The 143,112-nt window shown below is 45.4% G+C and overlaps 2 protein-coding genes across 25 annotated transcripts in view; both read left to right on the forward strand.

The window, feature by feature from the left end:
* Nucleotides 1-514: 514 nt before the first annotated feature.
* On the forward strand, nucleotides 515-92,937 carry PCNT (pericentrin). Of its 13 annotated transcripts, none has more exons than XM_059686730.1 (50): nucleotides 516-700; nucleotides 3,676-3,879; nucleotides 9,927-10,022; nucleotides 11,358-11,477; nucleotides 11,889-12,144; nucleotides 14,681-14,736; nucleotides 15,910-16,084; nucleotides 16,646-16,782; nucleotides 18,357-18,468; nucleotides 20,431-20,674; nucleotides 24,067-24,154; nucleotides 25,971-26,100; nucleotides 27,052-27,263; nucleotides 29,233-29,699; nucleotides 31,001-31,565; nucleotides 32,284-32,484; nucleotides 36,817-36,963; nucleotides 40,099-40,250; nucleotides 42,621-42,781; nucleotides 42,995-43,233; nucleotides 46,109-46,271; nucleotides 47,867-48,079; nucleotides 51,584-51,616; nucleotides 53,889-54,118; nucleotides 54,693-54,809; nucleotides 54,922-54,942; nucleotides 55,666-55,872; nucleotides 58,404-58,574; nucleotides 58,857-59,009; nucleotides 60,171-60,263; nucleotides 63,497-64,402; nucleotides 65,245-65,436; nucleotides 67,237-67,962; nucleotides 69,298-69,400; nucleotides 70,704-70,858; nucleotides 71,969-72,163; nucleotides 72,921-73,094; nucleotides 73,645-73,840; nucleotides 75,265-75,487; nucleotides 75,837-75,987; nucleotides 76,906-77,592; nucleotides 80,199-80,407; nucleotides 81,276-81,378; nucleotides 82,602-82,775; nucleotides 85,022-85,132; nucleotides 86,228-86,460; nucleotides 88,086-88,162; nucleotides 90,574-90,739; nucleotides 91,878-92,005; nucleotides 92,439-92,937. In XM_059686730.1, the coding sequence occupies exons 1-50, from the start codon at nucleotides 644-646 to the stop codon at nucleotides 92,480-92,482; spliced, it is 10,173 nt and encodes a 3,390-aa protein (XP_059542713.1). In that variant the 5' UTR covers nucleotides 516-643; the 3' UTR covers nucleotides 92,483-92,937. The 13 variants fall into 13 exon arrangements, with proteins under 13 accessions (XP_059542721.1, XP_059542713.1, XP_059542719.1 ...); XM_059686736.1 differs by having other exon boundaries at nucleotides 58,464-58,574; XM_059686731.1 differs by having other exon boundaries at nucleotides 54,925-54,942.
* Nucleotides 92,938-99,851: 6,914 nt separating this feature from the next.
* The window catches only part of DIP2A (disco interacting protein 2 homolog A), an 84,946-nt gene continuing 41,685 nt past the window's right edge, over nucleotides 99,852-143,112 (forward strand). For 6 of the 12 annotated variants that reach the window (XR_009451779.1, XM_059686765.1, XM_059686769.1 and 3 more), the window contains exons 1-9: nucleotides 99,852-100,248; nucleotides 112,580-112,651; nucleotides 117,913-118,032; nucleotides 124,386-124,505; nucleotides 125,919-126,128; nucleotides 132,398-132,529; nucleotides 136,420-136,539; nucleotides 137,719-137,916; nucleotides 142,550-142,641. Coding sequence is in view for 11 of the 12 variants with exons in the window: in XM_059686765.1 (XP_059542748.1) it covers nucleotides 100,158-100,248; nucleotides 112,580-112,651; nucleotides 117,913-118,032; nucleotides 124,386-124,505; nucleotides 125,919-126,128; nucleotides 132,398-132,529; nucleotides 136,420-136,539; nucleotides 137,719-137,916; nucleotides 142,550-142,641 (1,155 nt within the window). In the remaining variant the exon portion in view is untranslated. Of the gene's footprint in view, nucleotides 100,249-103,082; nucleotides 103,277-112,579; nucleotides 112,652-117,912; nucleotides 118,033-124,385; nucleotides 124,506-125,918; nucleotides 126,129-132,397; nucleotides 132,530-136,419; nucleotides 136,540-137,718; nucleotides 137,917-142,549; nucleotides 142,642-143,112 lie in introns of all 12 variants that reach the window. The other 6 variants (XM_059686767.1, XM_059686771.1, XM_059686762.1 and 3 more) reach the window with 6 other exon arrangements.

A 143,112-nucleotide genomic window follows, 5' to 3' on the forward strand; every position in this document is an offset into this window, starting at 1 on the left:
GGGCTGTGCTCTAGGAACTGCTCCCTGGGTGATCACGGGTTAGAAGCGGATGCAGACGACAGTGGGCGGCCTTCCTTGAAGAGGAAGGTGGAGCGGGTTCCTCAAGCGCCCCGGCTGCTTTAGGGGTAGGTCTCAACTCCCCAGGGGTCCACGTCTAACAACCGAGCGACGAATTGGGATGAAACTGACGGGAGCGCTAGCAAAGGCTTTGGCATAGGAGCTGACACGGGATTCCGCAGAACACAAATAAATGCTCAGCATCCGTGCCCAGAGCAGGACCGCAGGCGCAGCGACTGCGCAGACAAGGCGGTGCCTTGGCTCCTTTAAAATCGACCAACCACAGCGAGTCGAGGCCACCGCGCTCCACTGATTGGGGCGTTACCGCGCCAATCGGTGGTCCGCAAGCGGCAGGGGCGGAGCTCCACGCCTGCCGCGCCATTCTGAGCGCGCGTGCGCGAGGGCAGGAATGTGACCCCTGATTGGCGGCGAAGCCGGCCCGGAGAGGGGCGGGCTCACGTCTGCGTGACAGTTGTCGCGGGGGAGGGAGAGCCCGGGCGAGGGGGAGGGAGTGTAAATAGAGCGAAGGCAGCGCCGCGTCGGCTCCGTCACCTCCCGGGAGGCCCGCGAGGAGGCCTGGGGGGAGATGGAAGAAGATGAACAGGAGCAGCGGCGCAGAAAGGTGGAGGCCGGAAGAGCGAAGGTAAACGATAGCGCCGACTCCTCCCGCTACCCTGGTGTGGACTCCTAAGGGAGGACTCCAGGGCCCGCCACCAACCCAGCCAGGAGCGGACGCGGTCAGGCGGAGGCTGCCGCCGCACTCTTGCCCTCTCCGTCCACTCGGACGGTAGCCACCTCCTGGCCGCCGCCATCTTGAATCCGCCGCCCTCTGCCCGACCCCGCCCCTGCCGCGGGGCCACCAATCAGCGGCGGGGGACGCTTGGCGTCTCTCGGAGAGGCCGAGCGCAGGGCACGCCGGGACTCGAGGGGCGTGGCGGCTGTGGTTGGTCCGGCAGGGGCGGTGCGAGTGGGTGGGAGGTTTCTGCCCGGCCCCCCTCCCGTGTTTCCCGGGAGCCTGGCGTGGCGGTCCGTCTCAGATTCGCGGTGTAGTCTCCGCCAGGTCTCGAGACGCCCTAACGGGCATGAGTGGCTTAGAAACGCTCCGCGTCCCTCACTGCCCGCCCACATCCGGACCCCAACAGAAAGTGGAGGGTAGTGAAGGGAAGGGCGGTCTCACCGCATCGTGTGTCCTCATGCCCCTGGACAGCCAATGTGTGGCTCCCCTGCACACCTGTGCACAGCTGCACCTGTTGCGGCTCCACCTCGCCACGGCTCAGGCTCCCTGGAGGACTTCTAGGACCTGTGACTTCCCTTGCAGTCCTGGGAGACACAGGCTCGTTTCCTAGGGCTCAAGGCTGCTTCCGTCCATTTGAAACTACATGCAGATTTTCATCTTACTTGGAATTCTGCAGTTTTATTTAAATATAAAAAGGTTTCCGTTTGGTGTTCCAGAAGACCTTTTACATTGTGGAATACTACCTCCCGCTGACCTCCTGTTTATTCCTGGGGTCCAGAAGTTCCTGTTCTTTTTTTTTCTTTTTAATATATTTTTATTGATTTAAGAGAGAAAGGGAGAGGGAGAGAGAGAAACACCAATGAGAGAGAATCATTGATCCGCTGCCCCCTGCCTGCCCCCTACTGGGGATCAAGCCCGCAACCAGGACATGTGCCCTTGACCCGAATCCAACCTGGGACCCTTCAGTCCGTACCCTGACACTAGCCACTGAGCCAAACCAGCTAGGGTTAGAAACTTGTGTTCTTGCTTCCTTGCTGTTTGGGCCGAGGTGAAGTTGATGGAGGTGCCTGGAGTGCCCACAATTCCTAGAGAAGCTTCAGACATCCTGCCGAGCCTCCTGGGGGCAGTGCTGTATCCTAGGGTTGTGGATGATGCCCAAGTGAACGCACTGGTCCTGGAGTCCTGTTTCCAGGCTTGCATTTATTACTTCCCTTCTGCCGAGGTTTTCACAGAAATGCCTTCTGGTACTCACTGTTTTGGGGGCATGTTGTGGGGATTACATTACATGCTGAATAGACCTGGGCTCCAGAGTTAGAGTGGAGCAGGCTTGGGCATGTTGGCTGTGACTCCGGCCCCACCCCATTCTGGCTGTTGGAAGTGACCTGCTCTGTCAGGAATGAAGGACTGAGAGCCTGTACAGTGCCAGCTAGTAGTAAGGAGAGTCACATGAAGTTGCTGTGTTCGAGGTCAGATATGGCCAAACCGTGGGGATTTCATAGGGGCTAGATAGTAGGAGGTATTCATTGCTAGGTCCTTCCCTTGAGGAAACCACAGGGCCACTACATTAAAAAAACCATTCAGAGCACAGTGATTGGTGTGAGGCAGTGACAGGGACAGCAGTGTCTAATGGCAGGATAACAGGCATAGGACAGAGTGGCCCAATTCAGGCTTCCTGTGAAGGTGAAACTACTGACTAGGATTTGAATAGGGAGATCTGTGGCCTGTTTTTTGCTCCCTTTGCTTGTGCCTGTCACACACAGGAGATGAAAGTGAGCCTAAGTTTTAACACTGTGTTCCCGAGCTTGCCATGGTTTGTAGATGTGAGTACTAGTAAATGTGCTTGAAGGAGGATTGAGGGTGGTGATTAACCTCATCTGGAGAAGAAACAATACGCCTCTTGTTGGGCAAACACAGGCCAGAAACAAGGACTGTGATGCAGGCAGGCAATTTGGATGGAGTGTGGCATAAAACAAATGAGTTAAAATGAAATTAAATAGATGAGGCTGGTTCTGAAGGCATTGTCTGTCCTTGACAGACAGCTTTTCTCACATGAATGGCTTGTGTAATTTCCTGTGTCCATGGACTTGTGGACAAACATTTGTTAAATGTATTTGCTCTTATGAGCACAGTTGTCATTTGAAGGAACAGATGTCCCCCTGTGAAAAACTGATGTTAGATCTTATACCTTTTGAATAAGGTGTTAGTGGGAGAGGGTGTGTGAGCAGTCTGAAACCCCCAGACTTGAGGGACAGGATGAGCTGGGTTGTGCCTTAGGATGGGCGACATTCTGTGGAGTCCCTGGTGCTTTGGTGAGCTGTGTCATGAAAACTAGAACATCTGATTCCATAAAGGAGGATGTTAGATTGACCTGGCTTAATTAATTATTTGCTATTTCTGTACCTGGTTTCAGAATCCATGGCTAGAAAATTTTGGCTAGGCTATATATTTTCTTGGTTGGGGGGGAAATGGGGGCAAAAGGGAGAGATTTTAAACCTTAAACATGCCTTGATTGAGCTATCAGTTTTTTTAAATAGATGTACTTTTTAAAATATTATTTTCCTGTAAATTTCCAGTGGCTAGAAAAGCTATTCTGTCACTCGGCTGTCTTGCTTTCTTTTGTCTGTATACAGGCATAATTAACAGTCTTCAATCTAGACTCTTTGGATATAATTCTGAGCTTAGATCCTGGCATCATAGGTATTAATGAAGGCAGTGTGTGGGGGACAGAGATCTGTTGGTTAACGTGAATCTGGCCAGGTGTGGCCAAGTGGACTGAGCCAGCCCCAGAGCCTCATGTTCCCCACAAGCCTGCTGACTTTGTGGTTCTGTTACATTTTTCTCACTTACCTTTGTCTTTACTACTTCTCTACATTTTTGCACAGCTTGCTCACTTCCGACAGAGAAAAACAAAAGGTGACTGTGCGCATTCGAAGAAAAAGACGGCGAAGAGGAAGAGCTCGACTGTCGATGCGCCTGTCCAGGAGGAGAGTCCGGTAGCCAAGGAGGACAGTGGACTCCTGGGAGGAGGGGACGTTTGCAAAGCCACCTCATGCAGTGACACCCCTGATGGGGCAGCAGCAGCTCAGGTAAATTTTCTCAGCATTATGTTTTTGTATTTTGCTCATCTTTTAGTTATTGTTAGCGTAACTTACAAAAGGTGGTCTTCGGTTTGTTTTTGCCTCTCAAATGCGGGGAAAGAGGGTTTTATTTTACTTTACAAAAAGGGGGAGTATATTTTTGTGGTTTTGCTCCTAATGTTTTATCTTTGTATGATTGTGAGAAATTTTGGATTGACTGCTTAAAGGGAGTGCCAGTACTGGTGCTTGCTTTGGTGATGGAAGTTTTATAAGTATGAGTTCATCGGGTGTGGCTGTGTGCATCATCCCCTCTAACAGGTGTTTTCTTTGGATACTTAAACTATAACACTCCTTCACGTACTTTCAAATCCACCTACTTGTCATTCTTTGTCCTTTCCCTCTTGCTGAATGTGGGAAGAGAAGGGAAGGGGGTGAAGGTGTGGAAATGTGGTATTGCTGGAGGAGGCACCACATTCTGTTGCTCAAGGCCCTGAGAGCTGCAAAGGTTAGGTGTAGCAGGTGAGTGGAAGTGGACTTGGGCATTGAGAGTACTGAGGATACTGGCCCTGAGTGGCTTCCCTAGGGCCTCCCGATCAACCGTAAGTGGGCTCTCCTTGGAGCTTCTTCCTGTATGCCTTATAAATAAGGGGCCTTGAACTGTGAGTATTCCCTCCTGTCTGCAATAGGGCAGGTGCAGATTTAGGTGTTTGCTAGAATGAGCTGGAAAACTGGCAGCTGAGGGCAGAATTTGACGCAAAATAATGATGTATTTGGCATGCCTTATGGCAGTGGTTCTCAACCTGTGGGTCGTGACCCCTTTGGCGGTCGGACGACCCTTTCACTGTGGTTGCCTAAGACCATTCTGCATATCAGATATTTACATTATGATTCATAACAGTAGCAACATTACAGTTATGAAGTAGCAACAAAAATAATTTTATGGTTGGGTCACAACATGAGGAACTATTTAAAGAGCCAGAAGGCTGAGAACCACTGCCTTATGGGAAAAAGATGATTATCACCTATACCACCTACAAATACACTACCTACAAATCTGGAATTTTGCTTCTTTTTTACAGCAGCGTAGTATTCCATTGTGTAGATGTACCACAGTTTTTTAATCCACTCATCTGCTGATGGGCATTTAGGCTGTTTCCATATCTTAGCTATGGTAAATTGTGCTGCTATGAACATAGGGGTGCATATATCCTTTCTGATTGGTGTTTCTGATTTCTTGGGATATGTTCCTAGAAGTGGTATTACTGGGTCAATTGGCAGTTCCATTTTTAAGTTTTTGAGGAAACACCATACTGTTTTCCACAGATGCTGAACCAGTCTGCATTCTCACCAGCAGTGTAAGAGGGTTCCTTTTTCTCTGCATCCCCTCCAGCACTTGTTGTTTATTCATTTGTTGATGATAGCCATTCTGACAGGTGTGAGATGGTACTTCATTGTCATTTTGATTTGCATCTCTTGGATGATTAGTGACTTGGAGCATGTTTTCATATGTCTCTTGGCCTTCTGTAGGTCGTCTTTTGAAAAGTGTCTATTTAGGTCCTTTGCTCATTTTTTTATTGGATTGTTTATCTTCCTTTTGTTAAGTTCCCTGTAAATTTTGGAGATTAAACCCTTATCGGAGATAACATTGGTAAATATGTTCTCCCATGCAGTGGGCTTTCTTGTTATTGTGTTGATGGTTTCTTTTGCTGTGCAGAAGCTTTTTATTTATTTTATTTTTTAAATATTTTAAAAATGATTTTAGAGAGGAAGGGAGAGGGAGAGAAACATCAATGATGAGAGAGAACTATTGATCGGCTGCCTCCTGCATGCCCCCTACTGGGGATTGAGCCTGCACCCCGGGCATGTGCCCTTGACCAGAATTGAACCTGGGATCCTTCAGTCCATAGGCTGATGCTCTATCCACTGAGCTAAACCGATAGGTGAACCTTTTTATTTTGATGTAGTCCCATTTGTTTATTTTCTCCTTAGTTTCCATTGTCCTAGGAGCTGCATCGGTGAAGATACTGCTATGACATATGTCTGCTATTTTGCTGCCTATGGATTCTTCTAAGATTTTTATGGTTTCTGGTTTTACATTTAAGTCCTTCATCTATTTTGAGTTTATTTTTGTGTATGGTTTAAGTTGGTGGTCTAGTTTCATTTTTTTGCATGTATCTATTCAATTTTCCCAACACCATTTATTGAAGAGACTATCTTGACTCCATTCTATGCTCTTGTCTCCTTTGTCAAATATTAATTGAACATAAAGGCTTGGGTCGATTTCTGGGTTCTCTGTTCTGTTCCATTGGTCTATATGTCTGTTCTTGTGCCAGTACCAGACAGTTTTGAGAACATTGGCTTTGTTATCTGGTATTGTGATCCCTCCAACTTTGTTCTTCTTTCTCAGGATTGCTGTGGCTATTCAGGGTCTTTTTTTATTCCAGATGAATTTTTGAAGAGTTTGTTCTAGGTCTGTGAAATATGCCATTGGCATTTTAAATGGATTGCATTGAATCTATAGATTACTTTGGGTAGTGTGAATATTTTAATGATGTTGATTCTACCAATCAATGGACACGGTATTTTCTTCTATTTATTTATGTCTTCCTCTATCTCTTTTTTCAACATCCTGCTGTTTTCCGAGTACAGGTCTTTTACCTCCTTAGTTAAGTTTATTCCTAGGTATCTTAAATTTTTTGTTGTAATGGTAGATGGGATTGTTTTCTTAGTTTCTCCTTCTGTGAGTTCATTATTGGTGTATAAAAAAGCCATAGATTTCTGGGTGTTAATTTTGTATCCTGCTACATTGCCGAATTCATTTATTAATTCTAGTAGTTTTTTGATGGAGGCTTTAGGTCAGTGATGGTGAACCTATGACACACGTGTCAGAGGTGACACGCAAACTCATTTTTTTGGTTGATTTTTTTCTTTGTTAAATGGTATTTAAATATATAAAGTAAATATCAAAAATATAAATCTTTGTTTTACTATGGTTGCAAATATCAAAAAATTTCTATATGTGACACGGCACCAGAGTTAAGTTAGGGTTTTTCAAAATGCTGACACGCCGAGCTCAAAAGGTTCGCCATCACTGCTTTAGGGTTTTCTATGTACAGTATCATGTCATCTGCGAATAATGATAGTTTTACTTCTCCCTTTCCAATTTGGATGCCTTTTATTTCTTCTTCTTGTCTGATCACTATGGCTAGCACTTCCAGTACTATGTCGAACAGGAGTGGTGAAAGTGGGCATCCCTGTTTTGTTCGTGTTCTTAGGGGGAAATGGTTTTATTTTTGCCCATTGAGTCTGATGTTGGCTGTAGGTTTGTCATATATGGCCTTTATCATGTTGAGATATGCTCCCTCTATTCTCACTTTGCTGAGAGTTTTTTTTTTTTTTTATCAAAAATCAGTGTTAGATTTTGTCAAATGCTTTCTCTGTATCTATTGATACAATCGTGTGATTTTTGTCTTTCAGTTTGTTTATGTGATGTATCACGTTTATTGATTTGCGAATATTATACCAGCCTTGCATACCTGGAATAAATCCTACTTGATAATGGTGTATGATCTTTTTAATGTAATGCTGGATGGGATTTGCTAATATTTTGTTGAGGATTTTAGCAACTATGTTCATTAGGGATACTGGCCTGTAATTCTCTTTCTATGTAGTGTCTTTATCTGGTTTTGGAATTAGCATACTGCTGGCCTCATAAAAAGAGTTTGGAAGTGTTCCTTCCTCTTGGATTTTCTGAAATAGTTTGAGGAGTATAGGTGTTGGTTCTTTTTTGAATGTTTGGTAAAACTCCCCTGTGAAGCCATCTGGACTGGGCTTTTGTTTGGTGGGAGTTTTTTGATTAATTCTATTTCATCAGTTTTTATTGGCCTATTCAGGTTTCCCGATTCCTCCTGATTCAGTTCTGGCAGATTATATTTTTCTAGGAATTTTTCTATTTCATCCACATTGTCCAGCTTGTTGGCATAGAGTTGTTCATAGTATTTTCTTACAATCCGTTGTATTTCTGTGGTGTCAGTGATTACTTCACGACTTCCGTTTCTGATTTTATTTATTTGTGTCCTCTCTCTTTGTTTCTTGATGTGTCTGGCTAATGGTTTATCAATTTTGTTTATCCTTTCAAAGAACCAGCTGTTGGTTTCATTTATTTATTTTTATTTTTGTTTTAGTCTCTATGTTATTCTGCTCTAATCTTTATTATTTCCCTCTACTTACTCTGGGCTTTTATTGTTCTTTTTTCTCGTTTTTTACGTTGTAGGGTTAAATCGTTCATTGCTGATTTTTCTTGTTTCTTGAGGTATGCCTGTAGTGGTATGAATTTCCCTTCAGGACTGCTTTTGCTATGTCCCAGAGATTTTGGGTTGTTGTGTGTTCATTTTCATTTGTTTCCAGGAAGTTTTTGATTTCTTTCTTGATCTCGTTGGTAATCCATTCATTGTTTAATAACGTGCTACTTAGCCTCCATGTGTTTGAATGTTTTTACTGTAGTTGACTTCTAATTTCATTCCACTGTGATCTGAGAAGATGCTTGATATGATATCAATCTTCTTGAACTTGTAGAGGCTCGTTTTGTGTCCTGACATGTGGTCTATCTTTGTGAATGATCCATGTGCACTTTGTAGAGACTCGTTTTGTGTCCTAACATGGGGTCTATTTTTGTGAATGATCCATGTGCACTTGAGAAGAATGTATATTCTGTTGTGTTGGGGTGATATGTTCTATAAATGTCAATTAAATCCATCTGATCTTTGGAACCTCTCTTTCCTTGTTTTTTTCTGGCAGACAGCACCCTGCTGCTTTTCACAGCCAGATGTTATGTGGGTACCCTTCTCAGTTTTGATGCTTTCTGGTGAGAGGCCCAACTTGGGGATTAGATCCCAGAGTTCTCAGTGGCAACTTCCCACAGCTGAGATATCTCTCCGGGACTTCAGTTGCTGTTGGTGGGCGCCCAGCCAGCCCTTTTGCACCTCTGCACCTCCTACCAGTCTCTATGCCAGTGGTTCTCAACCTTCCTAATGCCGCAACCCTTTAATACAGTTCCTCAAGTTGTGGTGACCCCCAACCATAAAATTATTTTCGTTGCTACTTCATAATTGTTATTTTGCTACTGTTATGAATCGTAATGTAAATATCTGATATGCAGGATGTATTTTCATTGTTACAAATTGAACATAATTAAAGCATAGTGATTAATCACAAAAACAATATGTAATTATGTCTGTGTTTTCCGATGGTCTTAGGCGACCCCTCTGAAAGGGTTGTTCGACCCCCAAAGGGGTCGCGACCCACAGGTTGAGAACCGCTGCTCTATGCGGTCTCCACTTTCAGTCTTTGGGTATTAGGATTTTCTCCTTTGAGTTTTCCATTGATTATTCAGGAAGTTTTCTGTATTTTAGTTGTAATTCCAATTTATTCCTGGGAGCATGTCCGTGCAGCATCCACTTATTCTGCTGCCAGTTTTGATCCTCCAAGAAGTCTTATTTTAAATGAAAAGTTTTATATTTTTTCTAAAATTATGTCTAATTTTTGGGAAAAATGTTCATAAACATGTTATTATTTAATGGATTTATTATTTAAAAAATAATAAATTAACATTTTTAAACAGTTTTCTATTTTTTTTACCTTCATTTATTATTTCTACAAATTATTAAGGGAAAATTCTATATAAAAAGGGGAGATCTTGAAGATAAAATATTTGTACTTATATAAAATTAAGAGCTTGGAAATTAAAATTAAGTGCATGAGTCTGAAAGACTAGAATTTGTTGAGAAACTAAAATTTAGTAATTTAGGTGTCAAATACACAGTGAAAATATTTAAAGAAGCAAAATTCATAAGAAAGAGGGGCAGCAGCAGCATTAGGTAAATGAGTTGCATAAAAAGTATTGAGACCTGAGAATGGTTTAGGAGGAGAGTGCAGATTCTGAACAGGTGGGGTGGGGTCAGTATGGCTGGCAGGTGGAGGGGCTGAGAGGGCCTGAGGCTGCAGCCGTGGTCATGGTCATTAGAGTAACTGTTCTTCTGTGGCCCTTCCCCTCTTAGCTGGAGAACCCTGATGGAGCAAGTACAGAGGACTCAGAGCAGCTCTGGCAGAAGCTGGATGGGGACGGTTCAGAACAGCCTGGGGTCCTCACAAAGGTATGCATCTTCAGGGTTCTCTTGTTAAGGTGTGTTCCTTGTCAGAAGACTTCTCCCTGTTGTAGAAACCTAAATCAGAGAGAGAACTCAGTCTTTTAAGAACCTTCTCTCTCAAAGTGGAAACTGGGGCACAGAGGCTTGAGGCAGAGCTGCCCCTGCAGGACTCAGGCCTTTTTTTTATTTAATGTATTTTTATTGATTTCAGAGAGGAAAGGAAAGGGAGAGAAACATCAATGATGAGAGAGGATCATTGATTGGCTGCCTCCTGCACGTCCCCTACTGGGGATCGAGCTGCAACCCAGGCATGTGCCCTTGACCGGAATTGAACCCAGGACCCTTCAGTCCACAGGCCGATGCTCTATCCACTGAGCAAACCAGCTAGGGCAGGTCTCAGGTCCTTAATGCTGCCCCCGCATGGAAGGTCTCTCCAGACTTTCTGATGGAGCCCAATTCGGTCCTCCTGTGACCTTTGGCCTTTCTCCTAGATGTTAAAGAGAGAAGTTCATCTTTCATGCATGGAGGATAGCAATAACATACTGATGTTTTCCCTCAGAGTGCTTCCCTGTCTCACATGGTCAGCTGTGTGTATCCGGTCTCCACCATGGCCCTATGAGGCAGTCTTGGACTCAGAGTGTGTCGGGAGGGCGGGCTTGCGATCAGTCTTAATGTCCCAGTTTCTGCCACAATGATCGAGGGGTACACAAGCTCTGCTCACCCAATAATAATACCTGCAGCCTCTGTTTGAAGTTTCAACTTTATACTAAGCTACTCCAACAGGTTGTATATTCTTTTATGATTATTTTTATTGAGATGTAATTTGCATAACATAAAATTCACCATTTTTAGTGACTTTTATTACATTCAGTAGCTTGTGAATCCATCACAGTTAATTCCAGAACATTTTTGTTACCCCAAAAGGAAACCTTTCCCCGTTATCCATCACTCCCTACTTCTTCCCCAGCCCTTGGCAACCAATAGTCTACTTTCTGTCTGTGGATTGCCTGTTCTGGACTTTTCCTGCAAATGGACCTGTGGGTGTGTCTGTTTTTTTTTTACTGAATGTGTTTCTCAATTTATCAGTGATGTAATGTGTCCTACATCACTACTTTTTGTAGCTGGTGACATCCCGTGTGTGGGTGCACCACATTTGTTTATCAGGTCATCCATCAGTGGACACTGAGTTGCTTCTACCTTTTGGCGGTTGTGAATAGTGTTGCTGCGAACACTCATGGGCATGTTTTAACAAGGATGTATGTTTTCCGTTCTCTCTGGTATAGCATCGTTATTTTTTGTGACTGAATTCTTTGGGTCACATCTCTTGCTCTCCTTCCTCAGGAGTGTGAACAAGAATGTAAACCTGAAATTGCTGAACTGATGAGCCGACATGAAGATGAGACTGACAGGGAGCAGTGGTCAGTGCCCACAGAGATGCAGCAGGTACAGCTGCAGACCCAGGTGACTCAGATGCTGTCACTCAGACCACGACCCAGTGGGTTTGGGATCTGGGAGGTTGGCAGGTAGGAGAGATTTGTCACAGTGGATGGATGTGCACTGCAGGCTTACTGTGTCTACTCTTCTGGTTTGTTTTGTTTTCACGTCTTATGCGAAGCCACTGAAAATAGAGGAACACACTTGGGCATCTGGTGGCAGCAATTTGGGTCGGGTGCCAGGGACACACACATTGCACAGCCCGTACTTCCCTATCAGTGATCAGTCATACTCCTTATACACAGAGGTGTTGGGCATTGAGGGACAAGAAGCCCTGGTCAGTCAGGAACATCCGACACCCTTGAGCAGCTGTCCAACCACATCTTAAGCTAGCGCTGCTTCCCCAGTGCCACCGCAGCACCGCCTCTCTCCTTGCAGCCAATGCCGCCCCTGGAGCTGGAGGCGTTGCGCTTGAGTCTGAGCAACATGCACACAGCTCAGCTGGAGCTGACGCAGGCCAACCTGCAGAGGGAGAAGGAGACGGCACTGATGGAATTGCGGGACATGCTTAATGGCCGGCATGCCCAGGAGCTGGCCCTGCTGCAGAACCGCCAGCTGCTGGAGCTGGAGCTTGTTAGGGAGCAGCATGCACGTGAGCGGGAGGAGGCGGCACTGCGGTGCAGCCGTGAGACAGGTATGTGTGTGGGGGCAGGCATGGGCTTTCATTTCTGGTATTTGGGGAAGCAGGTGACCCTATCAGAGGCGCCTCCAAGGTGAGACATTCATGCTCTGATCTTCCTGTCCATGTGGGAGCTGTGTGGTGTGTTCCATGTGTGGGCACCTGCCCTTGACCATCGCTGGGCCCTTGTTTACCTCCTGGCTGGTGGTTGTGCGTCCAGTTCTGCATATCTTTATCCTGCTCTCTGTCCCTTTGCCTCTTTCCAGTTCTTCAATGGGCTTCTGTTAACTTTTGAAATGATGTCGTTGGAGGTGTTTTGCTTACATGCTTGAGGTTTCTACATCTGCATCGTTGATAGGACTGTGTCTGTGGCCATGTTTTATCCAGCCCGACCAGATGCTCCTAGACGCAGACTCCCTCATCCTCAGACTCTTCTGTGCCCAGTGGGGCCCCGGTGTTCCTGATGGGCAGCCCAGAAGCCTCTTTATCTCCTGATTCTCTAGCCTAGACTGAGCTTATGTCTAAAATATACTTTTGTGTTCTAATTTTAATTTTTTTTGTTAGTCACACTTTTTGTAAACGTGTTTTAAATAATAGCTTTACTGAGCAGTAATTCTCATACCACACAATTCACCAATTTAAAGTGTACATGTCGGTGGCTTTGAGTGTGTCAGAGTTATGCAGACATCATTACTGTCTGCGATTAGAATATTTGTCACCCAAAAAGGAATCCCACATCCCTGGCAGTCATCCCACTTTCCTGCTGATGTGAGCACCTGATTATCTGCCCTTTTGCTGGGTTTTTCATTTGGAATGAAAAAGCAGCATGCTGGCTCCAGGTGTGTTGAGAAGTCCTTTTCTTTCTGGGTCTTTTCTCAGGTTCCTTTTTAAATATATTTTTTAATTGATTTCAGAGAGGCAGGGAGAGAGAGAGATAGAAACATCAATGATGAGAGAGAATCATGGATTGGCTGCCCCCTGCACACCCCCTACTGGGGAGCGAGCCCACAACCTGTGTATGTTCCCTGACCGGGAATCGAACTGTGACCTCCTGGTTCCTACTCTATGCTCAACCACCGAGCCACATGGGCCGGGCTCTTCTCAGGTTCTTGTAGTGCTGTCTCTGTGTCTTCTCAGCGGTTCTCAACCTGTGGGTCGCGACCCCTTTGGCGGTCAAAGGACCCTTTCACAGGGGTCGCCTAAGACCATCCTGCATATCAGATGTTTACATTACGATTCATAACAGTAGCAACATTACAGTTATGAAGTAGCAACAAAAATAATTTTATGGTTGGGTCACAACATGAGGAACTGTATTTAAAGGGCCAGAAGGTTGAGAACCACTGATCTAGATTCAAGCAAATGCAAACACCTCATTTTACTCCCATATGTATGTATATGGAAATAAAATGATGTATTTATAGTGTGTGTATATATATAAAATGATGCAGGTATATGTGTGTGTGTGTGTGTGTGTATATATCCCTGTGTATATGTGTATGTATATGTATTTTTTTAGTGATTTTTCTTTTTTTTCCATTTCCTTTTATAAATATCTTTTTATTGATTTGAGAGAGGGACAGACAGAGAGAGAGAGGGAAAGAAACATTGATGTGAGAGAGAAACATAGGTTGCCTTCTGTATGCACCTCATCCAGGGATTGAACCCCCAACCTGGGCATGTGCCCTGCCAGGAATCGAACTGGCAACTTCTTAGTGCATAGGATGACATTCAACCAACTAAGCTACACTGGCCAGGGTTTTAAAATATGAAACATGCTCTGCCTTAGGCCTCTCCCAAAGATGTTTTCTCTTCTTTTTCATGGCATCCAAGAGCAGGTCTATAAAGAGGCCCACGTCTGACCTCTGTTTTATGATGTTCTGCCATGACATGGCCTTCAGTGTGGCTCCTGGCCCTTTGCCTTAATTCTGTACTTGCTGAGGCTACCCTCACGGAGCACATATGGCACCCCCTCTCCACAGTTCTACCCTGGCCCTTTCCTGAGGCTCCTGCCATCTCTACCTGGCACCCTGATCTCCAGGTGTGCACCCACATCTCCGTGCTAACTTGGCTGTGCCCATGGGTCCAGTCCCGTCTTCCTCCTCCACCTCCCAGCACTTACTCCTCTTTTCTTGTGCTTCTTCCCTCTCAGGGTTGGGAGTTGTTGGGTCCTAGAACATCTTTATCTTTCTTCCGGCACCTAGCCTGGAATCTGGCTTGGTGCGGAGCAGACAGGTCCCATTACCAGAGGAAGAGTGGGTTCAAGGCTCTCAGTGACTATGCAGTCTGCAGCCAGCCTTGCCCGCTCATTTCAGACTGTCCTGCTGGGTGTAAATCTTGCGCTCCTTGGTTTGGGCATGCATATGATTTGTTAATTAAACCAGACATCATCACACTCTTCCTCCCTCACAGATGCCTCCTCTTCTGTTGACGCTGGTGGGTGCCCGTGGAGCAGCCCGCAAGAGCCAGGAGCCCCTTATCTCCTCGGTGTCAGATTGTGGAATAACCCGAGGCTCAGTGATCTGAACGACTTTTTATGTTTTTCTTGCAGCTGAGCTGAAGGAGAAGTTACAATCAGAAATGGAGAGAAATGTCCAGATAATAGAGGTATCTGTATTCTGTGTGTGCATGATTTCCCTTTTCTGCCCATCCCATCAGGTTGACCCCTCCACTCAAAATCCCCACAGAAATGCCCCTCCCTCACCTTGATATTAAACAAACCCAGTCAGAGCTTTAGTGGGCTGTGTTGGTCTAGGTGTATTTTGTTTTCTTTCAGAGGCAAAGTGGTCTTTTATTTTTACAAGTTGATTTTGTCAGAACAATGTGTGTAACATGAGGCTCTTCCATCCCAAGTTTGGTTTTCTGAGTGGTTGCTGTGTCCTGGCCCTTGCTGTGCTTTGGACACAGACCTCTGTCCTCACGCAGGGAGGTGTGGACTGCGGCAGTTGAGATGTGGGCAATGTGGGTTCTGGGACGCTGCAGGGAACCTCAGGGAAGAGCTGTGCCTCAAGGGCAAAGCAGTGACTCATGGGTGTCTACCTTGCGTGCACCATGATTTGCTCTGTTCACAGTGCTGACTGCACTGGCATGGCCATTACTGTCCTGCTGTTCCATCTCACACCCCATTTTTTGAGACAGAGTTATGTTTTAGAGGATAACAGAATTAGCTCTTTTCTGAGGCAGTCTCTCACTGGAATTTCTGATTCTCATAATGTCTCCCCTTCTGAAAGCTACATTTGTGGAGGGGCCATTGGCACTGATGACGGCAGAGGAAATGGGTGACATCAGGGAACATGGGTGATGTTAGATATGTGACATTGGGGCACGTGGGCATTTCTGTCTTGGTTGCTCTGGTCAGGCACCGGTGGAATATGGTTGTCCTGGGTTGGAGGCCTGTGCCCCAACCCGTACCCCCTAGGCTGGATAGTGGGGACTTGTTCCTCAGGGCACCTGGCACATAGCCTGGCCCTCCCACAGATGTCATTAACATCATTGTAGCATCCTGCCCCCCAGGTCTTTGTGGGGGCAGACACATGAATCTCTGAGAGTGACCACACACCTGTGCTGTGTGTCCTGTTTCTGGCGGGTGGGCCTTGTTTCCTTTCATTTGCAGTTTGCCTTGTGGATACTTCTGGTCCTTACATTCAGAGCTGGTTTCCTATGGTGACAGTCTGGTCTAGGCAGGGAGTGACTTCCTAGTTTTCAAACTTAGGATTTAAAATTTTTTATGACAGGTAATCAATTATTGGTTATACTCTCCCTTTTCCTTATTTAAATTAGACCCTGAAGCAAGACTGGGAGTCTGAAAGAGATTTATGCTTAGAAAGCCTACGCAAAGAATTATCTGCAAAGCATCAGTCAGAATTGGAGAATTTACAAAGCCAGTTTAAGAAAGAATTGGCAGAACAGAAAACTGAGCTGGAGAAGATTTTTCAAGCCAAAAATCAGGCAGAATGTGAGTATTTAATTAAGATGAGCAGGTCTTACAGGGGGACCAAATTTTCCTGTGAAATTCTGGAATAAACACCATGATTCGCCAGATTTGTGGTGAATATGAACTGTTTGTATTTAAATGCCAGATAACAGTGCTTGTGACACCCCCAGCTGACAGAGGTGCAGGGCTGCCTCAGGACAGTCAGCTGTGGGGTCTCCCCTTGTTGACTACAAGTTCCCTAAACCTTCTTGAAACTTACGTTTCAGAGATAGTTTTTGCATGTTTCATTATTATATTGCTACCCAAACAGTAGTATTGGGATTGTTCATTTTTTATGGAGGTTGTTGCCTATTACCCGACCTGCCAGAACAGCTGTGTGCTGGTCAGCTGGCCTGGACCCCTCCCTCCCTCCCTCCTGAGGGGAGCAGTGGTGCTGAGAAGGGGCCTGCAAGGAGCCTGGGGGCCTTGAGTGGGAGGTGGCCCTCCTAGTGCTAACTGTCATTACCACTGCGACGGGCTGGCTGATGGTACTGCCGAGGAAGGAGATTGTGCCGTTGTAAACTGAGCGTCTCTGCTCCTCAGTGTCCCTCCAGGCTCTGCAGGCTCAGCATGATGCTGCTGTGAAGAAGCTCCAGGAAGACCTGCAGTCTGAGCGCTGCCGGCACGCGGAGGACCTGGACCTGAGAGTCAGAGAGAAGGAAAGAGAAAAACAGCTGGAGGTAGGCGATTATTTAATTACTTGGAAGGTTTAAGATGGAGATCGTTTCATATTCTGTTATTTGTTTAAGTACTAATTTAAGACAATTGTCAGGCTAGGGGACTGTCTAGGGCGGGGGGATAAAATGGATACATATGTAATACCCTTTGTAATACTTTAAGCAATAAAAAAAAAAAAAAAAGACAATTGTCAGTATTTGCTGGAGCTGGTAGGTGAGGTACAGAGTCTATAAGGTTGATTTGACAGTTATATGTTCAGCCTTAGATACAGAGAATTCACATTCTCTACAAGTCCCCCTGAGATGCTTACAGACTTCAGGTAATAGGGGTGGAGGGCCGTATGCTGTGACCACAATTCAATAAAGACATTTCTAAGAAAAGAGCAGAAACATTCCTGCTGCTTATGTATTCAAAACTCTTTCCAATGAAACACTGCATATCAGGATGGGGGCGATGTGGCCAGATCTACTGAGACCTGAAGTATTTCTGTCACTGAACCCAAGAAGCAAGCAATGCCCCCAAGCATTGGTTCAGGAAATTAAAAAGAAAGTAAGCCAGGGATGGAGTCAGTCATGGCCTGTGCATGGGTTTACAGATGAGGAGGGGGAGGAGGTCAAGCCCAGGAGGAGCCTGTATCTCTGTCCCCTGCAGCTCTCACACACACTCCCACCTCCTCTCCTCCAGACTGAGGCCATGATGGCCAGGCAGAGCCAGGGCCAGGCTGGCGTACACATCACTTTCTTGATGAGAAAGAGATGACGGGAGGTTACCTTCTGTCCTGTGCCTTGGATGAGAAAAGGCTACAGGGGCCTCTGGGCCAGCGCTGCCCTCTCTCAGGCTGACTGAACATGCTGACCCTGAGCCTCCGTGCATAAGCTGGTTGGAGCTGTTCCCAGCTTTGTTGGTTCTCTCCTCTCTCTCTCTCTCTCTCTCTCTCTCTCTCTCTCTCTCTCTCTCTCTCTCTCTCTCTCTCTCTCTGTGGCTGGCATATAGCACAGGTTTGGTGTGCTAGCTTTGTTCGCCCTGAAAGAAGCTGCTTTCCAGGAATGTTGAACAAGAAATGCAGAGAAAACCCAAACGTACCACGGGATGAGGGAGGTCTGTGATCACTAATGAGAAGGAAAGGCCCCTGTGCAGAGCACGTTAAAGTTGACAACGGGGGGACCTCTTGGGAGATTGAGTCATGTGGTCAGTGCCAGTTGGCAGCCTGGGAGGGAGCCTGTGCACCCTCCTCATGGGGCCCAGTCCCTGAACACCCACCCATTGGCCCTCCCCTGACTTAGAGGGCAACAGAGAAAGTCTCGTCCTTGGTCAGTGAGAAGTGGTGGTCTCTGCAGGGAAAAAGGCAAGGGCCTGAGCAGGTGATCTGTGAGAGAAATACCAGGCGCTCATAGGACTGCGATTGGGAAATGGCGCCTTTAAACATGGTGAACCATAGTTTTTCTCTGGTGCCGCCATTGCTGGTGTTCTCTAGGCTGGATGTTTGGGATTTGAGCTTTTACTCATGTGCTCTCTCATGCCTGTCAGTCTCGGGCTCACTCTCGGTCAGAGTCTCACTGTCGCCTTCCTTTTCTAGTTGGAGAACCTTCAAGCATCTTATGAAGAGCTGAAGGCTCACTCACAAGAGGAAGTCAGGCGCCTGTGGTCCCAGCTTGAGTCCACGAGGACTGACAGACAGGAACTGAGTGGTGAGGAGTTTCACGTTGAGGATTCAGAGTCTCAAAAGCTGAAGCTGTGGGTTTTTAATTGTGGGACCCTGAAATGAGGATGTAGCAACTGTAGCGAGTGCAAAGAGTGATTTGTGTACTTCCTGAACATGGGTGTGTGGAGTTTGCTTGTTGGTGGGAGCCTTGGTTTCATGCTAAGCGAGCTGCCTATTCATGAGTGTTTGCTTGTGTTGATGTCAGACACCTGTTGAGTGTGCGTGCTTTTGTCTAGATTAGAAGCTGCTGGCATCTGGGGTCGCAGGTGTGCCTTCTCTGTGGATCCCATGAGCTCACCTGGTGTAGACTCCCATTGCCCCAACCTCTGGTGTTGGAGGGTGGTGATCCCGAGTCTCCAGGCCCGGTAACTGCAGCCACCATTACTGAGCGTAGCTCACCTGGGTCCTCTTACAGCAGCGGTTCTCAACCTGTCCCCTTTGGCGGTGGAACGACCCTTTCACAGGGGTCGCCTAAGACCATCCTGCATATCAGATATTTACATTAAGATTCATAACAGTAGCAACATTACAGTTTTAAAGTAGCAACGAAAATAATTTTATAGTTGGGTCACAACATGAACTGTTTTAAAGGGCCAGAAGGTTGAGAACCACTGCCTTACAGAATCATGTCAGAGCGGCCTCTGCTCCCTAGCAGCACCTTCAGATGGGGGAGGTCATGAGATACAATGGGGGAAACACAGATGTGTGCTTTTCTGCTGCTAATCTCCAGAGTGAGCCTTTTAAACTAGTGATTGTCCTTACTGGGTGAGTGTTATTGGGAACAAAGACCAGAGTTAGGAGAAAGGATTAGAAACAGCCTGTCTGCTGCATGGTGGTGAATAAGACTGTGTCTCTGTCACCCCTCACCCTGTCAACCCATCACTCAGTCTTTCCTTCTGGTCTGTGTGTCATTGATGGAGGCCACAGGTGGCACTGGTGGACTTAATGTGTACATGACTTCATGCATGCTTTCACACACGTGTTCCACCTCTAGCATGTTTACTGGAAGTCTTTACCCTTGCATGTAAGGACCCTCACAGGGAACTCTGATTTTGAAATCTCTGGGATAATGAATTATTTGTTATATTATTTGAAAGCTGATTACTTATTGTTGACCAGCTGGCAGCCTTCTCTTGATCAAAACAACAGTGACACATTCTCTTCTGGTCTGTGTTACTGTTGCCGTTAACAAAATATCACAGACTTGTTGGCTCAAACCACTTCTTAGCTTGAAGATTTGTGGGTCAAAGGTCTCTGGCAGCGTGGCTGGGCTTTCTGCCCAGGGTCACCCACAGCCGAAATTGAGTTGCTGGGCTATCCCTTGACCTGGCTCACTCAGGTATGGCAGAATCTAGTCCCTGTGGCTGTATGACAGGTCCTGGGTTGTTGCTGGCTGTCAGCCACCACTCAAAGCTTCCAGAGGCTGCCCCTATTCCTCCTTGTGCAGCCCCTCCATCTTCAGAGTTCAGCAGCACATGGGATGCTTCTCACATGTTTAGTCTCTTTGGCTTCTCCCTCCAGCCTGAGAACACTGAGGTAGCTGGTCATCTCGCTGCGCACACAGGTCATCCTCCTGTGTCACATTAGCCAGTCACAGGTTCTGGGATAGGGGGCCTTTAGAATTCGGCCCCCTGTACCAGGACCTTCAGTAGCTCCCGGTTTTTCCCAAGTGTTTCTGTTTAAGGTGATCGTGTAATTTCATCTCATTAAAGACTTACGTGCCGAAACCGGTTTGGCTCAGTGGATAGAGCGTCGGCCTGCGGACTGAAAGGTCCCGGGTTCGATTCCGGTCAAGGGCATGTGCCTGGGGTTGCGGGCACGTCCCCAGTAGGGGATGTGCAGGAGGCAGCTGGTCGATGTTTCTCTCTCATTGATGTTTCTAACTCTCTATCTCTCTCCCTTTCTCTCTGTGGAAAATCAATAAAATATATTTAAAAAAAAAAAAAAGACTTACGTGAGCAGCTCCTGGCTCGAGCGTCTCACGTGGAAGAATTAGAACACCTGCAGCGAGACTTTGAGCAGCAGCAGCAACGGGAGAAAACTGAGCATGAGTCAGAACTGGAGCAGCTGAGACTTTACTTTGAAAAGAAATTGAGGGATGCTGAAAAAAATTACCAGGAAGGCCTGACTCTGTTACAGCAGCGGCTGCAGGAGGTGAGGGAAGACTCTCTTCTGGAGTCTGCGGAGATCAGGTAAATAAATCAGTTTTTACCTTGAATATGTATTTGAAATATGGGAACCTTGAGCTAAAACCGAAATCTAGTTTATGGGTGTATTTTTTTTTTTTTGAGCTTCCCTTCAAACACCAAAGTACAATAAGTGTATATGTGTCATGAAAGTTGATTACAGCTGCCCTGACATTACACTTGAGAGACATTGCCTTTCCCAAGGAAAAGGCACAAGACTTTGTCTCTCTGACAGTCTAGTTTTAATATTTCCACAGTTTTATCTTCCTTTATTCTTCAACTAGAGGCCTGGTGCATGAAAATTTGTGTACTTGCAGGGGAGGGGGGTGTCCCTCAGCCCGGCATGTGCCCTCTTGCAGTCCGGGACCCCTCGGGGGATGTCCACCTGCCAGCTTGGCCCATTCCCCAGGGGAGCGGGCCTAAGCCATCAGTCAGACATCCTTACTGCTGTGGAGGAGGTGGGAGAGGCTCCTGTCACTGCTGTTGCGCTTGCAGCTGTCAGCCGGGCTTGTGGCTGAGCGGAGCTCCCCCTGTGGGAGTGCACTGACCACCAGGGGGTAGATCCTGTGTTGAACATCTGCCCCCTGGTGGTCAGTGCATGTCATAGCCACCAGTCATTCTGCCTTTAGGGTCAATTTGCATATTACCCTTTTATTATATAGGACTAGAGGCCCGGTGCACAAAAATTTGTGCACTCCGGGGGGAGGAGGGGTCCCTCAGCCCGGCCTGGGACCCCTCGGGAGATAACGACCTGCTGGCTTAGGCCTGCTCCCGGGTGGCAGAGGGCAGGCCCAATCCCTAGGTGCAGCCCTTGGTCGGGCTCAGAGCAGGGCCGATTGGGGAGTTGGGGCGCCGCCCCCTGTCATGCACAGAGCAGGGCGGATTGGGAGGTTGCGATGCCACCCTCAGTCACGTTCAGGGTAGGGCCGATTAGGGGGTTGAGGCACCGCCCCCTGTCACACTCAAGGCAGGGTCGATGGGAGGTTGCGGCGCCACCCCCTGTCACGCACAGAGCAGGGCCAATCAGGGGGTTGGGGCGCTGCCCCCTGTCACGCACAGAGCAGGGCCCATCAGGGGGGTTGGGGAGCTCCCCCGTGTCATGCACAGAGCAGGGCCGATCAGGCGGTTGAGGAGCTCCCCCCTGTCACTCACAGAGTAGGGCCGATAGGGGAGTTGGGGCACCGCCCCCTGTCACACACAGAGCAGGGCGGATCAGGGGTTTGGGGTGCTGCCTTCTATCACCCACAGAGCAGGGCCAATCAGGGGGTTGGGGAGCCGCACCTTGTCACACACAGAGCCGCAGGGCAATCATGGGGTTGGGGGGCTCCCCGTATCAGGCACAGAGCAGGGCCGATCAGGGGGTTGGGGCGCCTTCCCCTGTCACGAACAGAGCAGGGCCGATAGGGAGGTTGTGGGCCCACCCCTTGTCACACACAGAGCCGCAGGGCGATCAGGGGGTTTGGGCGCTGCCCCCTGTCACACTGATCGCGGTGCCGGGAGGCCTCTCGGCTCTGCTGATCCCGGTGCTGGGAGGCATATTACCCTTTTACTATATAGAATAGAGGCCTGATGCAGGGTGGGAGCCGGCTGGTTTGCCCTGAAGGGTGTCCTGGATCAGGGTGGGGGTCCCCACTGGGGTGCCTGGCCAGCCTGGGTGAGGGGATGATGGCTGTTTGCAGCTGGTCACACACCCTTCAGGGTGGGGGTCCCCACTGGGGTGCCTGGCCAGTCTGGGTGAGGAGCTGAGGGCTGTTTTCAGGCTGGCTGGTGACTGAAGCTCCCAATCGCTCCTTTTTTTCTTTTTTTTTCTTTTTTATTCTGGACCAGCTTTAGCTTTGAGGCTTGGCTCCAGCTCTTAGGCCTCCGCTGCTGAAAGCAGGTTTCTGGCCTTTGTTTACCTTCTGTATTTGAAACAATATTGCGATCCTGCTGGCTGAAGCCCGAGGGATTAAAGCAGGTTTCTGGGGTTTTGCTTAGCTTCTATATTTGTAACATAGTTGCTTAGAGTTGCAGCTCAGAGGCCTGAAGCGGCAGGTGGGGAACGTTGGAGTCCTCCGTCACTGAAGCAAGCAAGCCTCATGTTCGCTTTAAGCTGCCTGGCTGCCGGCCGCCATCTTGGCTGGCAGTTAATTTGCATATCGCCCTGATTAGCCAATGGGAAAGGTAGCGGTCGTACACTAATTACCATGTTTCTCTTTTATTAGATAGGGTAGGATACTATCTCTATATATTTAAGCAACTTTTTAAATTTTTTAATTTATTTTTATTGAATTTTGTGGGATATTATCAACACTAATAAAAGAGAAAAATGGTAATTGGCGTACGAGCTACCCTTTTCATTGGCTAATCAGGGCTATATGCAAATTAACTGCCAACTAAGATTGGCAGTTAACTGCCAACTAAGATTGGCAGTTAACTGCCAACAAGATGGCGGTTAATTTGCATATGTAGGCACAATGCAGGGAGGCGAAAGGGAAAGCAGGAAGAAGCCCCCTGCCACTGACAGTGATCGGAAACCCAGGGGGGAGCTAAGAGCTGGGGGGAAGGGCAAAGGCGGCCCTGGGGCCGCCTTTGCCCTGCCCCCCAGCCATGATCGGAGAATCAGGTGCCTTTGCCGCCCTGGCCAGTGATAGCAGGAAGTAGGGGTGGAGCCAGCGATGGGAGCTGGGCACGGTCGAAGCTGGCAGTCCCAGGAGCTAGGGGTCCCTTGCCTGGGCCTAAAGCGAAGCCCACGATCGTGGGGCCGCTGCAGCTGCGGGTCCCCGCTGCCCGGGCCGGACGCCTCAGCCAGAGGCGTCAGGCCTGGGCAAGGGGCCGATCCTGCGATTGGAGGGTGATGGGGGTCAACACCTGAGGGCTCCCAGTATGTGAGAGGGGGCAGGCTGGGCTGAGGGACACTCCCCCCCACACACACCGGGCCCCTAGTTGGTTAATAAAATTATATAGTTTTCAGGTGCACAATTCTATGATACATCATCTATATGTTGTATTGTGTGTTCCACTCCTGAAATCTAATTTTGCTTGTGATTTCATGCCAATGGAGATGAATAGCCTGGTATTCTATTAACACACTTTTATGTTTGGGACCCAAACTCAGAGAACATTAGAGCTAAAAGCTGAATCTGACTCACAGGACCGGCTGCAGATGATGTGCGGCTGGTGGAGGTGGGCTCAGGCAGTGGGGATCTATGTTGCCTCAGGGTCCCTGTCACTAAAACACCAGCTGTGGTCACTGACACATATTTCAGTCAGTGGTGTCCTGTTCTTGATGCAAGTAGGCTTGTGATGGAAGGAGCAGGAAGGGTTTTCTTCTTTCATGTGGTCAGATCCCAGGGACGGAGCAGAGTTCAGATGTGAAAGTGCTATGTGTAAGGTTTTCAGGATGTATTTTCTCTTAGTTCATCCAGTGCGGCTTTAGAAGAGACTTCTGAAAAAGAAAGAAGAGACGACCTCGATCAGCTCAGCTTTCATCTGGAGCAGCATGAGGTGACAGGCCAGTTTTGTTTTATTGATGTACTAGTGACCCAGCGCGTGAAATCGTGTGAGACCCAGACCCGCGGGAAATAGCGTGAGACCCGGGACCCCAGACCCCAGACCCTGCTGCACCATGCATGCAGCCCCGCCCACCTGCCTCGCCACGCGCACAGCCTCCTGGTGACTGGCCTTTGGTTGTTACAGTGTTAGGGCCACTGGGTTTTTATAATATAGATAATTGACATGTAATATTGTATTAGTCCAAGGTGACAATGTAATGATGCGATATTTGTCCATATTGTGAAATGATCACCGCAGTAAGTCTAGTTAGCATCACCACACAGTTAGTTACAAATATTTTTTCTTGTGATGAGACCTTTTACGATTTATTCTTTGCAACTTTCCCTACAAGCCACCATGTTGTACAATATATCCCAGGCCTTACTTATTAACTGGAATTTTGTACCTTTTGACCCACTTCATTCATTTCTCCCACCCATGCCCTCTGGCAACCACCTGTCTGTTCTCTGTATCCATGAGTTCAGTTGTTCTATTTTTTTTTTTTTCAGATTCCACATATAAGGGAGATCATATCTTATTTGTCTTTCTCTGACTTGTTTTACTTAACATAATAGCCTCCAGATCCATCCAAGCTGTCACAAATGGCAAGATTTGATTCTTTTTTATGGCTGAATAATATTTGTATATATATGTGCACCCATATATCACCTTTTCTTTATGCATCTATTGATAGCAACTTATGTTGCTTCCATATTTTGGCTACAGTAAAGAAACGCTGTAATGGACATAGGCGTGCATGTATCTTTTCAAATTAGTGTTTTTATCCAGAAGTGGAATAGCTAGGTCACAGGCAGTTCCATTTTTAATTTTTTGAGGAAACTCCATGCTCCTTCCCATTGTGGCTGCACCAGTCTGCATTCCCACCAACGGTGCATGGGGTTCTCTTTTTTCCACATCCTTGCCAACATTTGTTGTTTGTTAATGTATTGATGATAGCCATTCCGACAAACTCCTTCAATTTGTTCATCCAGTTTGGAACTTGGCCCTTTTGTGTGCTCAATTGTCATAGGGGCAGGAATCTTGAAATTTAGGTTGATGTCACTCCTCAGTGATTTTTTTTAAGGAAAATGAGCTTACTGGTTGCATTATGAGGGAAAAGGAAGTATGAAAGCGTTGAGCCTGTCTCCTTGCCTGCCTGCTTTTCTTTTCCCCATAAGGATGCTTGGCTGGGCCTGTTGTCAGGGCTGCTAACAGCAGCAATCAGAGACCCTGTCCTCCTCTCCCCGAAACTCTTGAGCAGGCCCAGCACCAGACCTTGCACCGGCTCTAGATGGGAAAGTGCAGGGCAAGGAGAGCAGAGGAGGCTCAGGAATAAGTGGGTGCAGAAGCCTGGGAGCCCCATATCAAAGCAGGACCCCTTCAGCTGAGGCCCTGGCCTATGAGGCTGGTCAGGGAGGCTGAGTGGCCTGTGAAGGATGGGGATGGGGCGGGGGGAACAGGTGAGGCTTGACCCTGGGAAGGGGAGGTAACGGCAGGGGGTCTGTTGGGCAGGGTCAGCCTGGCGCTCCTGTGGCTGGTGTCCTACGTTGGCTCTGTGAGCATGAGGAGGACTCCCTCACTGTGGGCCCCTCGCTTTAGCAGAGCCTGCCCTCCTCAGGGCCGCAGCCAGCTATTTCCCTCTGGACAGGATAGGCAGCACAAGAAGACTGCATGAGCCTGCATCGCTCATGGGGCATACCTGGGGGCAGTGACAAGGCCACCAGGCAGAGGCTCACTGAAACGTTTCTTCTGTGTGACTTCCCCAAAGGAGGGCCTGTGCTTGCAAACTCAGTTAGAAGAGAGCCCACAGCACCAAGTGGCAGCCCAACAAGAGGCGGACCTTGTGGGGACCCAGGTGTTGGTACAGCGTGTGGGGCTCTTGGAAGAGCCCGGCCCAGGTGGGTGTCCCTTAGCAGCCAATGTGTGATTTGTGGGGAGGTTGGGAGCCTCGCCATGATCGACTGCCTGAGTCATCTGGGTATGCTGTCCCTTTACTCTGCAGAGCTGGTGGTCGGCTCGGGGTGTCCCCACACGGGTCCTAGAGTCCAGGGGTGGGACAGGGCCCAGGTGTGTCAACAGAGGGCCTGACTGTGCAGTCTCACCAGGGCTAACAGGAGGCTGTGGCAGCCAGGAGGTGGCAGATGGAGGAGCTGTGGTCATCCCAGGGGTGTGGCAGATGGGAACAGGTAGTGGCCTTGCTGTGGTGAGAGTGGATGTAAGGCCAGACACAGATTCCAGAAGGGCTTGGGCAGCCCAGATGCCTGGTGTGCTAGCTTGGGACAGCCCTGGGGGTGGGCACTATTGTGTTCCGCATAGAGCTCAGGAGGTGAGGCAGAGAGTCCCATATGAGGGTCTGGTGGGTTCAGAGTCCCTCTGGGTACTCTGGCACAAGTGCCCATCTTGGCTCAGGCTCCCTCAGAGCTTGTGGAGCAGATGAGAGGGGGCACGACCCTGACAGCCGAGGTCATGCCACACTTTTTTTTTTTCACGCCACACTTGACATCTACTCCTCATGGTTCTCCTTCCTGCGCGAGAAGTGCCCCATGGCCACCATGCAGCACATTATGGTCCTTGGGCATGATGGACACATCTGATTACAGTCACCTGCTACCCGACCTGAAGGAGCAGAGTGGGTGGCGGGACAGGGTTTGTGCAGGGGCAGCATCGGGTATGGTTCTGCACATTGACTGCTGGGCCGCCAGTCGTGTTCACTCCTGACACCAAGTACACACAGGAGTTTTTAAAATCTGAATTTCTGTTGTCTGAGGCATCTGAATACAAGTGTCCTGTCCCTGTTACGTGGGTGTCCTCGTGGGTCATGCCTGTCTTTTCTGTCTCCTTCCTCGTAGAGCTTGCTTGCATGCATCTTCCGGGTGTGCAGGGCCCAGCTGTGGAGGTGGAGACCAAAGTGGCAACAACAACCTTGGGTTTGGAAACAGAGGTTAAACTCTCAATGCTTCAAACAGAGCTCCAGGAAGAAATCAATCTGTTAAAAATAGAAAACCGAAATTTACATGAGAAGCTGCAGTGGGAAATCCGCCTGAAAGAGGACTTGGAGAAAGTGAGTTGTGAGTCCTTATGGCGAGGCATGACTGCCACTTCCACTGCGACCTTGTGGGAGCAGTGGCCTGGGCCAGAGGATGGATAGGATGTCAGGCCACACATGTGCACGATTAGGAGCGGGTTTGGTGTCTCCCTCAGTGGGAGTGAGCCTGCTCCCCAGCTGAGTCCAGAGCTCGGGCTGAGGGAGCCGCTGGGTGTCTTCAGAGGATGCAGGAAGGGGCTTGAGCCACAGCTAACTTCAAGTCTTGTCCCCAGTGCCTCCAGTGGAGGTGTCTCGAACCCCCAGGCTCTCCTGGGACCCTGAGTGATGAGCTTGCTGCTGCACCATTGTGCAGGCTGATAAACACAAACATAGACTCGCTGAGTTATTGAAGGGCTTCATTATACAGCAGCACAGTTTTATCACTTTGTAGGAATATTGTAATTAAGGTGACTAGAACTTTTAAGTCTTTTCCACATGTGGAAACTAGTAATAAAATGGCAGCCCTCAGTGTACCCTTGTCAATAACATCATGAAAAGGTAACGAACTACACACTCTAATTAAAAGGCAAAGTTTGTCAGAATGGATTTTTAAAATACCCAACTATATGCTGTCCATATGTATAATATAATAAATACATGCTCTTTTCCTTCAACTACTCACATAGCTGCTTAAAACCCTTGGCATCTGTACTAAGGGTCTTGTATGTTAATGAGAAGAATGATGGCTGGGGACCCCTGCATGCATCATATTTTCTCTTTATTTTGTATATTAACTATTTTTGGATTGGGTCCTGGACATTGTGGAGAGTCTGGATTCTGTTATATTCCTCTGAAGAGTAATGATTCTGTGTTTTAGTAGGCAGTTAACCTGCCTAGATTCAGAGTCACACACTCCTCTGGACTGAAGTGTACTGCTCAGTTCATTTAGTTTTTGCCAGCTTGCCCTTGGAGTCTGCCATCACACATGGGGGTCAGGCAAGATCCTAAATTTAGGGCTTGGTTTATTCCAGATTTTGCTCTCGGTCTCTGGCTCTGTCCTAAATCACTTTCCTCTTTCACTTTCCAGTCCCTCTGTTCAAATAAGTAAGATTATGGAATTCTTGTGAGCACAGCACACACAGTAAATCACCTAGTGCCATTTCTTTCAGATGCTCTCTGGGCCTTCAGGTAGTTTCTTATATTTTATCCAGAGTTTATAGTTGTGATCTCTGGGAAGTTTGGTCTCATTAGGACTTCTCAACCATCATCACAAGCAGGACCCTAAACTTCATTTTTAAATAACTTCTAAATAAGGAGTGGAAGTCAGTCTTACATATCTGTTTTGATTTTGTTTACTTCTTTATTATGTTTAGTAGTTTGTTGACCTTTTTTTTAAAAAAACTACACACCAGGATATTTGCCTACTGCTTTCTGATTCATCCTCTGTTTCACAAGATACCTCATTTAAAAGTATTAGTTTTAGCTCATCAGCCTCTTGCTCAGGTTCCTGTATAGTATCCTGGAATATAAATTTCAAGTTGTGCAAGTCCAAAGACTTGAACTACTGACACTGTCTGCTGCTCTCATCTCCCTCAGACTTCTATTCTTCTTGCTGGTGGTGCTTCAGCTCTGTTAGGGGTCGAGTTGGCCTTTTTATCAACAGATGACCTGTGATATATCAGATTTTTCCCTATTGCTGGTCTAGGTGCAACAGAGAAGGCCTTCAGCCCGTCTTTGGGTTCAGTTCAGTTAGTTTTTGTCCAGGCTTGCCAACTCCAGACAGAGCTGTTGGTTCCATGTGGATACCTTTTACTTAAGCAAGTAGTGTAAGTTTGTTCCTTTTAGGTTTAATTCTGTTCCCATCAACACACAAAGCAGTCCCATTGCTCTGCTCAGCACAATGCCTATATGTTGTGGAAGCTTCTCTGTCTTCAGAGATGGATTTTGATTTTTGCTGCCAATAATTTTTAACTTCTTTCCTCTTAAATATAATTGTTATCTATAGGGAAAACATAATTTAGTTGAAGATCATCAGGAAGAACTGAGGAAAGCTAAGGAGCAGATTCAGCTAATGAAACAAGAACTCAAAGAAAGAGAAGCAGGGTGGAAAGATACAAGCGAAGCCCTAAAGAGAGAAGCTGAAGAGAAGTTAACCCTGATGCTCCTTGACCTGAGAGAACAGGCTGAATTGGAGAAACAGTCAATAATAAACGGGTTTGAGCTTCGAGAAATTGAAATGAGGCAACTCCAGGATCAGCAGGCTGCCCAGATCCTGGACTTGGAGGGGTCCCTGAAGGAGCAGCAGGGCCGCCTGCGGCAACTGGAGCTTGGCCTTGCTGGGGACGAGTCTCTGCAGAGCGGCCAGGAGCTGAGCAGTGAACTGGCCCTGGTGGACCAGGACCAAGACCTGGAGCTTGCTCCCCCCAATCTGAAGAAGGACTGCGCCCTTCAGCTGATGCTGGCCCAGAACAGGTGGGTGACATTCTTGTAGCAGTTTGTTAGTTTGGCGCCATCTGCCTGGCTCCACGAGAGACCTGACCCAGGACACCTGGTAGAGGGTGGGAGGCAGATCTGGGAAGACGATCTGTGGGCTCTCAGTGATGTCCTGAGTCCTGGACACTTGTTCTTCATCCTAAAATGAGAACGGGACATTTGGCTCTGTAAACAAGGTGTGCTGACATGTCATTTTTGTTCTGTTTGCACATTTTAAAATTTCAGTAGCACAACTGTAGACCTAATTTATTATAAGGATATGTAGTTCACATAAGTTTTCTGTGTTTTTCTTAAACATATATAAAATTTTTTTTTTTTTTACTAAAATATGTACATCTCCAGGTTTTAAATAGATTTAGAATGTGATTTGGTTCTTTTTCTGTAAACTTGGCCTATCATGTCAGGATTTTCGTGAGTTTTGGGGTCAGTGGACATGCTGTTGGTTCTGCTGCTTCTCGTGTGTCAGTTGCTCCCCAGCATCATGAGGGAGGTGCGAGAGCTTCTGCTCTGGGGTCTGAGAACTTGAGTTCAATCCTGATGCATCATGTGGGCACGAAACCTGAGTGCTCTCAGGTAAAGGTTAAGTGGGGTAATCCATGGAAACGCCTTTTTCGAATCTGGTAGACACCAGCATGTAAAACTAGTCACAGCTTTTGTTTTTGTGAACTCACCAAGCCGTGCCACTAACATAACGTGGACCAGTAGAGGTTCCAGGCTCCTCCCTGTTCCTGGTGGGATTCTGGGTGCTTTAATGAGAAGGCATCTTCCTGCCTCTGCTTTGCCAGCCAGTGCCTCCTGTGGCTCTTTTAATTCACGTTTGTTAATTCACAACTGAAGAGTGTTTCTGAGGTCTTTTGAATGCTTTTTGTGGGCATGTGGGCTCCTGTGAGTGGTCGTGCTGCCTCTTTCCTGTCGAGATCCTTCTCTTGTAACAGTCATGCCTGCTTTTCCGTCGTGTCTGTTGGGAGCATACATGTGGCTTCTTGCTGTGGGTCCTGTGTCCTCCACTTCAGGCTGTGCCTTGCTGGGGACGAGTCTCTGCAGAGCGGCCAGGAGCCTGGGCTCTGGCCTCTGAGTCCTCCGGCTTCATATGGCCCCTTTACTCCACTTACTGCTGGTGGTGTGCTCTCAGACCATTTGTGGCAGAGGGAGGAGTAAGGACAGTTAGACCCATGAATGATGACCTTGTCAATAGAGGTATTTCCTGCGGGAAATGTGAAGAGGTTGCTGCTTTTACGACTACATGTTTTGCTGTCTGTTCACTTTGCATGTCATCTCAGGTTTTTAGAACAACGTAAAGAAATCACAGAGAAATTCACTGCAGAACAAGATGCCCTCCTACGGGAGGCCCAGGAGAAGCACGCCAGCGAGCTCCAGCTCCTGCAGGAGAAACACCAGCAGCACGTTCTGTCCCTGACAGCAGAACTTGAGGCCAAGCACCAGGCCAGTGTCGAGGAGCTAAAGGCTATGTTCCAGAGAGAGCAGTGGGCTCTTTCAGAAGCTCGTGTGGCTGAACTGCAGACAAAACATGCTGCTGAAATCCATGCTCTGGAGACGAGACATTTGTCACAGCTGGACTCTGTGGAGTCCTGTTACCTGTCTGAAATTCAGGCCCTCCGGGATGAGCATGGGCGGGCCCTAGAACTGTTGCGAGGGGACCTTGAGGAACAACTGCAGAAAAAAGACTCTTCTCACCAAATGATTTTGACTCAGGAGTTAGAGAAACTTCAGCGGAAACATGATGAAGAGCTTGAGTCTGCAAAGGGCAGCTGGAAAGCTGAACTGAGCACTGAACACGCTGAGAGTTTGAGGGCCCTGGCTGCAGAGCTTCAGGGGGCTCACCAGGTGAGGACCGGGCCCTTTCCCTGTCTCAGGACAGGTGTCTTCCAGTGGCCTGTGTGATTCACTGCACTCTTGTGTGTCCATGAGTGTGCACCTACACGAGTGTGTCAGTGTCTGTGCAAGCCCGTGTCTGTGTGTCTCACTGTTCCTTTCAGTGGTGACTTTGGTTTCCTCATGAGGTAGGTTTAGAACAGTGAGTTTTAAGGGTTTCTTTGTTCACGTGATCACAGACTTTTTGGGAAGGCTTAGGGAAGTGTGCATATGATCTCACTGGCTCAGAGTCCTCCTCGTGTCTGTGCTGGCCCTCTCTGTGAGCCTGGCATTCCAGGGCCTCAGCTTTGTTTTGCTCTTGTGCATATGTACCCTTGGCTTTCCTTTGTGGGTGCTCCATAAAATTAACCCTCTGTCATGTGTCAAGAGCAGTGACTTGAAGTTTGGTATGAAAGGGAATTTCTGGAGAAAGCCCAGGAGCCCTGGGCTGGCACCCATCTTTGTAACCTGCATCTGTGTGTCTTGAATAGGATATGTGTATTTGGCCTAAAACTTTAGAGTCACAGTAGATGGGGCTGCACTGCCCAGTTTGTGGGCCAGCTGGGCATGTCAGGCCTCCAGGGGCAGACTGTGTCAGATACTGCAGGGTGGGACGTGTGCCTTCAGTTCTACAGTGTGGGTACTGAGGTAGGGTGGGTGGGGTGCAGTGTCCTGTGGACTCTCTTGGCAGGAGGAATTGGCTGGAGCCCTGCTGAATCAGAGGCGCCTGCTGGAGGAGGAAAAGAGTGTGGCCCTGGACCGGGTGCATGCTGAGGTCCTCCTCCTGGGGCAGCAGCACCAGGCCGCCCTGCAGGAGCTTGGTGACATTCACGCAGCTGAGATGCAGAGGCAGTGGGCAGAGCAGCAGGCATTGCAGGAGAGGGCTATGCAGGTGAGCTGCTCCGAGTGTGCATAGCAGCCCCTTCTTGGGTAGAAGAGGAATCTGGGATCGCCGGGCCTCCTGGGGCTTCTCATTGGAATGCACACTGCTTGTAGATGGTACAGGGCATTGGTGAAGCCTGTGGGGCTGCTTCCTGGGTGGGCCTTGGACATGCGAAGAGGATCCAGGATCTATTAGGAGCCTGGCTACCAGCCCCTCAATAGTCTCTTCTCTGCAGAGCAGTTCCTGCCTTGTGTACCCCATAGCACACCTTAAGACTCCAGGGCCTGTGGCTGGATCAGGGGCATGGCTCCCCACAAACTCCGACCACATGTGCCCTCTGCTCCTGGCTCCTGTGCTTCTGCTTATTCTCATGGCCACGTGCTACCTTGCTTTTCCTATGACATACCAGCGGTGCTCTTCTCTGAACGTGTCCTTGTCCCTTGCATGGAAACTCCTACTCTCTCTTCTTTTCATCAAATCACCTTCTAAATGAGCCTTTCCCTGACTGATTAATTTGTCTCCCACCTCCTCCCCTCTGGCCCCACAGCACTGTCTCCCAGCAGAGTATGTGGCAGGTTGTGCTTGTCCTGTCTGTCCTCTGCTCTGTTTGTTGTTGCATCTCTGGGCCCAGAGCAACATCCAGACCGAGGCCTCCCCAGGAGCGGGAGCTCGTCAAGAGGGGCTTTGATGCAGGGGCCAGCCCTTGCTCTTCCTGCAATGCGCGCCCCCCCCCCCCCCCCCAGCCCTTGTCCCCTAAGCGTCTCCTCAGCCCCTTCATTGTTCCTTTAGGTTCCCCTCCACTTCTTCAGGGTCCCTTCAGCTCTCTCAGTGTCCCCAAGCCCCTTGAGTTGCTGTCCTGAGGGGCCATCACAGAGGGTTACACGGCCTCCGGGAAGCTGCTTCACTACAGCGAGGAAGAGTGGAAGTTGTAAGGTGGACAAGCCATCGACCTCTCATTACCTTTATTGTTCAGTTGCTCTGGTAAAAGGCATGTGACAGTGGGGTGCTGGCAGGTTCTGTGAGCTCCTGTGTGAGGGGGACACTCTTCCCCATGTGTCCAAGGGGCTGGAACCCACCTGGGTGGCAGGCCCTGCAACCTCACTGCACAACTATAGTTTGCAGTTCAGGACCCAGGGACAGTGTGTCTGGGTGGGTTAGCACCTCAAGTGTGGACAGCTGTCCCCCTCTCCTGAGGTGCTGCCCTGAGACCTACAGACACGCTGAGGGTGTCTCAAACTCTGACTTACCATCCTCCCGCTGAAGAGTCCCATCTCTGACACATTCTTGCCCATTTTATCTGTTGGCGACATGAAGAGCCATACACACTTTGAGACTGCTTGTCATTTATGTTTTTTTTAAAACTCGTGTTGACTATTGTCTGCTCCTAGGGCATTTGGGGAGTCTTTTTCCAGTTGTGGTACCAGTTCAAGAATGTTATCCCTTTACTCTGCTAGTAAGGATGTGAGTGTTAGGTACTCTTGAAGTGACCTTTTGTCTAGCTTATTTTTTATTTCTAGGAAGAAAACAATGGGACATACTGTTTCTGCTCCTATTTTAATGTTTTAGTGGAGGAAATTTTAACATACACAGGAATAGAACAGTTCAGTAAAACTTCATATCTGGCTGCCCGGTGGAATAGGTGGCAATCATAGTGCATCAGTACTCCCAACCCCCAATTATTTGAAGCAAATTCCAGATGTTTTCAGTATCTCTCTACTAAGTAAGGTCTTTTTCTCTCCAATGTAACATAATCATAATCCATTCTAAACTAAAAAATCAAGTTATTTTTAAATTTCATCCCATATCGAGCCCAAGTTGCAGTCTCTTCCTCTGGTTTTCATGTCAGGATGCACACATGGTCCCATTTGCACTAGGTATGTTTTTATTGCTTCCTGGGATGTCGGCTAACATTTCCCCCTATTCCCTGTAAACATGCCTGCAGACCCTTACAATGATTGGAGTCAGGTCCATGACTTGATGCGAACTCTTGTAGGTATTGGCATGTTCCTCCTGCGGTCTTCCCTCAGGCTTTACTGCAAACAGATATTACATAAAGCCTTGCTGGGCATTTCTTGGGATGCCAGGATCATCATCCTCAAAATAGCTGGGACACACTGTTCTTCCTCTGCGAATAGGTCTTATCTGGGCTACAAATATCTTGCACCTGTTGAAAAGCTGTGTCACTCATCAGAAGACTGACTTAATGTGTGAGGTGATTGGATCACTTTACAGGTTCCCTCCCTCTGGGGTGTGGCTGTGAGAAAAGTGCTCTGAACGTAAGCTTGGTTTCCTTTTCTTGGAGATGTCCCTCCATGAAGGACCCTTCCTCAGGTGGTAACACCAAGCAGGGTCTGGAAAGAGAAGTAAACCATAGTGTGACCAGTACTGTTTGCTCAAGGCAATTTCATCTTTTCTTGTTTAAAAAAAATCTATTTATATGATAATTTTTGAAAATATTAAGAGAACCTGTGGTCAGTTTAGATATAGTTTGAATGTCTTTATTACTATGTTGATGTTCTTTGTGCAGTACTATTTACTTTTTATCTTCTCCAGGCATATCTATTGTTTAAAATAATTTTTTTAATCCTCACCCGAGGATTTTTATTTATTATTGATTTTAGAGAGAGAGGAAGGAAGAAGGAGAGAGAGAGAAACGTTGTTCGGTTGCCTCCCATATGTGCCCCAACCGGCGATCAAACCCACGACCCTTCAGTGTTCAGCACAGCGTTCTGGCCAAGGCTCTATTGTGTTTTCCTAATGGTTTATATATATGACATTTTCTCTATAATTCTGTGGATTTTTAGAAAAACTCAAGAACATATTTTTCTTATGTTGGCCTTAACATTAAAACATGGCAAATTAAACAGAATTTTACCCAAGCCTGGAACTAGAAGTGATTGTCTATAAGGGATCTGATGAGTGGATAGTCTTGTGAGTCGAACCTTCTTTGATTCTGTTCATTCATGCCAGGGGTGGCCTAAAGATGTGCACTCCTGCCCAATATCCAAAGCCCCGGTACTGGGCCTTTGAGGTTGCACATTGAGTGCTCTCTGCACCCTTTCCTGAGTGTGCCTTGGCTACCCTCCTGCATGGGTTGGAAGGGCCCCCTCTTCCCCACCCTCAGTACGGCCTCTCCTGGCTCCTACGTGACTCTGGATGTTCTCCAGAATGCTGACATGTCTGATCTTGGCCTCCTTCATGGTGCACTTCTGCAAGGTCCTGTGCCAGGCTTGGGGGCACACTAGGCAGGACAGGCACACTGCTCCTCATAAGTGGATAGTTGGCATGGGGCTTTGAGTTTGCTGCTCTTCTGCTTAGTTTGTGTGTCTTGTTAGACTTTGTGTATGTCTGTCAACTGCCTTAAAACCCTTCCTGAAAGTGAAGGTTAAAAAATAAGTGATATGCTTAGCTTTCAACTGCTTTTAGGAATTGCAGTTCTGTGTCGCGGGTGAGACGAGGAAGGGGCTTGACATCATTGGGGGCTGGTTCTTTGTTTTTTTGCCAGCTTAATGTTAATAGTTTAAAAAATTATTCTACATATATAACTTCATTCCTTCCTCCATTGTGCCAATGTTGTTGTGCAAAGTACATATGTATACATTTTATACTCATTGCTCTATGCAGGTGTTTTTAAAATCAGATAGGAGAGCCATGGCTAGAGTGTTGGTCCACGCACTGAAGGGTCACAGGTTCAATCCTGGAGGGCGCATACTTAGGTTACAGGTTCCATCTCCAGTCCTAGCTGGAGTGCATGTGGGTGGCAACCAATTAATGTGTCTTACATCAATGTTTCTATCCCCCCTCTCTTCCTTCCCTTCACTCTCTAAAAGTCAGTGGGAAAAATATCCTTTGGTTAAGATGAACAAAAATAAAGAAATAAATCAGATAGGAGTAAAAAGAGTTACCAACAAAAACTACATTTGTTTTGTCTTTTATATTTATCTGAATAGTTAACTATACCAGTGTTCTTTATTTCTTCACGTGGATTCAAGTTGCTGTCCAATGTCCTTTCACTTTAGCCTGAAGAACTCCCTTTAGTATTTCTTCAGAGCAGGATCATTAGTGATGAATTCTCTTAGTTCTTATTTATCTGGGAATATCTTAATTTCTCATTCATTTTGGAGAGTTTCCTGGATTAGAATTCTTGGTTGACAGTCTTACTCTTTCAGCTCTTTGAATATGTCATCTCACTGCCTCTTGACCTCTCTCTGCTTTATGAGGAGAATTTAGCTGGGTATTCATCTGCTGAGGGTCCCTTGTGTTGCATTGCTTCACATTCATTGGTTGATTCTGGTATGTGCCCTGACAGCATTTTTTGTTTTTAATCATATCTTTGTACAGGGTGAATTTGAACGTGGAAAGGAGGCTGCTTTGCATGAAAAAGAGGAGATGCACAGATTGGAGTGGGAGCGGACGCAGTCTCTTCACCAGAAAGAGAAGGAGTCTCTGTCCCTGCAGCTTCAGGAGAAAAGCAACCAAGTTCTGCAGGTGTGTGGATAGTCTTTGCTGCTTAGTACTTGTCTGTGTGGTAAAATACGCATAACATGAAATTTCCCACTTTAACCATTTTTAAGTCATCACATTCACACTGTTGTGCAACCATCATCATATCCATCTCCAGAACTTTTCCATCTTCCCAAAGTGAAACTCTGTCCCCATTAAACTCTAATTCCCCACCTTCTCCCCCAGCCTCTGGCACTTACCGTCTACTTCTTGTCTCTATGATCTGACTATGTGAAATTATGCAGTATTTCTCCTTTTGTGACTGGCTCATTTCACTGAAGATAATGTCCTCAGGGCCCATCCATGTTGTAGCAGATGTCAGAATGTTCTTTCTTCTTTTTTTTAAAAAAAAAATGTTGTTATTGATTTCAGAGAGGAAGGGAGAGGGAGAGAAAGATAGAAACATCAATGATGAGAGAGAATCATTGATTAGCTGCCTCCTGCACACCCACGGGGGATTGAGCCCATGACCCAGGCATGTGCCCTTGACTGGAATCAAACCTGGGACCCTTCAGTCCCCAGGCCGACACTCTATCCACTGAGCCAAACCAGTTAGGGCAGAATGTTCTTTCTTTTTAAGGCTGAATATTCCTTTGTATGCATGTTGATATAAGAACTTATATCAAATCTGTAGAGAATTTTCATAAAGAGTTTATTTGAGCCAAACTGACTACATGCCAGAAGCAGGATCTCAAATCCTCCAGGGAATCAACAGTTTGCATATCCTTTTATGCATTTGGCATTAAGGAGGGAATGTGAGGAAGATTACATGAAGGTGGGAAAAGACAAGGTGGGGATTAGATTATGGGATAGTTAACAAGATCATGTCTCCCTGGAGGGTGGGGGGGCGGGATGTTAAAATAACAATTTAAATTTTAAAATTTAATAGAACTACTTTCTCTAGTCAGTTTTGTTAAGATGCTCATTTTTCTCTCTTCCTCTTGATCACATATTAGGACTTCCTCCCACTTTTGGCAGGGGGAGGGAGCAGGACAGGCTGAGGAGAGTCTGCTGTCCCACAGGCTTTCTGAATAGAACCGACCATCCTGATGGCCTGTGTGCCCTGGCCACCAGTCATGGGTGTGGCTAACCTGAAAGTCATGGCTATGGGGCTCACTGCAGTGAGGCCCTAGGTGTCCACCATCCACTGACTGCCATCTACTATATACTATACCAGCCGGGGCCACAGTTTGGCCTTGAGTGGTCTGCACATGCAGGTCCATGTGCTGGCAGCGTTTGGTGTACATAGTTCATCTTCTGAATCTTTGTTCATTTTGAGTCATTTTTTGCCATCTTGAAACTTATAATTCTGTTTCATTTTCTTTAATTTTTCCAGCTACTAGGTGACAGTCTGATGTAACCAGTGGTTTATGGAATCCCTGTTCCTTTCTAATTTCCCTCCAAGCACAACATTGAAACTGTGTTTAGTTTGCTGGTTTTCCCTGTAGTAAATTGGTTTCAAAATCACACTCTTCTCTTTCCTGTGGCTTGTGCTTTATTTTTGTATTTTCTAACATTACTTTATGGGTCCCATGCATGTGTTCCCTCGTTCATTTTTTTCACTCTACAAACCTGCTCTTGGATGAAGGGACATCCATGGCAGTGTGGCGCTGTTCCTGCACTGCTTCTCCATCTGCTGGTGGCTCCTCCTGGCTCATCCTGGTCGAGGCCATGGGCACGTCAGACTGTTGGTCCCTTGCAGCCATGGGTTGTCCAGTTGTCTTCCAAGGAGGTGGGACTGGGGTGCTGGTGGCCCCACTGGGCACGTGTGTGGTCTGTTGTGTCCTCTGTTCTTTCATCCTCTGGGACAGTGGTTCTCAGCCTTGGCTGCACATTAGAATCACCTGGGAATCTTTTTAAAATCCTGATTTCTGGGCCTCATTCAGGAGTTTAGAAAGATTCCCAGGTGATTCTAATGTGCAGCCAAGGTTAAGAACCACTGCTCTGGGAGGACACCCATGTTCTCATTGGTACACTGGACCGAAACTGAGAAGTCACCACTGTTGGCAATGAGCTCAGGGGAGAGGGCTCAGGTGCTCAGGTTTCTCTGTTGCTGGAAGACACTAGTCCAGTGATGGCGAACCTATGACACGCGTGTCAGAGGTGACACGCAAACTCATTTTTTTGGTTGATTTTTCTTTGTTAAATGGCATTTAAATATATAAAATAAATATCAAAAATATAAATGTTTGTTTTACTATGGTTGCAAAATATCAAAAAATTTCTATATGTGACACAGCACCAGAGTTAAGTTAGGGTTTTTCAAAATGCTGACACGCCGAGCTCAAAAGGTTCGCCATCATTGCACTAGTCCCTTCTCTAAGCTGCTCAGATGGCTCAGGAGCTCATGGTAGCTGGTGCCGCCCACCCACCCAGCCCATTAAGACTCTGCGATCGACTTTTGTTTTTAGAGAGAATTTTGTAAGAGGGATGTTCACTTGCCTGGCAACTGATTTTTATTCTGAATTGGTCCCTCCCTCCCCCTCTGGACTGACAGGCTGGGAGGGTTATATGTTTCATTTTTGTATTCAGAGAGAAGTGGAGCAAAGACCTTATTAATAATTTGCCCTGACCAGTTTGGCTCAGTGGATAGAGCGTCGGCCTGCGGACTGAAGAGTCCTGGGTTCGATTCCGGTCAAGGGCATGTACCTTGGTTGTGGGCACATCCCCAGTGGGAGGTGTGCAGGAGGCAGCTGTTTCCCTCTCATCGATGTTTCTAACTCTCTATCCCTCTCCCTTCCTCTCTGTAAAAACTCAATAAAATATGTATTAAAAAAATAATTTTCATTTTTTGCCATATTAAGTGGGATGATGAAATTTTTGGTGAAAGTACCTTACAGAAGTTTATTTGTTTTTAAAATAGGTTTTTATTTCAGAGAGAGGAAGGGAGAGGGAGAAAGGGATAGAAATATCAGTGATAAGAGAGAATAATCGGCTGCCTTCTGCACACCCCTCACTGGGGATTGAGCCCACAACACAGGGATTGCCCTGACTGGGAATCGAACTGTGACCTCCTGGTTCATAGGTCGATGCTTAACCACTGAGCCACTCCATCCAGGCTAGAAGTTTATTTTTAACCAAATTGTTTTAACTAAAGCTTTAACAATTTTTTCTCAACAGCTAAAAGACCAAATTTTATCCTTAAGTCACGAGATAGAAGAGCACCGTTCAGAACTGGAGACACTACAGCGAAGGCGGGACAGGGAGAACCAGGAAGGCACGAACCTCATCTCAATGCTCAAGTCTGACGTGGACCTTTCTCACAGTGAAAGGTCAGCTCCCTCCTCTGTCGCTGCTGCCTGAGCACGATGATGGGGAAAACGGGCCCTTGTGCTGCATGATTTTTATCATTTAAAACTATTTTAAACATTGAGAAAAGTACTGAGTAATGTCCAGACACCTGCATATCCACCATTTCGCTTTGCCAAAAGCCTCACATTTGCCAAATTACGGAATTTGATGTTGTAATGCAGGCACCATTAGTAATCTGTCCCTTTGTCCTATTTGCTTGGGGATTTCATTTGAGAAATAGGTTTTCACTCTGACGCCACACAGATCCTCCCCCCCCCCCCCCCCCCATATTCTCGGTTTTAGTTTTTCTTTTCCTGTATATAGGTCTGGAGCGCGTCTTGAACTGTTCAATTCTTTATTTGCATCTGATGTCAGGAAATTCATTTTTGTCTGTCTGATTAGTTCCTCAGCATCCCTGTGAGCAGGCCTTTCTCTGGGCCCCTCCATTTGTGCTGTGCCCACCAGCTTGTCTCTGCCCAGGGTCTGTGCTGACCTCAAGGGTCAAGAGAGACCAGTGGGGGTGGGCAGTTGGGGAGGGAGTGGGGAGCAGGCTGATGATTTACAAATAATGAACTCTCTGATTGGGCAACAACTTGTTTTGAGTTCCTTCTGTTCAACCTAACTTACCTGGTGAAATTTGTGTTCGTGAGCTCATCTGCAAAACTTTTAAAAAGAATCTCAGCTGTTTCAAAATGGGACTTAAGAGTATGTGTATAAAAAGATCACATCAGGCCCTAGCCGGCTTGGCTCAGTGGATGGTGTCAGCCTGTGGACTGAAGGGTCCCAGGTTCGATTCTGGCCAAGGGCACATGCCTGGGTTGCGGGCTCGATCCCCAGTAGGGGGTGTGCAGGAGGCAGCCAATCAATGATTCTCTCTCATCATTGATGTTTCTATTTCTCTCTCCTTCTCCCTTCCTCTCTGAAATCAATAAAGAAATATATAATTTAAAAGAAGGATCACATCAGGTGGATGAGAGACGATTGATCCCTTGTTTGCTTAATAAGTTGTAAAATGAAGGCTTTGAAAAGCAGGCTATAGTCTAACCATGGTGCTATTTTAGGCTGGCTTGTTAAACACAGGTCTAAGCCTGGTATATCAATAAAGCTAATACTTAATTCTTTCATTTCTTTAAAAAAAAAATTATAACACTGTGATAAGCTTGCACCTTTACCAGAGCATTTTAAGCTATGTAAATGTGGAATCCTGATAATAAAATACAATTGTATGTGGCCTGTACATTGAATGAATGAATATGAATGAATGAATGAATGCATGAGAGACAAGGTGGGGTAGACAGGCCTGGCTTATTCCTGAGCTCTATGTGCGGGATCCATGACTTTCTTACTGCTCAGGGTCCTGAGCCAGGTCTCCTTTCATTCTTTTGGAAACTTTGTAATTCTCTGTGAAGACGTGCATGCTTTTCTGGCACTTGTTTGTAGCTGCGGTTGTGGTTTGATTCGGACTCCTCAGTTGCCCTCCCTGACCTACCATCTCTGTGATTATCCTCTCTCCTCCTGTACACTAAACCCAAGGCTTTTGCATATGCTGTGCTCATCCTCCCTGTGTCCTTGGTAGCCACCTGCAGGGGCCTCGGCAGCAGCCAGGGAGCAGGCCCCCCTCCCCTCCAGATTTTTGTGCTTCATGCAGTCTTCCCACTGTCTCCCCTTCTCTCCTTGCACTTCCTGCTTGTGTCCCTCATTGGGAATGTTAGCTCTGCAAGGTGTGGCTGTTTGTCTGTTTTGCTCAGTGGTGTCTCTCTCCCTGTGCTGGAAGCAGCGCCTGTGTGGGCCCATTGGTAGGGAGTGCATGCGTGAACAGGTTGGGGTGGGCAAGCCTGTGTCCCGCCCACTTCGGCTCCATGTGGCTTGTCTGGCTTGCATACAAGCTGTATCAGTTTGCCCATAGCTACGTCCTAGGCAGGGTCATGTGATAGAGGATCCCCTGCTTGGAGACAGGGCAGCTATGTCCTGGTCCTGGGAAGAACAAACCACACTAACCTGCTTAGTCTGTGCAGCTCCAGGGAGAGGCACCGGAGAACCTCCGTGCCCTTGTCCTGTGGGTCAGGTGTGATCACCTGTCTCAATAAGGGCAGGGCCCTGAGGGTCAGAGAGGCTGTGCCATGGGGATGGGTGAGGCTTGTGCGTTCCTATCTGAGGGGAGAGCAGCTGCGGGGATGGTTCTACCTGAAGCCCTTGCCCTTTGCTGGTTGACTGGAGGCTGATTCCAGAGAAGCATGCTTGAATAAACAATAATGGCATCTTTTAAAAATGAAGAGCAACAGCGACAAGTCGCAGAGCCACTCTGCTGGGGTCCAGGCTGAAGGCCGCGCCCGCTGTGCTTCCCTTCCCAGGATCGCTCTCCAGGATGCCCTTCGGAGGCTGCTGGGCCTATTTGGAGAGACAGTGAAGGCTGCCATCTCCCTGAAGAGCCGGATCAGTGAGCGCGTGGGGCTCTGCCTGGAGGACGAGAGTCCACCCGATGCGAGGCTGGAGGGCCAGGCCCCGTCTGTAGGTGAGCACTGGATGGGCCATGTACAGCCCTCAGGCCCAGGGCGCCAAGTGCCCCCTGGGCTGCATCCCTTCTCCCGCTAGCGCTGGCCAGCCCACTCCTTATTGAGATGGGGTGCTGTCCCTAGTGCTGTGGGCATGCTTGTCCCTGATGCCGAGGTCAGGGTCAGTGTGTGTGTCTCCGTGGTGCAGGCTTTTGTGTTTTCTCACTTTGTAGCGCCAGCACTGGATGAGACGTGGCCTGGGCTTGATGTGGCCCCGCCAGAGCTGGATAGAACTTTGACAGAATGCACTGAGGTGTCTTCCATGGCTGAGATCAGCAGCCACATCTGTGAAAGCTTTTTCATGAGCCCGGAAAGTACATTGGAGTGTGAGCAGCCCGTCAGGAGCATCTACCGGAGCCTTGGCCTGGCAGTGGATGGCCTCCTGGAGATGGTTCTGGACTCCTCTAGGCAGGTGAGCCGTGGCCCACTCAGCACCAGACTCGCCACCCATTCTTTGCTCTGTGGCTCCATTCTGGCCTATGTGCTGATGCTCTGCCTCAGAGAAGGGCTGTGGGTGAATGAGTAAGTAGGTTAGGTAGATTGGCAGACCTTCACCGGGCATTTCTGTTTCTCACCAGCCCTGCAGGGTGGGGATGGACGCTTTGATTCTCCAGGTGAACCCGGTCTCTGTCTTCTCCAGCACCTGACGTTTGGGGACTGAAACTGTTGATTCTGGTGCTCACACCCCCTGACTCCTCCCAGGTCACTACCAGCGATGTCTTCCTCCCAGGGTCCGCTTGAGGAGTCTTTTCTGAACCAAAATTCTTGAGATAGTGGACTTGCTGTGAAAGAAAAATAAAACCTCAGCATCCTTAGATGACGTGTAATTTAGCCCACTTCTACCTTTCTTTACGTACTCCCCTTCAGCCGCTGTCTTCCCACCTCCCACAGGAACTTTAATTTCACATTCATTATTTATATTCAGAGATTATCATTGAAAAAGGGAATTATTTTTGTTAACCTTTTAGAACATTTTAGACAATTAGGAAAGACAGTACATAGGAATAATTGAAAGTAGTAAAGAGATTCTTTTTTCCAAAGTTTACCCAGTTAAAAAATAAGCGCTCTAGCCCTGGTCGGAATGGCTCAGTTGTTTGGGCGTCATTCCGTGCACCAAAAAAGTTGCCAGTTTGATTCTTGGTGAGGGCACATGCCCAGGTTATGGGCTTGATCCCCAGTAGGGGGTATGCAGGAGGCAGCCGATAGATATCTTGCTCTCACATTAATGTTTCTCCCTCTCCCTTCCCTCTCTAAAAAACAAGCACTCTTTTTTTAAAAATATATTTTATTGATTTTTTACAGAGAGGAAGGGGGAGAGAGAGAGAGTTAGAAACATCGATCAGCTGCCTACTGCACATCTCCTACTGGGGATGTGCCCACAACCCAGGTACATGCCCTTGACCGGAATCAAACCTGGGACCTTTCAGTCCGCAGGCCGACGCTCTATCCACTGAGCCAAACCGGTTCCGGCAGCACTCTTTTTTTATTATTAATTTCTTTCTTTATTGTTTAAAGTATTACATATGTCTCCTTTTTCCCCCATCGACCTCTCCCCGGCCACTCCCAACCCCCAGGACAAGCCCCTACCGCCCCAGTGTCTGTGTCTATTGGTTATGCTAATATGCATCCATACAAGTCCTTTGGTTGATCTTTTACATTCCCCCCACCCCCCATAAGCACTCTTATGTGGAACTCTACTGTTCACATTGCAGAAATACTTGAGTAATTTTCCCTCCTCAGGGCAGGTGGGCAGAGCAACAGTGTCGAGACCTTGCGGTGTCTCTTTCTCATCCTCCTTCCCTCCCCCCCTCACCTCTAGTCTTCTCTCAAAACCTGGATAGGTTTGGGCAGCAGCAAACAAGTCATCAGGTGCTTTTGATTGTGCCCCCGCCCTCCCCAATGCCATTCCACAGAAACAGATGCCATCCTGTGAGCATCTGGCACCTGCAGGTATCACCCAGCTGTGGCTCCAGCCTGGTGTCCAACTAGGTGCCCTTGTCTGATGTGGACCCACACTTGCTTTTCCTGTGTTCTGCTCCCTAGAAATTTACCTCATTGAGTGTGTTCCACAGGGAGTTCGGCCATCCCCACAGCAGGGAGAAAGAAGGTGGGTTGTGTGGGAGAGAAAGCAGGGCAGGTTTTGGGGGAGGGGTTAGTGGAGTAGAGCCTTGTGGGAGGTGGGAAGGGCAGTGGCTGAAGGGGAGTGAGGGCCCCCTGTTTGGGCCAGGGTCAGTGGTGGGGCTGCCCAAGGGCTGATTGGCTTGGGCAAGTGTTTTGAGAGGACAGAAACTGGGAGGTGGCCCATGGCAGAGCATGAAAAGAGGTGGCCTTGGGAGCTGTTTTCAAGATAAAACCAGTAGATTTACTTAGCAGCTGAGTTGCATCAAGTACATGGGCGGCCCAAGCTAGGTGCTGAGGAATCAATCAGTCAGGACAGCTGGGAGTAGTTGTTCTGAATTCAGAAATTAATCAGGGCCACTCAGCCTGTAGATGGCCTGGGAGCCTCAGAATGGACATGCTGCCAGGGAAACAGGGGAGGCAAGGAAGATTGGGGTCCAGGGCTGAGCCGGGAAGTGGGGGCATCCAAGGAAGCCAGGGAGGGGCCTTGTGGTGACTAGTCAGGGAGGTAGAGACTATCAGGCTTCCTGCCCAGGTGGTGACTGGCCCCATAAGCCTGCTTTTCCCACACCTGTGACCTTTCCCATCTCCTTTTCCAACTATGGAGCTGGTGGCTCATTCCTTCTCAGGTGCCAGGTTCTTGGTAGTCGCCTTCCTGTCACGCGTCCTTAACAGTGTTGCCTTGCATGTATCCATGGTTCTTTTTTTTTTTTTTTTAATGTATTTTTACTGATTTCAGAGAGGAAGGGAGAGGGAAAGAGAGATTGAAACATCAATGATGAGAGAGAATCATTGATTGGCTGCCTCCTGCACACCCCCTACTGGGGATTGAGCCCGCAACCTGGGCATGTGCCTTTGACTGGAATTGAACCTTGGGACCCTTTGGTCCTCAGGTCGATGCTCTATCCACTGAGCCAAACTGGCTAGGACTCCATGGTTCTTAAGTGTATGTTTGTGTGGTGCTGTGTGTGCAGAACTGTTCATTGTTGAAAATTGTTTAATGAGCAACTTTATTTAGTAATTAATTAATCATAACAGCAAGCATGGAAACTTGTTTCTTATGGAATATTGATGATTTCACCAGAATTCTAAGCAAGTAGAATTGTAATTGGGATTAATGTAAGCTTCTATTGTTTTTGATATGTAGTTCCAATTTTTCAAATTTTCAGCTGGAGGAAGCACGTCAAATTCATGCTCGTTTTGAAAAAGAATTTAGCAGTAAAAATGAGGAGACAGCCCAGGTTGTTAGAAAACACCAAGAGTTACTGGAACGCCTGGAGGAGGAGAACTCAGCCAAGACTCGGCTGACACTGGAGCTGCACAAGGCAGAAGGTGAGAAGCCAGTGGGCTGGCAAGGATGGGCTGGAACCTAGGCATCGAGTTGCTAAGGGCAAGTATTAGCACAGAATATTTTAAAGCAAATGTAAAAGTAAAATAAAGCAGTCAGTTTTGAGATATTACTGACTTTTCTCAGTGGAATGAATCGTCTTTGAAGAACTACATGCAGTAGCTTTGGGGATCACGGTTGCAGCAGACAGGCTCATGGGGTGATCCTGTCCCTTGGCCCTTACCTCCTGTTGATCTTTAGGGTGACACCGTCAGAGCGTGTGGCGAGATGGGAACTTTCGTCTTCCCATCACAGGCTATGGCAGGGGTGGGCAAACTTTTTGACTCGAGGTCCACAGTGGGTTCTTAAACTGGACCGGAGGGCTGGAACAAAAGCATGGATGGAGTGTTTGTGTGAACTAATATAAATTCAAAGTAAACATCAACACTAATAAAAGAGAAAAATGTTAATTGGCGTACGACGATACCCTTTTCATTGGCTAATCAGGGCTATATGCAAATTAACTGCCAACTAAGATTGGCAGTTAACTGTCAACAAGATGGCGGTTAATTTGCATATGTAGGCACAATGCAGGGAGGCGAAAGGGAAAGCAGGAAGAAGCCCCCTGCCACTGACAGTGATCAGAAACCCAGGGGGGAGCTAAGAGCTGGGGGGCAGGGCAAAGGCGGCCCTGGGGCCGCCTTTGCCCTGCCCCCCAGCCATGATCGGAGAATCAGGCGCCTTTGCCGCCCTGGCCAGTGATAGCAGGAAGTAGGGGTGGAGCCAGCGATGGGAGCTGGGCACGGTCGAAGCTGGCAGTCCCAGGAGCTAGGGGCTCCTTGCCTGGGCCTAAAGCGAAGCCCACGATCGTGGGGCCGCTGCAGCTGTGGGTCTCCGCTGCCCGGGCCGGACGCCTCAGCCAGAGGCATCCTGCAGGGGCAGGGGCGGAGCCCGCGCGATCGCGGCGCCCCCCGCTGCCACTGCAGGTCCCCGCTGCCCGGGCCCGACGCCTAGGCCAGAGGCGTCAGGCCTGGGCAAGGGGCCGATCCTGCGATTGGAGGGTGATGGGGGTCAACGCCTGAGGGCTCCCAGTATGTGAGAGGGGGCAGGCTGGGCTGAGGGACACTCCCCGCCCCCCCACACACACCCAGTGCACGAATTTCGTGCACCGGGCCCCTAGTCATTACATAAAAGGTTACGGTCTTTTTTTTTTTTTTAGTTTTATTCATTTCAAACGGGCCGGATCCGGCCCGTGGGCCATAGTTTGCCCACGGCTGGGCTATGGGCAGTGAGTGCCTCAAGTCACCCTTGTGACTGCTTCCAACCCGAGACCCTGGTGTCTGGTGCTCACAGTGGCCATGTGTTCTGGGTACTTGGCACCAGGGTGTGCGTGTGTGTAGGTGGGTGCTCACAGGTGTGTTGCCTTGTCTGGCAGTTCCCACCCTGCCTGGGGCTGGGGTCAGCCCCGTGCCATCCATCTAAGACCTGAACACAGGTATGACCACATAGCTCGTGCTGGTGCGTGGCAGCCCTTATCTTCGTGGCTGCTCTATTTGCTGCTCCAGGGGCCTCAGCAGCCGTGTCTCTCCTGTCTCCCCAGGCATCATTGAGGGATTCAAAGTGGAGAAGGCCAGCTTGCAGGAGGCACTAGTCCAGAAGGAGACGTCTGAGCAGGGCCTCGTGGCTGAGCTGGAGAGCCTGAATCAGCAGCTTCAGCGGGTGACTCGGCAGCAGGCAGAGCTGAAGGAGGAGAACGCTGTCCTGTGTCACCAAAAGGAAGTGGCGGCCACAGAAGCAGAAGAGAGAGAGGCTGGTAAGGAAGGCTGTCTCCAGGGCTGATGGGCAGAGCACGGGCAGCAGCATAGCCGGCTTTTCTGGAAGCGAAGTTTGCCATTTCTAGAGGGTGGAGAGGAAAGACGGCAGCACCTTTCAGAGGGAACCTTGGAGTGTGTGGCTTTGAGAGGGGTGTGAGGGTAGATTAGCGTCCACCTATCATCCTGATTCTCATGTCTCCGTGAGGCCAGAGTAACCTCTGGCAGTTAGGTCACGGAAAATGTTGCCAACTTGTTTGAGATAAACAGCCAAGACCATGAAAAAATGAAGGTGATGTAAAAATTGTATTTAAAATAAAAAAGTTCCTAATGTTAACCTTAACTACGAAAACAACTTTAATGAAGGGTATTTCAGACTTCAATATATTTAAAAACAGTCAAAACGTAAAAAGCGTAAACTGTGGAGTTTGCAGGTATCCATGTCCTCAGTAGCAGATTTGTAACAATCCTGTGTGAGTTCAGCTTTCCCAGAGCTGTTCCCCGTGCTGACTTCAGGACCTGTCTGTCCCTGTGTCTGCTGCTCCCCAATGAGGTTGTGTGGCTCCCTGCCTCCCGGTGTCCACAAGGTCTCTACCTTCACCTGGTTGCAGCTTCATGCCTGTGCTCTGAGCCTCAGTCATGCGTAGGCCACTGTCACCTGTACAGAAACTTTTCTTCCCCCAAATTGTTTTTTTTTAAACTTTTCTCAATAAATAACCAGCTTTTGGTTTTGCTCACCATTTCCATTTTCCTTGTCTTCTCTATAACTGACTGCGTCCTCATCTCTGCTGTTTGTTGCCTTCTTAGTTCTGGGAGCCCTGTGGATGGGTCCTCAGTTCAGGCTGACCTGTGGCTCTAGGGCAGGGGTGTGGAACGTCCCACCTGCGGGCCATATAAGACCCAAGAATTCATTTGGTCTAGCCCTGCCAAGGCATTAGGGGTGAGTTAATTAAGTCTTTGGCCAAATATAGCAGGCTAATTTTTAAGTTAATTTTGTATTGCCCTTGAGTGATGTTATAAATATCCAAATGGTCTTCAGCAGAAAAAAGTTTCCCCTCCCCTGCTCTAGGAAGGCATTCAGGTCCCACAGACCTGCCATTTCTTTAAGCAAATAGTGATTTTTAGGCTGTTCTTGGTTCCCATTCGTGAGCAAAACTTTAAACTGTATTTGTAATCATTTCCAGACCTCATCTTCTTGCTCAGCTTTCTTTTGTGTGTGCGTGCATGCTTTTTGTCCCTTTTTCATTTTTAGATGAAAGTTTTGGTATTAAATAATTAGTCTAGCTTTCTCTTTTTCCCCTTGTATGTCAGTTTTTACTCCTTTATATTCACTTTTTTCTTATACTTGTCCCATATTAATGACTTTTTAAAAAGTTCAGCTGTGGGCATCTCTTTTACTCTGTTTAGCCAGGTTTTATTCCTGTGCCCATGCTGTTTGGGTCTGTTGCTTTCTTTTCTGTTTTCCACACTTCCTTTGGGTGCTGTCACCGCCCTCGCTCCCTCGCTCCCTCCTACCTCCCACCCCCACCCCATACACACACAGACAGACCTTCCTTCTACTGACGAATGCTATGTGTCCAGGGTTCCTTCTGCCTCAGGTTCCCTCGTTCCCCAACATTGAAGCCTGTCTTGTCTCAACTGTTTCCGCTCCGGCCCCAGCCATGCCACGCCACTGTCAGGCAAGGCTTTTGCCCGCATTTGTGTGTATGTTTGTGCACACGAGAGCACATGAGCTCTCTGTGTTCTGTGTCTTGTGCAAATTGCCATCTAACAGCAGTAAGTTGTGGGTTATTTTCTCCTCAACTCAGTGGTTTCAAAGAAGGAAAACTCTAAGACCTTGAGTACCTGAGTTTTACCTTATTTTATCGTCATCCTTAAATGAAGTTGTAGCTGGAAATATATAATTCTAGATTTGATTTATTTTCATTTAAAATGTGCGGCTATCACCCAACCTTTCTTTACATCTAGTATTTTTACTGAGATGTTTTTACCATGTTTATTTGCAGGTGGTTTTCAGAAATACCTCTTTGCTTTGATGTTCTTACATGTCACTAGGACGGGTTTTTCACATCTTTCCTGTTCTGTCTCTCATTTTTTCTTAAATCTGGGGATTTGTCACTCATTGTTTCTTCAGACTTTTTTTTCTTCGGTTCTCATTCTCTTCGGTCCCTCTGGAGCTCCTCAGAGGCCGTACTTTGCAGTGGGACAGACCTTCCTTGTGCAGGGACCCATTATGTCTCAGCCTACAAGTCCGTGTGATGGCCCATCCTCCTCCCAGGGGTGACTGGCCCCACACCCTGTCCATCCAGACCCATGGTTACCCCGTGAGCACTGGTACTTCCAGCCTGTTCTCCTCCTCCTGCAGGTTCAGACCTAAGAGTTAGGACCTTGTGGGATACACAGATGCGGGACCATCTGAGGGGCCACACAGCCCTAGGCCGTGGGACAGGGGTCTTGGCTGGCCAAACCCAAGTGGCTCTGGCTCAGCTGGGCCTGGACCCGGCTGCCCCTGGTTCAGCCCTTCTGTGGCATCATCTCTGCCCACACCTGGCTTGGCTCCTCCCTGGCTCTTCCCAAGGCTGTGCCCCATCTTGCGGAGAGGACTGTCCCACCTGTGTGCCCTCAGTGCCTTCACAGAAGAGGGAGCTGGGCCAGGGAGGGAAAGATCATGGAACTCTCTCCTGGGCCCAGACCAGTCTCTCTCTTGCTTTGTTTTGTTACCAGGAAATTCTTATACTTTATTTGGGATCGTCTGGGTTTGCTTTCATTTTCACATTGTTAATCCTGCCTTAATTTCTCACTTGATCTCTGTCCCTTCCCCTCACTCTGCCACACAGTTGTGCGATCCCAGCTAGGGACTTGGCATATCAGACCTGAAAGTGCTGGCCATGCTGTGTGAGCTGTTTGACGTGCTTGTCAGCTGTTCAGAGTTTTGGGAGGTCCCGGCATCTCATGGGGAAATTCAGCTCTATCTCTTCTGTTTGCCTCCTTTAAAAGCCTTTGGGAGCCACAACCTGCTCTGACACCTGGGCAAACAGTCCTGTCTCAGTCCATTCGGCTGCTGTGACAAAACAGAGACGGGTTGCTCATAAACAACAGATATTTATTGTCATGGTCCTGGAGGCTAGAATTCCAAGGTCAGGGTATTGCCACGATTTCCTTCTGGTAAGGGGCCTTCTGGTCACAGGCAGTGTCTTCCCCCTGTGTCCTCACATGCCAAAGGGCCAGGGCGCTTTCAGGGTCTCGTTTAGAAAGGCTCTACCTCCCAAGGGCCCTGCCTCCTGATGCCGTCACATTGGGGGTCAGTGTTCACCATATGGTTTTTGGAGACAGACATTTAGGTCCCTAAGGAGTGGTGGTTTGGAAGTGCACGAGGTTTAGAGGTTGTCCAGGGCCAAAGACATTTCTCGCTGTTGTCACTGTCCTCTTTCTTGTTTCCAATGGTCACATTCTAGGTCGCACATTCTCCTGTTTCATCTCTGAAAGTGCTATGTGTTCATTTGTAGGCGTTCCTGTTACTATAGCGCACAAGGACTCAGGTTTGTGAAAACAAACAAGTGATTTATGTGCCATATGCTGTGTTTGCACCAGACTGCAAATATTTTACTGAAGAGCAAAAGATATTCCAGAGCTTTTGTGGCAAACTATTAAATAAAATAACTTTTTGCCTTCAATATCATATGTATAAATGGGCATGCCTTCCTCCGGTGATGCCTACGGCAGTAACTGAGCTACAGTGTGTGCTGTTGTGCAGGGCTAGGGGCCATGGGGTCCTAGGTTGGGGGAGGGGTGGGCCTGGTGGAGCTCCTTTGCTCTCTGCCTTGGCAGCCACGCAGATACCTTCCCCTCAGTCCCACTTGCATGTAGGCCGTGTGTGCTGGCAGTCAGTGTCTCTTCTGCAGCACAGAGCCCTGAAGGTGGTGGTGTCTGGGTGAATGGTCAGGCACCACTGACTGTCACAGCAGTGACATGTGAGCTTTGTTTTGTGTCTCTAAGGGCTGTGAATGACATTGACCTAACTGCATGTTTAAGGCTAATTTACTGTAATTGCAAACTTACTAGCATGAGCATCTACTTAAGAATGTTAGTGGTGATGGTAGTTTGTCATAAATAATCGACAGATTTTTATAAACCAGAATAATTAGACTTTGAAAGCTGGTGAAATGTAAATACTTAATATTTCAGTTTTGGGGTAGTCTAAACACTCAGGGTTCCACAGAGGCAAGCCTCCTTTTATTTTTATTTTTATTTTTTTAAAAAATATATTTTATTGATTTTTTTACAGAGAAGAAAGGAGAGGGATAGAAAGTTAGATACATTAATGAGAGAGAAACATCGATCAGCTGCCTCCTGCACGCCCCCTACTGGGGATGTGCCTGCAACCAAGGTACATGCCCTTGACTGGAATCGAACCTGGGACCCTTGAGTCCACAGGCTGACGCTCCATCCATTGAGCCAAACTGGTCAGGGCGGCAAGCCTCCTTTTAGATGCTGCTTGATTTATAGCTTCCACTTGAATTGCAGCCTTAGCCGTCGCACCCAGAATTTATTTATTTTATTTTTATTCTTTTTTAAGCTTCACCCGAGGATATTTTTTTCCATTGTTTGTTTGTTTAAGAGAGAGTGGAAGGGAGGGAGAGGGAAAGAGAGAGAAACATCGACATGAGAGAGACACATCAATTGGGTGCCTCCTGTTGACACCCTGACTGGGGTCAGGGACCAAACCTGCAACCAAGGTATGTGCCCTTGGCTGGGAATTGAACCCATGACCCTTTGGTCCGTAGGCTGACCACTAAACCAAACCAGCCAGGGCTGCACCCAGTATTTAATTTGGCTTTTGATTCACTGAGGACGTCACCCTTTTCCTTCAAGATCCTACCCCAGCCCTGGGCACATAGTGAGTGTTTTACTGCTAGTGGCTTATCAGGGCTTGTGTCCCCTCAGACAGAACTTTTTTTTTTTTTTAAGCATTGGGTTTAAAAAAGAAAAAAAGAGAAAAGAGAAAAGCATTGGATTTTTTTGTTTAAATATATTTAAAAGAGAGGGAGGGGTATGGAGAGAGAGATAGAAATATCAATGATGAGAGAGAATCATTGATTGGCTGCCTCCTGCATGTCTCCTACTGGGGATCGAGCCCACAACCCAGGCATGTTTCCTGACCAGGAATTGAACCATGACCACCTGATTCATAGGTCGACACTCAATCACTGAGCACACTGGCCGGGCCTCAGGCAGGACTCCTAAGTTACATTTTATTTTTCCCTATTTGGGGATTATATGTGAAGGTGTAATTCCTAGAAAGTTACCTGATACTGTCATTTGGGAACACGAGGATGGATTCTTCTCAGGCTTTCTTGAAAATTTTTTACTTTAGGCAATTTTCATGTAAAGGTTGCAATATTAAAATTTTATGTATTTATTTATTTTTGCAAATGTGCTTGAATTTATTTTCAGTGGGTATTTGGCTACATTGCGGCTATGTTAGGACATGAGCTCGGTGTCTGACAGAACACAGGCCCATGTTGGTTTGCGGGATATACGTTCCCTCATCTTGAGGTGGCTGTGCGGCAGGAGGAGAGGGAACGAAGGTTAGATCCGTGCCGCATCTGTGGGGAGTCTGGAAGCCTTGGAGACCTTGTGCTCCAGACCCTGGCTAGGACTGGGTCTCGAGCTGCCAGGGAGGCTGGCCATGGTGTCATGTGGGGCTTGTGCTGTGCAGCGTCACTGTGAGTGAGCACATGTTGGTGTTCCTGGTGCAGCACAGGGCCATGCCCCGTGCGTAGGCTCCCCTTCTGTTCTCTGCCACTGTAGCTCTTCGGAGGGAAGTGGAAGCTGCCACCACAGAGCGGTTGGAGACCAGGCAGCAATGTGAGAAAGACCGGGCGACTCTGCTTGCCCAGGTGAAGCTCCTGGAGGCCGAGCTGGAAGAGCAGCTCTCACGCCATCAAGCATGCGCCTCACAGGCCGAGGAGCTCAGCGCCCTGCGGCAGCAGATGGTGTCCCTGGACAAGCACTTGCGCAGCCAGCGGCAGTTCATGGATGTAAGAGCTCTGTAAATTCTGTTTGCCTCCCTGAAAGTCATCTTTCCAGCCTGGGCCCTTCCCAGGTCATTAAGCTTCTATGGCCCGATGAGAAGATTAATGTATAATAGACCTTCACATGTCCTTGTCTCTTGGTAGGTAGTTCAGACGTTGTCAACATTTGTGATATGGGATTCTGAGGGAACACCCCCTGGTCTTGTGGCCACACTCCTTTCAGTGGCTTGGGCAGGAGTCTCCTGCAGTGAGTTATAGGCCCTGTGTGCCTGGCGCCAGTTTGGACCTGCGCTATTTGCCCTTTCTGACTTTTCTTCCTTTCAATATTTCAGAAGCCTTCCCCTCATGCCCTGGAAGGCCCTCCTCCTCATTTAGCTCTCCTTCCCACAGTGTCCATTCGAGGGGCCTATTATACTGGGCAGTGGCCATGTGTATGAAATGGAAGCTCAGGCTGTAGCATCGGACCTGGAGCCTTCTCTGTCCATCTCATACCTTTCAGTGGTTCCCTTCAGAGGGAAGTGGGTGCAATTGGGAAGTGACATCACAGTAAGCAACCACCACAATCTGCCTCTCATGACAGGAGCAGGCCGTGGAGAGGGAGCATGAGCGGGAGGAGTTCCAGCAGGAGATCCAGCGGCTGGAGGAGCTGCTTCACCGGGCAGCCCAGCCGCAGGCCCGGGGCCCCCGCGACAGGGATGTAAGTCAGCCTGCCATGGGTTACAGGCGTGTGTGGGGGAGCGATTCGTTACAGTGTTTTTAAACTTTATCTTTAAAAATATTTTTGCCTTCCATGTACACGGCAATGACAGCAGGCACAGCTGGATGAGGAGGTATGTGTCCTCTGTCGGTGCCCTGTCTACCTGCATGGCTGGTGCATGTGACATATGGGCGGTGGCGCACCTGCTTCTATGTCTTGCTGCTTTTTCCTCGCATCCTTCTGCTTAGTCTGGAACTGTCTGCTTCCTCTTGTCCGGGGTGGCTGTAGTCAACTTGTTTATTCTTTTTTAAAATTAAACTTATTTTGAGAAAACTGTGGTTTCAATCGCAGTTGTGTGAGAAATAAGACACACAGATCCTGTGTGCTCTTCTTCCAGTTTTCCCAGTGGTGACATCTTGCAGAAGCCAGCCCAAGGTCACAGTCAGGACGTTGATGTGCAGACGGAGCCCCAGGGGGCTCTCAAGCAGATCCCTGTAATGGTTTCTTATTTCCGCATGGTTATACAATGGACTGCAGTGGGCAGCCTTTGGGGGTTGCTTTTCACTCAGCCTGGAGATTCATCCAGGTTGTTGCTGTATCTCTGCTTCATTCTTGTTTTTTATTGCTGAGTAGCAGTCTATTCCTCACTATCAAAACTCATTTTAATAACAAATTTTATGTTTTTATTTTTATGTGTTTTATTGAGAGAATGCCCAATTCTCTCTGCAGCCTAGGTCTACAAAGCCACGTAAAAGATCAGTTTTCCCTGAATTGCCTTGGGTACTTTTTTATTTGGGAGATGGTTGTTTTTTTTTTTTTAACTATTGTGTTTTTCAAGCATTCTTTTTTGTTTTAGGTTGAATTGTTACAGGAAAAATTGAGAGAAAAATCAGATGAACTTAATGAATTGGTGATGAAGAAAGAATTAGCAGATAGACAAGTATTGATCCAGGAAGAGGAAATAAAACATCTGGAGGAGACAAATGCTGATACCAAGAGGAAAGTGATCCAGCTCCAGGAAGAACTGGAGAAGCAAAGAAAAGCTATGAAAGAACTACAACAGGTAACCACCCTATGTTGTGTGGAATTCTGTCCGCGTCCCTGTTGTTGGTTCATCACTCTGAGAACGCTGAGGTGCTTGGGGCAGGCGGGCGAGGTGGGCCCTCCTTTTCACGAGGAAGACTGTGTTAGGGAGGACCTCACACCAACTGCTGGCAGAGTTCCCTCTGACCTCTTTGCTTTTATTTGCTCTGAAGGAAAAATGCTTCGTAGGTCTCCTGCACGATTAGTCCTCTGCTGCATCACTTCATGGGTGACACTTCTGGTCACCAAGTGTGTAGGGGTTTCCCCCACACCAAACAAGTGTTCAGTTCTCAGCAGGTTCCAATGGAGTGTCTTAGAACTTAGTTCTGACACCATCCTCCTGAGTTAACGTCAGACCCCACAAGTTAAGGGCTCAACCTGTCACCCCTTATCACATCAGATGCCCATCCCAGGTCCAGGTTGTATAGATCAGAGGTCCCCACAACCCCTCCTTTGGTTTTACTAATTTGCTAGTGTCACTCACAGAACTCAGAGAAACATGTTACTTAGTAGGTCACCTGTTTGTTACACAGGATATAACTCAGGGACAGGTGATGGAAGAGACCCACTGGGTGAGGTGTGGGGGAAGGTACACGGGGCTTCTGTGCCTGTCCAGATGCCCCCTGTCTCCTTTTCTTCATATGTTCACCAACCTGGAAGCTCTCTGAACTCCCGTCCTTTGGGTTTTTATTGGAGGCCCCATCACCTAGGTGTGATTGATTAAATCATTTGTTGTTGGTGATTGGTTTGACCTCCAGCCCTTCTACCTTCCCTGGAGGTCGGGGTGGACTAAAAGTCCAACCTTCTAATCACATTGTTGGTTCCCTGGCGACCATCCTTAGGTGACCTTGAGGCTTTCTAAAAGCCACCTCAGTAACATAAACTCAGGAGTGGCTGGAAGGGGCTTGTTATGGATATGAAACACCTTTGTCACTCTTATCCCTCAGGAATAATTCCAAGAGTTGTAGGAGTTCTGTGCCAGGAATCAGATGAATACCAATATATATTTTTATTATAAATCACAATATCATATTTACTATAATAGCATTTTATAACAATTTTTATAGTACGCCTTAGTAATTTCATAAAGTAAATATTAAAGATTTTAGGTTTAAGAAAGTTTTTCTACCCTTGATGGCCAAGGGCATATATGTTGGTACAAGAAGAGGTTCAAGAGTCCCGTTAACTCCCCAGTTCATACACTATAGGTGCCCCATCCCCTGGAAAAAAAAAAAAAAAAGAAAGAAAGTTTTTCATTAAATACTTAGTGCTAATTACAATTATTTTCATTTTTGAATTTAGTAACTATGTCAGTTCCCCCAGTGAAGATGCCTCCAGTGAGTTTTCATGGTGTTGTTTGGATGCTTTTGTTTGTAGCTAAACACTAGGATGAGGCTGGAGGGCTGTGCTGAGGGTAGGAGACCTGTGGCATTTCTGGTCATTCAGCATTTCCTCAAAGGCAACCAGACTTCTGACATTTCATTTATTTAATGAGCTGGAGGTTAAAAGTTACATGAAAAGTGATGCTCCTTGAGAAATTTTATTTTTGAATCATTGGTTTTGTCCTAAGACAAATCCTGCTTCAAGGAGGCTAGTTTTTATCTGGTGTGAGGTTCTTGAAAATGCCCACGAAGATTATCGAAGGAGTCAAGCTTGGCTCTTACCTCAGGACACCAGCCCGGCCAGTTCCACCTCCTTTCACCTCCTTTCATCACTTGGAGGGGAGTGGTACTTGGTGCTGACTTGGGGACAGTTCCTCGAAGCTGCTGTCCTACCCCACTTACCCGCCCCCCCGAAGTAAACATTTACTGAATTATTAGATGCCGGGGTATAGGAAATGCCTTTTTTTCCTACACAAAGTTGGGCCAATGGGCTGTAACGATTTTATCCATATTAAATTTTCTTTGAAAACTTTTTAACAGGCTGTTAATATTCTTTGTATACATATATTGTCACCCATTGCCCTGTTCTTTGGCAAGTTCTTTTCAGTTTTTTTTATATTTGCTAACAGTCTAGAGCAGCCGTGGGCAAACTACGGGCAAACTACGGCCCGCGGGCCGGATATGGCCCGTTCGAAATGAATAAAACTAAAAAAAAAAAAAAGACTGTACCCTTTTATGTAATGATGTTTACTTTGAATTTATATTAGTTCACACAAACACTCCATCCATGCTTTTGTTCCGGCCCTCCGGTCCAGTTTAAGAACCCATTGTGGCCCTTGAGTCAAAAAGTTTGCCCACCCCTGGTCTAGAGACTATTTTGTACCTTGTTGAATAATTACTAAGGATCAGTTCCTCCAGTGTAATCAAGGGCCACCAGTGGCTCTCTGTTTGGGGTTGCATCCTTCACCAAGCAGATCTCTACTCTGGAGCATGGCTGGGTCTGGGGGTCAGGTGTGGTATGTGCAGGTGTGTGCAGGAAGAGCTGGTGATGGTTTACACTTTAATAGACAGCACATTGATGTTGTCTTAAAATACTTGCCTAAAATAAATCTCATTTTTTCTTAAATAGGATAAAGAGGCATTACAGCAGCAGCAGATGAGTCACTTGCTTCTGGTGTCCACATTGCAGTCTAAACTAGATGAGGGCAAATGCTCTGTGCCTCCTGTGGACAGCTGCCCCGAGGGCCCAGAAATCCAGTTAGAGGCCGTGCAGAGGGCACTCTTGCAGCGGGAAAGCGAGGTAAGGGGAGGGAGAGATCGGACGGGTGGTTTCCTCTCTTCAGTGCCTGACATGTGTCCTCTGCACTGCTGTGTAAAGGGCAGGACGTCCAAATGATAACTTCAGTGGGTTTGTAACTGCTGTGTATTCTTTGTTATTTTAGCATTTTTATGTGGGTTATAGGATAGTAGTAATTTTTTTTGGCATGTACTTTCAAATCTTTTAGCATGATTTTAATTATTATTAAATCATTTAGAATATTAGGTAACTTTTAATGTTTACCTTCATTTGTTTCACTGAAAGGTTTTGGACTTAAAAGAACAATTAGAAAAGATTAAAGATGACTTAGTTAATAAAAATGAAGAAGTACTACATCTGAACTTAAAATTAGACCTGCAGAACAGCCATGCTGCCATCAGCGTCAGAGAACTACAAGAAGAGAATGCCAGTTTGAAGGTAATGACCAGACCCACCTTGTCATCTGTGTTTCTCTTGGTTAAGTGCTGCAGCCCAACATGGAAACCATCATTTACATGGGTACTTCAGGCCTTCCCAGAAGGCGTGAGGCTTCCTTCTGAAGAGAGAGGACCCTGCTCTGGCAGGTGATTTCAGAAAGTGCCTGACTTGTGTCTGTACTGAGGTTGGCAGCTTGAGAAAGTATAGTGTGGAGGCAGCTTCTCGGAATCGTGAGTGGAAAGCCAGAGTCACCTTGACTGGGGAAGTTCACCTGCTTTCACCTCCACACCAAACTCTTGCTTTTGGTTTGCAGCACTGATGACAGACATGTCTTGAAGGCTGCTTGTAGGAGAGGCACTTCCCTAACTGCCCAGGAAACAAATCATAACTTGGGAACGGTGGCCCTGCTCTGGCCATTACCAGGGTGCCCGCTCAGGATGGAAAAATGTCTGTTTTTAAATCTTCTCTGTTATCTTAATGTAATTGTGCTTTTCAAGCAAAAAAGAAAAACAGCCCTTATATAGTGGACATGATAATCAAAGATGTAAAGAAAACATAATCTTAAAAGATGGCCTTGAAATACATTAAATTTAAAATAGTGTCCTATGATGCCAACCTGGCAATTGTTTGCTTAATGAACTGATAGCATTGAAAGAAATCCTCAGGTCTGTGTCATTTGTGCCTAATCCTCCCAAAGGCTTGCAACTGCACAATTTAGAATATCTTCAGTGAAAATGAGTTTTAGGCCGGTTCTAGAATCACTGCTTATCTTCTCAGTGGGAACTCATCCTTAATTACTAGATGAGGAGCATATAAGAACGGGCTTTACTTACTCTTTGGTGGTTGCTTTAAACCAAACGTGTTGAACTTGCGGCCGCCAGGCCACATTTAAACGAGTCATACAACCCGCCGCCTGCGAGTTTGACATGCTTGCTTTAAACAGATTTCCTGGAGAAATGTGTAACTAATTTTAGAAAACCAAACTAATATGTCACTTTAAATAGAAATCACTTTAATAGAAAAACATTATCAAATTGAGTGTTAGTATTTGAAACTACAGGCTTATTTATTAGGATAGTTTATCTCTGCAAGGCCTGGGGACTGTTTCCATAGTAAGGCTTTGTTGGTGTCATTATTTTTTTATTATTATCATTTCAATAGACATTTCTGCAAAACAAAGAAAAGGAGATACTGTGTATGAGTGAGCAGCTGGAGGCACAGCTGGCTGGTATGGGAAGTGGCGCGCTCAGCGAGGTAGGTGGTCCTTTTGGCATGAAGGCATCTTGGGCATTATGTTCTTAATAGTTTATAAGTGTGATCTTTGATCAACAGAGACCTCTGGGGTGATACTACATAAAGTGTATTATGGCTTTTCCGATTAATTTTGATAGAGGGTATAAGGACTGAGGCAACTGTTAGAGTAAAAAGAAGTTTTGTCTGCAGTTTTTTGTGTCTCCAAATTTCACTGTGACAGAGGCTATTGAGATATTAATGATCTGTGTTGGTATCTTACTAGTATATATTTGGCAAAATTTAAGAATATTATTTTGTGTTACTTTGAGGAATGCCTTTATTTTTTATTTTTTAATATATTTTTATTGATTTCAGAGAGGAAGGGAGAGGGAGAGAGAGATAGAAACATCAATGATGAGAATCATTGATCAGCTACCTCCTGCATGCCCCCTACTGGGGATCAAGCCCACAACCTGGACATGTACTTTGACTGGGAAACGAACTGTGATTTCCTGGTTCATAGGTCGATGCTCAACCACTGAACCACATTGGCCAGGCTTGAGGAATGCCTTTAAAACCAGCAAGTAATTATTAAAATGTTATTTTTCAAATATATTTGACATACAGTATTATATTAGTTTCAGGTGCACAACATAGTGATTAGGCATTTAAATACCTTTTGAAGTGATCCCCCTGGTAAGTGTACTACCCATGTGGCACCATACAGAGCTATTACAACATTATTGATTATATTTCTTATGCTGTACTTTATATCTCCATGACTATTCTGTAAGCTTGTACTTCTTAATCTCTTCACTTTTTTCACTCAGCCCTCCAGCCCAAACCCCCCTCTCACCTGGTGACCACCAGTTTGTTCTATCTATGAATTTATTTCTGTTTGTTCATTTATTTTGCTTTTTAAATCCCACATATAAGTGAAATCATATGGTATTTGCCTTTTTCTGTCTGACTTACTTTACTCAGCATCATACCCTCTAGGTCCATCCCTATTGTCACAAATGGCAAGATTTCATTCTTTTTATTGCTGAGTAACATACATCTTCTTTATCCAATCATCTATTGATGGACAAATCATACATCCAATAAGGAATTAATATCCAAAATAAATAAGAAACTCATACAGCTTAATACCAAAAAACCCCAAATACTCCAGTTCTTCCATATCTTGATTCCATGTCTTGGTTATTATAAATAATGCTGCAATTAACATAGGGGTGCATATATCTTTTTGAATTACTATTTTTGTGTTTTTGTGTGTGTGTGTGTGTGTGTGTGTGTGTGGTTGTTTTTGTTTGTTTGTTTGTTTTGTTTTGTTTTGTTTTTGGATAAATACCCTGAAGTGGGATTGCTGGATCATATGGCATCTCTAATACTATTCTTTTTTTTTTTTTTGAGGAACCTCCATACTGTTCTCCATAGTGGCTTCACCAATTTACATTTTCACCAACAGTGCATGAGGGTTCCCTTTTCTCCACATCCTCACCAACAGCTGTTATTTGTGGATTTATTGATGATAGCCATTCTGACAGGTTTTAGGTGATGATCTCATTGTGGTTTTAATTTGCATTTCTCTACAATTAGTGACATTGAACATCTTTTCATATGTCTATGGCCATCTGTATGTCTTTTGGGAGAAAGTGTCTATTCAGGTCCACTGTCCATCTTTTCATTGGATTGTTTGTTTTGGTTGCATGAGTTCCTTATTTATTTTGGATTTTTAAAATTATTTTATTTTCTTACATATTTATGCATGTATTTATTTATTTGTTAATTCCCACCTGAGAATATTTTTTTCATTGATTGTTTTTTAGGCCAGTCGTCATGGCTCAGTGGTTGAGCATCAATCTATGAACCAGCAGGTCAGGGTTTGATTCCCAGTCAGGCCATATGCTCTGGTTGTGGGCCCGATCCCCAGTGTGGGGCATGCAGGATGCAACCAATCAATGATTCTCTTTCATCAGTGATGTTTCATCTCTGACCCTCTCCCTTCCTCTCTGAAATCAATAAAAATATATTAAAAAAAAAATCAGAATGACTTCTAAATTCTCCCTTTAGAAAAATCAAATCAGAGTTGTTTAAATATTAATTAAATACACATTTAAAAGGTGGCAAAATATTAGTATGCAGGTGTCATTGACTGAGAAGTGGCCAAGTTAGAGCTTCCTCAAAATTCTGACAAAAGATGGCTGGGCTCTGTGGCAGTGCCCAGCAACCTCAAGTGGAGTGTCTGATGAGCTGCCCAGCAGCAACGGGACTTTCTTTTGAGATAGTTACGTAGTTGGGGTGCAGCGTTTTGGGAATTTTTTATATATTAACAGTTGTTTGGTGTTGTTAGTTCTTACAGCTGTTTTGTATAAGTGTACAATATTGTTAACTATAGGCACAATGTTGTACAGCAGATCTCTAGAACTGATTCACCTTGCATAGCTGAAAGTGTATGCCCATTGATTAGCAGTTTCCCATTTCCCCCTCTCTCCTAGCCCCTGGTAACCACCATACTAGTCTTTGATTCTGTGCGTGTGACTACCCTATATAATAAAGGGTAAATTGACCGAATGGCAGAACGACTGGAACACCTGTGGCCCCTCACCCTGGCTGGCCCCACCTCCGAGCAGCCCCTGCACCCTGATCTGGGGAGGGCCTGGCCGGCAAACTGCCTGCATCCCCTCACCCCAGCCAGCCCACCCCTAATGGCCCCCAACGGGTCAGGCCAGCTGGACCCCACCAGTGCACAAATTCATGCACCAGGCCTCTAGTTTTAAATACCTCATATCAGTGGGATGATGTAGTATTTGTTTTTCTGTGACTGGCTTATTAGTATGTCTTCAGGTTTTATCCATATGGTGATATATTGCAGGATTTCTGTTTTTCAGGATGAATAATATTCTATTGAATGCATATACATTTTCTTTATTCATTCATCAATGGACATTTAGGTTGTGAATCTTGGCTTTTGTGAACAGTAGTGCAATGATTCTGGGGTGCTAATTTCTCTTTGAAATCTTGATTTTAGTTCTTTTGAATAAATACTCAGAAGTGGAATTTCTGGATCATATGTTAGTTCTATTTTTAATTTTTGAGGAACTGCCATACTGTTTTCCATAGTACCATTTTGCATTCCCATCAACAGTGTGTGACGCCTCTACTTCTGACAACAAATTCATAGCTGTAAGTTGAGAGGGGATTCTGAAGGCATTTATGTAGTTTGCCTCTGAAATGTGCTCTTTCTGCAGGTTATGTATAGTAGAAGCTCTGAAGTCGAGGAGCTGAAGTCCATTATTGAGACTTTGCAGGAGAACCAGGAGCGGCTGCAGAAGGATAAAGCAGAGGAAATTGAGCAACTGCACGAGGTCATCGAGAAGCTGCAGCAAGAGCTGTCCCTTGGGGGGCCTGCCAGGCATGAGCTCAGTGACAGTCAAGCTGAGGACCTCCAGAGCGAGCTGGAGCGTGGGCTGTGCCGCCTGCAGGCTGAGGGAGCTGAGGCCCAGGCCACACTGCAGGCCAAGCTCCAGGATGCGCTTGAGGCCAAGGAGGCCCTGAGCCAGCTGCTGGCTGAGCAGGAGCACCAGCATGGCCAGGCCCTGGAGGCTCTGCAGCAGCGCCTGCGGGTTGCAGAGGAGGCTGCCGCGAGGCAGCTGGCCCAGTTGAAGTCCAGTGCTACCCTCCGGGAGGCTGAGGTCCAGGGCTTGGCCTCTCAGATTCAAGAATTTGAGGCTACACTCAAAGCAAAGGAGGCAGAGATTGCCCAGAGGGATTTGGAAATTGAAGCTATAAACAGAAGGCGTGCAGCCCACTCCACAGAACTGGAGGCCATCCTGTTGGCCTTCACCTGCCTCCGCCGCACCCTGGAGCAGCAGCCCCTGGGGGCCACACACGAGCCCCCTGAGCTGAAGCGGCTCCGAGTGCAGTGTGCCCGCCTCAGCCACCAGCTGCAGGCACTGAACCAGCGGTTTCTGAGGTGCCAGAAGGAGCTGGATAAGCAGCAGGCGTGTGGGACCGCCGTGCTTCATCGTGTAAACGGCAGCTTCCAGGGACAGGTGGCCAGGAGTGACGAGACCTTGTGTGATGAAGAGTCGGAACAGAATGTGGGTGGCAGGCAGCTACCTGTGGCCTCCCGGGGTCAAGGCGATGATCCACAGGTGGGCCTGGTTCCCCTGTAGTCCCACCGGTGCAGTCTGTGTGCAGAGAGCTGGGGTGTACTTAGTGCCTGCAGGAGGCCCTGACGCAAGCAGCTGGAGGTGGAGCACTGGGCTGGACCAGAGGGAGTTGGGTGTTCTCTGAGGAAACAATTATTTTTCTTACTCTTCTCTTCTGTTTCTGTTTTAATTGATGACTCTCCTCTCTGTGGTGGGCAGTTTCCAATGGGTGGCTCATGCCTGAGAGGGGAAGTTGAGTCTGCAGCTTGTGCTGGCTGGGGCCCTTGCCATTTAGGATCTATAGAACCTTAAGTTCGGACACATGTATGCAGTGAGTTTAGGCTGGGTCTTGCTATTTTGTACAAGTTTAAACTTTATTATTGCTGTAAGTTATTAAAGCTTTTTAAAACACTTCTTTTTTTGATAGGGAACACTCAGTGATATGGAGCTCAATCATGTATTAGATGTGTAATCAAGTGGTTTATCTTTTATCAGCATTTCCAGTGCAAAATGTTTCAAGCTCATTTTTGGGGGGGGGGGGGCGGGACATGCTTCAGTTTATGTTTGAGTAGAGTTCTGACCCCCCATCAGCTTGGGGTTCTGTGTTGAGTGCACCCCATTCTACCACAGCTGGTACCTGTGCCCTCGGAGCCCTCAGCCTCCAGCACATCTTGTACCATTGTGGTTTATGAGCAGACAGCAGGATGGCAGCATGGTTCTGGTCTCACGCTTTAGAGCTCCCAGAGCTGAGGCCACCCTGCAGCTGGCCTCCCTGCATTTCTGACCTTCCGTGTGTTTAGTATAATCTTTATAGCATTGTCATTGTTTTCTTCCTCTTACTGTAGAGTCCAGTGAAAGATGATCTGCAGCCTGCCAAAGCCCTGGTGACAGTAAACCACACCGGTCTCCACAAACAGGACAGCATGATGTCGATGCTCACGGTCTGCCAGAGGCAGCTGGAGTCTGAGCTGCTCCTTGTGAAAAATGAAATGCACTTGAGTGCTGAGGACTATGGCAAAGCATCAGGGACAGTGAAGGTACTTAGGCCTGTTTCAGGAGAGACAGGCATTCTCTCTGGCATTTTGTTGAGGGGACACACGCACTGCGTAGACGGTAGACAGTGACATGTTTTCTTCTGAATCTATCATATTCTCATAGCTCTTCAGATTTGCTTTGAAATGTCCTACACGTTTCATTTAGGCACTCTAGGAGCTAGTTTTTTGTTTGTTTTTAATATGTTTTTACTGATTTTCAGAGAGAGAGGAAGGGAGAGGAATAGAGAGATAGAAACATCAATGAGAGAGCAACATTAGCAATGGGCTGCCTCCTTCACGCCGCCTACTGGGGATCAAGCCTGCAACAGGGGCATGTGCCCTGACCAGCAATCGAACATTCTGGTTCATAGGTTGAGCACACAGTGTGACCAGTCTGGATTTGTTTTTTTAATTTCCTTTTCAGATTATTCATTGTTTGTGTAGAGAAATGCAACTGAGTTTTATAATTTTAACTGTTTTTTTTTTAATGTGGTATCTTCAGGGTTTTCTACATATGAGACCATATAATCTATGAACATAGATAGTTTTACTTCTTTCTAATTTGGATATCTTTAATTTATTTTTCTTGCCTAATTGTTCTGGCTAGGACTTCCACTACTCTGTTGAAGAGAAGTGGTGAAAGTGGACGTTCTTTCCTTGTTCTTAGTTGAAAAGCTTTCAGTCTATCCCCATTGAATATGATTTTCACTGTCTCTCATGTATGGTTTTTATTATGTTAAGGTTGTTTCTTTCTTTTCCTAGTCATATTGAATGATCTTATCAAGAAAGGGTGTTAAATTATGTCAAATGCTTTTTGTGCATCAATTGTGTGATTTTTTTCATTCATTTTGTTAATGTGTTATAGTACATTGATTTTCCTATGTTGAACTACCCTTGCATTTCCGGTAATGAATACCACTTGCTTGTGTTATATAATCCTTTAAAATTCAGTTGAATTCAATTTTCTAGTATTTTGTTGAGTATTTTTGCATAAATGTTCATAAGGAACATTGGTTTATAGTTTTCATTTCTTGTACTGTTTGGCATTCGTATCAAGGTAATGCCTCATAGAATGAGCTAAGAGGCATTCCCTGTGCTTCTGTCCTATGAAAGAGACTGTAGAGAACTGGTGTAGTTTCTTCCTTAAATGTTTGGTAGAATTACCAGTGAAGCCCTCTGAGCCTGGTGCTCCTTCTTCAGTTTATGGGAAACGTTTGAGAAAGATTAATATCAGTTCTTTAAATGTTTGATAGAATTCACCAGTGAAGCTGTCAGATCACAGCTTTGTTTCATTGGAAGATTTTGAATACTGGTTGTCTCCTTTGTATTGAGATGTTAACATGAGATTTACTGGTAAACTGATTCACTCGTGCATTCTCTCTTTGTCACCTGAGAGATGTGTGACTGATCATATAAGGAGGAGCATGAAAGGTTTGTTGGGTTGAGAAGTGAATTGTGAGATAGGAGATGTTTAAGAACTGAGGTTTGACTATATTACATCAGATAAGATCCTGCCAGTGCAGCTGATGTCCAGGTGGGGAGATAGACTCTTGTACTTTCTGCTGTGCCATCTTTCCAGAATCGTCTCCAACAGTTACCTTTTAGGCACAGAGCTTTAAGCCTTGATTCTGTCTTTTTAAAAATTTGAAATCTTAACAGTCTAGAGGGACCAAAGGGCTCATCATGGAATCTCATGCTTAATTTCTCAGTCTCTGAAATTGGCTCATAAAACTGGCTGACAGACAAATGTTACAGCATATAATGCAGTTATTTTTCTGTATGCATGTTCTATCTCACTTGTAGGATAAAGAAAAACTACGGGAGTGTTTTAAGCTGCAGAAAGTTGATCTCATAACTCAGGTGAAACAACTTCAAGAAAAACTGAACCGTCTGGTATATTCTATGAACTTCCAGAACATTGAGACAGAGGATTTCAACTCTCAACAGCCATTGGCATTTTCTCATGTTTTAGAAAACAGTTTGAATGGTAGTTCCAGTAATGGTGAAGAAACTGAGAAATTGCCTCCTGTTGATGAATTTAATAGCAATAAAATTACACAGGATGTAATTGACATTATTGGAAATCAGGACTCATTGATAAGAAATGAAATGCCAAATGTTCCCATGGAAGACAAGGTAGATTTGCAGGATGGGTCACTTTGTTTACAGGTGAGCTTGCCGAGTAGCTCCCGTGACTTAACCTACACTGAGGAGGCTGAGCCCTTGAAGAATGCACTCAGTGCGATGGACCTGTCCTCCTGGAGCTCCCCCGAGGTTGTCAGGAAGGACTCAATGCTCGAGCCATCACCCAGCCTGCCCCTGACACCCTGCTTGGACGTCCTGAGCCAGCACAGCCTGGATATCTCCCTGAGGGAAAGGACGAATGCCTCAATGCTCCAGGCTGACCAGTCGGGGCTGCTTTGTTCCCTTGGTGGGTCAGCACAAGAAAAGGCCCCTTGTTGGGCAGAGTCTTCGTTGGCCGCAGACAGGGCTCCCTCCGCTGATCCTCATGTGCATCGTATGGTTGTGGTAGGTTGGCTTCCCTGGGTGCTGTGGGTGCTGTCCTGCTTCAGTGTCTGTATGGTGCCCAGGGCCCCAGTGTGTTCCCATGGGACTGTGCCTACATGGCCCGCGGTGTCACAGCGGCAGCCATTGTTGGTTCACCTCCTGCAGGCCTCTGGGCCGGGTGTGGATGAGCTCCTCACAGTCCCCTGGTCAGCTATGTGTAGGGATGGTCAGCTTTCTGCAGGACTAACCCTAATCCACTGTAATGTGAACATTTAGACACTTAGGTGATTTTTGGAAGTATGTGAGATGCATCGTTAGGACTAAGTTTTTTTTTCTTGCAGGGGGACACTAAGTTTCTTAACTAATATTGATTTTGAGAAGTACAGTCATACACTGTAGTAGTTTGCATATGGGTTTTTTATTTAGAATGTTTTTTAGATTTATTTTTGGTTGTATTGCATATTTAACAGGTTCCATGTGTAATGCTAATTAATTTCAGAAACACTTCAGTTTATTATTTTGTTAGATTATATCTTTCCTAACGGTTTTGATATTTTATATTTTTTTAAAATATATTTTATTGATTTTTTTACAGAGAGAAAGGGAGAGGATAGAGAGTTAGAAACATCAATGAGAGAGAAACATCGATCAGCTGCCTCCTGCACGCCCCCTACTGGGGATGTGCCTGCAACCAAGGTACATGCCCTTGACCAGAATCGAACCTGGGACCCTTCAGACTACAGGCCGATGCTCTATCCACTGAGCCAAACCGGTTAGGGCGTGGTATTTTATCTTGAGTTAGATCAAATAAAAAGTAAATTAGGATATATGTTTTATTTGGAGTATCATATTCTACCATTCTACCATTAATCTGAATTTTTTTTTTTTAATATATTTCTTTATGATTTCAGAGAGGAAGGGAGAAGGAGAGAGAGATAGAAATATCAATGATGAGAGAGAATCATTGATCAGAGAATCATTGATCGGCTGCCTCCTGCACACCCCCCACCGGGGATCGAGCTCGCAACCCAGGCATGCGCCCTTGGCCGGAATTGAACCTGGGGTCCATCAGTCCGCAGGCTGATGCTCTATCCACTGAGCCAAACCGGCTAGGGCGTAATCTGAAATATTTGTTAATGACTTGTTTAAACTATTCCTAGAGCACTGTGGGTGAATTTGATTACATTATTAGAAGCATGTGACCTCAAATATATCCATAAGGTTTGAACACTTTTATTTGGATTCTTTGTGGGAAGATGATAAATTCAGGCCTCAGAATGTTTCTGTCAGGCAAGTTCAATTCCATGATGTAATAAGTTATTTTATAATCATTTAAAATTCTACCTATTTGAACAGGAGAAAGATGTTGAGGATTTTATCATAACGTCTCTTGATTCTCAAGAAAAGTCAAGATCATCTCCTCTTGGGTTAGAAGGCAAAAGCAATGGAAGTGAAAACAGTGAGTTCTTCATCTTTTTTAAAAACTATTTATTTTTACAGTTTCAGAGTCCAAAAAGCACTGAGAATTCCTGCATATCCTTCACAGATTCCCCAGTGCTAACGTTTACCTGGTTTGCTGTGTGTACTGCCTATCTTTCTCCTTTATTTCCATTTCTCTCTGTCTTCTGTGTTTGAACATTGCTCAGCCTGTTTGAGAACCTGGACGACTCAGCAGGCTGGCCTGCACGCTCTCAGGAAGCTCAGTTCCAAAGGCCTTGCCAGCACCCCCGAAGTTCTCCTTGCCCCACGCGGGTGCTGTGGGAAGGAGCAGACAGAAGGTCGGAAGCTGCTTTTCCATCAGGTGCCCCTTCCATTTTGCAGAGCTCATGCTTCCAGCCTCCTGAACTGGCTGCTGGTTGCAGGGCTCAGGAATGGGTCTGGGGCCTATGAGCTTCTGAAAGATTCTGAATTCTGATTTGAGGACCCCTTCCCATCAGATCAGGGTGTGAACATCCGGCCCGTGGGCCGTATGAGGCCCGCGAAATCACTTGGTTTGGCCCTGCCAAGGCATTAGGGGCGAGTTAATTAAATGTCTGACCAAATATAGCAGGCTCATTTGTAAGTTGATAATTTTGTATGGCCCATGAATGGTGTTATAAATATCCAAGTGGCCTTTGGCAGAAAAAAGGTTCCCACCCCTGCATTTGACAGAGGTTACGGGAGCCTCTAATTCTAGACCTGGTTCAGGGTTCCCCAGCCCTGATGGCTGATTTTAGGGCTTTTCCTACCCAGATATCTGCTGCTTGTCCACCTGCTCCCAACCTGTCCTTGCTGTTGGCATCTTCTACCTCCTGTCCTCTCTCTTTATCCTCAGTGTCTGGGTTCTCACCTGCCTTTACCCCATCCTTGGGTTTGTGTGTGTCTTTTGGCTGTGGCACTTGCTCTGCAGAGTCCTGTGGGTTCTATCTCTCAGGGATGAGGAGACACACATCAACATCTGTGTGAAAGTGACTGAAATATCTGAAGATTTATGTTCAAATCATGAACATTAATATTTTAAACATGCAAAAGACACTTTTTCTTAATGTATGTAGATCTCATCTGAAGTTTTTATTAAAATATTTTTACCATCTTTGTGGTTCATTGATGTTTTTTTCAGGGAGAAGATTGCAGCTATAGGCATCTGGGTGTTTCCAGGCGCAGCCTCACATGGCACAGGGCAGTGGGGGGTCTGACACCCCTCAGCACTCTGCAGAGCATCCCCAGGAATGCCCCTGAGAGAATTGCAGTTTCAGACACTGATTTGGTGGTGTTTTATTTAGGTAATGGCTTCGGGTGTGGAGAGACACTAAACCAAGGTTCAGGAGGACTTGAAACTCCCACTGTTAGTCCTGCAGTGCCGTCCCCCGCCTCAGGAAGCTTCCAACAGCCACTGGAAGCCATGAAGGAGAAGGAAGTCCACCCGAAACAAGTTAAGGTAATGGGTGGTGGGAGCAGGGCGAGGTGCGCTGATGGGCTCCATCTCTGGCCCACTCTGCGCCATTGGCCTCCGAGTGTTGCATGAGGATCATGCTCTGCTCAGAGAGCTGAGCTTCAGCTCTGTCCTACCTTTGTGCCTCATGTGAGGAGTATACTGATCCTAACACCAGCTTCTCCACGAGGACAGCTCTGGGAAGCCGCCTTCCTCCTCACTCAGCCTCTTTGGGCAGGACATAGATGGCCAGCATGCGTGGCCCAGTTCCCCATTGCTCTATAGCAGTGGTTCTCAACCTTCCTGATGCCGCGACCCTTTAATACAGTTCCTCATGTGGTGGTGACCCCCAATGTCATTGTTACAAATTAAACATAATTAAAGCATAGTGATTAATCACAAAAACAATATGTAATTATATATGTGTTTTCCGATGGTCTTGGGCGACCCCTGTGAAAGGGTCGTTTGACCCCCAAAGGGGTCACGACCCACAGGTTGAGAACCGCTGCTCTATAGTAAACGGCCCTCTCCTGTTCTCACAGACCTGTGGGCAGGGACTCAGGGCCAATCTGTTGGAACTGTTTCTTTGCACCCTGTGTCGGGACACCCCCATGATTTAGCCATTCCATCTGCAGGCACCTTGTCCCCTAAGGTATCACCCATCAGCTGGGACTTGTGTACACACCTCCCATGGGGCTTCTTCATAGTATGGCAGCTGTGGTCCCAGGAGAGCCGGGAAAGTCCCTGGAGTCTTCGGAGTCTTCATGACCTCTCCATAGAAGTTGGCCCGAGGCCCTACCCTGAGCTGCTCTCAGGCTTCGGGGAAGGATGATGTTCACTGTGCAGGAACCGATGGGGTGGCTCCATCATGGAGTCATCCTTGGAGGGGCTTATATAGAAATTCACTCTTTCACAACCAGTTCCCTGCTGTTTCTGACGGTTATGGGGGAGGAAAGTTTGAAAACCTCACAGGACAGTAGGTTCTGCTCTTTGATGAAGGCCATGCGAGTACTGTGCAGGCGGCCCAGCGAGCGTTCCTGGCGAGGGCAGGACAGCGAATGGATGAGTGCTTTCAAGCTGCTTTTCCTCCTTTTTCAAATGCCTGTGCTCTTGTAGGCTTTGCTGCAGATGGTGTATGACGAGAGCCACCACATCCTGGCCCTGTCCGAATACCATGGATACCCCAGCGCACTCAGCAAGGGCGAGCCAAGCACACCCATCAAGCACTACCTGAGGGGTGGCCAGGGCCTGTTGGAGGCAGTGCCAGCTCTGAGGGGGCACCTGACCCCAGCACCCCAACAGGCAGAGAAGGTATTTTCTCTTGTTTTAGAAAACAGTTTAAGTGGTAGTTCCAGTAATGGTGAAGAAACTGACAACTTGCCTCCTCTTGCTGTCAGTAAAAATTTGGAATTGTTTTGCCAAATAAGCAGGAATAGGAAACAAGAGGTGGTCCATGGTGGCAAGAAGACTGTGATATTGACTAGCAACCCTCTCACTCACATTCATGGGCACCAGCCACATGTGAGGGGGCCAGGCCTTAGCCCACAGGGTCTCAGTGTCCACTTTGCAGACAAGGAGCCAGGGAAGCCAGGAGGGGGCAGTGCAGAGGTGAGGGCCAAATGTGAACTATGTCCAAGGGAAACCAACCTGCCATGGGCTTTGAGGGAATAGTGGGCAGGACACTAGGCTGAACCTGTAGGGAGGAGGTCCAGAGCAGGTAGCCTAAGGGTGGCCGCCTGTGCACGTCCACACCCTGTGTATGCACACACATGACCCCAAGCCTCTACCCTGTGCAGTCATGTGCTCGGGCATGCACTTACCAATGTCACTTCTGGCCTTGGGCCTACCGCAGACGCAGGCCTTGTGTTGGAAAAAGGTTTGCCTGCTGACTTTGCTTGACCTTGTTTCCATCATCTTCAGTGGTTTCTTCTCTGCTTGGATGGCAGCATTGGCCTTTCTTGCCCTGGGCAGTCCGGGGGGTGCTCATGTGTCTCCTTTTCCTGTCGGAGTAGCTCCTGTTCTTTAGATGCATCTGTTGCAAACACTGAGCTTCTTGTTCTAATTTTAGGAGCTTTCTGACACCTGCCTTGACTGGAGAGGAGAATTCCTACAGGTAGTCCAGGAGGCATTTGAAAAGGAGAGAGAGATGCTGACGGTGGAGCTGCAGCCTCAACTCGGCGGCTCTGACCCCAAGGCCCACGGTGCTCTGGTGGAGAGACTGCAGAAGGTGGTCCAGGAGCAGGTAAGCTTGGGCCTGGGTTACCTTAGAGCTTAGCCCTGTTTCAGCTGACCTGGGAGCATGCCCATGACTGAGGGGAAACCCTGCTACAAACCAAGTGTAATACTGCATGTTTCTGCATGAATTCTATCACACAGAAGGAAAGTTATGTGCCTCTACCCTCCTTTATACCTCACTCTGTTCTAGAGATAACTGGCCTTCCCTTGAAAGGAAAAGCATTTTCAGATTGCCCAGCCCCAGGTTATGAGCTTGAGTCCAGAGTCAGGGTGTGAGGTTAGTCAGAGCAGCCCCCAGGCACAGGCCAGGCCCGAGAACGAGACCCAAGGTGCTGGGGGTGAGGGTCACTCGTACTCGGCGAGTGCATGCTTACCTCCCAGCCAGGGATAGAGTCAGTAGTGGAGGCTTGTGTGTACAGAGGGTGTGCTGCTTCTGCCTGGAGCCACCAGCACTTGGGACATGCTCCCTTCTCATCCTGTTTCCCCATGTGGGTGGGCTCCTCATCCCTGCGGAGCCTTCCTATCTGACTGCTGTCCCTCTTTTGCCCCATCTCCAGGGGGACCTGCAGGAGAAGTCCTTGGAGCACCTACGTCAGTCCGACAGGAGCAGCTTGCTGTCCGAGATCCAGGCCCTGCGAGCCCAGCTACGGCTGACGCACCTGCAGAACCAGGAAAAGCTGCAGCAGTTGTGCGCAGCGCTGACCAGTGCGGAGGCCCATGGGAGCCGGCAAGAACACCAGCTGCGCAGGCAGGGTGGGTGCACCCCTGAGAAATGTGCCCACCTGAGGTTCACCTGGTGGGTAAGGTGGCACACAGGTTAGCAAAGCTCCTCTGGACTGACCAGAGCTGGATCTGGTGGCAGCAGTGACATCCTGGTTTCTTCAGGTCCCTGAGTGCAGGGAATGTCAGCCTCGTCATTAGAATACGGTGGCTGGAATATTTCTCAGTTCATAGAACTCTGAGACCAGTCAGCGCAGAGGCTTTGCCAAGAGTGCTGGCAGATGGTGAGGGGCCTGGTGTCTGAGCAGATATGCTGGGTGCCAGCAGGACCTAGTCTGGGAGAGTCCCTGGAGCTTGCACTGGGCTTAAGTAACTGTTATGGTTTGTACATTTAATTAGGTTCATTGGGTTTTTTTATAGAGGTGCTCATGTCACCTGTGAATTAAAAAAAAAGTATATTTTTTTCTTTCCCATCTTCCCCCTTCTCTCGCTGACCACTGGTCAGGTCCTAGAGCACGTGGTGAAGGGAGTGTCTGGCCTTGCCCCTGGCCACAGGGGAAGCACTCCATGTCTTACCCTTAAATTGGATGATAACTGTGGTCCTCACAGAGGCCCTCTGTTAGCTCTGGCAAGTCCCCCTTCTCTCCTTAGTTTTGGAAGCTGAATGATGGCCAACTAAGTCTGTCTAGTGCAGTGGTTCTCAACCTTCTTAATCCCGCGACCCACAGGTTGAGAACCGCTGGTCTAGTGAGAGCAGTCTTGCATTTTGGCTGTGACCCCTTGTCATAGTGCATTATCCTTTGTATATTTCTGGGCTGGGTTTGCTCATATTTTGCATCTGCGTTCATGACGGATACTAGTCCGTAGTGTTCTTCTGGTTTTGGCATTGGAGGAGCGCCAGCTTTGTGGAGGACTGACATCTGTCTACTCCCCTTCTGTTTTCCAGAGGGGTTTTTATAGAACTAGGTTTATTTTTTCCTTAACTTTTGGGAGAATTCTCCAGTGAAGCCTTCTGAGCTGGAGTTGTCTCTGTTGGGAGGTTTAGCAGAGGAGTGACAGATGGGATGACATTTTAGACCACAGGGATGGTCACACCTGGCCTTCCTGCCCCCAGCAGGGAGGGCTGTGAGCAGCCTCCCACATGCAGGCCCATCTCGGCTTAGTTCCAAATTCAGCCTCCAGGGAGACCCTAAATCTGAACTGCTGCAGAGGCTGAGGGGGGTGTGGCCCACCCCGGGGAACCATGTTGTGTTGAGGCCTGGTGCTGTGTGTGTTGGAGGAACCAGCAACAGGCAGAAGGAATGTACCTCTGGCACCATCAGAAGCAATGTCTTTTAGGTTGTAGAAACTTCATTCTCCCTGTCTCCTTAACTGACTTGTCTGTAATTAAATCGTCTGTACAGCTCTCTTTGGACTCATGAATAATGTTATTTTATGTTTTCTAATCTTTTTCTTAGTTGAGTTACTGGCATATAAGGTTGAGCAGGAAAAATGTATAGCGAGTGATCTACAGAAAACCCTCAATGAAGAACAACAGAAAGCAAATAACGCCCGAAAGCTGCTAGTAGCGGAGCAGAATGCAGTCAAAGCTTTGAAATCGAAACTTTGTGAGTGTAAACAGGACAATGAGAGGCTGCTGAAGTCCCTCAATGACGTGCAGAGGGAGGTTCTCCAGCTGAGGTACGTATGGTACTGCCTTCGTGATACACTGCCCGCCAGCCCCCAGGCTGTCATCAGACCTTTGGTAGAATAAATGAAAGTTCCATAGTTCTCACCACATCATTCTTGGCAGTGAAGTAATGGAGCCTCGGTGCCATGACTTGTGCTGCATGCTCAGTCGGTATTAGACAAAAGTGTCCTGCTCCCATGTGTTTAGAGCGAGAAGGCGGGACTGAGCATGTGTGCAGATAATGAGGAAGCAGCAGGGCCTCCCTGCCTCGTCCTGGGAGCTCCCGGCCCCTGAGGGTAGGACTGTGTCCCTTCAGAGCGTTGTGCAACGTGGGGTTTGACTACCTCTCTCCCCACACAGGTCTGTACTAGACAGCAAGGAGAACGACCTGAAGGCCGCACTTCAGGAGCTGGAGAGCGAGCGCAATAAGGAGCGCGCCCTGCAGAGCCAGCTGGAGCAGGAGCAGCTGGAGCACCTGCAGAGGGAGGGCCAGGACTCCAAGGCCCTGGAGGTAAGGGGGCCAGGATGGGAGCTGGGAGGCCGTTCTCTTTGATGCTGCTTCTGATTCTTTTTGTGGATGGTGAGCCCAGGTGGCAGGGTTTTGGGGCAGTAAGGTAGGGCTGCGTCTTCAGGTAAAACACTCGGCAGCTTTGCAGTGACAGAGGGTGTGATGACCATGTGATGCCAGCGCTGCACCATATGGTCCCCACCGTCTCTGCGAGCTTTGTTCTGCAGAGTGGACACGCCTCCTTCCACACAAGGCACAGCCTCAGAAGCCGGTGTCAACCAGATAAACTGTAGTGACCCAGCTCCTGTGCGAGATGTACAGCATATGTGTGAATCCGTATTTTGTTTGGCAGCTTGATGACCACGTGTCCAGCAGGTGTTCCATAGTCCTGGGCAAGCTGACCATCAGTTCCCCAGTTAGGGCAAAGCTGTCTCTCAACAACACAGACCATGCATGGTTCAGCTCAAACTGCGTGTTTGTGGTCTGTCCTCTTAGTGTCCTCAATGTTGTGGTTCTAAGGAAGGGAGAATGAACCCAAGATGTGTATGTGTGTTTACTCAAAAAGGTAACAAAAATTAGTATACAGTTGACCCTTGAAAAACACAGGTTTGAACTGTGTGCATCCATTTATATGTGGATTCTTTCAGTTGACCACTGTTCTAAGGGTCAACTTCGTATTGGGAATTGGCATATGCGGAGTGCTAACTGTGGTTACGTGCAGATTTCTGTCTTCGAGAGAGGTCTGCGCTCCGAATACCCACGTGGTTAAAGGGTCAGCCATACATACTTCTTTCATCCACAGGGTAAATTTCAAAAGGTATAATTGCTGGTCGAAGGATAGCAACAGAAACTTGGGTGGAAAAACTGTTTAGATACTTTTCTCCAGTTTTAATTTTTCCATCTTATATTTCCCTGATCCAGGAGTTAAGAATATCTTTGGAGAAGCAATACGCTCAGAATAATCGACTGTGTGTAGCATTAAAACACGAGCAGACAGCAAAGGACAACCTTCAGAAGGAGCTGCAAATTGAGTCCTCACGCTGCGAGGCGTTATTGGCACAGGAGCGGAGCCGGCTCTCTAAGCTACACCGGAACCTGGAGGCTGCACAGGGCCGTTCGCAGGAGTTGTCTGAGGCCTTGCAGCACGAGCGAGTCCTGACGGAGCAGCTGAGCCGGAGGGCACAGGAGGCCTGTGCTCACCAGGAGACACAGGCACACCGTGCTCTGCTGCGGAAGCTGAAGGAGGAGACGACCCGGGTGGCGGAGCTGCAGGCAGCACTGGAGAAAGTGCAGCAGCACGCCATGTGCACCCAGCAGCAGCTGGAGGCTGAGGTGCAGAGGCGCTGTGCAGAGCTCGAGAGAGAGAAGGAGGTGAGTGCCAGGCTGAGGTCCACTGTGCAGGCCCTGCGGACCCCCAAACCAGAGCTGAGCTGTGATCGGGACAGGGAGAGGGAGAAGCCCACACAGCTGCAGGCAGAGTTAGAGCAGTTACACACGAGGCTGGCAGAGCAAGAAGGACTCAAGGACATGAGCAGAAGAGTGGAGACAAGGCAGAGCCGGGCAGACACGGACAAGTGGAAGAAGTGGCAGAGAGACAAGGAGAAACTGGTGAGAGCCGCCCTTGGCCAATGATAGCACTTAGCAGCTAAGTTGGTAGGGTTAGGATGACCCACAGGACGGGGGCTTGTTTTGGTCCCTTCTGTTCGGCTGGCCTGTACAGTCCTATGCTGGAAGCAGTAACTACTACAACTCCGTGGCAAGGCTGGAAGCCTTTTACTTTGTTCTTTTTCACGGTTTAGATGTTGGGGGTCCTGGCAGTTCTACACGCAATTCAAGGACTGGCTTTTCATTTCTGTAAGAAAGACTATTGGGATCCCAATAGGCATTGTACCAACTCTGTAGATCGCTTTGAGAAGTATTGTCACCTTAACCATGTTCAGTCTTCGCACCCATGAAATTAGAGGGTCTCTCCATTTATTTAGGTCTTTTATTTCTTTCAACAATGTTTTATAACTTTCAGATGATGAGCTTTGCACTTCTTTTGTTAAATTTATTCCTAAATATGTTGTTGTTTTTGTTGCTGCTGTAATGGAATTACAATTTTAGTTTTACTTCAGACTGTCCACTAGTGTACAGCTGTCCATTTGACTTTTGTATGTTGATCTTGTTTCCCTCAACCTAGCTGCACTTGTTCATTAGTTCCAGTATTTCTTAATGGATTCTTTGCGATTTTCCATGTACACGATCATGTCCTCTTAACATAGGCACAGTTTTACTTCCTCCTTTTCTATCCTGTGTCTTTATTTCTTCTTGCTGCCTGACTGCCCTGACCAAAGCTAATGGTGCAGCGTTGATGGGGGTGGTGAGGGACGTCGTGCCTTGTTCCTGATTGTAGGGCAAGCAGTCTGTCTTTCACTTTAAGTATGATGGGATTTTTGAGATGCCCTTTATCTGAGGAAATGCTCTTCTATTTCTAGTTGTTTTAATCTTTATTATTTTTTGAAAACACATTTTTATTGATTTCAGAGAGGAAGGAAGAGGGAGAGAGAGAAGCATCAATGATGAGAGAGAATCATTGATAGGCTGCCTCCTGTACACCCCACACTGGGGATTGAGCCCACAACCTGCCCAGCCATGTGCCCTGACCAGGAATCGAACCGTGACCTCTGGTTCATAGGTCGACGCTCAACCACTGAGCCGCACCAGCTGAGCAATCTTTATGATTTTTAATCATAAGAGTATTGGATTTGTTTTTCATGGTGTCTTTTAAGAGCTATGGCTTTTGCATTTTATTCTATTGCTGTGGTGTTTTGCATTGCTTTTTATATGGCAAGCCATCTGTGCATTCCTTGGGATGAATCCCACTTAATTTGGTGTGTAATTCTTTTTATATGATGCTGGATTCAGTTTGTTAGCATTTTGATAAGGATTTTGCCTCTCTCCATACAGGACATTGGTCTACAGCTTTATTTATTTGTGGTATCTTTGGTTTAGATAACACGATGATTTGAAGTCTTACCTCTCTTATTTTTCGGATGGGCCTTAACTTTAGTTACATTTTATGTCAACCAAAAGCCTTTGTTTCTCATGCATTGACATTTACTTTGGCCTTTTAAGAAATAATTTCTAAAAACATGGAGGGAAAAAAAAAACGTTCACAATTTCTGTATTTGCAAATTACAAAAAGTTTTTTTAAATGCACAATGAAAACTAATGGCCTGGGCTTTATAGTAGTTAGCTTGACATGAAGCACTTAAGAAATTAATGTGTTTCTAAGAACCAAATTCTAGGTTTCTAAATGCTACAAGGATTAATCATATTCCAAAATACTATAAAATTATTTTTGTAGATTAATATGAGGGAAATGATTAATATTTTTAACAGCTTTACTGAGCTACAACTCACATACCATTGAGGAATCTTTACAGTAGTGTTTTATCGCCAGGCATCTTGAAAAGTGGAGTAGTTTGGAGGTGTGACAGAGAGTGGTCAGAGTGTGGCCAGGAGGCGTCCCCACTTATTTTGTGGAGGCGAGTGGAATTAAGCTCTTGTCTGCGCATTTCAGTTACACAGACTTCTCTTCCCCATGAGGAGGCCCTTCCACCCTGCGCTCTCCTCGCCACACTGCCTTTGCCCTCTCTGGTCACTCCCAGTGGAGACGCAGGTCCTGCGTGCTTGGCAGTGAGTGCATCCTTGCTGACTGACTTTTCTCAGCACCTCCTTGGTGGAGAGCTTTGTATCAGGGTTTTTTTTTCCCCACTTAGACCCCAGGGCACCCCCAGATTCATGGTGTGCATGCTCGTGTGCATCTTCTATGTCTGTGCATGTTGTGTGTTCATGTGTACACGTACATGTATGTTGATAATGGGGAACTAGAACTCGGGCCTGTGACACTTCATCCTGTGTATGTCAGTGTCCTGGCCCTTCTCCTTTGTATCTGCTGCTTACCTTGGGTCTGTAAAGCCTGGCCATTCTCAGAAATAAGCACAAAACCTCAGCCCCGAGACTCTGCAGTGTGGGATTGTGCTGTCTGGGGCAGGAGCTATTCTGACCCCATGTCACATGTGGAGCGCCCAGTGTGGATGTCCCATTGGGGGTGGCGTGCAGGGCAGAGCAGCCCAGCCCCTGGGTTCGACACTGGGTGGAGCCCCATGGTGCAGAGCTAGGTTTCTGGACTGTGTGTGATGGTCTTTTCTGCTCTGCATTGACAACAGAGAGAGTTGGAATTGCAGCGCCAGCGCCACGAGCACAAGATCAAGCAGCTTCAGAGAAAGATGAGGGAGCTGGAGGCCAGGGAGGCGGCGCACCTGTCCCCGGAGTCGGAGCATCTCCGAGAGCAGCAGCTGGGTCTGGATTCGATTCGGCAGCAGCTGCTTTGTGCGGCAGGGTTGCTGACCAGCTTCATCAACCAGACCGTGGACAGGTCAGTCACGGGGAATCAGCAAGTTCTGTGTGACCCTGCGCCTTTCACTGTGAACAGTTCTGAGCTTTAGGTGTGCCTGCAGTTTTAGGTCCATGTTTTAATGAAACTGACTCATTTCTCGTCCAGCTCCACAAGCTTCCCACAGAACCCCAAAAACATTTAAAATAATACCTAAAAATGAGTTACAGACAGCACTCTCTTGCATTCTAATATGACAGAAAATTAAGGTTTCTTTTATATTGGCTTGTCCCGCACCCCTTTATAATTATTCACCATCCAGAGAGCCCAGACCCGATGCCAGCTCCCACTTGAGCCCACTGAACTGGGAAGAGCCAGTATCTGCTGTGTCTGTCTTACCTGAGGCTCTGGGGCTGCCATTCACGCTACCAAAATTTGTTTCATGGTTGACTAGCCAAGACTGAGGTGTTTTGTTTGAACAGAACAGTTAATATTGACATTTGCCCTTCTCTGTATGCACAGAAACCAGGTAAACACAGTTCTCCTGTCTATAGTTGGGTTTAACTGATAGAATACCAAAGATTTATTTAGGACACTATTCTAGTAATGGACAAGATCCCGGCAGAAAGCAGCAATAGGAGGCAGAAGTGCTGAGGGAGCCCCAGTGGTCAGTGGCCAGAGGTTTTTGAGCTTTACCGACTGTCCACTTCAGGGTTGCACTGCCTCATGGCTGCCACTGTCACTAGAGGGGCTCCTAGCAGCACCTTTGTGGACAGAGCATGGCTTGATGAAATGCTTGGCAAGCATGCTACCGGTGGTCTATGTGAGCTTGCTCACAAGCTCATCTTTGTGGCGTTGGTTGACAGTCGGTTGGAATCCATATGAACCTTTTAAATGTTTATTTTTATAGGACAGTTAATGATTGGACATCATCAGATGAGAAAGCAGTGACATCTTTATTTCGGACATTAGAAGACCTCAAGTCCCAGCTGAGCATATCTGGCTCTCCCCAGGTGAGAACCCAGCTCCTCCAGGTGAGAGACAGCTTCCACGTTCTGCCTCCTCTGGCCACTTGGGGCCTGGTTTCTTTTTTATTTATTATTTTTTATTTGTTCCTCCCTCATTGCCTCCTTGTTTTTTGAAGTTGGCAGTCAGGATGAGTGAGCATGTGCCTCCTCCTGTGCCTGGGAGGGGCCAGGTGCTCACTTGCGCTTTCTCTGGTGCCTCTCAGCCTGGTGGTCTGTCGTGCTCCCGCCCAACCTGCTCCTTGAGCATTTGTGTTGAGAGCCAGAGCAGTCTGGGTCTCTAAGACTGCCTGGGGGAGCACTGCACTCCCCATCAGCTGCATCGAAAGCGTTTCAAGTTGCTGATACAAATTACTGATCAATGTTCTCTGATAATTATGAAATCTTGATATTTACCTGAGAGCAGCATGCATGTGGACCCGCTCACCCTTGGACCTGTTCACCCTCTGACCCACTCGCCCTCTCACCCTATTCCCTCTGACCTGCTCGTTGGGCGCAGTCAGTGGATGGGTGCAGTGTGTTCTTGCCCTCTTGTCTGTCGGGCACCATGCCTTCTGGGCCCACCGCAGGCTGAAGGTTCCTCTGATTATGAGAAAAGATAATGAGCCTGTCTTAAGGGACTTACTCATTGGGCTTCAGGGAAGAGCACATGATGTTTCCTGGTCACCTTGGATGCTGCCTGTTTGTGGTGTCAAAGAACATTGTATCTGTGACAGGCCTGCTCTAGTCATATAACTCCATTTTGTGTCAAGTCTGTTTCATAGAGGATCGGAAAGAAATGTGATTTGAAAACTTTTATTATTTCCTGTCCCACAAATGGACAACTCTTTCCAGCTCCACAGGCTTCCCACAGAACCCCAGAAACATTTAAAATAATACCTAAAAATTACCAACAATAAAAAGCACAAATAGCCCTGGCCAGTTTGACTCAGTGATTTGAGCTTTGGCCTTCAGACCAAAGGGTCTTGGGCCATTTCTGGTCAAGGGTACATACCTTGGTTGCAGATTCCCCAGCCTCAGTAGGGGTCACTTTCAGGAGACAAACAATCTATGTGTCTCTCTCATATCGATGTTTCTTCCCCCACCTTCTATTCTCTCTAGAAGTCAATGGAGAAAATACCCTCTGGTGAGAATTTAAAAAAACACACACAAATAGTGTGCATGCCTTTTAACAAATCCTATATATTTATCTTTGCTTTCTTCTTCTCAAGAAAAAAATGACAGCAGAGGTCCAGGTCCAGCTGGTGGATGTGTTGCTGAAAGAAAATGATTCTCTTACTAATGCTCTCAGCACTGTGACCCAGGAGAAGGCAGAGCTGTGCAGAGCAGCGTCCCGGCTGGAGAAGACTCTCAAGCATCACCTGCTGAAGGGCTGTGCGCTCAGTGTATGTCACTCACACTCCTGCGGGGGTTGAGGGGTGAAGGGAGCTGGGCTTCCTTATGGCTGGCTGGCTGGCTGGGGCAGTGTCATTTCTTTATAGTTAGCTTCTCTGGGCTCCTTCCTTCCTAACGGCCAGAGTATCTTATTTAACATTTTAACAGGTTATCTGCCTTGTTCACAGGGCAGACACATGTACACATACTTTCGTACATGGCCAAGATGGTGTTTGATACATGTCAATGAACGGAAATTTTGACTTAAAAATGTAATAAATAATCTGATGAAATTAGAATTTTATTTCACTTGTAACTAAGGAAAAGAATTTATAATTTTTCTGACTTGTGTAGTTCATTTTTGGAATGCCTAATTTTTTTCTTCTTTATATTTTAGGTGGTATTTTTTTGTGTGTGTGATTTTCTTCACTTTTTTTACAATGAAAAGTTCGTGCAAATTATTTTGTAATTTACATATGTTAAAATCTGCCCCATACTAGTGTGATGTCACCTGAGTTTTCACTTGTGCTCTGCCCCTTTCCCTATGGTTTTCTTTCCTTGGATGTCTTGTAAGTTGGAACTGTGGTTTCTGAAGGCTCTTCACTTCCTTCATGGTACATTTGAGGTCCACCTGGGTGTTGATCTCAATAGCTTATTCTTCCTCATTGCCAAGCTGCATTTGAGGCATGCATGTGCCACAATTTAACCATTCACCTAATGAAGAATATATGGGTTGTTTGCAGTTTCTGACTGTTAAAAATAATTTTCCTATAAACACTGTGTATAGGATGTGTGTGGACATAAGTTTCGTTTCTCTATATAAAAGCCCAGGGTGTTTACCGTCTATATTAACCATGCCACGGTGTTGTCCAGGGTGGCTGCCCCAACTGCTTCTCTGGGACTTAACTCAGGAAGTGTTTCAAGGTTCCTTGTGTAGGGCACCCCATTGTGGACTAAGGGCCTGTGTGGAATAAAATGCAGTCAATAGGAGAGTGCTTTTTTCCTTTATGAAAGTTAACAAAGAAACTAGGACACGAACATTCTTTTTTGTTGTTGTGAATCCCCACCCGAGGATATTTTTCCATTGATCTTTTAGAAAGTGGAAGAGAGAGGGAAAGACAGAGAGAAACATCGATGTGAGAGAAACACATCAATTGGTTGCCTCCTGCACGCACCCTGACCAGGACCCCGGGCCTGGGAGGAACCTGCAACTGAGGTACATGCCCTTGACCGGAATCAACCCCAGGACCCTTCAGTACACCACCCGATGCTCTATCCACTGAGCCAAACTGGCTATGGTGGAAATGAACATTCTTGATGAGAAAACCAAAGGTAGACAGAAAGCGAATGGTGGAGTATTCTCCTTCATGTCCAAGATGACGTGTTCCTAAAGCGTCTTTTCTAGGAACGACCCAGCTGTGCTTTAGAACCAGGAAATCTACTGGTCTTTCCTGCCTCGTAGGGTATGTGGGACCCACTCAGGCTTTCCACTCACAGGCCCGCCGTCCTCTCAGCCCTGCCCTGCAGTGGTGAGGTGGCATGACCAGGCTTTTGATTCCTCTTCCAAACTGCTGTGCAGAGGTCTCTGACCATATGGCCCTGGGAGTGCTTTAAGCTCTCTTTTGCCTTGATGTCTGTTGTGGGTGGCCCCTTTGTTCCCCTCACTGTGGACTCCTCCTTCTGTTAGCATATTCCCTGTTGGCGCTCTGGCGGTGCCCATCGTGCCCATCCCTTCGTGTAAGTGGCTTCTGTGTGGGGTGCTTGCCGAGGTCTCCAGGCCTGTAATTTGATGCTACTATAGCAGAACTAGATATTGTATCGTCCTTCTAATTTCTAGGACCAGAGGGTTTTCAATATGCTTAAAGCTTCGAATTTGGGATTATTTTACAAATATTTGATTTTTTGTTTTTAATGCAATCATACTTCAGTAAATGGCATATAATAATCATCCCATAAGTGTTAATTATCTGGTTAATAATGTCATGTAACAACTTGAGCACTGCTGAAAAGATACTGAAGGGAGATGGTGGTGTGGCCTGTGTCCTAGCGTTGGGAACACCTGTACCCAGCCTCCCAGGGGCCCCGCTCTCCTCTGCCCAAGGCAGGCCTCACCCTGCAGAGGTCCTGGGGGACACCTGGGAAGGAATGAAGTGTTTGGGCATGACCTTTTCCCTGGAGTTGGGGTAGGGAGGGATCAATTTTCTCATGATGTTTTTATGAGAACAGCTCTGTAATGCACTTTCTGTGGTTGTTGCAGAGGTCAGACAGGAGGAGGGACAGGACCGTCCTGCAGAGCTCACCAGGACTTGCAGACCCAGGACTGTCTGCTCCAGCTTCCAGGGAGGAAGCAAACACCCGCAATGTCAAGGTAAGACCATGCCTATGGGCAGCAGAGGGGCATCAGGGGGGGATGCTGCTCTTGGTTTGTTTTTAAGACTTTATATCTTTAAGGCAGTTTAGCTTCACAGCAGAGTTGAGGGGAAGGGGCAGAGAGTTCTCATATACACCCTGCCCCACACACTCAGTCTTTCCCACTGTCCGTGTCCCCACCAGATGGCACATCTGTTAAAATCCATGAAACTTTATTGATAAGGTCATCATCACCCACGGTCCACAGCTTACATCAGGCTCAGTCCTGGTGGTGTGCATTCTCTGGGTCTGGACAAATGTGTAATGACATGTGTTCACCATTACAGTATTATACAGATTCATTTCACTGCTTTAAACATCCTCTGTTCTCTGCCTGTTCATCCTCCACCCTTTCACAGGATGCTTTTAACTAGTAAAAACAGTTCACGGCTTGGAGGTCCTCCTCTGCCTGGGCATCATTGCCACCAAGTGTGTGTGTTCACAGTAAGAAGACCACATGGTGGTTCGAGTGGCCAAGTCATGACAAATAAGGGAAGCTAAAGACAATGAACTTTCATTTGAGATTTGGCCTACTTTTGTGTAGACATCACGTTTCTGTGCTCAGGAGTAGGGGCAAAATGTGTGATGCTTTGAGTCATTAGGTAAAGTCTCTGCAACCTGAACAAATTCACTTGTCATCATTTTTGACAGCGTGTAGAACAAGTGATAGGTTCTCTCATGAAGGAAAAATTAGGATATGGGCACCAACACTTTGAGGGGTTCCTCCCACCCGCAACGCCCATGAACCCATGATGAAACGCCCCACCCAGCCTCAGTTTGGACCTGACTTAGTGGTCAGATTCACGGCGCCCTCCAGGGGGCTGCTTTGATGCTGTGGAAAGGACTTGTGGCCTACATTTTGTCTATTAAACAAAACTGAACTTTAAACAGCAAGTTGTTTCCGATTACAGATGTACACGGCTGACTTGTGTAATGATTTGCTGAAGGAAAAGTGGTCTGGTTCTTTCTAAAGCACAACAGTGCAAACATGTTTTACAGATTTGTCAGCAAGACAGCTGTTCTATGATTAAATTTTCCAATTTTTTTTTTTTAGATGGAAAAATTGTACCTGCATTATTTGAGAGCAGAGAGCTTTAGAAAAGCTCTGATTTATCAGAAGAAGTATCTTTTACTTTTGATCGGTGGATTCCAGGACTCTGAACAAGAGACGCTCTCCATGATCGCTCATTTAGGAGTGTTTCCTTCCAAAGCAGATAGGAAAATCACCACATCCCGGCCTTTCACCAGGTTCCGAACAGCTGTCAGGGTGGTGATTGCAATTTCAAGGTAATAGGAGGCGTGTGCCACTGCTGTCTTCACAAGTGGGAGGCACGTTTCAGTGGTTTTAGTCTCTGACACTCTACAATTATATTCTCTTTGAAGATGAATGGCACTTGACCTTAAAGAAAATACAGATGACACTTGTCTTCAGGAAATCATAATGTGCAAAACTTACTTTCTAAAAAGAAAAGATTTAAGGGTGCCTTTTTATAATAAAACAATGCCTTGCCCCTTAATGGGTCTCTTGCCAGGGTTGTTTTTGATGACCGGCATGTCTGATCAAGTTTAAAACTGCATTTCACTTCTTCACATTTGTTTCCTATATCTTAGTCAAATTTAATGTGTTACATAATAGGGGCCAAGAGCATAAGAACACATCTGTGATCCACCCAGGGTGGTGGCCATTTATGGCACAGGCACTCTCCAGCCTTTGCCTTTGGATTGGGGAGGGGAGGAAGAGCCTACTGCAGGGTGCAAGGGGCCCTCCGTCTTCACCCTCCACTGTGTGTCTGCTTGGCCCAGCCCTGCCCAACCCCCAGCCAGAGGTATTGCTCATTCTCCCCAACCACTGTGTGCACAGGGTGTCATTGTTAGAGCAGGGCTGTGACTCCCTAGTGTGATTGGGGATTTTGATCATTTCAAAATTAATAGTGATGAGATCCATTTTATTTTATAATTTTTAATTTTGCTGAATTTCTAAAAATGGTTATCCCACTAAGAACTGTGCAGCTCTGTGACTCCTGTAGAGGTGCCCTGTCCAGTGCATGCTGGTCTCTGTCTGTAGGACAGGCTGTTTGGTTCCAGACTGTGCTACAGAATGGGTGGAAGTCCCACACAGGGTGGGGAGAGAGGCTTCCTCCAGCCCCAGGGCACTTAGTCCCCTCACCTCTGAGTTCTGACCACAGCCATGCCAGATAGCGGGTTAGACACTGGATGGAGGCAGATAAACAGATCCAAACCCCGCCTCCAGCCTTCCTGTCCAGGAGGGAGAATCATCTAAGTGAAACAGCATTTTTTTAAATCATCACCTGAGGGTATGCTTATTGATTTTAGAGAGAGGAGAAGGGAGGGAGAGAGCGAGGAAAACATTGATGTGAGAGAGAACAAAAATCAGTTGCCTTCTGTATGTGCCACAACTGGGGATCCAACCTGCAACCTAGATGTGTGCCTTGACAGGGAGTCCAATCTGCATCCTTTCAGTAATAGAGGATATCACGCCAACCACTGAAGTACACTGGCCAGGGCAAGCAGCAGCATTTTTAACGCCCATACCACCGTCCTCCAGTCACCCCAACCCCCCACCCACTGGCTTGTGGTCTTGGTAGTGGAAGGAGCAGGTGTTGCAGATTGATTCTGAACTGGAGTCTGGGAGACCCCAAGCTGGGTGTCTGGGAGTGGGCAGGGTTGGGGCAAGGCAGGGCCTCCACGGGGGCTGGGTGGGACTGGGAGTGGGTGGGGAAGGGGCCCTGTGCACAGGATTGGAAGTAGCTACCCTGTCAGTGTGCAGTATCTGCTGCCCTGGGGAAATTGGCCGCCAAAACCCTTTCCGCTGTTGGTCACATCTGGATTTTCATTGCTTTTGTCATTGCTGTTGTCCTCTAGTTTTCAATGTTTCATATCTTTTTTTGTAGATTACGTTTTTTGGTTAAGAAATGGCAAGAAGTAGATCGGAAAGGAGCTTTGGCACAAAGCAGAGCGCCTCACCCAGGTGGGCCTGCAGAGACTCCTTAACCTCACCTTTGCAAACTTGTCTTCCACTTGCTGTAACATTTCATTAATGTCTGGTCATTTTCAGGGCTCGGTGGGGATGTAATGAAGCACACTAATAAATGGGTAAATTCAGTCAGTGCAGTTGGCAGAGGCAAAATGGTTTTTGAAGGAAAGTAGTGTTTATGTTCATGTAGTTAATGCTAATGAGTAAAAGTGGTTCAGAGGAGCGTAATGATTGAAAAATATAGAAGTGATAAATATGTTGACTAATAACTTATCTTTTAAACATGTTTTTATTGATTTGAAGAAGGGAGAAGGATAGAGAGAGAGAAACATCGATGAGAAGCATCATTGATCAGCTGCCTCTTGCCCCCTTTCTGGGATGAAGCCCACAACCCGGGCATGTGCCCTGATCAGGAATTGAACCGGTGACCTCTTGGTTCATGGGTTGACACTCAACCACTGAGCAACCCCAGCTGGACCTAAATAACTTATCTATCTATATATAAAAACCTAATATGTAAATTGTCCCCACGGGAGTTCAATGGGGAGACCAGGAGTTCAATCGCTCGCTGTGACATGCGCTGACTACCAGGGGGCGGCACGGAACGAAGGGAGGCCCTGGCTGGCAGCTGGAAGGCCCCAATCAGCCCTGACCGCCAGCCAGGCCTAGGGACCCTACCGTGCTTGAATTTCATGCACTGGGCCTCTAGTTTTTAATTAAAAGGTCACTTCTCCAACATGAAGTGGAGTTCTTCAGACTGCCGCATCTTTGCTCTGAGAGCACCATGCTTACTTTCTCAGTCAGGTCTTGTGTCTGAGGTTCTCTGCTGTTGCCCGCAGTCTGAAGGATGCACACTGGCCACCAACTGCAGGCCTTTGACAGGCCACTGCCCTGGGGGAAACATTGGCAGACAACCTCCTCCCCCTCAGCACAGGGTTGTGGCCGCTTGGAGGGGTGGTGGAAATTGGTGCCAGTCAACTTTGATTTTCACCTGTCACTTGTTACTTCTTGAAATCAAAATGCCTGCTCAGCCTTCAGAAAAGTTTGCCCCTCTCCAAGGCTGGTATTCTTCAGGGTATCTGCCCCTGCCTCCTGAGCCCACTCCTCACTTGAGTGGAGGAGAGCCCCCAGCCCAAGCTCCCCCTGCCCAGCAATCTCTATCAGGCACTGAGTGCCTCTCCAGGGTGCTACTCATACGGATGCCAGGGGTTAGGCCAGGGGTGGGCAAACTTTTTGACTCGAGGGCCACAATGGGTTCTTAAACTGGGCCGGAGGGCCAGAACAAAAGCATGGATGGAGTGTTTGTGTGAACTAATATAAATGCTGGGGTCCAGCCCCAGCAGGTCCAGGGGTCCCCAAAAGTGTGAACGGAGTCAGCGAAGAAGGAATGACACAGAGACAGCGTTCAATTGATCAGCAGCCTAGCCAGGATCTCTAGCCAAGTTCTGGTCAGGATCTCCAGCGAAGTTCTGGTTAGGATCTCCAGCCAGGTTCTGTGTCCATGCTCTCTTGCTAGGTTCTCCAGCCAGGTTCTCCAGGTTCTGTCCAGGTTCTGTCTAGGTTCTCCAGCCAAGTTCAGTCACCAGGTTCTACTCAGGTTCTCTTGCTATGTTCTATCCAGGTTCTGTCTCTAGGTTCTGTGGCCAGTTTCTGTCCAGGATCTTTTGCCATGTTCTCTCCAGCGAAGTTCTTCTGTCTCTAGGTTCTGTGTAGGTTCTGTGTCTAGGTTCTGTGTTCTGTTGTCTTGTTACATCTGTATTTATACCAGTTGATTCCAGTCCTATCAATCTCTATTCCAAAGGTTAGGGCATTTCTTATCTCCATTCCAGGGAGTAAAGATTATGTAGCTTAAGCATGATTGTTCGTAGTTAAAGTGATTAATTACCTGCCTGGCACTTAGTTAAGGGGTTTTATTCCCTCCCTAACTTCAGGGGAAAATCCCTACCTGGGGAAACAACCTTTCTCAGAGAGGTGACCTTGGTTAAAACACATAGTGCCAAGAAGGTGAGCAAACATATTAAGAACAGTATGCCATATATGCCAGGTCCCTTGAAACAGCAAGGATGGACCGGCTCCTGGCATATAAATTCAAAGTAAACATCATTACATAAAAGGGTACGGTCTTTTTTTTTTTTTTTTAAGTTTTATTCATTTCAAACAGGATCCGGCCCGAGGGCAGTAGTTTGCCCACGGCTGGGTTAGGCTATAAGGTGATCAACACTCATGTTCCTCCCAGAGCTTTTTAAAATATAATTTTTATAACTTGGGTACTCTAAAAATGTTTTGAAATTGCCATGCAAACTCTTAAAGCTTATATATTTTAAATTTTGGTAGATGGGCCTTCCTACTAAAATGCATTTGTCATTTTTCATAATCCCTTTGTTGTTGAATAATTCTGGGGGAAGGATTCCTGGTGCCACGGCAACAGATGACTCCACCAGAAACCAGTGAATCCCTACCTGAAACCAGTGATTCCCCACCCGAAACCAGCGAATCCCCACCAACCCGGGACGTATCTTTCAGCCACACCAGGGACCCTGTGCCAAAAGCCTCCCCACGCAGGAGGGAAAGGTGAGATGTGGTGCTTTCAGACTGTTTTTTCATTGTAAGGGTTAGGCAAGACCTGATCATCAGTAGAGGTTCAATGTGCAGAGACAAGTGGCCATGCATGGCAGGGTGTTTGGGCAGATTTGTATGGGTACCCAGGTGTGCGTGTGTGTGTGTGTGTGTGTGTGTAAGGGGGTTTACATGTACCTGGGAAACCCCCCCTATGCAGAGGCACACACACACATGCAAGGCCTTGGTTGACTTAATCTTTTTTCTGTAGAATTTGGGTATATTGCACCCATAATGTATTTTTATACTTATTACTCTGGTGACAATTGAGATGTTACAGTGACAGTGTTATAGATCAGTTATTTGGGAAAAAACCTTTTCAATTTTATAGAGTATAATTTGGTTTAAAATTAAAGTGAAAAGGTTTCCCTGACAGGAGAAACAATACACAAAAACATAAGGCACCACTGTGCATCATCTAATTCTGATCACCTCTGCTAACCATGCACCACCAGTGTATGCGGTTCCTCAAACGTATTTTGAAAGTTTGCCTTTAGCTGGCCCCCAGAGCAAGACTGGGAGCATACCACTGTGAGTCCCTGAGGGCCTGGGAGCCCCCCACCCCCGCCCCCCGCTTTTTAATTTTTTTTCAGAGAGGGCATTTTGCCCAGTGCCCGGATTGGTAATATTTACTGAGAGAATAAATGTGGCCAAGGCTTCTTCTGTATGGATGACAGGGGTAAGATGTGAAGAGTACGCTGGGAGTGACACAATGGAGCTCCCTGGTCCCAGCGGGAGACTAGGAAGAAGGGCAGCTGACATACCCATGTTGACACAAAGATGGGTCTGAGGGATGCGGATACATATCTATGAAGATTTAGTGAATAAAATAATATGCGGTAGTTTTTCCTCATTGTAGCTCTGAGACATACAGAAGTTGGTTTTTAAAGCACTGTGTATCACTTTTTAGAAATCCTTTTTTCTTTTGCGGTAAAAAAAGATATAAAGGAAACAGCCATCTAGTTTACCTCATTTCCCATAATGTGTCCAGTCAGAGGACCCAGCACCACTTCTTATTTATGTGCTTACTGCATTCACCATCCTATTGTGTTCAACTCTTGTTTTGTTTGTTTCTGGGTTTGTTTGTCTGAAGGTCCAATCCATCTCCAAATTCAAGGTCAGAAAGATCCCTGACTGCTTCTCAAGATCCGGAACATTCTTTGACAGAATATATTCACCATTTAGAAATGATCCAGCAAAGACTAGTGGGGCTACCACCAGGTAAAAGTCCTCTGATTCTTTTTTATAATGTAAATGTACCCTAGGAATGTAAAATAATGTGGGAAAGATTATTAGCATTCAGCTTAGTAATTGTTGGTTTCAGTCCTAATTATAAGCTGTCATTAACAGTATTAGAAGAATGATTGTAAGTCAACAGTGTACTTGATCAAGAAGTGTCCAGACCGTTTGACTTAATCACTAGCTGGGCCTTGTAATCAATCCTCCCTCTTACACTTCTGGAAAACGCATAGATTGTTTCACTGGATATACTTTTTCCAGTGTTTTTTTAATCATTGTAATTTAAACCACTATATATTTGAAATACTCATATTTTTACCAAAAATATTAATTCAGTGTTAGTGTTTCAGAATTGTTCTTAAAAGACATGTGAAGTCTTCTAACAAATTGCTACATCATTTTTATTTTTATTTAGATTCCACCTCAAAGAAATCCTGCCGTCAGAAGAATAAACAATGAATAAAGTCCTTGTGGCTCTTACCAGTGGCAGTTCTGCTTGAGGAAAAGAATCGTTTTTTCCTTTTTCTAAGCAAAGCTTGCGGTGTGGTGTGGCGTGGCATACTGAGCAGTGCCAGTCTCCTCACGTGCCTGAGATGCCAGCCTCAGAGTGCCATTAATTAAGTATTCTCACCTTTGTGTATTGCTACAAAGCCAAATAGAATATTTTTTATGTAATTTCAATATCTTTTAGCTCCTTACCTTCATGAGGTAATGTGTGTGCTCAGGAGCCTCGGCACCTGCCCGTTTCTTTGCATGTTGGCAGAGCCACCCTGCCTGCCTCCAAAAAGGGTAAGCAGAGAATGGCTCCCTGGTGTTTTATTTTCTTAAAGTGTACAGATAGAAACTTGGTTTAAAAATAAAAATACAAAAGAAAAACAGAGAATATAATTAAAACACTATTTTATTTGTGAATAGCCCTTGCGTTGTTTTTTAGTTTTATCCAGTTTGCTTTTATTACTGGGGGGGAAAAAAACCCCCCAAAAAACATAGACTTAGAATTTATGTTAAATTGCTTTAAGTCAGAAATTTTCAATGGAACTCAAAGTACTCTTCACCTAGTAAGACACCTGCCTGTTGCTTCATCTTGGTTTCTCACTTACTTCTGTACGAGGTAGCCACTCTATACTACTTCTCATGACTAAGATCTTTTTACCTTTTACTGATGCTCACTTGTACCACATGAAATCTAGCCAATTATTCTTTACCTAGAAATCTACACAGGTATATTTACAAGCATCTCAGTGAGTTTTTAGGACCTTTGAATATGACATTTATTCTGCTGGGCTTAGGTTTTAATACAAAACCTTTTTCTAGCCCTAGCCGGTTTGGCTCAGTGGATAAAGCGTCAGCCTGCAGACTGAAGGGTCCCGGGTTCGATTCCAAATGCCCAGGTTGTGGGCTTGATCCCCAGTAGGGGGCGTACAGGAGGCAGCCAATCAATGATTCTCTCTCATCATTGATCTCTCTCTCTCTCTCTCTCTCTCTCTCTCTCTCTCTCTCCCCCCCCTTCCTCTCTAAAATCAATAAAAATATATTTAAAAAAATTTTTTCCCCTAAATCACTACTTATTTTGGTGATAGTACAGAGTGGCAGCCTCTTTTTTTTTTTTTTTAAATATATTTTATTGATTTTTCACAGAGAGGAAGGGAGAGAGAGAGAGAGTTAGAAACATCGATGAGAGAGAAACATCCATCAGCTGCCTCCTGCACTTCTCCCATTGGGGATGTGCCTGCAACCCAGGTACATGCCCTTGACCGGAATCGAACCTGGGACCTTTCAGTCCGCAAGCCGGCGCTCTATCCACTGAGCCAAACTGGTTTCGGCCAGAGTGGCAGCCTCTTAACACTGGTCCATGCCTGCATTTTCTGTTATATTAGCTGACACTGCTAGAAGATTACTGTTGTGTGTTTTTTATTATGGTTAACCCTTTGAGTGCCAACCAATATCCTGGGAACTATGCTAAAATTGCCAAGGCATTTTTGCTGATTTTACAGCAGTTTAGGAAAAAATTATGAATCGCAAGTAAATGATTTACATATTCAATATCTTCCACAAAATCGTCATCTTCACAGCAAGAATTTACATATTTAGCAATATCATCATTAATAAAAGCAGACTTAGAACTGGACACTGCAGGAGGAGCGTGATCGCGCTCCCCGACACTCTAGGGGTTAATCCTCACCTGAAGATATTGTTTAGAGAGAGTAGAAGGAAGGAGAGAGACAGAGAGAAACATCGAAGTGAGAGAGGCACATTGATTGGTTGCCTCCCCTGTATGCTGGGGATCAAGCATACAACTGAGGTATGTGCCCTTGACCAGAATCGAACCCAGGATCCTTCAGTCAGTGGGCTGACACTCTATCCACTGAGCCAAACTGCCTAGGGCTAAGATCACTGTTTAGAACCTTCCCACTTTCCCCCCTGAGTTCTTTTACCTGATTTGCTGAAGCTGAAATCCTTGCAACAGCTGGCAGCTTGGGTAGAGCAGACAGGCCAAGTTGAACTGGAAACACATAGGCAGGTGGCCAGCACAGCCCACCCCTGGACTACTTCAGCATTTGTTCTCACCCAAATTTATTTACCAGAATGTAATTTATTGCACCTGCCTGGTGTGAGGCAAGTACTCTTCACCCTCTCTACAAGCCCCCCCTGGATGTCATATTTCAATGGTGCAGACTATCCTTCAGGACTGATTTGTACAGTTCATGCACCCCAGCGTGTCATACAAAATAGGCAACTGGAAGGGGGGTGTGCAAGGCAGGCATTAAAGTAAAAAGTGCTACGTCCCTGCTTCCACAAGTGATCATAAGGCTCCACTTGGTGTTCATCACCTTCTCCTTCCATCACCTGGTCCCTGTTTCTGAATCTCAGTGAGCAAACACGTTGGCTGGGTGGGTGACCTAAACTTTTTCTTTCTGAAAGATTTGAGACCTTAATCTTGTTATTGGAGAACTTTTTATTTTACAACTAAACTTGGAAGAACTAAGCACCAAGAGGTGCCCATGGAACAGGTTACTGGTACAGATTTTCCTGTCCTCATGGAGTGCCCCTCAGTAATTGGGATCAATTGCACCAACCAGTACAGTAACCCCATCATTGCTTGCTGGTTCAGATGAGTCTCACTCGTTCAAAGAAACCATTATCGTATCTTGGGATAGCAGAGGCCGAAGTCATAGGATGGGAAGCAAAAATTCCTTTAAGGGCCATTCTACCCTTTGGGCTTCCAGACTGATATACGTACTGTGGCTGTGGGAGAAATGGCACTACAAGTGCATCTACAGAAGGTAGGCTTTCCACTCTCCGTTAGGTGTGCTCCTTCTGGCTGATAGTGATCAGACAGCACCCAGTATATGTTGTATAGTACTTGGTATCCCATGGGTAGGAGTTTGGTCTCTGCCAGGACTGATGTTTCTCAAACGGAGAATGAGTTAGAAGGAGTCAAGGCTTTGTGTCAAGGCCCTGGAAGTCTGCCGTAATGGGGCTTTATAGTGAGGCACCACCCATTATCCTTAATTGCAAAGGCACTTTAAGCATCATTGAAATCTATTGTCCAGGTCTCACTTGAAACTAACAGCCTATGACTTCCTCAGTAAATAGACTAGAGTAGCACCCCCAAATATGGTTGTATACAAAAATCCAAACAATCTAAGCCTTGTGACTTAGTTGTAGGCTGTGTAATGGGTAGTTACTTGTCTTCTACTTTATAGAAGGGATACTGTGACATTCCACAGACTGCTCAACTCCTAGAACTTTGCCAAAATGGCAGGCCCCTGATTTTTCATCTCTTACCATCCAGCACTCATCTTACTAAGGCTTAAGGGTACTTACCATTTCCTGCTCACTAGGACCAGTTACTATGATGTCTATAAAGTAATGGATCAAAATGATATTACGATGTCTAAACAAAGGCCCTAAGATAAGGTAGTGAAAGTATAATCCTGTCTCTGATATCTGAAATTGCATTAATCACCTCTCCTAATTGGTATTGAGAAAAACGTTATAAGGCAGTGGTTCTCAACCTTGGCTGCACATTAGAATCACCTGGGAATCTTTAAAATCCTGATTTCTGGGCCTCATTCTCCAGAAATTCTGTTTCTTTGTTACAAGGTGGGGCTACAACATTAGTAACAAAAAAACAGAATTTCCGGAGGATGAGGGCCAGAAACCAGGATTTTAAAAAGATTCCCAGGTGATTCTAATGTGCAGCCAAGGTTGAGAACCACTGCTCTACTGTCTTAATCACAATTGAGCAAAGGAGGACCAAGACCTCCCAGGTGGATCATCTGGGTTCCACACATACTCTTCCCTATGTGTAATGCATGTAATAGCAGCCCTACCTTCGCCACTGCCAACACATGGCTCCTCCCTGTTCCTGCTGGTTCCTAGATACAAGGACTCCAAGGTTCCCAGACATCATCCATACTTTATAGTCTAATGGAGTAAGTTCTGGTGTCCCTGGTGAGTGTCCCTTTTGGGGACCATAACCTCTAGCCTGGCAGAGTCTAAACTTGGGAGGACAGGAAGCACAGTGTTCCCAGGGGATTCTTAGGAATGATAAGTGGGGCCACTCCTGTTTCCACCCTTTGGTTTTAGACTCATGTATCCTCCCTATTGGGAGCATAGTGCCATATAAAGGTCTTGAATGGCATCCCATCTTCACAGAGTGTGACCTCTAACTTGGTGCTTCAGCTGTGCCTTTAGCTGCCTGTCCCAATGCTCTGTCAGGCAGTGGATCTCATGATCCCTGCACTTCCTTTTCTAAGTGAATCTCATTCAATGTGATGCCATATGGGATCCTGTGTCAGTGAAACAAGTACTCCTGAAGCACTTGCTGGTGGCACTTGTGAGCAGAAAAGGCAAACTTATATGTAGAATATGAATCTATTCCTGTAGGAAAGAACTGCTGGCTCATCCAGGATGAAAGAGTTTCAATATAGTAAACTTGGTTGGGCTTCTTGATGAAAAGGGCCATATTGGAAGCTCAGCATTGGTCTTTTTGTTGGCAGGTTAGACATCCAGTGGCTGCTAGGAGCTAAGTCAGCTTTGGTCAGAGAATCTACACTGTTGGGCCCATGAATGGCCTCCAACTCCACCATCTTGGCCATTTTGTCCTTGTACCCAGTACTGGATTTGCCAATGAGATGCTGCCCATTGTCCACTGTGAGTCATTCCACTTGGTTTTAAAATATTTAATGGAAAAAAAAATATTTCATGGATGCTCTGTGGTGGGCATTAGCATTAGCACTTTATACAAAGATCATCCCACTTGGAACCTATTCCAGTATATTGACCTACAGATTATTACCACAGGTCTCGTCCCCAACTTCCAATTCTTTTTCTCCAGACCCTTAACCAGTCACCCAGCCCACACATTGTCCATGAATCCATATATAGTTTCCCCTTGGGCCACTTCTTACACAAAAAAGTGAATGATTAGGAGCTCTGTTGGGTGGATATGCCCTTACCAGTATCTTTCAAGGTTACCTAAGTAAGGCTGTACTGTAGCTGCTTTCCAGTTTCCTTCTGAACTCACATATCAAGCCAACCCATCTGTGAACCCAGCTTGAGTTTTCCTCTTCTGTCAAGTAACTGGTCATAAGTCTCCCCCATGTGGTCATAGGTATGAAATGACAAAGAAGGCTCTAATACAACTGCAGTGGATGCCATATGGGTCTAGGATACCTATTCTGCACTCACCTTTGACTGCTGTACATTTTCATGCTCAGCCTTGAATACTTCCATCCTATGATGGATTAATGCTGGGCCCAACCAACCTTATGATGTGAGTTTGACAGAACCCACTCATAATGGGTGGTTTTAGCTGCATGGTTATTTGGTGTCTCCAGTTCAGGTGTTCCATCTCTCTCTATTGGAACACAGTAGCACATCAGGATACCTCTCCACCCCCCACCCCCCAAAAAAAGGTACATAATTCTCTGCTCCCAGTGGCATGGCAGAACCTCAGGATCCTGCATTTGGATCTCCTACTGGGACATGCCAGAAACTCCACATTGCATTGTTCCCTGCCACCAATAACTAATACCACCTGCTAGGCCAGTGATGGCGAACCTTTTGAGCTCAGCGTGTCAGCATTTTGAAAAACCCTAACTTAACTCTGGTGCCGTGTCACATATAGAAAATTTTTGATATTTGCAACCATAGTAAAACAGACATATTTTTGATATCTTATATATTTAAATGCCATTTAACAAAGAAACATCAACCAAAAAAATGAGTTCGCGTGTCACCTCTGACACAGGTGTCATAGGTTCACCATCACTGTGCTAGACCATATAGTTCAGGCAGGAGAGCTACTTGCATCACAGCTTTTACCTATTACAGAAGCTTCCTGTTCTGAGCTCTTATCAAAGCTGCAGTCTTCCAAATCACCCAATATTTAGGCCAGAGCAGTATTTCTAGGTGTGGGGTATGCTGCTTCCAGAACCTAAAGTCCCAACAGTGTCCTGCTTTCTGAATGGTTGAAGGTGCAAGTTGCAATAATTGTCTTTTGTTTTTGGAAAGGATGCACAAAGGCACTACTGACTACTGGACCCCTAAAAATGTGATGGATGTAACCAGTACATGAATTTTGAGGTTTACCTACATAATGTTGATGTAATGGAACAACGTAAACATTATCCAGGGTGTCTAAGTGGTCTTGATGTCTTTGGACTATGAGAAGTAACATAGCCTTCAGGCAAAACTGTATCTTTGTTACACCTAAATGTGAAATATTTCTGATCATCTGATAGGGACAGAAAAGAACACACTCATCAAGTCATTAGCCACCTACATCCAGCACAGAGGCTGTTACCAGAGCTACTACTTAGTTTAGTTTGCAGTAGTATTATCCTGTTATCTTCCAGGATCCTTCCAATTTCTGCAGGAGTCATGCTGGTAACAGATTTTGGGGACCACGGCTTTGCATCCGTTGGATCCCTAAAAGTGGCACCAATCCTCTGCTATCTGGATGTGATATTTTCTGATCTTGGTAGGTATGGGGTTAGTTTCAGAGGGTTCTGGGTGGCCTTTCCTATTGTGATTGCTAAACCTACAGGTCAGGGACTCAATGTGAGAGTAGTGTTAACTGCCCAGAATGTCAATGCCAATTATTCAGTTAGGGACCGGGGAAATGACCACCAAACAGGTCCCCCCTTGCATATGCAGATACGCATCCGGTGTGTATGTGAGGACCAGCTCCCTGGGGATCCTGTGGGCCTTTCTGCTCAGGGTCTGGAGGAAAACAATTAGAAGTTGGGGACGAGATCTGTGGTAGATACGTGCGGGTCAACTGTCCTCGCACTTCCCAAAGTCATCTCATGATCTGAATGGCTGCCCTAGCTCCTCTGTGGTCCGTATTATACCTTCAAAGGCTGTTACACCAAATCCTGAGGAAAACGCCTGGCTCACACCTCCGCGATTACCTCCGCAGCAACGCCACGCCAGGACGGTCATTGTGCCCAGGGTGTCCCAGCAGGCTGCCGGGAACCAGAGGAGAAGCGGCAGTGCGGCACACGCGGTAGGCGGGCTCCCCTGGCCCCAGGACCAGGTGTGGGGGCCACTGCAGCCTCGCCCTTGGGGGGGTTCCCGCGCCAAGAGCCTCAATTGAGAATTCAGATCAGAAGGAGACCCGGACCCCGCGCAGAGCCTACCGGGAGTAACGCTCTCCCGCTTCTCCCAATAGGAGCTCGGAGAGACCTCGCCGCGTCCTCGGGGCCAATGGGAGAGAGCCATCGGTGTTGCTGGGCGGGCCCGGGACTCCCAGCCCCGCCCGCGACCCGATGCGCACGCGCGCTCCCCTCCCGCCCTTCCTGTCGCGCACGCGCACTCGCCGTAGGTCCCTCTGAGCTATCGGGGGCGCGCGGGGCGGCGGCGGCGCTTGAGGTGCTGCCCGCGATCGTGCCCGTGCCCGTGCCCGTGCCCGCGCCCGCGGCGGTGCGGAGCCGCTCGGGCCGCGCCCCTGCCCTGCTGTCCGCGCTGCCCTCCGGGCTGATGCGGGTCGCTGGGCTGAGGGGAGCGACGTAGCCTCCGTCCGCGCCGCCGCTCGGACCCCCGCCCGACCCTGATCCCGGACCCGCCCCGGCTCGAGCCGGCCTGGCAGTCGCGGGGCGCGTCCGGAGCAGGCGAGGGGGCCATGGCCGACCGCGGGTGCCCGCTGCAGCCGATGCCGCTGCCCGCTGAGGTGCGGGAGAGCCTGGCCGAACTGGAGCTGGAGCTGTCGGAAGGTGAGCGGCCCTGCGCGGGGCTCCGCCCGGCTCTCACCTCCGACCCGAGACCCCCGCCATGCTTTCACACCGGACACCCTGCCCCGCCCCTCACCTCCGACCTGGGACCCACGCCATGCTTTCACACCGGACACCCCGCCCCTCACCCCCGACCCGAGACCCCCGCCATGCTTCTCACACCGGACACCCCGCCCCGCCCCTCACCCCCGACCCGGGACCCCCGCCATGCTTCTCACACCCGGACACCCCGCCCCGCCCCTCACCCCCGACCCGGGACCCCGCCATGCTTCTCACACCCGGACACCCCGCCCCGCCCCTCACCCCCGACCCGGGACCCCGCCATGCTTCTCACACCCGGACACCCTGCCCCGACCCGGGACCCCCGCCATGCTTCTCACACCCGGACACCCCGCCCCGCCCCTCACCCCCGACCCGGGACCCCGCCATGCTTCTCACACCCGGACACCCCGCCCCGCCCCTCACCCCCGACCCGGGACCCCGCCATGCTTCTCACACCCGGACACCCTGCCCCGACCCGGGACCCCCGCCATGCTTCTCACACCGGACACCCCGCCCCTCACCCCCGACCTGGGACCCCCGCCATGTTTCTCACACCGGACACCCCGCCCCGCCCCTCACCCCCGACCCGGGATCCCCGCCATGCTTCTCACACCAGACACCCCGCCCCGCCCCTCACCCCGGACCTGGGACCCCCGCCATGTTTCTCACACCGGACACCCCGCCCCGCCCCTCACCCCCGACCCGGGATCCCCGCCATGCTTCTCACACCAGACACCCCGCCCCGCCCCTCACCCCCGACCTGGGACCCCCGCCATGCTTCTCACACCCGGACACCCTGCCCCGACCCGGGACCCCCGCCATGCTTCTCACACCGGACACCCCGCCCCTCACCCCCGACCTGGGACCCCCGCCATGCTTCTCACACCGGACACCCCGCCCCGCCCCTCACCCCCGACTCGGGACCCCCGCCATGCTTCTCACACCCGGACACCCTGCCCCGACCCGGGACCCCCGCCATGCTTCTCACTCCCGGACACCCTGCCCCGCCCCTCATCCCCGACCCGGGACCCCCGTCATGTCTCTCACACCGGACACCCTGCCCCGCCCCTCACCACGGACCTGGGACCCCCGCCATGCCTCTCACACCGGACACCCTGTCCCGCCCCTCACCCCGGACCTGGGACCCCCGCCATGCTTCTCACACCGGACACCCCGCCCCTCACCCCCCGACCCGGGACCCCCGCCATGCTTCTCACTCCCGGACACTCTGCCCCGCCCCTCACCCGGGACCCCCGCCTCGCCCGGGCCTCACCCGGGGAGCTTGCCTGGTCCCTCACACCGGGATCTTTGGGTCCCCGGGCCCCTCCGGTTTCTCGCACCTTTGGGGGCCCAGCGGGTTGCCGGGGTGGGCTGTTTGACCTCTGGCGGGGAACCCGGACAGGAGGGACTGCTCTGCAGGCGGTGGTGGTCCCGCCCGAGACCGCGGGGCCGGGCTTCACGCGCGAGCGTGGCTGTACCCAGGCAGCTGCCGCCGGCTGGGAGCCCATTTCCGCGTGCGTGCCTCAGTTTCCTCCCCTGGAAAGTGGGTTAGAACGGCATCTCCCTCTATGGAGGCACTTAAAACGAGGTTGTTGGCCCGTTAATAGAATTTTCAGAAATTAAAAAAAGTTCCATAAGTGGTGTTTTGCTTGTTAAAAAGACTGGAGGGATTCCGCTTCAGTGGCGGCGGGTGGCATTAGCCATCTGGGTTACCGCTCCCCACGCCTGTGTCCTGATTGTCCTGTTTGATGTCGTTGCTTGAAGAAGAGCACCTCATGTCTGACTTTGTTTCTGAAACTTAAGTGCATCTTCAGCTTTTAGAATCCGTCCAAGTTCATAGCCTTAATATTCTTACTGTAGGTTTCAGGGTGATATGTTTTGTGGTGGTTGGGCTAGTGAATTCTTACTGCCATCTAATAAATACGCACTGGCTTGTACTCACTCATTCATCCTGCCAACCTGAGAGAGGTAGGTGCTGTTGTTATCTTTGTTTCATAGATAATACAACACCTACCTACTGGCAATTGTTTTGAATTCAACATGCAAATTTTTAAAGTTCTGTGGTATGGGACACATTTTATTTTTATTTTTATTGGAAGTGCAGTAAGAAATGGGTAGATTTGAGAATTCTTGGTGATTAGATGCTTTTGGGAAGTCTGAAAAACTCCAAGTAGAAATGGTTCTGTCAGGAACGATTTGTCTTGAATTTGTTATAGCTTTTCTTTTTTGGGTTAATCCTCATCTGAGGATATTTTTCTATTGATTTTTTAGCAAGAATGGAAGAGAGAGGGAAAGTCAGAGAGAAACATGAATGTGAGAGAAACACACCAATCGGTTGCCTCCTGCACCAGGGCCTGGGCCGGGGAGGAGCCTGCAAGCAAGCAAGGTATGTGCCCTTGACTGGAATCGAACCCCGGGATCCTTCAGTCTGGAGGGCGATGCTCTATCCACTGAGCAAAACAGGCTAGAAGAGCTTGTTACAGCTTTTTATCAGGGAAAATCATGTCAGTGCAGTTTAGATTTTATGCATTTGAAATATGTTTTTGCAGATTGCTCCTAATTTTTGTGCCCATGTATTCGTTATTCTCTAATTGTGTGTGTGTGTGTGTGTGTGTGTGTGTGTATTTGAGTACTTTCTAGGAGTTGACGGTTAGGTAAGATTAGATCCTTTCCTCAAAGCACTTAATAATTTGTGTGATAGAACACACACAAAGTACTTCAGTGAAAGAAATGCCTCTTGTCTAATGAATCTATTTATACTTTTGTCATTTTAGACATATGTGGATGATTTATACATATGTATATATAAGTGGAAAGGAACCTGGAAATGTAGCTTAAGCTGAGAAAGGGGGTGAACAAGGTGTTAAAGGAAAGGGACAGCCCAGTGAAGCTGCAGCCAAGGTGAGAGGAGCTCTGGCTTCTGTCCCAGCTCTTCACTGGCCTGACACCTTTCTTTTGGCCCAAATAGGTCAGTGATTACTTGGATACAGTCATGCTTGGCCTTGCTCCCAGGTGCTTCCACACCTTTGATGCTGGCTTCTTTAGTTTGTGTTGTGATTGTTGTTGACATGGGGCCTCTCTATTGTACTTAAAGTTGCTTTGCGATAGGGACTATGACTTAGGGAGATTTTTGGCGTCTTCACACAGTGTCTGGTAAGTGTCCCTGAATCTCCACTGAATTATAACATCTCTTAATTTGGATTTGATCATCTGTAAAAGGAGGTGAACACCTGCCATATTGATGTCCTATAGTTCTTACGAAGATTTAGTCAGATAGTTTATGTGGAAGTTCTTTGAATCTGGTAAGGTTTTATTTATATAATTCAAGGAAGGTGTTAGTAATGAAGCACAGTCCTAAAGCAACGAAAGTTAGTTTCATTGTCATTATTTTCTTTTCATTGTCATTATTTTAATATTTTGATCACATAAAAGTAAAAAGTGGGATTCACTTCGTCCTGTGCCACCTCCTTCCCCCAGTTTTTTTGGGGGGGAGATAAACTTCTAATTCAGAATAAAGTAATGTCAAATAAGATAACTTCACAGTACTCACATTTGTTTGAATGAGATATTGCTTAAAAGTTAGAGTCGAGGCAGGCCTGCATGGCTCAGTAGTTGAGTGTCAACCTATGAATCAGGAGGTCATGGTTCCATTCTTGGTCAAGGCATATGCCTGGGTTGTGGACTCAATCCCTAGTGTCAGGTGTGCAGGAGGCAGCTGATTAATGATTCTCATCATTGATGTTTCTATCTCTCTCTCCCTCTCACTTCCTCTCTGAAATCAATAATAATATACTTTTTTGTGTGAGTGTGTGGAGGGGGCTATCGTAGGCATTCTAGAATATTTGCCAGCATTCTTTTTTAAAATATATTTTATTGATTTTTTACAGAAAGGAAGGGAGAAGGATAGAGAGTTAGAAACATCGATGAGAGAAAAACATCGATCAGCTGTCTCCTGCACATCCCCTACTGGGGATGTGCCCGCAACCAAGGTACATGTCCTTGACCGGAATCGAACCTGAGACCCTTCAGTCCACAGGCCGACGCTCTATCCCAGGGGTGGGCAAACTTTTTGACTCGAGGGCCACAATGGGTTCTTAAGCTGGACCGGAGGGCCGGAACAAAAGCATGGATGGAGTGTTTGTGTGAACTAATATAAATTCAAAGTCAACATCATTACATAAAAGGGTACGGTCTTTTTTTTTTTTAGTTTTATTCATTTCAAATGGGCCGGATCCAGCCCACGGGCCGTAGTTTGCCCACGGCTGCTCTATCCACTGAGCCAAACTGGTTAGGGCAATAATATACTTTTTAAAAAAGTTACAGTTGACACTGCTTGGCAGATTGGAGAGAATAGGAAACTTAACAGACAAAATGCTGCCTACATGGAAGCTGATGATTGATTGGTATCTGAACAATCTGGAAAATCCTGCACTACTTCCCCTCAACCTGTACATCAACAGTGACGAGTTGAAAGTATGTTCCTGCCTTTATTATAACTCATATGTGGCCTTGTTCTTCAACACCCTCACTGGATTCTTGTCATCCACCGTTGTCATTGGGGAAGATTCTGGTCTTAGAATGCACTGATTTCTATCCATAGAGCAGGTTTGCTGACTTTTGTTACGGATTCTGAAGAAAAAAAAGCAAAGCTGTGGTCTTGCTCCCTAACTTTCCTTCTTAGGAGTCTACCTCAAATTAAGATGAGGATGAAGGGTGAAGCTGCACAGAACCCCACTCTTCCCCAGACCCTACCCCTCCCGCCATGAACATGCTCAGAAGAATTCATGTATGTGGCTCTTTGAAGCATATTAGGATGTCCTTGGATGAAAATGAGGTTATTAGAAGTATAACCTGACTTTTTAGGGGGGAAAAAAAAAGAGTTCCCAAATAATGGGCTTTACTATCAAATTACCTTAGATATACCACAACTAATTTTGGTACTGTGCAGTGTCTTGGGGCTATTGCTTCTAAACTGTTTTTAAAATGTGGACAATGGTGCAAGATTTGTTTTTTGGTTTAGTGGCCTGCAGTGGTTTAGAGAGGAAATCCCTACACAATAGGCTACATTTGTCCCACTCCTGTTTCTTTATTCTGGTTAATAGATCGGTTCCCTAGCTTTAACTTTAGTTTTTTGTTTTCCTGAATTCTGATAATACTGGAGCCCCAGACTGTATAGTGTCAAAGGAAAAGGGGAGAAGCTCTGTGTGTGGGTGTAGAGGAAAGGATTTCTTTCACGAAGCTTTTACTCCTATTGAAATGTCTTTAATTTCTAAAATTTGTGATATAATTCTTAGTTTTCCAAATGACAGACTGACATTGCCTTCACATCAATAAACTTTTGCTGTGCTTCCTAAATATTTTGTGGTAAATTAAAGTTCTTGAGTCTAAACTCTATTCATCTATGTCAAAGCCCAGCCCAAGTGCCTTCTTATTTTGAGCCTTTCCTGATCATCATCTCTCATGTAGTTACTTTCTTGAAATTTCTCACCGAACTTGCTCCCTCTTTTGGAGTTCTTGCCTTTTTTTTGTATTTGTTATTTATATAATATATTCATTTATCCAGTAATGATTGCAAACCTGCTGGGTGTTAGGTAATGGTTTGGCTGTCAAAGGTCTGGTTTAGCTCTGCTTCTCCATTGATCATAAGGCTGTGCAAAATGTTGTATTAAAAAAGTATTGCAGATACACATTGCAGAGAAACGAAACATTTCTAAGGAAAGATAGGGTACAGTGAGTCTCCCTCTTACCCCTGGCCTCTATGCAGAGGCAGTGGCCTCCAGTATTTATTTCTTGTGTTTCTTTCCAGACATAATCTGCCAGTGGTTCACAAACTATGGTTCACAAACCTCTGGGGGTCCCTGAGATCCTTTCTGGGGCCTGTGAGAGAAAACTATTTTCAAAATAATTCTAAGATGTCATTTCTGTTTTCCCTGTGTTTATATTGATGGTACAAAAGCAAAGATTGGTAAAACTGCTTGTACCTTAGCACGAATTGTGATATTACAATGATAAATACGTGTTATTATATATCTGTCCAAACTTATAGAATGTATAACACCACGAGTGAACTGTATGGACTGTGGATAATCATGATGTGTCAATGTAGTTTATCAATTGTAACAAATGTACTATTCTAGTGGGGAATGTTGATAATGGGGGAGACTATGCATATTTGGGGGTAAGGGATATATATGGGAACTCTCTGTACCTTGCCCTCAATTTTGCTGTGAACCTTAAACCTCTCTTAAAAAAATAAAGTTTTAATTTAAAAAAGTAAAACACATGCCCTGACCGGTTTGGCTTGGTGGATAGAGCGTCAGCCTGCGAACTGAAGGGTCCCAGGTTCGAGTCCGGTCAGGGGCATGTACCTTGGTTGTGGGCGCATCCCCAGTGGGGGGTGTGCAGGAGGCAGCTGGTCAATGTTTCTCTCTCATCGATGTTTCTGACTCTCTATCCCTCTCCCTTCCTCTCTGTAAAAATCAATAAAATATATTTAAAAAAAAAAGTAAAACACAAGAAAAAAACACCAACCTTCTGGAAAATCTGTAAGCCCAGATGATATCACTGACAAATTTTATCAAACATTTAAAACAGGAATAAAGCCAATTTATGTAGTCTCTCCTATATATTCAACTTTTAAACTTTTTTTTATTATTATGAGGTAAAGACAGTGAAAGTCAGCTTTTTTTAAAAATATATTGTATTGATTTTTTACAGAGAGGAAGGGAGAAGGATTGAGTTAGAAACATCGATGAGAGAAACATCGATCAGCTGCCTCCTGCACACTCCTGACTGGGGATGTGCCCGCAACCAAGGTACATGTCCTTGACTGGAATCAAACCTGGGACCCTTGAGTCCGCAGGCCGATGCTCTATCCACTGAGCCAAACAGGTTAGGGCTCAACTTTTAATTTAGAATAATTTTAGTCTCACAGTTGCAAAAATAGTACATAGAATTCATTTAGTTTTTTTGCAGTACCATCTTATATAACCATAGTACATTACCCAACCATCTTCCATTTTTATTAATTACAAAGGATTATATGCTTATTGTGCTAAAAATTTTAAAGCGTTTAAAAGTGTTTGAAATAAAAAGTGAAATCTGTCTCACACCTACCCAAAGCCAGATAAATAAACCACTCTTTGGGGTAACCAGTATTAGTGATTTGTTGGGCATCCCTCCAGAATATTTTCTGCATACACATAGATATACACACCTACATGTGTGTAAATATAGTTTTGTTTATTTTTACCAGTTAGATCATTTTTGTATATGCATTGTTTTTCAACTTCCTGTTTTTCTCAGTGTGATATCATTAATCCATGTGATATCCACATCCCTGCTCCTCAAATAATGATTTTTTTTGTTATTGTTGCTCTTCACACATTTTTCCATTGATTTTTATAGAGAGTGGAAGGGAGAGAGAAGGAGAGGGAGAGAGAGAGAGAGACATCAGTGTGAGAGAGACACATTGATTGGTTGCCTCCTACACAAACCAATACCTACTGGGCGGGGAACGAACCAGAGACCCTTTGGTGCGCAGGCCCACACTCTACCACTGAGTCACACTGGCCAGGGCAATAACGGTATTTTTTTAAAAAATCTATTCTTTATTGATTTCAGAGAGGAAGGGAGAGTGAGAGTGAGATATAGAAACATCAATGATGAGAATCATTGATCGGCTGTCTCCTGCATGCCCCCTACTGGGGATTGAGCCCGCAACCCGGGCATATGCCGGACAATAATGGTATTTTTTACGGGCCAACAGTATTCTGTAGCAATTAGGTATGCCAGCATCTTTACTTCTTTCTTCCTTCTTCCCTTCCCTTCCCGCCCCCCTCTCCTCCCCTCCCCTCCCCTCCCCTCCCCTTCCCTTACATTCCCTTCCCCCCTCCTCCTTCCTCTTCTCTCCTCCTCCGTCCTCATCTCTCCTCCCTCCTCCTCTCTCCTTATTCTTCTTCTTCCTCTTCCCCTTCTTCTTCTTCAAAGGTTTTCTCCCATTATTTGCTATTACATATACTAGTAGTGTTCACTGCCTGCCCTTGTTTCTGTGACCTTGAGGAGTTCTTGAGCTTTCAAGAGTAGGTTTTGGAAATTATGTTGATGGGTTTGGGGCTTTTGGTGATTTTTACAGTTCTCTGTTGGTATTTGTAGGGTACTGGTTCCCTTGATATACCAAAGTCCACAGATGCTCAAGTCCCTTTTATAAAATGGTGCAGTGTTTGTATATAACCTACACACATTCTCCCATATACTTGCAGTCATCTCTAGATTACTTACAATACCTAATAACATGTAAATGCTGTGTAAATACTTTTTATACTGTATTATTTAGGGAATAATGACAAGGTAAAAAAGTATACATAGTCAATATAGATGCAACCATCATAGTCCTAACTACACAGTGCACAGTAGCAACCACATAACTTTTTTGAATATTTTCGATTAGCTGTTGGTTGAATCTGCGGATGTGGAACCCATGGATATGGAGGATTTGGGATTTTGCATTTGGGATTTTGCATTTGTAATTCCGAGTGAGCTTGGTTTGTGACAGTGGAGGTCAACCTGAGGCCACACATTGTATCCCTACTTAGAGCAGTGATATTTGCCGGGAGCCGGTCCATCCTTGCTGTTTCAAGGGACCTGGCATATATGGCATACGGTTCTTAATATGTTTGCTCACCTTCTTGGCGCTGTGTTTTAACCAAGGTCACCTCTCCAAGAAAGGTTGAATCCCCAGGTAGGGATTTTCCCCTGAAGTTAGGGAGGGAATAAAACCCCTCAACTAAGTGCCAGGCGGGTAATTAATCCCTTTAACTATGAACAATCATGCTTAAACTACATAATCTTTTCTCCCTGGAATGGAGATAAGAAACGCCCTAACCTTTGTAATAGAGATTGATAGGATTGAATCAACTGGTATAAATACAGTTGTAACAAGACAGAAACACTCAGAACTTAGAACAGAATCAAGAAGACAGAACTCAGAACACAGAACTAAGGACACAGGGCTTGGAAGACAGGACCAAGAGAGACAGAGCCTAGGCACAGAACCTACACAGAACGTTCTCTAGAGACAGAAGAACTTCGCTGGCGAGAGCATGCCGGAGGATCCTGGACCGGGACTGGCCTCGGAGCCTGGAGGCGGAGCCTGGCAAGAGATCAACTGAACACTGTCTCCATGCCCTTCCTTCTTCGCTGACTCCGTCCACGCCTTTGGGGACCCCTGGACCCGCTGGGGCTAGACCCTGGCATATGGCGCCCGAACAGGGACCCCTAAGTAAGCGCCCCGCACTCGGGACGGATCGGACTCCACCGTAGGAAGAAGGTGGATAGTCTTCGCTGACTCCGTCCACACCTTTGGGAACCCCTGGAACAGGATTCCCTTAGGTAAGCCGCCCCATTGAGAACCTCCACACTCGGGACGGATCAGACTCCACTGTAGGAAGAGGGTGGATAGTCTTCGCCGACTCCGTCCACACCTTTGGGAACCCCTGGAACAGGATTCCCCTAGGTAAGCCCCCCTCCCCCGTTGAGAACCCCCACACTGGGGACGGATCAGACTCCACTGTAGGAAGAGGGTGGATAGTCTTCGCCGAATCCGTCCACACCTTTGGGAACCCCTGGAACAGGATTCCCCTAGGTAAGCCCCCCTCCCCCATTGAGAACCCCACACTCGGGACGGATAGGACTCCACCAGGGTGCTACAAACCCCCCTATAGAGGATAAGTAGGGTAAGAAGGTGGATAGTACAGAACTTAGATTGAGAAGATGTGCCATACTGAGTCCAAAGAAAGAAGACTCTGTGTTGATCTTTAGATTAAGAAGATGTGCCATACTGAGTCCAAAGAAAAAAGACTCTGTATTGATCTTTAGATTAAGAAGATGTGCCATACTGAGTCTAAAGAAAAAAGACTCTGTATTGATCTTTTAACATATATGCTTGCTAGCAGAGGAATTAAGGTTACTCCCAGTCAGACAGAACGTTTTATACAAGAAGTATGTCCATGCTTTTCTGAGGAAGGAAAGGTGCCGGAAAGGTAAATGTAGAGGCATGGGAGAAGGTAGGCCCAAGGAGCCTTATCCTTAACCCCACTGCAGCCTTTCCACCCCGGGAAAGTGCAGGATTGGCAAGCTCTCCCTGGGGTGATAGATCAGGACTCAGGTAATAGCGGAAAGCGCCAATCCTACTCTTAAAATGGATACAAGAGAGCATTTGAGGTTTTTCTTTTTAATGCTTGCTTTTAAAAAATAAAAAAGGGGGAATTTGCCGGGAGCCGGTCCATCCTTGCTGTTTCAAGGGACCTGGCATATATGGCATACGGTTCTTAATATGTTTGCTCACCTTCTTGGCGCTGTGTTTTAACCAAGGTCACCTCTCCAAGAAAGGTTGAATCCCCAGGTAGGGATTTTCCCCTGAAGTTAGGGAGGGAATAAAACCCCTCAACTAAGTGCCAGGCGGGTAATTAATCCCTTTAACTATGAACAATCATGCTTAAACTACATAATCTTTTCTCCCTGGAATGGAGATAAGAAACGCCCTAACCTTTGTAATAGAGATTGATAGGATTGAATCAACTGGTATAAATACAGTTGTAACAAGACAGAAACACTCAGAACTTAGAACAGAATCAAGAAGACAGAACTCAGAACACAGAACTAAGGACACAGGGCTTGGAAGACAGGACCAAGAGAGACAGAGCCTAGGCACAGAACCTACACAGAACGTTCTCTAGAGACAGAAGAACTTCGCTGGCGAGAGCATGCCGGAGGATCCTGGACCGGGACTGGCCTCGGAGCCTGGAGGCGGAGCCTGGCAAGAGATCAACTGAACACTGTCTCCATGCCCTTCCTTCTTCGCTGACTCCGTCCACGCCTTTGGGGACCCCTGGAGATTTTCAACCTTTTTCATCTCATGGCACACATACATTACTTACTAAAATCCTGCAGCACACCAAAAAATACGTTTTTTGCCAATGTGACAAAAGAAAGATATAAAGTAATAAAAATTTTTTTTTGAAGAGAGGAAGGGAGAGGGAGAGAGAAACATAGAGATGTGAAAGCAAAACACCAATCGGTTGCCTTCCGAATGCTCCCTACCAGGGATCGAGCCATCAACCTGAGCATATGCCCTGACTTGGGAATCTAACTGACAACCTCTTGCTGCACAGGATGACACCCAACTAACTGAGCCACACAGGCTAGGGAAAAAGGAGTAATTTTGATTCGTTCATACTGGATGGCTATTGTTGTGTTAGCTATTGTCATTTTTTAAAATTTGACAATCTAAGGGAAAAGAGGTCAGTGCCCTGATTAGTCAGGTATTGCATTTAAAAACAATTCTTGCGCATACCAGTTGAAAATCGCCTACCTGGGGGACTAATAAAAACAGCTGTTATCCCTCAGACTACCAGAGAAGCTAGTTGTGAGGGTGGGCCCTGGTGTTTTTCCAGAGTCCCCCAGGTGCCTGGGAGCTATGGATGTTGGGTCAGGATTACCGCAGTTCTGTGGTGTATTAGGGAACTTGGCTCTGCTGTTGGCCAGAAAACTTGGATTCAGGTCCCTTTTCTAATAGCTTATTACATTCATGCACTGCTTAACAACGGGGACCCATTCTGATAAATGTGTCATGTGATTTTGTCCTTGTGAGATCATCACAGAGTGTGCTTGCACATGCCTAGATGGTATACCCTACCACACCTAGGCTGTGTGGTACCGCTTATTGCTCCTAGGCTACAAGCCTGTACAGCCTGTTCTATACGACACAGCATGAGATTAAATCAGACACAAAAGAAATGATGCAATTAAGAGATGGTAAATATGAGATGTATGAGACTGCTTATTGGCTATTATTTTACAGTAAACTTTTTCTTTGTAAGTAGAAAACAGAACAGCTTCATTATCCCCCAAAATTCTCTAGTCCCTCTTTGTAGCCAGCCTTTCCTTCACTCCCATCCCCTGGCAATCCCACTGTCTGTTCTCTGTCTTATAGTTTTATCTTTTCCAGAATGTCATGTTAGTGGTATTTTGAGCCTGGCTTCTTTCACTTAGCAATATGCATATAAGATCTATCTATATTATTCTGTGTATGAATAGTTTGTTCCTTTTTATTGCTAAATAGTATTTCATTGTGTGGGTGTGTCATGGTTTGTTTATCCAATCACCAGTTGAAGGACATTAGTGTTTCCAGTTTTTCCATTATAAATTAATCTTTAATTACAATATTTTGGAACTTTAGAAGAAATATAATTCTTTTTCATCATTGTTTTAGGTGACATCACTCAGAAAGGATATGAAAAGAAAAGGGCAAAGCTGCTTGCACGTTACATACCACTTATTCAAGGTAAGCTCAATACACTCAAGTGTTTGTATCAATTATATTGTCTCATAAAAGTTGATTTTAGAACTTAACATTGGTATGTTTCCTATTTTTCCTGTGTTTCCTATTAAGTAGAACTGGGCGAATAATGTGTCTGATATTAAATAATAAAATCCAAAGGCATAGATTATAACTTACAGCTCTGGTTTGGTATAGATCTCATTCCAAAGTAAGATTTATTTTATTTTCATGAATACATAACACGATTATGTTTATGATTATACTAAGGAACAGTTTCTTACTTAGGTTTGAAATAAATATTGTAAAGATGTCAGTTCTTCCCACCTGAGATTGACCTGTAGAGTCAGCACATTCATCATTTCATTAGATTTTTTTTGTGTGTGTATGTAGCTTAACAAGCTAATTCTAAAATTTATATACAGATTTAAAGAGCCAAGGGATTCAAAATATGCTTAAAAGAGAAGAATGAGGTGGGAAGATTTGCCCTACCAGGGTATGAAGAATGAATGTAAAGCATTCATTCATCAGTAAGAGAGCATGACTTGGTACAAAAGTGGACAGCTGGATGAACAGAGCAGAACATGGAGCCCAGGCACAGATGTGCATGTGGCGGACCAGGTTTATGGTAAAGACAGCATTGCAGGTCATGATACTGGCTCAGTTTCTTAGCATGTGTGAGACACACAACATTAGACACAAAAATCAGTTCCAGTTTATGATAGGTCTAAACGTGAAAGGCAAATACTATAGCACTTCTAGGAGATCATAGAGGAAATTGTCACCATCTCGAGACTGGAAGGATTTCTTAAGCCACTAAAACTACCAAAAAGCTGCAACCATAAAGTAAAATATTAGTAAATTGGACTCTGTTAAAATTAAGAATTTTATTTTATCAAAAGTTACCATGAAGAGATTATAGACAAGCCACTGAATGGAAGAAGGGAAGTGTGACACAAATAACTAAAAGCAGCATTGTCCGAAAGAACTTTCTGGGATAATGGAAGTGTTCTGAGGCTATAGTGTCCACTGTACTAGCCACATAGAACTCTGAGAAGTGTGAAATATGGCTAGTAGTGGGAGATTGAATTTTTAATTTAATTTTAATTAATTTAAAAGTTACCAGAAAGTTATCCAACATAATTAAAATAGAAAGAACCCAGTAGAAAAATGGGCTGAAGACTTGAGTAAGCATTTCGTAAGGGAACCCTAATGGTCAGTGAGTAAACGAAAGAGGCTCAACCTCAGGAATAATCAGAAATGCCAATTGAAGCCTAACCTACGTCCGATTGTTGGAAAGGTTTCAGATGGTGGGAGTATGGACAGTTGGTGTTACCTGGTAAAGTTGAAGAAGTCATAGGTAATCAGCAATTCTCCTTCAGGTACACAAGTGCCCTCGAGAAACTTTGAATGTTTGCACTTGTGTTTGCCTGTGCACAAGAGTGTATGTTGTATCATTCAACTGCCAATAACTCCAATACTAACCAACAGAATTCATATAGGGGAAAGCTGAAGACCTACATATATCAGCAAGGATGAAGCCCATAAACATATTGGGGAGTGGGGGTTAAAAGAAACAACTGCAAAGGAAAATAGGCAGTAGAAGTTAAAAACATGCCAAACATGCACTATTTTGGAACCTTTAAGTAGTTGGTAAAGAAGACAAGGAAGTAGTTTTCATTGAAGTCAGCATGCTGCTTCATTGTGGAGTGAGACTGCAGGGTATCCTGAGGCACTTGAGTGTTTATTTCGTTTTTTCTTTTGTTTTAAATCTTTATTTCAGGCTTCTTGACTAAATTTTTTTTTCTTTCTTTATTGATTAAGGTATTACATATGTGTCCTTATCCCCCCTTAGTCCCTCCACCTACACCCTTAACCAATACGGTTGTTATATTGATTGTTTCCTTATAATAATTCTTAAATTGAAAACATGCTTTATGACAGCTATATCAGTGTGATATATTTTACAGTCAGCAACAAAAAGAATAGTGAGGAGTCTCTTTATATTTTGACACTCATTCCTCAGAAATAAAACCAAAACAACCTCTCAGTAAAATTAGACTTTAAGGAAATGATGGAAACATTTGACAGCCCATTTGCAAACATCGACAGCTGCCTTCACACTGGGTGATCACATACTGCAGCGTTTCCATCCCATGCAGGGTGAGACAGGAATGCTCGCTGTGCCCATTCTTAGGCCACTTTGTTTAGTGGCCACTGCCAGTGCGGTGCAATGGGAAACAAAACAGGATAAACATCTTCAGTTATAGATGGTGTTATTTTATACCTTGAAAACTCAGGTGACTGCTTATTAACTATTAAAATTAGTAAGAGATTTGGATTTGATATAAGGCAGATATGCAAGAATCTGTAGCTTTTCTCTGCAAGATTTCTGTTAATAAAAAACACACATTTATAATGGCAATGAACTTTACTTGCTTATTAATACATTTATCAAGGACGCCACAGAACCTATATTGGGGCCATAAAATTTATTTGAAAGAAATAACCAAAACACTAAAATAGAAGAAACACCAATGTCCTAAATGGAAAAATGTAATATTATACAACAGGCAGTTTCCAAATTAATGTGTGAACATAATGTAGGCCAGTCTGAATACCAGGAGCTGATTCCACCCTGCCCCACCCTGCCCCCCAGGCCCCTTAAAGCTTGATTGGAGACAAAAATCACACACCTATGGATGAGGACAGTGGGGGTGGGGGCCGTGAGGGCATGGGGTGGGGTGGGAACCGGGTGAAGGGGAGCTATGGGGGGAAAAAAGAGGAACATCTGTAATAATTGGAACAATAATGATTAAAAAAACAAACAAACTTGATTGGAAATAATAACCCATTTGAAAGAGGAAAGTTCCGAGAGTAGCCAATACAATTTTGAAAAAGAATACAGAGAGAAAGAACTGGCCCTCAAGATGCTAAACCTGACTGTGTACACTTGGTTCTTACAAAAAAAGTGTGTTGATGCGGGGGTTACAAGAAAATCAGTGAAACAGAAAGGTGTCTAGCAATGACTCAGGAGCATTCAAAGTGGGGCAGCAACAGAGCTGGGATCCTCTTCTCCATTGTTAGTGAACATAGACTTCATAAGGACTACCACTCTAAATATGTTTGTAATTATGAGATACTATAAAATTCAGGAGAACATTTCAATAACCGTTGAGTGGAGGTTACAATATAGGAGACCTAGATGTTGGGAAGGAAAAGAAAAACTGGTATAATTGGTTCAATAGAAATGAAAATATTTCAAAATGACTGAGCTCCCTACCACCAGCTCAGTGCAGAGCAGTGTCCCCAGTAGACCAGGGCTTCCTACAGTTCTTTTGAGGGGCTTATTAGCTGGGTGAAATGAATAGAAATTCAGATCAGAGGTAATACGAATGGGCAATAAGCATTATGTTCAACTTCAGCAGTAGATAGGGAAATGAAAATTAAAGTGAACAATTTTTCTATTCTAAAACTTTTTATAGCCTCCATTGCTAACAAGGATGTGGGGAAATGATACTTTCATACATTGCTTGTGAGAGTGCGAATTGCTGTAATCTTATTGGAAAGTTACCTCTTGATATCTGTTAAAATAAAAAATATACCTACTCTGTTATCCATTAATTTCTCAATGGGTTTTGTATCTTTGTTGAATAAATGAATCTATCTGAAAGAATCAGAGTGCCCATAATTTGGAATGTAAGTCTAGGGATGTCCATTTGCATGTACATCAGTTTCCAACACACCTGTTTATAATCCACAGCACATAAAGTTCTGTGCATTCTCAACTCCAATATGAACATAAAGTAATTTTATTCAACCACAAGAAACAAAGCCAGTAGCAATACTGGTTAGTATTGCTATGGATGCACATGTATATGTATGTGTGTGTACTTGACTGGTCAAATTCTGAAGAGCTGAACATTGATTTCCAGAGGGGTTCCCATTCTTTAACGCTAATAACTGACACCCCAAAATGTAGGACTTGAAACCAACAGTGACAGCCTCTTTCTGCTCACATCTGCAGTTTGGCTGGGCTGGAGGGCAGCTGCATCCTATCCACAGAGCCAGAGCCTGTATACTGGGGGGCTCCCTAGTCACAGCTGTGGTGTCAGTGCTGGGAGAGTCAAGGGACCAAGCACAGGGCTCCTGTGCTGCCTTTATCCCCTTCTGTCCCCCTCTGTTCTCTCGTGTCCTCTTCTGTGTTGTCACTGAGAGGACACGTTGACACAGGTAGCAGCTGTGTCGCTTTTCATGACTGGCCTCGGAAGTCATAAAACATCACTCCTGCTACAATGTGTCCGTTGGACAGTCACTGACTACCAGGATCCAAGGCAGGGATAGGCTGCCTCTTTTCAAGGAGCAATAAGGACTGGAGGCGCCAGTAGGACTGAAATCCTGCTGGCTATTTTTATGAGACATTTTGAACCAAAGGCTAAATTAAGCCGATTATTTTGATGATGCACAATTGAAGGCTTTTCTTTGTGCTGTTCTCAAATGTCAGCAAATGAGGACTCAGACACCAGGGGTTTATTTAATGACCCTGTACACTTGTACCCCATTCCTTTACTCATCACATGGTTTCCTGAGGACCAGTGTAGTCAGGGATGGTGGACATGAGAACTGTGGGCCTGGCTATGAGTGTAGAGAGCCATCAGCAAGTTGGGTGTGGAGACATTGAGCAGGTGTCATGGGCTGAGGCAGTTGGGCCTGAGTCTGAGCACTGTGGTCTGCTGTTATCATTGTCATCTGTGCCTCTCTTCTCTTTCTCCACCAATGCACTTATTTTCTGCCTGTGTCTAAGGATGACTGGTGACACTGTCATGATTGTTTAGTGGGCTGTTTCTCACTGAGTGTACTGATACCATGGACAGTATCAGGAAAACTGACTCAGGTCATTTCAGATTCAGGAAATGTTTATGGTGCAGAAATACCCTTTCAAAGGACCTTCTCTAGAGAGTCTGCCTGAGCAGCTGCATGTGTGGTGCTTACGGGGCTCAGGATTTGGCTGTGTGATGGTCATCTTTCTTGCGAATGGGGGATGACGACACAAGCCTGGGCTGGCTGCTGTGAGGAAAGGGCTGGAAGTGGGCATTCATGGCTTCCCCTTGATCTCCTGACTTGGTCTTTGGGGTGCGAGGGCCAGCACAGGGTGCATGTGCTCAAATAATTGTTTTTGGTATAGTGTGTGCTGTTTAAAATGGGCTTTTCCACAATTGGAAAAGCAAATGGTTGACACAAGACATACCTATAAAATTGTGTTTCAGGAGTGGATGCATCCCTTCAAGCAGAGCCTAGGATCCCTGGGCCCTCACAAACCATGGCTGCAGCACCTAAGCAGCAGAAGCCACGGCCCACCAACTCACGGGATGAGCGTTTCCGGTCAGGTAGGGACCAGAGGCAGCAGACCTCTACTCTCTACTCTAAATCTTTGGGTTATTTCTTTCTTTCTTTTCTTTTTTTTTTTTTAAATAAATCTTTATTCAGATTATTACAGTTGTTCCTCTTTTTCCCCCATAGCTCCCCTCCACCTGGATCCCACCCCACCCCCTGCCCTTAGCCCCCCCACTATCCTCGTCCATAGGTGTACGATTTTTGTCCAATCTCTTCCCGCACCCCCCATACCCCTTTCCCCCTGAGAATTGTCAGTCCACTCCCTTTCTATGACCCTGATTCTATTATATTCACCACTTTACTCTGTTCATCAGATTTTTTATTCACTTGATTTTTAGATTCACTTGTTGATAGATATGTATTTGTTGTTCATAATTTGTATCTTTACCTTTCTCTTCTTCCTCTTCTTAAAGAATACCTTTCAGCATTTCATATAATACTGGTTTGGCGGTGATGAACTCCTTTAGCTTTTTCTTATCAGTGAAGCTCTTTATCTGACCTTCAATTCTGAATGATAGCTTTGCTGGATAAAGTAATCTTGGTTGTAGGTTCTTGGTATTCATCACTTTGAATATTTCTTGCCACTCCCTTCTGGCCTGCATAGTTTCTGTTGAGAAATCAGCTGACAATCTTATGGGTACTCCCTTGTAGGTAACTAACTGTTTTTCTCTTGCTGCTTTTAAGATTCTCTCTTTGTCTTTTGCCCTTGGCATTTTAATTATGATGTGTCTTGGTGTGGTCCTCTTTGGATTCCTTTTGTTTGGGGTTCTCTGCGCTTCCTGGACTTGTAAACTTGTAAGTCTATTACTTTCACCAGGTAGGGGAAGTTTTCTGTCATTATTTCTTCAAATAGGTTTTCAATATCTTGCTCTCTCTCTTCTTCTGGCACCCCTATAATTCGGATATTGGTACGCTTGAAGTTGTCCCAGAGGCTCCTTGCGCTATCTTCATATTTTTGTATTCTTTTTTCCTTTTGCTTTTCCGGTTGGGTGTTTTTTGCTTCTTCATATTTTAAATCTTTGACTTGATTCTTGGGATCCTCTTGTCTGCTGTTGGATCTCTGTATATTATTCTTTATTTCAATCAGTGTATGCTTAATTTCTAATTGGTCCTTTTTCATATCCTTGAGGGTCTCACTATATTTCTCGGAGGTTTCTAGAAGATTCTTGAGTAACCTTATAACCGTGGTTTTCAACTCTATATCCAGTAGTTTGCTTTCCTCCATTTCTTTCATTTGGACCTGTTTCTTTGTCTCCACATTTTGGCTGCTTTCCTGTGTTGGTAGAGTGGTTTTCTGTGCTAGGTGTCCTATAGGGCCCAGTGGCTCAGCCTTCCTAATTACCTGAGGTGGACACTCTTGGTGCACCCCTTTGTGGGCTGTGTGCACAGTCTTGTTGTAGTTAAGCCTTGATTGCTGTTGGTATCATTGGGAGGAATTGACCTCCAGGCCAATTGGCTGTGAGGACCAGTTGTGTCTACAATGGGAGAACTTCTGTGCTGGAGACACCCTTATGGGGCAGGACTTGCTTCAGTGGGGCTTTGGCGCTCACTGAGTCTGCCCAGGTTTTTAGGTGGAGAAAGGCCAGGCCATTCATATGCAAAAGCCTCTGTGCACAGCTTGGGTGGGGTTGTAAATTGGGTGGGGCGGGGTCTCAGGGAATCACCAGGGTGGAGCAAACCGCAATGGCTGCCAGTCTGCTCTGCCTCGGAGAGGTCCCGGGCAGCCCTGTGCAGAATAATGACCGCTGCAAGCACCTCTTCGAGAAAGCTGCCCTTACGTTCTGGCCCAATGCCAGACAGTCCAGTTTCTCTCTGTATGAGTCTGGGTCCCCAAATTCTCACCCATAACTGGAGTTCAGAGCAGTCGGGAGCTTGTATCTCCCTCCTGATTGAAAAAGACAACAGCGTACCCAGCTGCCAGCCCCTTTTGCTCGCACCTCCGTACCTCCACACTTCCACACCTCTGCACCTCCTACCGGACTCAATGCGCTTTTCTCTTTCCTTCTAGTTGTAGAATTTCCACTCAGCCAGCCTTCCCATGGTTCTGGATGATATTCGTTTTGTCTTTTAGTTGTAGTTTTAATGTGGTTGTGTGCAGCAGCAAATTCAGGTGTTTACCTATGCCACCATCTTGGTTGTCTCGGTTATTTCTTTCTTACTAAAAATGTCTGCTGAAGAAATTATTTTCACTTGAATGATAGACATATGACATATGAAAAGATGCTCAACAGCACTAGTCATCAGAGAAATACAAATTAAAATTACAATGAGATATCACCTCACACCTGTCAGAATGCCTATCATCAATAAATCCACAAACTGCAAGTGTTGGCAAGGATATGGAGAAAATGGCACTGTTGTGCACTGTTGGTGGAAATGCAAAAAAATTAAAAATAGAACTACCTTATGATCCAGTGATTCTACTTCTGGGTATGTATCTGAAGAAACCCAAAACACTAATTCAGCAGAATATATGCATTCCTGTGTTTATTGCAGTGTTATTTACAATAGCCAAGTTATGGAAGCAACCCCCATGTGCCCATCAGTAAATGAGTGGATAAATAAGTGGTATAGCCAGAACCGGTTTGGCTCAGTGGATAGAGTGTCAGCCTGTGGGCTGGAGGGTCCCGGGTTCGATTCCGGTCAAGGGCATCTACCTGGGTTGCGGGCACATCCCCAGTAGGAGATGTGCAGGAGGCAGCTGATTGATGTTTCTCTCTCATCGATGTTTCTGACTCTATCTCTCTCCCTTCCTTTCAGTAAAAAATCAATAAAATATATTTTAAAAAAAAGAAGTGGTATATATTATTACTCAGCCATAAAAAAAATGAAATCTTGTCTTTTACAACAGCATGGATGGACGTAGAGGGTATTATGCTAAGTGAAATAAGTCAGTCAGGGAAAGACAAATACCATGTGATGTAAAGTACAGCACAGGGATTATAGTAAATATGTATGGTATCAGGTGGGTACTGGAAAATTCCGGGGGAACACTTTGTAATGTTTATGATTGTCTAGCTGTATCCCTGAAACTATTACAAAATAATATTGCATGTAAATTATATGAAAAATAAAATTAAAAAAAATTTTAAATGGCCATTTTGTTTTAAGAATATATAGAAAGATCATTAACATTTTAAATGTTATATCAATAGGATGTGTGATGAAGGGATTTGAGAAATTTTTAATCAGATAATTTCTTACCAATTTAATATAAAAAAACTTTGTTCTTTTCTTATAATCCTATATAATAAAAGCCTAATATGCAATTGACCGAACAGCAGCACAACCGGCAGAACAACTGGTCACTATGTTGCGCACTGACCACCAGGGGGCAGATGCTCAATGCAGGAACTGCCCCCAGCCGGCAGGCCCCAGGCTGGCCAAGGCGGGTGCCAGTGGGGTCTCCCCAATCGCCCTGCCAGTTGCCCCACAGGTCAGCCCTGATCGCCCGCCAGGCCTAGGGACCCTACCCGGGCACAAATTTCATGCACCAGGCCTCTAGTATATATATATATATTACATGTAGTATGAAGTTATTACACCTAGTGTAAGGACAATAATAAAAATCACCTGAAGTCTCTGAATCCCAAGGCAACCGCTCGCAGTATTTCACTGAATACCATCTTCAGCCCTGGAGTCAAATATATGCACATGCATGTACGTAGTCCATGAATGGGATCACATAAAGGGTCTCGTTCCCCTTCTTGTCTTCCTTATTTCCCTGCCCCCATTCTTCCCACTATCCAGTTCCATGTAACTGCTAATGTTAATAAACTGTTTTCTGCTCTTGTGAACTTTATTCTAGTTCTGATTTTTTATTTACTTGAATATAAGACCTTTATCATAAATATGGTTTGCCAATATTTTCTTCTAAGCTTTGTCTTATCTTTGCAATCTCTTAAAGTGGCTTTTGAAGAGCAAAAGTTTTTAATTTTAATGAAGTTTAACTTATTAATTCTTTTAAGTGGATAGTGCTTTTGTTCTTATATCTAAGACATCTTTGCCTAATCCAGGCTCATAAAGATTCTCACCTGTTTTCTCCCAGAAGTTTTATCGGTTTAATGTTTTACCTTTAGGCCTATAATCTATATTTTAGTTAATATTCATGTGAGTTCAAGGTATGGATCAAAGCTTATTTTTTGCATGGAGCATATAGTGTTTGTTCTTTGTGTAAAAGCAGTCACACATGCACGGGTGGCTCTCTTTCTGGACTCTGTTCTGTTTATGGATGTATTCGTCCATCTTTATGGAAAACCAATTTCTTAATGATTATAACTTAATAATTGTTGAAATCAGTAGTGTTAGTTTTCCAAGTTTGTTCCTGTTTTTGATCCTATGTATGTAATGTGTCTTTCTTCCTCTGGAACTTTTAGTATTTTTCTCTTTATCACTGATTTTGAGTGATTTGATTATGATGTGTCTTGGTGTAGTTTTCTTTATGTTTATTGTGCTTTGTTGAGTTTCTTGGATCTGTTGATTTATACCTCTGTTGTGTTGATATTGTCTAGATTTTTAGTTCTGGGTTATTTTACCTGTTTTTGTTTGTTTCTAAGATACTAATCAAGTTTAAAGTGTGTGCTCATAGTCTTTGTATCTATTGTATGGGCTCCTGGATTTGCAAGCACCTTCTCTCCCTCAAGCACCTTCTTCTACAAGAGTAATGTCCCTCTATTTTTTGATCCTTCAAGATGGTTTACTCTTTCTCTGGAAGCTTTTAGAATTGTCTTGTTGCCTTTGATGTTTGTAAATTTTATTTTAGTATGTCTAGGTGTGAATTTTTCATCTTTTTTGATTAGCACGTTATCAGCCATTTCATTGTAAGGTTTTAAAATTTTTTTTATTTTTATTTTTTTTTTAATCCTCACCCAAGGATATTTTTTTCCATTGACTTTTTAGAATGAAGGGGAAAGAAAGGAGGGGGAGAGAGAAGAAAGAGAAACTTTGATGTGAGAGAGAGACATCAATTGGTTGCCTCCTGCACGTGTCCCAATAGGGGCCAGAGACAAACCTGAAAGAGAGACATCAATTGGTTGCCTCCTGCACGTGTCCCAACAGGGGCCAGGGACAAACCTGCAACCAAGGTACATGCCCTTGGTTGGTAATTGAACCTGAGATCTTTCGGTCCAAGGGCTGATGCTCTAACTGTTAAGCAAAACTGGCCAGGGCTTAAATATTTTAAAAACACCTTGTGGGAGAAAAAATGTAAATGTATGAAAGTGGTCTCATGTACTTCTTTTTTAATTATTATTATTTTTAAATCCTCATCCAAGAATATTTTTCCATTGATTTTTAGAGAGAGTGGAAGAGAGAGGGAAAGACAGAAACACATCGATTGGTTGCCTCCTGCACGAACCCTGACCACAGCCAGGAAGGAGCCTGCAACCGAAGTATGTGCCCTGATGGAACCCAGGACCCTTTGGTCCGTAGGCCTATGCTCTGTCCACTGAGACAAACTGGATAGGGCTGTCATGCACTTCTTTTTGTCCTTAGTATGTTTCTCTAGAGGAGCAGGTTAAATCGTTTAGAGTAGTTTATGCTGACTACTGGAGACATATTTAAGTTCATTTGTTTGATCTTATTTTCAATTTGGGGGATTTCTTTTTTATTTAGTTTTCATTTATAAGTGTGAAAAATATTCATATGGTTCTGAAGTCAAATCTACAAACAAAGGAATGTTTGTTTGTTTATTTATTTATTTATTTATTTATTTATTTATTTATTTATTTTTATTGCTTAAAGTATTACAAAGGGTATTACATATGTGTCCATTTTATCCCCCCGCCCTAGACAGTCCCCTACCCTCCCCTATCCCCCAGTGTCTTATGTCCATTGGTTATGCTTATATGCATGCATACAAGTCCTTTAGTTGATCTCTTAACCCCCTACCTCCTGCCCCCCAACCCTCCCCGGCCTTCCCGCTGCAGTTTGACAATCTGTTAGAGGCAGCTCTGCCTCTGTATCTATTATTGTTCAAAAGTTTATAATGGTCTCTATTGTCCATGAATGAGTGAGATCATGTGGTATTTTTCCTTTATTGACTGGCTTATTTCACTTAGCATAATGCTCTCCAGTTCCATCCATGACGTTGCAAATGGTAAGAGTTCCTTCCTTCTTAGAGCAGCATAGTATTCCATCGTGTAGATGTACCACAGTTTTCTAATCCATTCATCTACTGATGGGCACTTAGGTTGAAGTCAAATCTACAAACAAAGGAATATTTAAAGAAACCTAGGACAACATGTGGGACCCACGAGTAGGTACACTCAATGAAAACCATGAGACATAATTTTGTTACTTCATAACCAATATTATAAAAAGTGTTTTTACTGTTTTTTCTATGTAGATGTTCACACTGAAGCCGTGCAAGCAGCTTTGGCCAAATACAAAGAGAGGAAAATGCCTCTGCCTTCGAAAAGACGGTCTATTCTTGTGCATTCATCTGTGGAAACCTGCACCCCACCAGGTACTGATAAATCTGGGTCGGGAATGGCACACAGGTTTTTCTCATGCTTGGTGTCATAACTTCATTTCCCAATGAGTTGGAATATCCTTCTGACCTGTAGTATAGAGCTGGAAAAATGAAGATTAAAAGTGTTTGTATATGTGCAGTATTTTTTACCTGAAAATTTGTGGTGTACACAGTATGGCTCTTACCCAAATGGATAATTGCTTTCTACAGGATATTTTGTGTAAATTTTAGTTGTGTTTTTTTTTGTTGTTTGTTTGTTTTTTAACTAAGATGCTCTTTATGTTCTTTAAGGAAGAGATGAACCTAAAATGAGTACTCAGTGAAATGCAAGGATTTCCTGGATTAAAATTTTTTTAATTATTCACTCATTTATTGTGTTGTTACCAGCCCATAAATGGGAGAGTAGAAGGCTATCTAGAGGGTTTTTTAATTTTACTTTGTTGTTATTATGATTAGAAATGAAACCTTTAAATGGAGTTTCTCTTCATCAGTGGTTTTTTTTAAGCTTCCTATTAGACTGTCCCACGGTGTTGGTTTAATGACTTCAGATCCATGCACTTCTGCTGCCTATTTTGTTATATAAGTTTTGAAACTGGTGACTAAAAGCCAAACACCAGATTTACAAGATAATGTAGTGGTTCTGGTAATGTTTACTTGATAAAAAAGAAAAAGTTTTTACTGTTGAAAAAAATCTTAGAAATGGCTGTCAAATTATTCTTTCTACTAAGTATAATTGTAGATACTACCCAGTTTTTGAAGAACTTTAAAATAATTGTGAAACCTATAATAAAATGCAGTCATGCAGACTTGATAGACCCTTATTCCCAGTTAATTTTATTGACTGAAGCAGTTATTTTGGGGAAGGAATTCTTTCCAGAGCTCATTCCTACCGTGCAAGCACGTCAAACTCCCGGCTGGCAGGCTGCATGCCTTGTTTATTTAACATGCTTGCGATGCAGGTGAATATGGTAAGGCCTGGAGGTGTGGTGCAGCCTCCACAGCCCCTCACCTTAAGAGTTGAGCTCACCCTTCCCTGTGGGGTACCCAGCCATGTGAAGGTGGTGTGGGGCTTGGAGTCTCCTTTGATATTTGGGACCCCACCAAGGGATGTGCTGAAGCCATTTAGGAATTGGGCCTGTCTTCACTCCCAGTGTATTGTGTCCTGAGACTAACTCCTCTGGGAGAGGCTGGGGTCATGAAGCCAGCTTTCCCAGATAGGGTCCTGTGGATTTTACAGTTGGTTGATGCGGGCCCTTCTAGATTGAGGTGACCTTTGAGATGACCCCTTGGTCACGTGTGGGCACAGCTGTGCAGTGCAGGCTGGGAGGCCCAAGTGCTAGTGTGGAAACGTGCTCTCCTTGGTGACCCATACCTACATCATGCCTGTCGTCATTATTTTAACCACAGACACGTCATCTGCCTCAGAAGATGAGGGCTCTTTACGGCGACCCGGGCGACTTACCTCCACTCCGCTACAGAGCCATTCCAGCGTCGAGCCCTGGCTCGACCGGGTCATTCAGGGCTCCTCCACCTCATCCTCCGCATCTTCCACCTCATCTCACCCGGGAGGGAGACCTGCCGCCGCACTCGCAGGCCTTGTGGCCCACGCCCACATAGGTTAGTAACAGCTGCTGTGGCCCCTCTAGGGCAGGGGTACCTCTACACTCATCAAGACCCAACTTCTCCTTTTCCTCTGGAAAATGGCTTTTGGTAACAAAAGTGGTTCTTGATGCTTCTGTGGTTTAGTGATCCCAGATACTGTGACCTGTGGGCCTTCCGAGAGAAGTGTGTGGTATTTCTTGATGTGTGCCTCCTCCTGCTCTGGAGGGTGGGCTGGCACAGGTGGCAGGTGCAGGGTGGACGGTCAGTTAGATGTGACTGTGGTTGCCCCTGATGGTCACCCTTGGCCTGCAACCTAGACATTGTCACCGCTTTTGCTCTTTACTTGTGTGCATACCTGGGGTGGTCCAGATTAAACAACCCCTGTGCTTAGGAGGTCCAGGTTAAATAACCCCTCAACCTGAAGAGGGATGTCAGTCAAAGCTAAGTCATAAAGATCCATAGAACTTTTCCAAATCATCCAGTCTTTTTATTTTATTTTTTATAAATATATATTTTTTTATTGTTTAAGGTATTACATATGTGTCTTTATCCCCACATTACCCCCTATCCCCCTGCTCATGCCCCCACCCCCCTGTTATCCGTGTCCATTGGTTAGGCCTATATGTTTGCGTATAAGTCCTTGTAACCCCTCTGTTTTGTAGATGTGGAGGGGGGACAGAAAGTTAGGTTGATAACTGACCTGAGATTGCACAGCTGGCTTAGTGTTGAAGCCAGGCTGACAGTTTTCTTTTTTTTTTAAATGAATCTTTATTTTTCAGATTATCACAGTTGTTCTTTCCCCCCCTCCCCCGTACCTCCCCTCCACCCAGTTCCCACCCCACCCTCTGCCCTGACCCCCCCCCCCCACTCTGTCCTCATCCATAGGTGTACGATTTTTGTCCAGTCTCTTCCCACACCCCCCACACCCCTTTCCCCCCGAAGAATTGTCAGTCCACTCCCTTTCTATGACCCTGATTCTATTATATTCACCACTTTACTCTGTTCATCAGATTTTTTATTCACTTGATTTTTAGATTCACTTGTTGATAGATATGTATTTGTTGTTCATAATTTGTATCTTTACCTTTCTCTTCTTCCTCTTCTTAAAGAATACCTTTCAGCATTTCATATAATACTGGTTTGGCGGTGATGAACTCCTTTAGCTTTTTCTTATCAGTGAAGCTCTTTATCTGACCTTCAATTCTGAATGATAGCTTTGCTGGATAAAGTAATCTTGGTTGTAGGTTCTTGGTATTCATCACTTTGAATATTTCTTGCCACTCCCTTCTGGCCTGCATAGTTTCTGTTGAGAAATCAGCTGACAATCTTATGGGTACTCCCTTGTAGGTAACTAACTGTTTTTCTCTTGCTGCTTTTAAGATTCTCTCTTTGTCTTTTGCCCTTGGCATTTTAATTATGATGTGTCTTGGTGTGGTCCTCTTTGGATTCCTTTTGTTTGGGGTTCTCTGCGCTTCCTGGACTTGTAAACTTGTAAGTCTATTACTTTCACCAGGTAGGGGAAGTTTTCTGTCATTATTTCTTCAAATAGGTTTTCAATATCTTGCTCTCTCTCTTCTTCTGGCACCCCTATAATTCGGATATTGGTACGCTTGAAGTTGTCCCAGAGGCTCCTTGCGCTATCTTCATATTTTTGTATTCTTTTTTCCTTTTGCTTTTCCGGTTGGGTGTTTTTTGCTTCTTCATATTTCAAATCTTTGACTTGATTCTTGGGATCCTCTTGTCTGCTGTTGGATCTCTGTATATTATTCTTTATTTCAGTCAGTGTATGCTTAATTTCTAGTTGGTCTTTATTCATATCCTTGAGGGTCTCACTAAATTTATCGGCGGTTTCTAGAAAATTCTTGAAAAACCTTATAACTGTGGTTTTGAACTCTATATCTAGTAGTTTGCTTTCCTCCATCTCTGTCATTTGTGATCTGTTTCTTTGTCTCCGCATTTTGGCTGCTTCCCTGTGTTGGTAGAGTGGCTTTGTGTGCTAGGTGTCTTATAGGGCCCAGTGGCTCAGCCTCCCCAATTACCTGAGGTGGACACTCTTGGTGCACTCCTTTTGTGGGCTGTGTGCACAGTCTTGTTGTAGTTAAGCCTTGATTGTTGTAGGTATCATTGGGAGGAATTGACCTCCCGGCCAATTGTCTGTGAGAATCAGCTATGTCTGCAGTGGGAGAGCTTCTGTGCTGGAGACACCCTTATGGGGCAAGACTTGCTTCAGTGGGGCTTTGGTGCTCACTGAGTCTGCCCCCTGAGTGTGTACCTTATGGATCTGAGGAGTTGTAATCTGGATGGTCCCAATCTGACCACTGGGTACACGGGCTCTTGGATCTCTAAGGAGGTGCTAATTTAGCCTCTGCCTGAGGCTACCCAGAAGGAGCTATGGAGAGATCTGCAGATTCCTCTTCCTTGTTTGGGGTTTGGAGGTGCCCAGATGAGGCCCAGCTGTGAAGCAATGCAAGCTGCTGTGGGGCCTTGAGCCTTCTTTTGGATGTTCTGGGTCTCTCTGACCCAGGTGCAGTTTGTTAGGCAATTTTATTTTATTTTTTAAATATATTTTATTGTTTTTTTACAGAGAGGAAGGGAGAGGGATAGAGAGTTAGAAACATCTATGAGTGAGAAACCTCGATCAGCTGCCTCTTGCACACCCCCTACTGGGGATGTGCCCACAACCAAGGTACGTGCCCTTGACTGGAATCAAACCCGGGACCCTTTGGTCCGCAGTCCGACGCTCTATCACTGAGCCAAACCAGTCAGGGCTGTTAGGCAATTTTAGATTGCAAAGGGCCAGCCCATTCATATGCAAAAGCCTCTGCTTGCAACTTGGGTGGGGCGGAGCTAACAGCTATGGCTAATCCTCAGTCCTGCCCTAATTGGCCCCCGGGTCTCAGTGTCCCGATAATCGCTGTAAGCACCTCTGAGAGATAGCCGCCCTCGAGTTCTGACCGATGCCAGACAGTCCAGTTTCTCCCTGTATAAGTCTGGGTCCCCAGAGACTCGCCCGGAACTGGAGTTCAGAGCGGGAGCATGTCTCCCTCCCGATTGAAAAAGATACCGGCATCCGTTGCCAGCCCTTTCCCCATGCGCCTCTGTACCTCTGCACTTTACTTCTGCACCTCCTCTGAGTCTCAGTGTGCTTTTCTCTCTCCTTCTAGTTGTAGAATTTCCACTCAGCCAGCCTTCCTGTGGTTCTGGATGATGTCTGTTTTGTCTTTTAGTTGTAGTTCTGAAGTGGTTGTGCGAGGCAGCAATTTCAGGTGTTTACCTATGCCGCCATCTTGGTTTTTCCACGCTGACAGTTTTCTTGATTCCTTTTTATTTTCTTTGCTGTTAGATACTGTTCTGCTAACACTGAAATGGTGCACCTATGACAGGCTGGTATTTTCAGTGGGGTCATAGCGGACAGGCTCTGGGCTCAGGTGCTGAACTTCTTCATGTAAAAACTTGGCCATTTGAGTGGATTGAGAATAAATGGTTGGCTGGACTGGGAGTAAGCAGCCGACAGCTTTAGTATCACCATCCTCTGTGGGCACAGCACTGAATCTCTTCATTTTAAAATTTGTTGCATCAGTGCCTGAAGCACGTTTCTGTTGAGCATGTCTCTTCTATTGTGATGTGAGTCTTAGATGAGAACTCACATGCCACACTGTGCTTCCAGTACACAGAGACCACTGGCTGGCAGGGCAGCATGTTTCAGGCAAAAAGATGCCTTTGACAAACAGCCCGCCCAGATTGTTTTGGTAGCTTTCCTGGGTGTCCTACCAATGGCCACTGGTTACTGCCCACCTTTCCTCAAGGAGATTGACAGTGGATAGCTTGAAAAATAGCTTTTGCACTGATGTATTAATAAATTGCCCACAGGTCAGAATGTTTAGCCAGACAGCCTTCAACTTTTCAGTTGTGGGTCTTTTAACAAAGCATTCGGCTGTAAGTGTGTTTGAGTGAGGTGTTTTCATTCTCAGAGAGGCTCTGATTGTGAAGATTCATGAGGTGGATTCATCACCTCTCAATGAGGACTCCTGGCCTCTGCTAGTGTGGCTGAACCTGTATGTCTCCCACCCCCCTTGCTTGACTTTGCATCCACACTGTGATTAATTCTAGTAATTTCTAAAATTTTTAACTTAGGTTTTGTTTGATACCATACTGTGATTATAGCCTTCATATGCTATATGTTTACTGGATGTAGTTGCTTGAATTTCTGAATGTGAAAATACTCAATTTCTCTCTCTCAATTATAAAAATCATCCTTTGTTTTAGTGTCCAACACTAAATTGAGTTCTTCAGTTTAGGTTAAGGAAAGAAATACAGAAAGAACAAGAATATTTAGGTAAAAAAATTGAGGTAGCATATATTAGGTAAAGATAATTTTAAAAATATATTATTTTCAGTATTAGATTAAGGAAATCAAATACATAAAACATTTGGACACAAATATAAATACATATATTTAAAAGTAGTACTTTTAGTTATAGTAGTTAATTTTATTTTTAATGTAGTTTGCTTACTTTTATGCAACTATTTTACTTATTTAATGATGATTCTTTTTAAAAAAATATATATTTTATTGATTTTTTTACAGAGAGAAAGGGAGAGGAATAGAGAGTTAGAAACATCCATGAGAGAGAAACATCCATCAGCTGCCTCCTGCACATCCCCCACTGGGGATGTGCCCGCAACCAAGGTACATGCCCCCGACTGGAATCGAACCTGGGACTCTTCAGTCCACAGGCCGACGCTCTAGCCTCTGAGCCAAACTGGTTAGGGCAATGATGATTCTTTATTCTTGAAAGTATTACATTTGTCCTCCCCCCCCCCCCCCATTGACCCTCTCCAGCCCATCCCTGTCCTATGCAATTATTTTAAAAACTACTTTTAGTTAAGATTATCATTTATACCTTTTTCATGAATACTGTTAAAATCATTTATTCTTTTTGTTAGATTTAGAAAGATGGGAGATTTATTTTTAAACTGAAAGAACTTTATGATAGGCATACTTTAAATGGCTGATTTCATAAACATCAAGCTTTTTCATTGGTTATGAAAGCTCTATAATTAAAGTTAGATTTTTCTCTCCAGCCAGTGTCGCTCAGTGGTTGAGTGTCCACCCATGAACCAGGAGGTTACGGTTTGATTCCCGTTCAGGGTACATAGGCTCAATCCCCAGTGGGGGGCATGCAGGAGGCAACTGATCAATGATTCTCTCTCATCATTGATGTTTCTATCTTTCCCTCTCCCCTCTTCTCTGAAATCAATAAAAACAAATTAAGAAAAAACAAATTTAGATTTTTCCAAATGCTATTTTCTGCTGTGTAAATAGTTTGTGTTTTCCTTCCATATAATTTCATATTTCTACATATTTTAAAAATTTCTTTCTAGGTTATGAAATGATAGCTAGATTGTCAGAATTTAAAATTTAAAATATTAGTGTGCCATCTGTGATGGCAGGAGCATTCATTAGAAGATTAAACAGATTATAGGTCACCACTGACATAGCTAATATCGATCTCACAAGTGGACAAGTACTTGCTCTAGTGTTATGGGAGGGCACAATTTCTGGTAGTTGTGCAGACATGGTGCCTTTCGTAGTGGGAGACTCAACTGTAACGATAATGTGATAGCAACTTACAGTCAGCCAGCATTCCGAACAGAACAGATCGATGTCCCTGCCATACAATGAAAATTCAACACAAAAATGTACATTCAGACAGTGGAAGGGAGTGACTTTAAAAATTTTCTGTGTGTAACTAAATTGTCTTTAAAGAAATACGTTGTAGTCTCTTAACAGTGAGATGTGTTGAACTGGCCATAATGGTAGTTTTTATCTTTGTAGGTTTATTCTTTGAAGCCTGCAAAGTCTTATGTCTTTGGAACATCCAACATACTCTTTGGGGGTGTGTGGGTTAGTCTATTTTTTTCATAATATAATAAAGAATGGTCTAATAACAATTGATTTAAAATGTGTTTCTGCTTCATCAAGGGAAATTTCTGAGTAAAACATCATATGGAAGGCGAGTCCACTCGTGCCTGTGTCTGTGCTATGGTCGGTGGTTCTAGTCTGGATCCCTCATGCACACAGGTCTACATACCATGTCTGGGAACTGAGAGTTCACAAGGTCCCTGAGTGCCTTGGTCAATGAGAAAAACAAAATTAATTGGAATACCATGCTCCTTGCTTAGAGCTCAGCTAGAGAAGCTTTACTCAAATGGGGTTTAAACAGCAACTTACTGGTCTTTTGAATTAACAATACTTTTGTTTTGGATTTGTTTTTCAAAAGCAGATCTGCACTCTGCCCCTCCTGATGTCACCACTGGCCTTGTGGAGTACTCGCATTGTGAGCGTCCACAGCCAGCCTCTGTGAGAGGCGTCCCTCGGGGGTGCAGTGGACGCCTCCTGGACACATCAGGTGGTGAGCATGTCTTTCTTTCTCCTTTTGACGCGTCTGAGTACAGGTTCTTTTCAGGTACTGAGCATCCCTTCATGTACTTGCTATAGCAAACCTGAGCCAGTCAGTAGTTATAAACCTTCAGTGCAGTAAACTGAGAACAGTGTGTGCAGTGCATGTTATCACAGAAAGCACCATGTGCAGAAATGATCAGAAATATCTGTATGATTGGTCCAGTGGACAAGGAGAGTAGGGAGGAGAAAACCTCCAAATTTTAGTTGAGTGCAAAAGGAGTTTGGATCTATAGTATTGTAGGAAAATGAGAAGCATGGAAAGCTCTTATTTCAACACAGTGTGTTCAGCAGATCAAGTCTTAGTGTGAGTGTACCCGCCTGCAACATGGCAGTGTCTTCATACACTGTTCTCAGCAACCTGTGAAATGGGCACAGCAGCACGCACGGTTCCTGATGTGCAGGCCCAGTGCTGTCAGTGCAATTTCAGGGTCCTGCTTAACAGGTTTAATGTCTTTTATCAAAGTCATGTGAAATTTTCTTTCCAGTGTGCTGGATTTGAATTGCAGAGAACTCCAGGGGCTCTCAGATCTAAGCCTTGATCGTGTATTTTGATCCTTTTAAGCAATAGGACAAATTGTGTTGAAGTCTTTTAGTTTCTTGTTCAAATGCAAAAGGAAAATACCAAGTCAACATGAAGCAGGCTTTCCATTGGTTCGATAGATTTTTGATTTATTATTCTTTATATTTTTTTTAAAAAATAAGGGCTTAGCTGAGGTAAAATTGACATATCCATTTCACATATTTAAAATGTGAGATTTTATAAGTTTTAAGATATGTGTACAACCCTGAAACCATCCATACAATCAAGACACTGAGCATATCCAGCCCTCATAAAAGTTTTCTTTGTCAGACCTCCTGCCACCCTTTTTTGGCTTCCCCTTAGGCAACCACTGATTTACTTCCTGGCACTGTTGTTAGTTTGCATTTTCTAGCATTTTATGTAAATAGAATCATACAGTATTTACTCTTTAGTGTCTGGACTCTTCTGTTCTACATACTTATTTTAAGATTCATGGTCTTGCATGTATCAATAGTTCATTCCTTTTATTGAGGAGTAGATTTTGTTCTATGGATGCACAGTTTGGATAAACAGTTTATCTATTTACCTATCAATATATATTATGATTGTTTCCAGTTTTTGGCTATTCCAAATAGAGCTTCTATGAATATTTTTATGCAGGTCTTTGTGTGGGTGTGTACTTTCATTTCTTTTGGGTCAATACCCAGGAGTGGAATGGCTGGATCATGTAGTACAGTGATTCCCAAAGTGGGTGCTACCGCCCCCTGGTGGGCGCTGCGGCGATCCAGGGGGGCGGTGACGGCCACAGGTGCATTTGTTTTAACTTTTTTTGTATTACCTTTCTATTCTGAGTTCAATAAATAGTTTCATAATTTAAAACTTCAATGTTTCTAATTTACACCTTTACTATATTTTACGAAAAAGGTAGAAACATTAATACATATATCTTTCTGTTTAATTGCTATTAAAATTTTAAAAAAATTAATTTCCAGGGGGCACTGAGTAATATTTTTTCTGGAAAGGGGGCGGTAGGCCAAATAAGTTTGGGAACCACTGATGTAGTAGGTCTGTGTTTAACTTTTTTTTTAATTAAAAAAATATGTTTTCATTGATTTTTAAAGAGAGAGGTCCAGTTGTTTCAGCGTCATTTATAAATACTATTCTGTTCCCACCAAGTTTCTTTGGCATTTTTAAAAAATATATATTTTTATTGATTTCAGAGAGGGAGGGGGAGGGAGAGGGAGAGATCAAAACATCAGTGATGAGAGAGAATCATTGATCAGCTGCTTCCTGCACACCCCCTACTGGGGATCGAGCCCACAACCCGGGCATGTGCCCTTTACTGGAATCGAACCTGGGACCCTTCAGTCCGCAGGCTGACGCTCTATTCATTGAGCCAAACCAGCTAGGGCATCTTTGGCATTTTTAATGAAAATCAGTAGACCATATATTAGAGGAATCTATTTTTGGGACCTCTATGCTATTCAATTGCTATATTTGTCCATCCTTATATAAATAGCAACTCGTCATGATTACTGTAGTTTTATAATCTTGAAGTTGTGTAGTTTGTCCTCAACTCTACTTTTCAACTTAAAATTTGCATTGACTAGCCTGGCTGTGGTGGCTCAGTGGATTGAGCGTTGTCCCATAGACCAAGAGGTCCTGGGTTTGATTCCCAGTCAGGGCACATGCCTGGGTTGCGGGCTCAATCCCCAGTAGGGGATGTGCAGGAGGCAGCCAATCAGTGAGTCTCTCTCACTATTGATGTTTCTCTCTCCCCCTTTCCATTCCTCTCTGAAATCAATAAAAATATTTAAAAAATAATTTGCTTTGACTATTCCAGCTTCTTTGCATTGTAATATATATTTTTAAATGTTTGTTAATTTTTACCAGAATTCCTGCCAGATTTTGATTGGTATTTCATTGACTCTCTAGATCAATTTGAAAAGACTTGGCATCTTCAGTTGATAAATATAGTATATTTTTCCATTTGTTTAGCTCTTACAAAAATATAATATTATATGTTCTTAGTTGATAAATATAGTATATTTGTCCACTTATTTAGCTCTTATAAAAATATAATATTATATGCTTCAGTTGATATAGTGTATTTTTCCATTTATTTAGCTCTTATACAAATTTTAACACTATTTTTTAGCTTTCAATGCAGTTATTGCACATATTTTGTTAAAATTATCCCAAAATATGTTCTATTTTTTATGCTATCGTAAATGGTATTTAAATATTTTTCTAATTGCTTGTTGCCCCACACTGGGGATCGAGCCTGAAACCCAGGCATGTGCCCTGACTGGAAATCAAACGTGACCTCCTGGTTCATAGGTTGACGCTCAACCACTGAGATACCCTGGCCGGGCTAGAACAGCATTTCTTAATATTTATTGAGGACATGAAAGAGCTTTAGTTTAAGTGGTTTATAGCTCTTGATATTTACCATATTAGAAATTAAAACTAAAGGTTTAAAAAATATTTATTCATTTAAAAAATAATAAACTCTATAGCTTAACATAAATAGCTCATATTTATGAAAAACATTTGTAAAACGAAAATTTAGGGGGAAGAATAGACTTTTTCTCCATTGTTGCCAGTTGGTCTCATGGCTGGCATAACAGTAATACCTGGTTCTGTATCTTATCCCCATTCAGTCTGTTGTGCTATGACATAATGTGTGGTCTCTGGGAACTCCACTGTGCTCTTGTGAGAGGAGGAGAGTGAAAGGGAAATGGTATCTTAATATGACTAGGGAAGGACAGTTGGCCCATGAACAGTGGCTGGTGCTGCATAGTCGAAAATCAGCGTATAACTTGACTTTCTAAAAACTAGTTATCCCTCGGTATCTATAGGGGGTTGGTTCCAGGACCTTCCACAGATACCAAAATCTGCAATACTCAAAATCCCCATATAAAGTGGCATAGATCAATGCATATGGTCAGCCCTTTGCATCCACAGACAAAAATAGTGCAGGTATTTATTTTTAAAAATCTGCATATAAGTGGACTCGTGCAGTTCAAACCTGTGTTGTTCAAGGCTCAATTGTAGTTTGACCTCATGAACCTTCTGAAAAGGTTTCAGGCACCCCCAGGGGCCCCTGGACCACTTTGAAAACCACTAGCTTAGAATAAGTTCTAGTTTCTAAAAGGCATTCAGTAAGTATTTGTTAATGAATTAATCAATTCCAAAATGGCTGCCTGATGGGGCCAGCGCTTTTTATTCATGTAGTTGGTCACTGGACCTCATTTCCATGTCCTGTTCCCCAGAGGCTATGGCCTGTTCTAACCTCAGTGTTCCTCTTCCCATGGCAGGTGTCCCTGTGAACAGCAGAGTGTCCTCCAAAATCCAGCAGCTTCTGAATACCCTGAAGAGGCCGAAGCGTCCTCCACTGAAGGAGTTCTTCGTGGATGATATGGAGGAGCTGTTGGAAGGTGAGCATCCTCAGACTTGGGCTCACTTGTGTAAACTGGGTGACCATTACATCTGGAGACGCAGGCAGATGTACATCCTACATGGGTTATTACTGTGACGTTATGACACAATGAAGTGATATTCTCTCTGTTGGCAGCCCCTGTAGTCACCATGTGTGATGGTGAATTAGGTATCACATGTGACTGCTAGCTTTATTTGAACAGGTGGAAAATTCATTGCTTATAGTTAAGACACTTACCATTTCCTTATGCCTCTGATCCTCTGGTTAGTATTTTATAAGAATACTTCTAAGGTTTCATTTTACTTACATTATTCAAATTTTTATTTAAACTTTAAATCTAGAATACTCCTCTTCCCAAGGTTTTAAAGTATTATATCTTCAGTATAGTTTTGGCTCCTTTTCAGAATTTTAGCCTCTTACTTGAGATATATATTTAGAAGAAAGAATATAGATTAATTTTTTTTTAAATTACCAAGAAATAGAAGTGTAGACTTCTAGATAAGGAACAGGAATAAAGCCCAGTACAAGATGCAAGCATATGAATGTGTTAGAGCCACCAGGACACATGGCCAGCCCCTTAGCTTCTGTGAAGTGTCACTGCCCCACGGAGGACCAGCTCTGGGTGTTTCCGTCCTACTTGAGGATTAGATACTGCTTTTAGGGCATTGTTTCCCCTTTTAATTAGATAATGTCTTTCAAATTCAGAATTCAATCGTATGAATGCTTTTGAGAGCAGTCTTTCTTACACTAGGGCAAATTTTGGTTACATATCCACTGAAAATATAATAAACTTTATTTTTTCTAAAACATGGTGATAGTTGTTTTGAATACCCAAAGCAAACTGGTGATTCTGCTCACTTTTATCTTTTATAAGCAGGGACTAATGCCTGTTTCTCAGGTGTCGTCAGGGTTGTCCCTGTGGCAACCTGGCCATCACTGCTGCCACCCTGGGGAATTGTCATGTGGGGTTAAGGTTACCAGGCTCCATCATTATTCATGATTCAATCTCCATCTGTCTTTGGTCAGTTGGTCTATGACTATTATAATGATAAGGAAATCTAACCTCTTTATAATTGGTATTTTAGAAAAACAATATTATAAAATATAAATGCTTAAAAATACAATGTGTGCATGATACTATGAAATGTTGATTTTAAAATTTCAATTTTGCTTATAGTTCAGCAACCAGATCCAAATCAGCCAAAGCCTGAGGGAAGCCAGATGGTAGTGCTGAAAGGGGAACCTCTGTCCTTGGGGACACCCTGGCCACCGTCACTGCTGGCTGCCTTGCAGCGGTGGGGCACAATGCAGCCCAAAGCCCCCTGTCTGACCGCCTTGGACACAACTGGGAAGGCCGTCTACACCCTCACCTATGGCAAGTGTCAACAGAAGGCAATTGGCTGTGGTTTAGCTGTAAAATAATACATGTGTCACAATAAAGCGATATTCTCTCTTTATACAAACAACATAGACATACACTTGATGAACATGATAGAACAAATTCCTGAGAAACTAACACAACTATTTAACAAATAGAACATCGCCTCACTCCAGGTGGCCATCTCAGACACTGCCTCCTCCCACCAGAGGGGACCACTTACTGACTGATGGTGCCCGGCCACTGCTTTGGCTTCAAGTGTTCACATCTATATATGCATTTCTGAACAATGGAGTTTAGTTCTGTCTAATTTTGAACTTTGTTTAAATGGAATCGTACAGTATGTATTTTTTGTGTCCGGCATCTTTTGGTTTCATACTGTGTTTTTATGTAACAGATCATAAGCACATAACCTGATGCACAGAGTAAATGCACTCAGCACACAGCTGAGAAGCATTTCCAGGTTCTCCTCCAGCATTCACGTCCTCCCACACTTTAAAGGCAAACTGTTGTGCTGACTGCTAACACCTCTGGCTCTACTTGCCTTTGAGTTTTCTATAGATGGGATTACATGAAAGGTGTTCTGGGTCTGCACTCTTTTGCTCAGCATTGTTTGTGAGACTCATTTATGATGGGTGTGAAGTGTAGTAGTTTATTCTGATCCATGGATATGATTTTATTCTGTGAACATGCACTCTGCAGTAGATGGACATTTGGTTTGTTTCCACTTTCGGGCTATCGTGTATAGTGCTGCTATGAACATTCTCCTGTGGGTCTGCTGGTGAACATGTGGAGGTCGGAGCTTGTGCTGGTGTAAATGCAGAGAGCAGTGTCTAGCTTTAGATCATTCTGCCAGACAGTTTTCCAAGTGGTAGTGGCAGTCTTCATTCTCACCAGCAATGTGTGCAGTCCCAGGTGCTCCACATCCTCGCCAACCCTTGACATTGTCTGTTTATTTCATTTTAGCCTTTCTTGTGTGTTATAGTTTTAAGAAATGCTAATTGCATTTCCCTGATGACTAATAATGCTTTCATATGCTTGCTGGCTGTTTGATTATTCTCTTTTATGAACTATCCAAATCTTTGTCTCATTTTTCTGTTTAATTGCTAATGTTTTCTTTATATTTACAGATACACGTCTTTTCAGATATATGTTTTGCATATATCTTCTTCCACTCTTTGTATTGCCTTTTAACACTTTTATTTATAGCTTTAGATAAATGAGAAGTATTAACCTAATTTACCTATTTTTTTCTTTACTATAGTGCTTTTTTTTTGTCCTTTATAGGACGTTTTTGCCAAACCTAAGGACACAAAAATATTTTTCTACTTTTACTTCTAAAAACTTGTTTTACTTTTTACATTTGGATGTTAAAATGCATCTGCAATTTAATTTATGAAATGGGAGCCATTTTATTTCCTTAGGAATATCTATGACCCATTATCATTTATTGGAAAGCTAGTTCTTCAGGTGTTGGGGTGGAAAGTGCACTTGTGGTTCTGTTTGCGGACTCTTTTCTGTTTAGTCAGTGTGCTGTCTGTCCACACCCCTTGAATCACTGTAGTATTATGAGTCTCAGTGTCTGGTGCAGAAGTCCATTAGCTCTGTGATTGTTCCTTAAGATTTCCTTGACTGCCCTTTGCATTCCAAGTAAACTTCAGAATTAGCCTGTCAGTTTCTGGAAAAATTCCTGCTGGGATAATGATTGCATTGCATTGAATCTGTAGTTCAATTTGAAGAAAATTGATTCATGAGTAGAATATTTCCTTCTTTTTTAAGTCCTTTAATTTCTTTCAGTAATGTTTTTTACTTTTCAGTACAGAAGTCTTGAGCATCTTTCATTATTTATTCTTATTATAATGGAATAATTAAAATTTTTCCTACTATTTTGTTGCTTGAATATAGAAATGCAATTGATTTTTTTAAGTGGTGACTTTGTACCTTGCTAAACTAACTATTATTTTCTTGTTTGTCCATATATCTTTTGGATATCTGGTGTTCAAAATCAGACCTCTGTGAAGAATAACAGTGTCATTATGGCCTTTCCAGCACTTAACCGCTTTTATTTCTTTTTCTTGCTGCTTCTGCACGAGCTAAAACCTCTAGTACAGAGTGGAACAGTGGGCATTCTCGCCTCATTCTCCATCTTAGGTCATGAAGTATGATGTTTGTCGAAGTTCTTTTTTTTTTTTTTTAATATGTTTTTATTGATTTTTAGAGAGCGAGGAAGGGAAAGGGAGATAGAAACATGGATGAGAGAAAAACATCGATCTGCTGCCTCCTGCAAGCCCCCAACTGGGGATCGAGCCCACAACCCAGGCATGTGCCCTGACCAGGAATCAAACCAGTGCCCTCATGGTACATGGGTTGATGCTCAATCACTGAACCACACTGGCCAAGCTTTTTTTTTTTATGGTAGAAATTCTTTGTCAGATTAAGGAAATCCTATTTCTAAGAGTTTACTAAAAAATTTTTATCATGGATTGACATTGAATTTTTTTTTTGGAGGGGGGCAGTGTCATCAATATATGCCTTTATTTTTCTTAACCTACATTTTTTTATAAATCTTTATTGTTGAAAATATTACATATGTCCCTTTTTCCCCCTCCATTGTCCTTTCTCCCCTCCCCCCATGACATTGAATTTTATCAAGTGCTTTTTCTTCTCTGTCAAGATAGTCATGGTTTTCCTCCCCTCCCCCATTAATTTGATGAATTACTTTAATTTTCAAATGTTAACAATATTTGTATTCCTAGAATAAATCCCACTTGGCTATGATACCTTATCTTTTTAGTAAATGTCTGGATTTGATTTGCCGCTGTTGTTAAGGATCCTTGCGTCTGTGTTCATTAGAGAGATTGGTTTGTAATTCTCTAAGAAAGGAACTTACTGTCCACTGGGAGGAACATGGTTTGCTAATGGCCTCCACCTGTTGAATTCAGCTTTCAGGTCTGGTTTATGCTGTGCTTGGGTAGCCCTAGGCACTGACTAAGCAAGGGCCTGGTTTCTGCTCAGCATGGGCTCCCCTTATGAGCAGTCTACTTTGGATCACCCTGCTGGGCCTGCAGACTTTGCCACAGTCAAGCTATCTCCTGCCTGATCTCACCATGTGCCTTTCCCTTCCCAAGTTTTACTCATGCCTGACTCTCTCTGCTTCTGAAGAACCCACTTTCACCCTTGCATTCTTCTTTTCTTGCACTTTATTTCTACCCATGGGACATTCCATGATTGTCTCTGAAGTCAGTAGTCATACTCTATTTTTCCTTTGTCACATGGTCCCCTTCCTGCTGTCCTGAATTTCCCACCGTAATTTCTCTTTTTCGGCCTGTAAGTTCCCCGTGTATGTATTCATTTTACTGTGGATTTGCTGGTGAGAAAGTCTCAGTGCTTGTCTGACAACAGTTTATTTTATATTCATTTTTGATGGTGATCATTTATCTGTTTTCAGTATTCTGTAGATGTTGTACTGTCTTTGCATTTTTGGGATAAAACTAACTTGGTTATGAAGCATTGTTCTTTTTTATATTCTAGCTGGATTCAGTTTGGAAACCTTTATGGATTAGTTATTGACATCTTGAATTGACCATTTATATAGACAAAAGCAATAACAGTGTTTTGAGTTACATATTTTTTCTCATTTATTTCTCAGGTCCCACAATTCACTTATTTCACAATGTTGTACTTGAGTTTAATATTATTTGCAATGAAATTTGAGCATTTATTCAGAGGGCATGGCTGCTCAGACTGCATGGGGTTATGTCACAGGAATTTGAGAGGGACTGAATTAGGACTTTTTAGTATACTGCTTAGGGTAAACATTAAGGCTGCCTTGGATGTTGGGGATGGACTGAGATTCTTCTATCTTCCTACTGCATTATCAATCCCTGCCTCTGTCTACCTCCCCAGGTACCTTCAATCCTCTTTACTTTTCCTTAATCTCATCTTTTTCAAAGAAGCTCTTCTTTGCTGAGCATTCATAGGGCTGGTGCTGAATATAGAGATTGCGTGCCAGGAGAAGTGTGTTGGGCAGGAGCTCATAGGGTTAAGGGCTGGATCCTGGGGGTCCAGATGCACTACTCCAGCAGCTGGTGGCTCTCCCTGACTGTCTTATCTTGAGTGAAAAGCGGAGATGAAGATATGACCTACCTCATGAATTGTTGTAAAGGTTACATGGATTATAAGGGATGTAATTGAGACAAAGTTAATGACATGAAAATGCATTCACAATTCAATGTTGATTGAAAAAAGCAGGGTGGAGTATGATCTCATTTTTTGAAAGTTCCATATACACATATATATGTGTATGTATGTGCATATGTATGAGTATATATGTGTTACATATACACATATGTAACAAAGAATGCTGACCTTTTTCTGCTGACTTTTCTATATTCTAAATTTTCTATGATAAAATCCTATATTATTTTTATGTTAAGGAACATAAATTTGTAAGTGTTTTTGAGGAAAAAACTATGATGTTTTATTATAGCATTGTAGTTTCATTTGGAAACTACCTGAATTTTCAGAAATTGAATAATGGTACATTGTGGGGTATTCTGATTATTATATTAAAATGATAATTATTAGTTTCTTAAATTTGACATTGCTTAGTATTTTTATTTCATTTTAGGGAAACTTTGGAGTCGGAGTTTAAAACTAGCTTATACTCTTCTTAATAAACTGACTAGTAAGAATGAACCACTACTTAAACCTGGAGACAGAGTAAGTAACTAGAATGTAACTATTGGAGTGAGCAAAAACAGAGACTGTAAACATTTTTTGCGTTGAAATCAATGTTCTATCAGCTGGTTAGACTTACAGCGTTAATACAAGGGATTTAAAATCAGCATGGAAAAATATTAAATATGGAAAAAAATTTTGATGATGTAGATAAAATGATTATTCTTCTTTTTCTCATTGCCTACCCACTGATTCTTCAACTTCTTTTTTCTTTGACTTCAAATATGTTGATTTTAATAAAAATATTTATATCAGATATTAATAAATGTTAAATATTCAAAGCTTAAGTTTTATGAGGAAACAACCTTACTTTGAAATTCTGTGTGCTTTATATTCTTCCTATTCCATGTGGCAAGGCCACCATCCTCTCTTCTTTTTGTTTTTGTTTTTTAGGAAACAATTTTATTTAATTTTTTGTTCATTCAAAAAATATTTATTGACCAACCAATATGC

The sequence above is a fragment of the Myotis daubentonii genome, chromosome 3 (assembly GCF_963259705.1).
Source record: "Myotis daubentonii chromosome 3, mMyoDau2.1, whole genome shotgun sequence".
Taxonomy (NCBI): Eukaryota; Metazoa; Chordata; class Mammalia; order Chiroptera; family Vespertilionidae; genus Myotis; species Myotis daubentonii.

Excerpts from the sequence above, each read along its gene's own strand:
- PCNT (XM_059686730.1), top strand. The coding sequence starts at position 644 with ATGGAAGAAGATGAACAGGAGCAGCGGCGCAGAAAGGTGGAGGCCGGA. Across the intron at positions 40,251-42,620 it reads GACCTTTCTCACAGTGAAAG|GATCGCTCTCCAGGATGCCC; the intron begins GTCAGCTCCCTC and ends TTCCCTTCCCAG. Across the intron at positions 43,234-46,108 it reads TTCTGGACTCCTCTAGGCAG|CTGGAGGAAGCACGTCAAAT; the intron begins GTGAGCCGTGGC and ends TCAAATTTTCAG.